This window comes from Salminus brasiliensis, chromosome 6 (genome assembly GCF_030463535.1).
Source record: "Salminus brasiliensis chromosome 6, fSalBra1.hap2, whole genome shotgun sequence".
Taxonomy (NCBI): domain Eukaryota; kingdom Metazoa; phylum Chordata; class Actinopteri; order Characiformes; family Bryconidae; genus Salminus; species Salminus brasiliensis.
This window is the reverse complement of record NC_132883.1, coordinates 7,335,467-7,479,645: the sequence shown is the minus strand read 5'-3', so window position 1 is coordinate 7,479,645 and position 144,179 is coordinate 7,335,467. Positions and strand designations below refer to the sequence as shown.

Sequence of the window (144,179 nt, the reverse complement as noted above, 5' to 3'; positions counted from 1 at the left end):
TCATAAAAAGATAAATATTTGAAAAAGACACGTACGGTATCCGTACCAAACTGCCTTCAATGTTCATTGAACTCAAGTTAAAACACCAAATCAGTTGTTTTACAGTGTTGACCACAGCTAGTCCTTTCCATTCAGCCGCTCTCCCCCGCTCAGGAGGGCTCAGGACGAGTCCACCACACACTTGATAAAGAGCGTGTCGTCCTTGATGTAGGCGTGCTTGGGCGAGCGCAGCTTAGCCAGAGGAAAGAAGAGTGGGCAGCCGCTGGCCACGTTCATCTCAGAGATGGGCCGGTGGAAAGACGCGGAGCAGAGATCGGGGCGAAACGCGTCAACCACATGCTCCCTCTGGTTCTGATCGATGAGGAAGAACGTCACCTGGAGGAGTGACAAAGCATTAGTTTTTAGTCTGACTGCTTTCAAAGTCATGTAGTCTGGACATGGCATAACGTGATTAGAAAAAAACCTATGAATAGGCAATTACATTTGTATACAATTGTATATAACCTTATTTTTTTTTGTATTTATTACATATTTAATCATGCGATTACATGATTATAAGGCAATGCAACAAAAGAACAGCAGTTACTCTGAGGGCTCTAAATTACACCCTGTGCAAGGAGCGTTGCCCTGTGGCCTTCCACCTGTGTCGTTTAAATGGCACTGGTGCTTGTGAATATATCTACTCCGATGGACGCGGTGGTCTCGACATCAGGTGTGTTCAGGTAGATTTCTGGCGTATTGCTATCTTGGTGACGAAAACACAGGTACACCACTGACTGAAAACAACCTAGGCAGACGTCAACAGTCAGACGTTAATTGCTTGCCCAAGCGTGCCCAATGCACGCACACATAGACATGCAGCAGTGCACAGACCCATTTTTCTAAAGGTGAGGCGTCCCACCGCTTCAGCGAGCCTTCCTAGACAGTATGCGATGCGCCATTGAAATAGCAAGTCAGACCGCACCTGGCTCTTAAAGGGAATGGCGAGTGACACGCTGATTGGTTTATTGGACAGTACGCCCAAAACACACCCATGATTAATTAAGAGACTTAGAAATACGATACCATAGCAAAGACTCACTGACACGTCCTAAATCAACATGCACGGCACGCGGTTGACGGCCTGCCTAAAGAACGTTAAAAAAGGGCCTTAAAAGATTGATCTGTATTCTGTATTCCCTGCTGTAACTGTTTTTACGTGAGGCATGGTAAGGGGACTGAGTTATTGTGGAATAGGTTGTGTACAGTGGTTGTGTACGTGTTCATTCTTGTGTCCTACCTTGTGCTTAAAGGGCCATAAAAGAAGAGGGTCATATTCTCCTTTCATGATGACAAAGAAAAGAGAGATGTGCGTTCCTTTCCCCACCCCATCTCCATTCATGTACAGCCGCATGCACACCTTGAAGCCATACCTGGATGTGTAAAAGGCTGAAAAAACAACAATAAATCAAACAATTAAAAATGTAAATTGTGCATCATACTGGATTTTAGTTAAAACAACTGGACAGGTTTTAGAGTTTTATAAATGTACTGCTGTCTCTCTCTCCACTACTTACTGCTACATTATCTTCACTGTCCAAATATGATACATAATCATATGGCACAAACAGTGTTAATGCTTCATGTAGGTTCATTTAATATGCAATGTAATGTATCTGCACAGAGAAAAGGGCGTTTTTTATTCAAATGTGAAACAAAGCTACACTATATGGGCAAAAGTATTGGGACACCTACACATTACATCTACAGAAGCTTTAATGACATCTCATTCTAAATCCATAGGCATTAATATGGAGTTGGTCACCCTTTGCAGCTCTAACAGCAGCAGGTCTGGAGCTCTGCAGTTATTGAGCCAGCAGAGCGTTGGAGACTTTTCTGCACTCTGCTCGGAGCTCAGCATTCGGCCCTGACCCCGCTCTGTAACTTTACGTGGTCAGACACTTGGTGGCTAAGTTGCTCTCTGTGGTTCCTCCTAAACGCAAGCTGCCACTCCCCGGGCGCTGGAGTTGGCTGCCCACCGCTCTGGGTGTGTGTGTGTGTACTCACTGCCCCTAACACATGTGAGTGTGTGTTCACTACCAGATGGGTTAAATGCGGAGGACACATTTCGCTGTACAGTGTACACTGTACACTGACAAATACGTGCACCTTTTTAAACGCTTCCACTGTTCAATAATACTACTCACAGTTGATTGTGGAAGATCTAGGAGGGAAGAAATTTACCCAGCTGACTTGTTGTTGTTGCAGCGGTGGCTCCAATTATATACAGAACCACGCTGGAATGAATTCTTTTACTAATGGCTAGGTGCTTGATTTTATACACATGTAGCAATGAGACTGAATGAAACACCTGAATGCAATGACTAAGAGGTGTGTCCCAATATTTTTGCCCATATAGTGTATTTTTTATCCTGGCATAGATCATCAAAAGATTATCCAATATAATCAAAATGTTAAACATTGAGCTGGAAAAAGGCCCAATTCCAAAACCCCCAAACTGTTTCATAACAGCCTTGACTTATATTTATATTATATTTATATTGACTTATGAGTTATATTTACATCTTTCAACCTTATACTCCCAGCACACTTGTAAAGCCTTTAGACACAATGGCTTCTTTGGGAAAATCTGGAAGAGAGGCTAAAGAGGCTAAATGCTAACACAAGGCGGACTGGTGAAGGGAGAAAGACAACTGGAGCAAGCACCATTGAGGATTACTGTGTGGGGAAGTGGCACAAGGAAGTAAAAGTACCATTTCACTGTATGTGGCGCAGGGAAGCCAGCGAGACTGGCTAAAAGCTAACGTTAGGCCAACAAGAAAAAGTGAGAAGTGCAAACCTGGTGAAATCCCCAGCTAGCTAACCACACAGTGCATTAAGAGGACTCAGAATGAACAGCAACACTATCCAGAAAGACTTGGGAATAATTAAAAATAACAAATTTGTTGTTGCTACAATGCTAGGTTAAGCTAGCCTAGGCTGGCTAGGCTATGCTGCTGTGGGCCGTCAGGGTGATGTAAACAAGCCACTATTGACCAAGACCACCGTAAAAGGAAAAACAGCGGGTTTCATTCTGAGACAAAATAACAGGGTTGTAAACAGGGTTGTAAAACTGCATCTGAGCAAAATCACATGCTTAACTTAAAATAAGTTAAATAATACTTAACTTAAAATGCATTTTAGACATATAATTATTCATATTCTAGATTATTCATATTGCAATGACATGCATATCTGAATCCAATAAATGCAATGCATCAATATTCTTTACGTGCTGTATAGCACTGACAGCAGCGCAGCATATTGGCACCGCGTGTCTATGTGTGTGTGAGAGTTTACCTGGAGAGTATTGACTGCTCTTCTGCCCTGTGGCAGCCTCTTTCAGCTTTTGACTGACATCACAGATCCTCCAGAGGAAGGTGCCGTCGTAGGAGACGTCCTGCTGCGCACTGATGCTCTGCTGTAACGAGGCGATGTGCAAGTCTTTCCTGATCAGTCTCTGCTGCTGCTCCGCTACCTGAAAAACAGCAGCAGAAAAGGCCTCATTTATAAAGACCCTCACAGAGGGGGGCTCATGACTCCTAAAACAGAAGCAAAAACGGCCTTGAGATGCCGCAAAACAGAACGGTATGTCCTCTGAGCCGTCGTTCTTTTTGTACGCGCTGAAAGCATCGCTGAAATATTCTCTGTGAATTTTAGAACCAGACTGGGTTCCAGACTGACTGCAAGACATTGACAAGTATTAAAAACTCATTGTATTTATTCATTATGTTAGTATGTGGAGGCCTACACTTCAATCACGCCTTGAATGCTTCATTTTAAATCAGTTCATCTACCATCAGAAAGAAACAACAGCACAAGTTAGATTTTCATGGCTGGTGTGCAAGGAGGAAAAATCCTTGCTGTCAAAAAAAAAAAAAAAAAAAAAAAAAAAAAACCCACACACATCAGTGCAGGACTCAGGTTTCTTCGGTCCAAATCACATTGTTCCAAAAGTCCTGATCTTGGTCTAGATGTCTCTGGAAAACTTTAGTCTTGGCCTGATGTTTTTTTGACAGCAAGAGTTTCCTCCTTGCACACCTCCCATGAACATCAGACATGTGCAGTCTGTTTCTGAAGGTAGGTGCTGTACTTTGACATCTTCTGTGGTGAGAGCTACCTGTGGGTCCTGTGGTGACATTTAAGGATTGTTGGAGACTTCTTTACTCATCTTGTGGTCTCGGCTCTTGGTCTGAACCTGCTAGGATCTATCTATCAATTTACCTGACTCTCTATCTGCATATCTACCTATCAATCAATCAATCCATCAATTAATCTATCTACCTAAATCTCTATCTACCTACCTACCTACCTACCTGTCAATCTACCTATCAATCAATCAATCAATCAATCAATCAATTAGTCTATCTATCTATCTGCATATCTACCTATCAATCAATCAATCAATCAATCTATCTACCTAAATCTCTATCTACCTACCTACCTACCTACCTGTCAATCTACCTATCAATCAATCAATCAGTCTATCTATCTATCTATCTATCTATCTATCTATCTATCTATCTATCTATCTATCTATCCATCTATCTATCCATCCATCCATCCATCCATCCATCCATCTGTCTGTCTGTCTGTCTGTCTGTCTGCCTGCCTGTCTGAACTAGCGGAATTTTCTAGCCCTGAAAAGAAAACAGGACACTTTGGAGAAACACTATCCCCATGGTCTCTCGGTTAGAATAGACCAGAATAGGTCTGCCAGATGAGCATATTCATTATAAAGAACTCCACTCTGTTTCTTTCCTCTGATTAAAATAATAAACATGAATGTTTATTAACATTAAAGAAATTAAGAAGAATTAAAGAAAACATGAGTGTTCAGACACAAACATGCACACCAACCCTACCTAGGAGGGATAACAAGCTGCTGAATGAAGTGATAATGATGTGTCTTTATCAGCTGACTGCTTTGAACCCTGTGATGAGATATAAACTCACACCCTGCTGCAGTTGGACTGATTTGAATCACAGATAAAGAATATGGCAGTTTATTTTACGAGAGACATGAAACATGAAAAAGCAGTCAGAAAGTCAGAATCACAAAAAATCCCTGAATACACTGAGGAGCTATAAAAGGTGATAGGATGAGGAGTGGCTTGATCAAACTGGACGCACAGGGGCGGTTTTGCATACGTGTGGGACATCTAGATTTGCTACATAGTTAGATCCCGCTGGGGGAGGCAGGTTAGATGATCTAGCGCAGTTATCTAGTGGACTCGAGGTAGGTGATGTAAACATACTGCTAACTCTGATTGGTTCTTTAGCCAATCTGACATCACACAGGCCAAATTTAACCCTGCCCAGCTTAAATCCAGCAGAGGAAAAGTACAGAAAAAATTCTCCACATGAAAGACTCAGCCAGTTCGGAGTAAATTCATTACACCTTCAGATAACAGTTAGCAGACTATCATGAGAATGAGTAGTCGGGAGCTTTCATGTGTTTGTGACATCACAAAACAATGACTTCAAACAAGCTGTTTGTGCAGCTTAATTTACATATATGAAATATACAACCGCAAGATTTTACATGATATGTGCCCTAAAGTATGCAGCTGCCTATTGGCTTCTATTATAAGCGCATTTCGAGTCAAAAGGTTTTCTTATCAGAGAAATAAGAAATTACTGAGACGAACCAAACAGCAGACACAGCTTTACTTTCTGGCCCTGCTCGACATTGCGAATGCAGCTACATTGCAGAGCCAGAATCCAGCCGACAAGACTGACAGGATATTTGAAGATATTTCGTATAAATATCAAGGATGTTTACACAGAAATGCTTTACTGGCACTGCAGCAGAGTAGAGCTGGGCTACACACTGCAGCGTCTACTCACTGCAAAAAAAAAAAAAAAAAAATGGTTATAATTCAGCCTGAGTATCGAACAACAACTTCATATAGCTGCATTGGAAAACAGCACACCGTGTGCAACCAGGATGAGGAGAGTAAAATCTGTCAATACTTCATGAAGTACACTGAGCAGGTAGTAAACGTGAAGCACTTCGGTAACCATTATTATGTCCTTAATGGACTTTCAGTAAGAGACAACAAGGCACTAGCTGCTTTATGGATCCTTGTGAGTCTGCGATCACATCATGCTGTGATGTAAGTTTAAAAACACATTTAAAATGATATTAAAATGCACATAAAAGGTAAACAGACTATGAGCACCAACTAAGTGGGCACTTCTTACGACCTTTTCTTTTTTTTCTGTGGTAGTGATGTCACAACCATGAAGACTTTTACATGTTCTCGCCTATTCACATATCGGAGTGAAGAAAAAGTGGGGAAAACACTCTCTCTCTCTCTCTCTCTCTCTATATATATATATATATATAATGCTGCCATAATACTGAAGTTTTCAATATCCTGATTATCAATATAATTTGTGCTACTACAAAGATGCAAATCTTTATTATTATTTTTAACAATTAACATAACCAGCAAGCCTAAGATGATAATATTATATTATAAAAGATGCATATTATAAAAGAGTTATTTGTATTTGGAATTGATCTGAACTGGTTTTTAATCCATCTTACCTTCATCACCTCCTCATGGTTTTATACAGAGGTACACGATCAAGCACGACAGCAGCTCCCTCCATCAAGTTATACTTTACCCACCATAATCTATACATGTCAAATCTGTCTGACATCTGATCAGCCTCACACTGACGTAGAAATATACATATTAACCACATTTCATAGCAGTGACTACCACACACAATATACAACACTGAGTGTGTCTGTCTGAGTATTCTAGCTCAAAATGAGGCTTACGGTCACACCAGACATGAACTGAAATGCAGCTACCGTCTCAACAACCTTATGTTTTTATTCATAATGAACACAGGGAGCATTCATTATTGTAGTAACTATCACTACAGATGCAGCTTGTCTTAGAAATCCTTCAGAAAAGCTTTAAGATTTAAAAGCTATGTCGTTCAGCGCTTGAGGTTTTCCGCGTATAGCACATATAGACATATCCTTCCTGCTTAAACTGTGCTAAATGTTGTAGATTTCACTGATTTTCATCTCACCACACCTACGTGGCATGACTAATCGCCTGTCCGTGCACCTCCATACTTGAGAAAACCTGTGGAAAAGTTATTTTCCACAGGATGTGATAAACTATTTACCATAAAACCATTTTAGCACAACAAGCTGCACTGCTACCGAGGCCTCCTTGACAACGGTGCGTTACAGAAGCCTGTGTGGGTCGAAGGGAAGCGCAAGCAGGACAGTCTATTTGATATGAATAGTATTGGTACTTTGGGAAAGTAATATAGTGTTGTTTGTAAATGTTCAGTATTGATATATCAATATTTCCAACAACACTAGCTGGCTAGCTTGCTTTTAGCCAAAAATATGATGGTTCGGCCTTGGTCACGACCAGTTTGCAAATGTTTAGACTCTAGACTGGAACTGAAGCCTTGCCCTGTCTCTATCTAGCTAGCTAAAAGTCACAAACATGCTTTATTTATTCTGACACATTCCTATTGACAGTTATTTGACACAATGAAGCATAATGTGAGCATAAACTGGACCTACCACAGCCTCTAAGTGCTGGATGACCTTCATGTTACTGTGGTTGTCTCTCTCCAGTGCCACCACGGTCAGCTGGGTCTTCTCCACCTCTCGGTTCAGTGCTGCGATGATGTTCTCCATGATCTGCAGTCTCTGCTGCAGGGCGTGCAGCTGCTGGCCTACCTCTAGCTCGGCTTGGTCATCATGCAGGCTCAGGGCTTTGTCGCTGGCGCCCGTGTCCCCACCGTCTGTCTCCAGCTCTCCGTCATTGAGAGGGCTGAGGGGGGCCAAGTCCTGGCTTTGAAGGAGCAGGTCCAGGGCATGATACTGAACAGTCCTCTCAGGTGGAGAAGGCACCGACATCTGGACATTTCTGAGGGCCCCCACCAGGAGATGCAGATGAGCATTGGTGCTGCTGACCTCATGCTCACGGACCTTATCGGGGTTACCCTGAAAGACCAAGAGGGACAGCGACTGTCATTTTTACTGTGGCTAACCCACAGTAACAATGGGTGTAACCCATGCCCCCTCTCATTGTCAGGGTGTCGCCCTTCTCAGAAGACTCCATGTGGACCTGCCCAGCCTGGATGGACCCACTCCAACCCCAACGCCACCCACTCATCATCTCACACACCTGCAGCTAGTTCTCAAAAGCACTCAGCTGCAGTTTGGGACCTTGTTCTTGTTGTTTCTCTGTATTTGGGCCCCTGCTCTGTTTTTTGGACATTCCTTCTGGAATTGCTTGGCTTGCTGCTGTGACCCATGTCTGCTATGATGACTAAGGGTGCTGGATTGCCCCTAAAAGGAAGCTCTGCATCATTTCCCGCCTCTGCCTCCCTTCTGTTACACTCACAGCTTAGACTGCTTTTATAAAAAGTCAAATTGCAGAAATGTTTTATGAGTAATTATGATCATAATTAGTAGCTCTTCTGCCAAGTCATTAACAGCAGGCCACGGCACAATGGTTTTTAATTTCTGTAGTTGCATTATTATAGTAATCTGTCAATGTGGGTAGTCATACATATCAAGTAGTCTGAGGCCTGGCTCAGCCAATCAGAGTGTAGAATTTGAGCTATGGGTTTTAAAATACTTGGAAAACACATATGATTGAATTCTGTATTAGTGCAGTAAGTCAAAACAATTACGTTGACTGTCAACTATAAACTACTGTTAATTAATTATGTATAGAATTATTGCATCTTTAAATGCATTCATCATTGCTTTTCAGTTAAATATTATATTTAATATTTACATATTGTTCATGTTATCTGTTTCTCCTAAACCAGTTTGCATTATAATTAACTTGAATTATCTTGTTTCTTTCTGTGTTTTAACCTACCTATTTTTCACTAGTGGTGAAAGAAAGGCTCTATAGGCTCGATACCTGGTTATGTTCACTGTAGAACAGCTCAGTTTGCACAGCATCTTGTTACATATACTACATATACAGTTGTCATCATAGGAACAAAACCTTGTAAAGTAAAAACCATTTCCCTTCAGCCTTTCCCCATTTCATTCATGTACTGTGTGATGGTTTTATTGGGATGCTAGTCCATTTAGCATGAATCTGTTCCTCAAAAAAAAGCTAAAAATATGTTGGGGTAAAAGTAGCCGGATATTATTGAGATATTATTATATTAGAGATTTCATTCTCCAGTTTTTTAATCTATCTTTTTTAATTCTATTCTCCAGTTTTTTAATCTACATTTATATATATTTACCAGTCTTTCCTCTATTCATCATACTAAAATATGAGTTCTCTAAGTCAGTAATAAACTGTGGTAATGGATTATGGATTACTAATAGTGCTTAACTCAACCTGATTAAGTGTTACCTTGTACGTGCATCCGATTTCAAAGAAGGCGCACAACTCTTTCCGCTTAGGGCTGGTCTGCTTACTATCCTTTAAAAAGAGAAGAAGAGAGAAATATGTTAAACCCACTGCCCTAAGCACACACACACACACACACACACACACACACACACACACACACACGTTGAATTATTCTCTTTTGGAAGTAAAACAAAAAGCAGTGATTTTATCTTCTCCAGTCAGTGAAGGCTACAAGGTTTAGACTTTTTTAAATGGATTTATTTATTTTACCTTCTGTCGTTTCTCTACTTTTGTCAGCTTCTTGTCATTTCCATTAGAGCAAGAATGCTTCTGTGTGGAGAAAAAAAACACACAGACACAAATGAATTATATTTCACAAGAACCTTAAAGGAACTTTATAAGATTATATCACATTAACAGTCTAGCAGCACACACACGTCTTCTAGAAATGCTATTTATGGCCTCATCTTATAACAGTCTAATCTCATAGTTCTTCTACACAATAATCACTCCATATCTTAATCTGAAGTGTATGAGGTCGTCTCGCAGAAATAACCCCCCAACAGCTTGAAGATGCTTCCCGAGATGCTTTTAGTCAATGCTGAAAGTCTGGAAGCTCCTTTATGTGTGGATTAGACGACCATATTGGAGTCCTGAGGTTTAAACTGTTTTTCTGTTCCCCCCCCCCCCCCTCTCAGCTCTAATCCCTGTCCCTGAGCGCTGGTGCAGTGGGCAAGGCGAGGGAGGAAATATGGGTCTGGACTGCACGCTGGGGACTGTGGCTTAGACAAAACCACGGGGGGTTTCACCAAGGGCAAACTGCCCCCCAAACTATGCCTGACTAGTGAGGAAAGAAAGGCTCAATACATAGAGCGCTGTGAGGCCGGACTGACAATACTGTTCAAATACGCTTCAAAACCCGGTTATGTTTACACTCATATCAATGCTGTCATGCAAAACTCTTGTATCTCAGCAGTCTAATACGCTGCTACTATGGCCTGAGGGTCACGAGTTTAAATTCAGAGCCATGCCGCTTTGCCATCAGCAGCAGGAGTCTGAGAGAGCACAACAGGCCGTGCTCTGTCCGGGTGGGTAGATGGTGCTGTGATGTTGGCTGGCACAGGCGTCTGGTACGGTAGAGCTGAGGACCCGGTGCTTTCCTCCAAGCGTGTCAGCTGCCCGGCAATTAAAAAGTTGAAAAAAGGCAGTGGCTGGTTTTTGCTGTACTGGAGGAGAAGTTCTTATTCTCCTAGTGTTGGGGGCTTTGCTAGTGCTAGGGGGAGCTTAGGAACGGGTTGGTTAATTGGGTAATTGGCAGTAATTGGGTTAATCCCTTAACACAGAAAGGCTTATCATTCAAAGAAATTTTAGTTTTTTTGTGGTATAATGTAAATCTGGCAGTTGTTCTTTCCATTATGTCAAATGATGGTAAATGGTGATTTACATTTTACATTTTGTTACATTAATGTGTTATAGGATTGTGGTGTTTTCTGCTGATATCAGCCCGATACCGATACCAAACCCATCAATATGGAAATATGACATCGCTATTCTAGGCAGCAAAACAACATGCTTATAAGCAAATGGCTTATTATTACTCAGTGTCTCTGCACTGTCAACTTGTCTTACCTGCAGTTCTGCAGGCGTCATCATGCAGGAGCACATTTGGCATGTGGTCTTGTTGTTGGGACAGCCTTTCTCCAGGTGGGAGGCCAGAGTCTTCCTCAGCACCATCAGACCACAACCAATGTTGCAGGGGATCAGGGCGTATTCACACTGGCTCTGGTGGTCCTAGAACGGGTTAAAAAGTTAATGTTTAGATAACTGTGGCCACTTGGGCCCATCCTAGAAGATCCTAGTTACACCACTGGCGCTCAAAGAGAGTCCAGAAGCAGCACAGAAGAACCACAGGAGACAAACGGTGAACATCTCCAAAAAAATCAGTAATACCTGCTGGACAGTTTGACTGAGGTTGATATAGCTATCGTCCTACTTAGGAGTAGACTTGTGGTCCGATTATATAATGAACTGACCACAAAGTAACCAAAGTCTGCTGTAGTAATTTAGGCCACCAGACCATGAAAAATGCATGGCAAAAAGACTGGTGTGTTTCTATGGCCCCAAATACCCCATTACATCACATCAGAACCGTCACAGAGAATGCAGACGTCTGTTCCAGGTTGGAAAGTCTGCAGTTTCGAACCTGTGTTGTAGGAGAAACACCAGATTCATTGACGTGTGAGAAATGTCAAGGTGTGAGAAATGTCCTGATCTCACAGACGAGGTCAAAGAGATCACGTGTAAATAACGTAAGATCTGTTACTAACAGCCATGTCAGACTACAACTTTTTCCACCAGGAACTAGGAAACCAGGACAGGTTGGCTTTGAAATTACCTGGAAATGTTTGTGGACATCATTTCTAATAAATGCATTCAGCTACTTGACATTGCAACCATTGCTGAAACATCTTGTCTAGTCCCTGTAGAGAAGTACTGCCGATAGAATACGACTTCTGAAGCAGATCAACATGAACTTATTGGCACCGTGCCTAATGCCAGGTGTGGGCTAGAGGCCCCCAGCATTGAGCTGTGGAGCAGTGGAAGAAGTGTTCTGAGTTTGGCATGGTTGGGGTGGTGATCGTCCAACTGCCTGACCTCACTAATGCTCTTGCCGCTGAATGCAATCAAATCCTCACAGAAATGCTCCAAAATCTAGTAGAAAGCCTTTTCCTTGGGCAGTAGAGACAGTTACTCCAACAAAGGTAGGATCAACTCTTTTTAATACCCTTGATTGAGCAGGTGTCCGAATACTTTTGTCCTTATAGTGTATGTCCTATCTTTGAGTCACACCTGATTTCAACACTGTATAAAGGTATATCTGAACAGCTTAAGCTTTTCTTGAGTGGTTGCTATGGGGTTGCTAGGTGGTTGCTATTTGCATGCTTGGTGGCTACCATGCTATTCTAAGAGCTAGGCTGTTGCTAAGCAGGTCTTAAGCTTTCCCAGGTGGCGGCTAGAATAATGCTAGAAGGTTGTTAGGTGTGTGAGTGAAGGGGTGTGGTGAACAGGGTGCTGTTTACTAGTTGATATGCCATGTATGATAGCGTATGGATACCTTTGGATAGGTATGTGGATGCTATGGTAATTCAGGTGGTTGCTAGGATAAGGAATTTTTTTTTTCTTTAACTGTGTTGAATAAACTGTGCAGCATTTGGAGAGACACAGAGCTTTAGTAGTCTTTGTATGGCGTAGATACTTAGAGGAACAGAACAAGGAGTGACAGTAGTTCAAGTTATATTATGGGCTGTAAATTCTTTAAGTCTTGTGATCAGACGTTAAAGCCATTGGAAATGTCCCTTGTTTTTTCCCTTGGAAAGCAGTTCGGTGTGACTCTGTGGTTTCCGCTTTGACTGTGTTAGAAGGAAAGTACCTCAAAGTCCTTCAGGGTGCTCCTCCAGGTGCAGCCTTGGTTCACACAGTGCACCCTCAGCTCCTGAATCTCTTTATTGATGGCTGCATCATTGAAAAACTGCAAAGAGGGGAAATTGTGAACTTTCCTGCCATAGCCTGTGAGTCATGACAATATTGATGCGATCGAATCCGGGTTTGTCGTAAACCAAGGTCAAACTGCCGGACTAAAGGTCAGGTTAGTGTTTTGGGGCAGTTGAGGAACTAAAGAGCTTCATCACCTGCCCGCTCTGTGACACACACCTTCCTTTAACGGGAATGTGAGTCATTACTTTCTTACTATTTACTCTAAAAAGTGATGCACTGGATTTACGCGGTTCTCAAACGTGTGCATCATTTCCGCTTTTGACACAATTACAGCCAAATTAAAGCAAACTGAAAGACCAAACTGTCATTGGTTGGCATAATATAGTTCATTAGCATGGATATGATGCACACATTCGAATCTATGTGTTTCACAATTATTCAAAACCAGCCCTTGGAAAACCCCATCAACATAATCCACTCTAAAAAACAACATTTATAGCATGACTATACAGACTTTAATGTACAAAGGCCATAATTTAAGTAATCTGAGAAAATGATCACTCACTAAAACTCATATTACTATTATTAATAATATTACTAAAACTAATATTATAATAGCTACCACTAAACTAAGCAACTTAGCTGGATCCTAAATTGATCCATACAGTGGCTGGAGTGCACAGAGAGGTCAGGAACGTCAATATATGTGAATACTGACATTTTCTAATGTTGTGTAGGGTCTATAAAGGCAACCCAGCCGGCTCACATGGGTGGAATGTGGGCTAGGTGGGTTTCAGGTGGGCATGGGCTGTGAGTGGGTTTGCACATGTGTTATTACTGGAACCCATTGTTACAGCCCACCTAAATATCACACTGGTCCCATTTAGGCCCTGTATGCAGTGCACAATCCAGACAGGGCCCATGTTTAACCCCTCCTGGCCCCATCACTGACCCTCGTGGGCATCCATACGTGGAGCCGACAAAACTTTCCAAGTTCCAAGTTGGGCGACCCATACAAGCCCATGTGGACATTTTAACTGGGAAAAATGTGCCTACTTCTGAGATCCATAGTTTCAAACTGTGACTGACTAAGACCTCCTACACAGTAATGCTCTATATATGGGGTGTATTAATGACCCTTATAGTGACACAAAAACATGACACAATTTATGAATGATGGGCAGCAGCTACAGCTGGCTAACTCTGACACAACAAACTTACTGATGGACAGTGCTGGATAGGCCACACTTTGAGCAAAAAGGGGTTCTATAAAATACTGAAAAGGGCTCTTTGGCTCGTAACGATTGTGGAACCTGTTTTGGTTGTTTACGCTGAAAACAGAGTTATGAAATACATTTAACTTCAACACACTTACTTTGTCTTGGTTTTGGATTAGTTAATTATTTCTGCTGATGTAACATAATTTGTCTGGAACAATATACACGTTTAAATCAAGTAAATTTTTTAACACTTATAACACTTATAACAGTCTTATCACACACTAAGGTGTATTACTTAGTAACTACAGGGGCATCTAGACAAACTGGTGGGGCTATTCTCTGATAATAGACGTTTGTAATAACACTTTCGGCCTGCCGGCGGACCATAGGCTTAAAAAGGGCTAAAAAGCAAAGCAGACAAAGAACCATTTAAGCATCCAAATGGTTCTTTGAGTTATCATGGTCTTAAGTAAAGAGCCTGTGACCTACACCTACTTCAGCATATAATAACAAAATAACACTAAAATAAACCAAAGCAGCCTTTATGATTTATTAAAAGGGTTCTTGTGTAGAAATGTAGTCAATTTGTTCCTCTAGTGTTCGAAGTCAAAGAACCCTTGTTCAGCACATCAAGCTTTATGACTACTGCTCTTTAGTAGTGTTAGCTACTCAGCTAACCTGACCTGAGCAGCTTCACTAACTCAGCAGATATAAAACATTAAAACTTCTTAGGGAACAACACCAGTTTCCATGTAAGCAGGACTACTAACATTACATTCACCTCGACCTGACTGTAACCTGATTCAGCGTTCAAATGAATCAGTAAAGTGCTGAAAATGTAAAAATAGGCTAACAATCCAAGCTAGCATTGCTACTACTTGCAACTTTACCAAAGGGCTGCCAAACAATAACATAGTTCCAGAATTAACCACTGCATGAAGAAGCAATGTTTTTTAATGATAATAATCTGTATTTTATTGGGTGTCTGTTGGGTGAAATCAATCAGATCATACCCAGCTTACAACGTTTTGGTTAGTAGACGGTTTTCTGGATGCTTCCATCCATTCATCGAAACTACACCCCAGTTTGGTTGAAAGTGAAATAAATGTCTTTTCAACCACTTGAAAAAGATGTCTGTTCACCTTCACTTTCAACCAAAACTATAGGTAGGAAATAATGACCCATGTGAGATTAAGGTGGGCTGTAACAATGGGCCCATTTTGGAAGGCCCAACTGGAACCCACCTAGCCCACGTTCCACCCATCTGCGCCCCACATGAGCATGATGTCTGGGAAACGTCTTTTCAACCACTTGAAAAAGACGTCGTTTCACCTTTCACTTTCTCCCAAAATGGGACGCAGGTTCAAAGAAGATGTTTTTTAGCGACATAATGCTGGTTTTGGAACCAACGACTTTTGGTTCTTTAAACATTTAATCTGTCAAGTTTTCAGGATGTTCCTACAATGTTTTTATTGAAACTTTTGTATCACTATAGTAATATTTATTCATTTATTTTCATAACTGAATATGGGCATTTCACCTTTGGTAGGTATATTTTTAAAGGTAATGAAAGGAAATCATTTAGACTTTATATTATCAGTATAAATTTAGAAAAGAATTCATTCTATGTTTACATAAATGCTCCAGTTCATTAGTTTGGAAAACATTTCACATCAAATTTATTAAATGAAATTAAATGTTTGGTGTTAGTCGTTCATTTTTGGTTTTGGGAAAGTTACTTACTAAAGTTTTCCATGATGTTAATGTTTGTCTAACTGGGAATGCCATGTGAGAAACGCTGTAATAACGCTGTGATGAAAAGCAGTATTACTTTACTTCCCTAACCTCTCTTCCTAAACATTCCTGAAAGTTGTTTTAACGTTATCTGAGAGCAGGGTTGTAGCGTGTCAATGAGAGAGGAATCTGATTAGCTGGCCACAGCAGTACCACAGGGTCCATCTCAAAACGTCCAGAGAATTTAACATCAAAACAAACAATGCAGGTTCTAACCTCACGTATTTAAAACCCGCATGAAACTGTGATCTACTATGTAATTAAATATGTAATGGTTTCCTCAAAGTCCTCAAGCTTTAAGACTCAGTCCATCTCCGGGAATCCAGCTGTAAAGGTGAACGGGTACTTTTCTTGATGGAATATCCGTTTAGGCCCGAGACCAAGCTTAAGTCGTCACACTGCATGTTCAGTAAACCAAGCCAGTGTGTTACAGTGCTCTTTACTAAACACTCCCCCATCTTCACACACAGAATTTCCCTCTCCGCTCACTCTAGCTCTCAGCGTGTGTGTGTGTGGGGGGGTGTGAAGCAAGGTGAACTGAGCTTACATGGTTGTGATGTCATTTGTGTAAATGATCAATGGGAAATTCTGAAGAAGCAGTGAATGATGATGCTTATTGATTCTCAGTAAAGGTCATTTTCATGAGGTCATATGTGTGTCACTTCAGTTTTAATACGTATCTGACTGGAGGGGGCTGTCATGGACTTCCCATCTCAGTTCTGTCCCCACAGACCTGACACACACTCTCACTCTCTTACACTCTCACACTCCCATAACTTTAAAGGAGTTTGAGGTCAAAGATAAAAGCCTTTGTTGTTGTTGATGTTAAATGCTGTAACAGAAAGATGATCAGAGCGGTGTAAGAGAGGAGGGGCTACTACATACATGGTCCAGGGTCAGCATACTGGAGTCACTCTCACTGCTGGGGTCTTCTTTACACTTTGTACACACCAGATCCTTGTTGTTCCTGTTTTATAAAAAGGGGCCAAACGTCAACACACACACACACACTTATATATATATGATATGATATGATATGATATTATATTATTATTACATTATTTTATAATACCACACTATTAAATAAATAATTGTCTGGTAAAAGAAAAAAAAATCAACATAAAATGAATAATAATTAATAAAAATATATATAACCATATCATAATAAACAACAAAAAAGTGCACCATAAAAAAGAATAAATGGCAGTCTGTTGGCCTGACCTGCTGAAGTTAACTGAAAGACTTACTTATTTTTAAATAAAATATAAAACTTAATTAAAAAAATAATTAACTGATTAATTAACAGTTATTTTTATGGTTTCTCTAATTAAATAATCAAAGTGAACCACAGTTAAAACTAATGAACAAATAAACAACAGAGCATCGAATCAAAGGTGAAAGGGGGCTGCTGTGTCAAAGCTCAGCTGAACTGATGTGTGTGTGTGTGTGTTTATGAAAGTATGTGTGTGTGATGAGTGTATGGGTGATTGTGTGTTTTCTGACCTGAGGTGTTTGTGTGTGTGTGTGACCTGATCTGATAAGTGTATGAGTGTGTGTACTGACCTGGTAAGTGTGTGTGTGTGTGCTGACCTGATGAGCCACATCACGCAGGCTCTGCAGTATCTGTGTCCGCACTGGGTCTGGTGGGCTTCGTTCAGGACGTTGTTGCAGCTGCTGCAGAGGAAGTGGAGAGGAGGCAGGTCGTCGCAGATGCTCTGAGGGAACCCGCAAGGGAACTCGTTCTCCCCGGGGCAGGACGCCATGGAGCCGGCTACACTTCACCTACACACCCCGATAGTGTCTGGCTCCCAGACACACACAGAGACACACGGGGTGAGAGAGAGAGACGCGGAGAGAGAGAGACAAACACTTCTTATAAGTTGAGCGGGAGGTGGATTCAGCCGGGGTTCCCCTCAGCACCCGGAAACACGCAGCACCTCACCACACACCCGCTCAGCTCAGCACACACACACACACACACACTCTTTCTTTCTTTCTCTTTCTCTCTCTCTCTCTCTCTCTCTCTCTCTCTCTTTCTCTCTCTCTCTCTTTCTCTCTCTCTCTGTCTCTCTCTCTCTCACTCTGTTTTTCTTCTTGCTCTCTCTCTGTCTCTCTCCCCCTCTGTCCTCTCTCTCTCTCTCTGTCTCTCTCTCTCTCACTCTGTTTTTCTTCTTGCTCTCTCTCTCTCTCTCTCTCTCTCTCTCTCTCTCTCTCTCTCTCCATTATGTTTGGGGCAGGTCTTCTTCTGAGGAATGGGTCTTCTGCTTTACCACCTGTGTACTTTAGGCTTTAAGTGCACAAGGGCTCTGAGTTCTAGTGAACTTCTTGCTGGACCAAACAAAGTGAACTACCTGGAAGTGGTTTAGGTGGTGTTTGAGCGGAGTGTGTGTGAGTTTGAGAAAGGGTTTCATCACCTCACATTTAAAAGTGCTGCGGCCCAACTGATGTAAAAAAGTTTAGACTGTTTTAACCTCTCTCTCTCTCTCTCTCTCTCTCTCTCTCTCTCTCTCTCTCTCTCTCTCTCTATCTCTCTGGAAAGTCCCGCTGTGAATGTACCTGCTGCTCCTCAGTTCTGTTGAACGCTGTGGTTCTGCTGCTGGCGGTACCTGCCCTGCTGGGTGGATCACGCTCATCACTGACAGTTTTACAGCAGTTTCCTGTACAGCCGTAGAGTTTACAGTATATGTGAGACAGCAGTTAAGTGACATTCAGAAACCCGGACCTGTGTGTGCGCTGATCAAAATACAGAAAACAGACAGAAGCTCAGATTCACTGTATGGACAAAAGTATTGGGACACCTGCTCATTCATTGTTTCTCCTGAAATCAAGGGTCTTGATTCTGCTTCTGTTGGAGTTACTGTCTCTGCTGTCCAGATAAGAAGGCATTCTACTAGGTTTTGGAGCATTGCTGTGAGGATTTGATTGTGTTCAGTGACAAGGGTGTTAGTGAGGTCATGATAGGGGATGATCAACTCCCAACTCCCCAACGCATCCCAAAAGTACTGGATGGAGCCCATGGACCCCTTTATAGCCCACGCCTGGCATTAGGCATGGTGCCAATAGGTTCATGTTTATCTGCTCCAGAGAGTCTTATTCTATTGGCAGGGACTAGACAGGCTGTGTGTGTGCATTTGCACATCTAAAAGTACCTAAATGCATTCATTAAAAGGGGTGTCCACAAACTTTTGGACATGTGTATATGTTCTCACCACCTGCACGATGTCTCATTTATAAAACCTCCTTTTTCAGTTGCCGATAATCGCTCTGTATGTTTCTTGTATGTGAGACTCACACAGATCCATCAGGAGAGAGATAAAGGCTACAAAGTGCAGAAAAGCGCTTTACCCGTTCTCTGGAGACCAGTCAGAAATCCCAGCAGTGCTCATTTCTCTTGACGATTGCTCAGAAGAAAGTAAATAAGGCAGCCAGCAGTGATGCAACAGTGGATAAATGCTGCAGAATTCAGCCGTGAAGCCGCAAGTTTCTCCGTAGGTGTACCTCAAACTCTTTAGAGGCTCGTTGTTATTGAGGCTGTAATCGACTGTCTGACCTTTTCTTTGTCTTCAAAGCACTTATTCACCCGTATATTATTTCCTCTTTGTAGGACACAGTGCATACATTAATGGCCCTGTGCCCAAAGTGTTTTACCACACTAGAACCGGTGGCAGAACTCAAGGCTGATTTGTTTCAAGGCTGATTTGAGTCTTTAGAACAAGAACATTGGGCAAGTGAGTGTCATGGGTTCTCTTACCACGGCTATACTCATCCTTCCTTCCCCACCTTTTGACACCTGAGATGCAAGGTTTCAGCTCACATCTCTGGATGGCAGATCATCGCCTTAAAATCAACCCCAGCAGGACCGAGCTGCTGTACATCCCTGGAAGTACTGGGCTTCACCATGGTCCTGCCATCTCCTTTGAGAACTTAGTGGTCACTCCATTTGCAATTCGTGTGATCGTTACCTTTACAACATCTGAAGAAATCGACCTTTGCTCTCTAGAGAGGCCACCCAGGTGCTTGTTCAGTCGCTTGTCATTTCAAGACTTGACTACTGCAACTCCCTTCTGGCCGGGCCAGCTTTTGCGTACCACCAGTTGCATACCTGCAATTAACCCAGAATGCAGAAGCACAACTTTAATGGCTTCCTGTGGCTACTGCCCACATCAGGTCAACACCCTGACCAGGACAATGGATCAGCCCCTCTGTACTTGATGCCAATGGTCAAAAGCCAATCTGCACCAAGAGCCCTTCAAGCTTCTAGTACGGCTCGGCTCGACCCGCCATCCTTTAAGATCCATGGAAGACAAGCGTCCAGACTTTTTTCTGTCCTGCACCGAAGTGGTGGAACGAATTTCCTCTGGATGTCTGAACGGCAGAGTCGCTCGCTGTCTTCAAACGCAGACTCACAAAAGTGCAGTGTGTGTTGAGTACTGTGTATCTAGGTCTCCACACACTCTTGTAATTGGCAGCATCTAGCTTGAGGTATCGCTTGGATTCTAGCCAATACAAACTAGCTACGAGTATTTTGTGAGTAAACAGTGAAGCACTTTTGTAAGTCGCTCTGGATAAGAGCGTCTGCTAAATGTGTTTGATAATGTTGTGATGCAGTCTTACTTATTTAAAACCTCTTACGTCTGTTATTCAAGACTTCCTACAGCTTTGCAAAACCTCAAGCTGATGTTCTGATAAACGCCTGCCTCTGAAAGCAATGTTTGACTGCAGCCTTGTTCTTCTGCTGCTGATAAGGCCCTTTGTGTTACTGGAAGTAGAGTTTCGATCAAAATGATTTAGCCACCTTTGCAAATTAGGTTTACTGGTGAAATTCACAAACTTTTTGCTTTCAACTAACCAAACACTTTAAACAGCTCAACACTACTCAAGTGCTTATATTCAATTTGGTGGCTCAGCTATTATGGTGGCCTTCTGCTATTATGACCTCCTGCAAATGTGATGCATATCCAGACACCAGCTTCTGGCAGCATTCCTGGGGAATCTTAGCCCATTCTTCAGTGCAGTGGCCTCCAGTTCTCTAATGTTATTGGGTTTGCTATTGCATGGGGTTATATGGGGTTCAGGTCAGGCGACTGTGGCGACCACTCCAGAATCTTCCAGGACATCTTCTGAAACCAGAAGGCATAACGTTACAGCATTTAGCAGACACTCTTACCACTGATTTCATAGGCCTCAAAAATTTCTCCACAGAACAGAATCCCAAACGTTTGTGGAGGAATTAATTATATAGTATATAATTAATTATATACTACTAAAGTACAAAAGACACACGTCGTGAAGGGGTTGAATAGTTCTTAACTGCAGTCGTCATTAAAAGTGTCATGTTGTGTTGAATGTAGAGAAAGCACTTATTCCATTAGTTGTGTTGAGCTGTTTAAGTTGGTCTTGTTTAATTGGTTTTTTTTTTGCTCTTTCAGCTGAAGGTTTGTACATTTTGCTTAGTTGTATTTTATATTAAAAGTGCTGTCAGTTCCATCGCAAACTTAAAACTCTCAGGAATCCCAATGATTTGTGATGTTTTTTTAGGTGATTTTTTGGTGACATTTACAAAACAAGTTGACAGCCTGTTGACAGCCTGTTTAAGGTCACAGCGGTCATGTGCTTTCACTGTATTCTGTTTGAATGAATGGAAATATGAATCTTGTTTAATTGTGTACAATATGTTTTGAGAACAGATCAGACAAGTATGATTGATTCTGCTAATAAAATGACCTGTATACCTATCAGCCATAACATTAAAACCAGGTGACGTTAAGAACATTGATTATGTTAACAGTGGCATCAGTCAAGAGGTGTACATATAAGTGAACAGTCAGATTTTAAAGGTCTGAGCCACTTTGACAAGAACCATCTGTTGTATCTGGTTTGGTAATTTTTATCATTAATGTTTAAATAGTTCTGACCAGAGGAGGATGGGCCGGGTCCCCCTTGTGAGTCTTGGTTCCTCCCAAGGTTTTTTCCTCCAGCTCTGAGGGAGTTTTTCCTTGCCACTGTCACCGTTGGCTTGCTCACTGGGGGTCTTTGATCCTTCATGTCTTACATTATTTCTTCTTTCTTCTTTGTCGCTGTCTTTCATTAATTACTAATTATGCAAAGCTGCTTTGTGATGACAACAGTTGTAAAAAGCTATACAAATAAATCTGACTTGACCTGACTTGACCACATTGTGATTACCATCTCCAAAACATTAGGCAGGTCTTGTGAGGTGTTGCCAAGGAAGGGTCATGGGTTCCCAAGGCTCATTGGTGCAATCTGTGGAGGCCCCACCTCACAATTTACAGAACTTAAAGGTACTTCTGCTAATATACTGGTGTCAGATACCACAGGACACTTTCAGGGGTCTTGTGACGTCCATGTCTCGACAGGTCAGAGCTGTTTTGGTGCACAATGCGGACCTACTCACTATTAAGCAGGTGGTTTAATTGTAATCGTGGCTGATCAGTGTGTAACTCAGCAGATTCTCTCTTGCTTTGGTGGCACAGCATGTGCAGCACCTCATTAACTACAGCCTTATTTTATACACCTTTCACATTTCACATGCCGAAACCTTCTCATAACTGTAACATACCCACCAACGACGGACTGGATTTACTGCTAATATGAGCTTTTAACAGCACAGCGTATTTCATTGGCGAGGGTAGAATTTGGGGAAGTCCTGAGATCAGACAGAAATAGCTTTTCTTTGTCAGCGCAGTTCTTCCCCAGTTCTGAGTTATCACGCATGCTGCACACATCATCAGGATTCTGCAGGACTCATTAAGACTAATTATCATGTCCTGCTAATCAGTTCCCTTACACAGAGTTCAGAGAATTAGCTTTTATGGAGATTACAAGTGCAGTATTCTAAAACACTTATGACCGGTATTTAAGCTGTAATGTAAAGACATTCGGCGCACGAACAGCTGCCTGGAACTGAGAGAGAAATGAGGCACAGATGGAAAATCAAACTGTTAATGATCAAAATCTGCAGAAAAAAATGGGCACTGGCAGAGGAGGAGGAGAAGGAGGAGGAGAAGAAAGAGAGGAAAGAATAATGAGGATGAAGAGGAGACAATGAAAACAAGAAAAAAGAGAAGGAAGGAGAAAAGCAGTAGAGGAGGAGAAGGAGTAGGCGGAGGTGAAAAAGAACATTAAGAGAGAGTAGAAGAAGGAGAAAAAAATGAGGATGAAGAGGAGGGGTGGGGGCAATTAAGAAGAAGAAAAAAGAAGAGACAAAAGAGGAGAGAGGAGACCTGCAAGAAGGAAGAGGAGATGAAAAGTAGATGGAGATGATTTATGAGAAGAAGAAAAAGGCAGTAAAAGACGGGAAGAAGAAGGAGAAGAGGAGAGTGAGACGGAGAATAAGGAGCAGGAGGAGAGCAAATGAAGAAGAATCTGAGGAGGAGAAGAAGAATAAGGAGCAGGAGGAGATAAAATGAAGAAGAATCTGAGGTGGAGAAGGAGAATAAGGAGCAGGAGGAGATAAAATGAAGAAGAATCTGAGGTGGAGAAGAAGAATAAAGAGCAGGAGGAGATAAAATGAAGAAGAATCTGAGGTGGAGAAGAAGAATAAAGAGCAGGAGGAGATAAAATGAAGAAGAATCTGAGGTGGAGAAGGAGAATAAGGAGCAGGAGGAGATAAAATGAAGAAGAATCTGAGGTGGAGAAGGAGAATAAGGAGCAGGAGGAGATAAAATGAAGAAGAATCTGAGGTGGAGAAGGAGAATAAGGAGCAGGAGGAGATAAAAAGAAGAATCTGAGGTGGAGAAGGAGAATAAGGAGCAGGAGGAGATAAAATGAAGAAGAATCTGAGGTGGAGAAGGAGAATAAGGAGCAGGAGGAGATAAAATGAAGAAGAATCTGAGGTGGAGAAGAAGAATAAAGAGCAGGAGGAGATAAAATGAAGAAGAATCTGAGGTGGAGAAGAAGAATAAAGAGCAGGAGGAGATAAAATGAAGAAGAATCTGAGGTGGAGAAGGAGAATAAGGAGCAGGAGGAGATAAAATGAAGAAGAATCTGAGGTGGAGAAGGAGAATAAGGAGCAGGAGGAGATAAAATGAAGAAGAATCTGAGGTGGAGAAGGAGAATAAGGAGCAGGAGGAGATAAAATGAAGAAGAATCTGAGGTGGAGAAGGAGAATAAGGAGCAGGAGGAGATAAAATGAAGAAGAATCTGAGGTGGAGAAGGAGAATAAGAAGCAGGAGGAGATAAAATGAAGAAGAATCTGATGTGGAGAAGAAGAATAAAGAGCAGGAGGAGATAAAATGAAGAAGAATCTGAGGTGGAGAAGGAGAATAAGGAGCAGGAGAAGATAAAATGAAGAAGAATCTGAGGTGGAGAAGAAGAATAAGGAGCAGGAGGAGATAAAATGAAGAAGAATCTGAGGTGGAGAAGGAGAATAAGGAGCAGGAGGAGATAAAATGAAGAAGAATCTGAGGTGGAGAAGGAGAATAAGGAGCAGGAGGAGATAAAATGAAGAAGAATCTGAGGTGGAGAAGGAGAATAAGGAGCAGGAGGAGATAAAATGAAGAAGAATCTGATGTGGAGAAGAAGAATAAAGAGCAGGAGGAGATAAAATGAAGAAGAATCTGAGGTGGAGAAGGAGAATAAGGAGCAGGAGGAGATAAAATGAAGAAGAATCTGAGGTGGAGAAGGAAAATAAGGAGCAGGAGCAGAGAACAGCAGAAAAGAGGAAGAAAAAAAGGAGAAGAGAAGAAGGGTAAGATACAGGGGAGGAGGAGAAGAAGAATGGATGAAAAGGAGAAGAAAAGGAGGAGAAGATATGGAGGAGGAGAGGAAACAGAAGATAAGTACAGAGTAGAAGAAGAAGAGGAGAGGGTGGAGGAGGAGTAGAATGAGAAGTTAAAGAAAGTCAAAGTGAGTGAAGAAGATAAAGAATTGTAGATGGAGAAGGAGAAAAGGAGCAGGAGGAGAAAAGGAAGATAAAGAATATAAAGGAGATACATACAGAGTAGAGGAAGAGGAAGAAGGCGAAGAACCAGAGGTGGAGGAGGAGAACAACCAGGAGAAAATAAAAGGAGACGAGGAGGACGCAGAGGAGGTGGGAAAACAGATGAAGAGTAGAACAAAAGGAGAAGAGGAGGATGAGAAGTTCTGGAGGAGGACACGAAAAAGAAGAAAAATACAGAGTAGAAGAAGAATAGGATGTAGAAGAAGAGAGGGTGGAGGAGAAGAAGAAAGAGTAGAAGAAGGTGTGGAACCAGAGGTGGAGGAGGAGAACAACCAGGAGAAAATAAAAGGAGACGAGGAGGACGAGGAGGAGGTGGGAAAACAGATGAAGAGTAGAAAAAAGGAGAAGAGGAGGATGAGACGATAGGGAGGAGGTAAAGGGGGGGAGGTGCAGGAGTAGAAGATGATGATGGAGGAGAGGAGAGGGTGGAGGAGGAAAAGAAAGGTAGAAGAAGGAGGAGAAAGAGAGAAAATGAGGAAGAGGAAAGCGAGGAGAAGGAGGAGGAAAGGGAAAACAAGAGGAAGAAGAGCAGTAAACTGGGCTAATATCACTGTAAGATGGGGGCCCGAGGGGGGTTTCAATATCAGGTTGAAGGGATTAATGGCTCGAGCCAAAGCGTTCCCTTCAATGGGAGCATTCTTCACCACAGATCAATTACTGTGTAATAGGAGACCTGGGCCATGCCTGCCTGTTTTTCATTAAACTGCAATCACAGCAGGGCCCGGCACATCAGAATTACTGTTGCGGGTCGAGCAGGAGCGGGAGGTGGAGAGAGATCCTTCAGTCCTCTTAAATCTCCATGCAGACATGCAAACCTGGTAATGGATTCATCCAGCGAGCCTGTGATGCACAAGCCTTAACCGCGCTGCAGGTTATCGATCGGCTCGGGCAGGAGGCCTAAGAGATATCTGGCGGGGAGGACACATGGCCACTGCCAATTCCCCTGCCCTGTGCCAGTCTCTCTTGTAAATGTAGCCCTCAGAGGAGATAAGCCCGGGCGTGAGGAACGCGTGCCGCAGGAGAGAGGAGATGAGGGATGAGTTTGTGATTTGCTGAGCACCGGATATTTAAAGTGGTCTGGAGGCGCCGGCCTTACTCGTGATTGAACGGCCGACCTCCCTCTGAACCGGTCCTGCGAGCTCTGCCTCGTGGCGTATTACATTAACACCTGCCTCCTACGCACACTCCACTCAGAGAGAACATGACAGGTTAACAGGAAACGTTCCCGTCACGTTCGGCTCCTCCTCGCTAACCAGGGTACGAGAAAGAGGAAGGTAAGCAGGGCAGGGAAGGGGGGTAGAATTCCTCTCTGGAGTGTTGAGGGGGAAGAAACGGTGGGAATGTCATAGAGGCAGCTTTATTCTGTATATACTTTAGACGTGAAAGTCAGCAGCTTCTAAAAAACCATCATGGAAAATAAGGCAGTTTGGTGTCGGATACTGTTTTACTCCCTGTTCAAAATAAAAAATCAAGCTGAGGAAAAGGCCTGGTTTGAACATTGGATTTGTAATAGCACCCATGACCAAATTACAGCGGCTACATGCAAAGATTTCCCTCTTGATTTCATCCCGATTCTAGAAGAAGGCACACTCTTCTCAACCACCTGATGAAAACCTCATGTGTAGGGTACCACTTCATGTACACATTACCATGACAACGAATATCACATGAGTCTGATCAGAGTAAGAGTAGCAGCAGAATGTTATCTGGGTTTTCAGTTGGAGTGTGTGTGTGTGTTTTCTATGGCTATAAAATGACTCCGGAAAACCTTCTTCACTTATTACCTTCACTTAACGCAGAAAGGCTTATCACACACTAAGGTGTGTTACTCAGTAATTACAGGGACGTCTGTGCAAACCGGTGGGGCTATTCTCTGGCAATAGCAGTTTGTAGTAACACTTTCGGCCCGCTGGCGGTCCAAAGGCTGTTTAAGATGGGGCAAGAGGAAGAGGTCATGAACTGCAACGTGCTGAGGCACATGAGCTATCCAGTACAGGATGGAGGACAGTCTGCAGTAAAGGCTGATGGGAGAGAGTCCTACTGAAGGAGTTCACTGATTTTGAGCAACGGAGCAAAACTTCTGTATGACCATATAACGTTAACAGTACGTGTTTACTGCTCATGGCATAGAATTCTCTGTCTGCTTCCTTCACCAGCACCTTGCTGCTTGTAGCGTATGGAGAATTCCACACCGTGTGCAGTTGACAAGCACCGTGAGAGTCCTTATTCCAGTAATAATGTGTGTTACTGTTGCCTTGCATGTGCGGAGAGAGTACATGAAGTTTCCGACTGGGAATGTAATCAGATACAGCTGTGTACACATTTATATTTCTATTATTCTTCTATTTAAGGGATTATTTAAAGGATTAACCGTCTTGTTCAATCAGATAGAAATCGTATGCAGAATGATCTCAGTCTAGTCTTTTCCGATTGAGGTGTTATTATTAAACTATTAGTGAATTATCAGGCTGCATGTAAACATGGCTAGTGATTCACCACCTTCTTGACTTTCATGCAGGTCCTGGGCAGTCATAAGGGGCTTTGGATTTGCCTGTCTTACCAGTATATGTGCATTTTCTCTCTGAGGCTTTTCTTCATCTTTTGGATCTCATCTTGACCTGAACAGTTCAGCTGAACAGCCATTTCTTAAGCTAAAACAACACTTGGCCATGTTTTTATAGCCTCCCCTGCCTGGCAGACATTGAGGACTTTCAGATATTTTTAGATATTTTAGATGAGATCAGTTGGTTATGATTGATAGTACCAGGTTTGAAATAGAAAAGTCCTTCCTAATTATAGTAGCGAATAAAATTGTGGCCACAACTTAGTAAGGCATGGGAATGAGATAATTTAGTGGTGCCCATTACTTAGTAAGGCGTATGACTGTGGCCACAAGTTTTTGTTTATGCATGATGTCATGAACAGGTTTGCTTCAGCATCTGTGTTTCAGAAAAAACAACGTCCAACATCAAATGACCAACTCATCTCTAACCAATAACAAAAAAAAAAAAAAAAAAAAAAAAAAAAAAAATACGGTATCTGTGGCAGTGGACTGCCCTTGCTGCTGGCGGTATCAAAATTCCAGCTTTCCGTTCTGTGGAATATGCAGCGGTCCATCTACTGCCGCAGGGAAAGAATGCTGCTTTGGCCTACGTAAGAAAGCCTTCACCCTATAGCCAACCCCTCTCCATGAGTCAAGTGTTTGAATAGTGGCCTTTGCTTGGCCCACCAACTCTGTGTTTTCCAGATTGTAAAGAAAATAACAGAGAGAGGCCACTCGTGACAGTTGCCAGGCTATTTTCCAAACTCATCGCAGCCACTCATTCACTATCTTGCTAGAATACCAGCTTTGTCATTGCAGGGTAAGCCCTGCCTTTATAGACAGCAGAGTCAAGGACAACACTTCATTACAGGACTTTGGAACAGTCCTCTGAGCTGAGGGCATCAGCATTCATGGAAATTGATCTGACTGTAACTATTCTGAGATACTGATTTTGACAGTGAGGGTCACTGTGAATGATAATAATTATCACTTATTACTTTTTATATATTTTATATATATCCAACATAAACACTATATGGACAAAAGTATTGGGACACCTACACATTACACATATAGGAGATTTTATTATATCCCTTTCAAAATCCACAGGCCCGTGGAAATGGGACTACATTTAAACACCTGAATTCAATGATTAAGATGTTTGTCCCAATACTTTTGTCAATTTAGTGTATTTGTCACATATTGAAATGATCTGAAACTGGTAATGTTGAAATATAGGACATATTTTTAGCCGTGAATCAACATATACAAATGTATTGCTCCTGTCCAATGCAACACATGTATTTCCATTCCACATGGTTTCAACCCTGTAGCTGCTCTGAACACTATTTACATAATTCTAGACGAATGGACCAATAGAAATGCTCTATTATTACTTTATTTTACATTGACTTCCATTTAAACTTAGGAACATTTTCCATTTTAAAGATACATGTTTTACATTGCACAACCAGGATATACACTATATGTCTAATATGTGTTTGAGGAACATAAACCTATTGACAGCATGCCTAATCCAGGGCTAGAGGGGTATAAAGACAGTGGAGCTGTTGAGCTGTGGAGCAGTGGAACTGTGTTCTCTGGAATGGTTGGTGCTCCATTCAATGCTTCTGGGATGAGTAGGAGAGTTGGATGGGATGAGGTGGGGTGGTGATCATCCAACATCCTGACCTCACTAACGCTCTTGTCGCTTAATGCAATCAAATCCTAACAGCAATGCAAGGCAAAGTAGTCTAGTAGAAAGCCTTCTTCCCTGGACAGTAGAGATAGCTACTCCAACAAAAGCAGTCTTTTTTTGAGTCTTTTTTAATGACCTTGATTTTGGAAAAAAATCATGTACAGGCAAGTGTCCCAATATTTTTGTCCAGTAAAGTGTATTATGTACATGCATGGTCATCGAGGCATCCTGCCTTGTGCCCAGGGATTCCACCACAGCCTTGACCAGGATAAAGCTGAGAAGAAGATGGATGAAGACTTCTGTGCTCATCAGGAACGTGGCTGTGTGGTAATCCGCAGTAGCAGTAGTCATTCGTGAACTGCGCTGATGGGCTTCTGTCAGCTGAATTCGTTTTTACCGTAAAATAACTCCGGCTATGATATAAGGGGGCGTTTTACCTGATACCATGCAAATGTCTGAGAAATCTAAGGGGGTTTCCGGAGGCGCATGTCTCAGTTTTGTGATTCAAATGCTGCCCTTTACAATGTGCTGGTATTTCGGAGTGTTATTCTTCAAGAATTTCAACGTAAAAATGTCAGAAACCGTAAAGTTTGTCCTATTTTATAGCGTGTTCTTCGGGGAGGCTCTGAGTGCTCCTCTGTCATGTTGAAATATGGCTCTCAGTTTGATTCAAGACAGTCACATTGACTTCAAGCTGCTTTCATAGCTATGAATGTTTGATGCCTACAGATTTTTAATGAGCCTCATCGGTCCCCATCCGTTCTTACACAGTGACAGAACAGCCCCCCCAAAAGAAATTCCCTCGTTTCTCTGTCTGTCATCTTTAATGTCAATCTCTGTGCTGTTTCAGACAGCGCTCACCTGAAAGACACAACAATGCTTGCTAGCTCTTCAGCCGAACCCCAGGCCTCCTTTCCTGGACTTCTGGTTTTCTGTAACTGACAAATAGAAGCGACTGAGTAACACAGGACACGATGTGAAGTTCCCACGACGTCTACAGAAGAGGCTTTAGCTAATGATCTATGCCTGGTCCATCTAGTCAATTACTTACTAATGAGTTGACCCGCAGACGCTGTGTGTTAGCTGACCGTGGAGGAGTAATTACCACACACCGATCTGCTTACCTCAGCCTCAGAAACACACCAGACGCATTAAGGGGAAGTAGTTTAGAAATTCTGAAGGTTTATTAAATGTCACTCAGAACATTGAGACACATTTCATAGGTTTAAGCAAAGAAACAGAAAGGAGAAAGGAAACAAAGAAAGGATGAAAGGATGAGATGGAGACCTACAAGACAAGAAATAAGGAGTTCAGCTGGGAGATGAGAGCCTGTAGGGGAGCATGCCGAATGCCGAAAGATTGAATTTCCTCAAAGAGAAAAAGTGCTGATCTGGTCCTCATTCTCTTCCAATTTACAAAGGTCTGTGTCCCTCTTCCGCTGTATTTAGTCACAGAGTCGGAGACTGTTGAAGGGGGGCTGTTTGAGAAGATGAAATATGTGATAAAAGAGCAGAGAGGCGAAAGCATCCGTTCATATTTACGCGACGCAAAGTTATACGGGCAGTTTCACGCTCAGGGACTTTGCACGTGGACGAGTGGAAAAGGCCTATAGGTGTATAGGCGACAGGTACAGTTTCAAAAGAACACCAGTATGGGAGTCTCAAGGCCTGGGAAGTCACATGGGGAGCTTGGCCTTGGCCTTTCCTCAGAAGTACTTCTATTCACGTGTACTACACTGCACCTACAGCACCGTTCAAAAGTTTGGAAGCAGTGTTTTCCAGCAGAAAAGCGTGTAAAATGATTACGTCGATTGACGCTGTCCTGCAAAAACTTCCCATTTTTGACATCATGTGAATCTGGCAGTTGGACCAATAGAAATGCTCTAAAATGACTCTGAATAAAGTCTTTTTACATTATCTTCTACTGAAAGTTAATAAGATTTTCCAGGGAGATCCAGGGTTTCTGCATGACAGTGAAGATATGTTAGCCCTGTCGAACTCCATACAAATACATATTAAGAAAGATGCTAGAGGCTGTAAAGAGCATTAAGACTTTTCAGATGGTGTAGAGTAGTGGATAACAACACAGCCTTCCTTGTGGCATTCTAGGATTTGATTCTCTGGATGGGCAAGCACTCCACAGTAACAGTAACCTAACTGTACTTCTATTTTTTTATTTCACATGATTCGAAATCACAAAATGATTCAAATGTACTAGCAAGTCGCTCTGGATAAGAGTGTCAGCTAAGGTGCCAGAAATGCAGATGTAAAAGAATGAAGATGTGTCTAGATGATCTAGATGATCCTAAAATGATGAAGCACATCAACAATGAAGTCCAAATAAATACAAAATAAGCGGGGAGTAAATCTCAAGACTTCACAAAGATGTAAACAATGTAATGTAAACAGAGAATTACACACTCTTAAAAATCAAGGTACCACAAAGGGGTCTTTGAGAGATTTAACCATTGAGCAACCGCATCTGGTTCCATTAAGAACCAAAGAACCAGTTTACACCTGGTCACTTTATGTGACTACTATCTGGATAGTATTCTGATGAGATTTTACCCACATGCATCCTCACTTGGGTGTCAAGTGACCTTCTCTGGTCGGTCAGACTGTGATCTGATCACTGTGTGGGACCCAGATATAATACTGATACTCAAGATGCATGAAGCGACCAGGTGTAAACAGGGTCAAAGAGTGTAAAGAATCTATAAATTGGCAAAGAACCTTCACCTCAAGTCCTTTTAAGGTTCTTAAGACCTTTAAAAGGTTTTCCCGCTCATACATCTCTATTACATACAGGGTTCTTAATGGAACCAAAAGTGCTTCTTCTATGGCATCAGAGAACCTTTGAGGCACCTTCATTATTCATCATGTTCCCAAATCACTGGATAAAACATCTAAAAATACAATTTAGTGTGCAGGATAAAAGAGTTAAATTTACATCATATAAGTATGGATATCTATATAAATGTGTGTATGTATACATATATATATATATATATAAAATGGATTAATATTCAAAGTAATTCCAAACTTCTGAACAGTAGCCTCTCATTTTTTTCAGCAGTCGAATGGCAGGGAAGGAGACTTATGAAGAGCAGTGTGTGAAAAGCTTTTTCCTCATTGTTAAAGCCAGTAAAATGGCTCAGGTAATGGCATTAGCTTTGTCGTCGCATGCTCGAATAGGAGAACACTTGTAGCACAAAAAGCCCTCCACTCACGTCTGAGGGGAATATTTTAGCTGTCAAACCCATTCCATCTATAGGGCATCATCCCCTGTAAAAAAATCATTTCATTTTGCAGGCAATGACTGCTAGCGGAGGCCCCAGGCTCTGCTTATTGAGAGAGTTAATGTGTCATAATCTTGGAGAAAAAAAAAACCCTGTCAGCTTGCCTGAGTGCATTACTTTTGAAGGGCCACTGACAGTTATTCATTGGGCTGTAATTCTGAGTTCTACTGACACTGAGTTAGGCTTTTCAACACATAAATACTGGCCTTTCACCAGGAATAACCACATTTCTCTTCTCTACGTTTCAGTATTTGCAAAAATAATGCGACTAAAACTGAAAGGGGTGTTCATTTCCATGATGAAGGGAAAATCTTCCCATTCTCACTTACGTTTCTTTTTTTCAGTAGAAATATAAAGGTGACGCATTGCTATGAAAACACTGTTTTTTTAAAGTGCAGACACCTTCCATCTCAAAACAACAATCATTTTACAGTTACATCAAATATCATCATAACAAACAGATAAAAGAACAAAACAGACGTACATATTTTCTAGACTGTGACACCATACTGTGTGTGTGCAGGCCGAAACCCAGTCAGTATGAACTTTCAGTATGACGGACCTGTGTTCTGATCAGGGAGATTTCATGCACATGAAATCAACAGGTACAGAAATGAATCATTTCAAAGTATTAAAAGTGATTTAATTAACTGAAACGAATCATTTAATTACAAATGAACTGGCTGGACGCTGTAGAAGCCTGAACTTTATGAAGCATAGGTAGTTTGTATTTGAGCAACATTGCATATGTTCCTGCCAGCCCAGAAAACTGTACAGTAGAGCCTGACCAATAGGTTAGTGATATCGGCCAATATTCACAACCTGGTTTTATTGATTTAGTTAGTTCTGGTCTTTGGTGAGATTTTTGGATGTGGCTTTGCCAGGATTCAAACTCACAGGGAAATCTTAAGCATTTTAGTCAGGGTGGCTATTTCTGCTGCTTCTCAGTGTCTTAAATTCTTAAAATCTTAATTTTTGCCTAACATGTAACAGAACAGAAGTGATCATGTGACTCAGATTCATGTGTTCTAGTTACTGAGGAAGTAGAAATGACTGATTGAATAATTAAAAGGTAACTGCCCATTAAAGAGGGTCAAAGGTTCTTGATGAATGGACCAATAAAAAGGTCCACACTGAGTGGGACCTTCCTTTAAAGTTAAGTCTGTTTTCTTGTCTTAGCAAAGTCAAATTCTTTTTTATGTATTTAGTACCATTTTCAACAAGAAACCGCTTAAATGAGAACTTCACCGTTAAGTTTAAGGGTGTGTTTACACTTGTAGGGTTCCCTTGATCTGAACCAAGCAAGAAAATGATACACTGTTAAGAATTTAGTCCTGGTTTGCGTTGTGTTTATACTGACATATTTGCAATTGAATCAAAATAAGTGGGGGAAAAAGGGTCTGCATAAGGCAGGTGTGTCTGCGTGACACACACAATAACTAGCGTGAAAAATTTAATTACTTTATATTAGTACTGAACCACAGTTTTGATAATGTACATGTGCTAATCTGTTCAAAGAATGAGGTACGTTATAGCTGTGAAATGTAACGTTACTTTGTACAGTACAGTACACAATTGTAACAGTGGCTAGTTTTACACACTGGGAAGTGTGGTAAGGTGTGTTTTGTATACAGCCCTGCTAAACTAAAGCGTCAGACAGAAGAAGTTAAAGCACAGATACGTGAGCAGATCTGTGCAGAGACTCACCAGTGATAAAGTGGGGAGAAGCGGACGGCATGTTGGTGGAGAGAGCAGGCAGGGTTGATACTAGATTTTGTGGGCAGGAGTGAACCCGTGCCCATGCTCAACCCGCTTGGTTTGTTTAGATGCCTTTAGATGCCAGAGTGCTCAGGCGGGTCTCAGTCCGCTTGTTTGGTGCACACCAGAGTTGGAAAGGCAGTGTTCACACTTACTCAAACGATCAGAGTAATCGCACCAGGGTTCGTTTAAGTAGAAACACACCCTAATTGTTACTTTGATTGAACAAATCTATTGAACAAGCGCTTACTGATCTGAACAGGGCTCTGAATGAGCTATCCCACAGTGCATTTCACATTAAAGAAAGCCTTGAGTATCTTTAGTTAGTACAATGACAGAAAACAATGTAGCACACAGAAAGCTCAGATTCTGCACTGCGAATCAATTTTTACTGTAGCCAATGTGGAGTCCTCTGGCAGCAGGATCACATGAACAGAATAATTGGTAACTGGTAATAAATAAAAACTAGAACCCAGAAGGAATTCTAGGTAACTCCACCTTCATGCTACAGCGTGTTTCTGCTGTTTATTAGCGTTGGTTAATTTGAGAAGTGTGACAATTGAACTGACATACCTATCTCTCAGCAATTTTTTAATAATACAAAACTTCAATAATAATAAACAAAATAAAAATATAAATGTAAATAAATCTAAAATTGTATCAGCTGATATTACTGATTTTTTTTATCCACTTCATTTGTGTTGGTAAAAGCCATAAACTTTCTATATTGGTCAGGTCCTACTTGACAGTGCTGAGCTTGCTATAGTCAACCACCAGCCGACTCATCTCCGGACAGCGCCCCCATGCAATGCGTTCAGTCAAAGCAGCTGAATGTAAGGAAACACACACACACACACACCTCTCAGTGAACTGGCGTATGGGTTAATATACAATGGATGAGATGTGATGAACACCTTCCCTTTACAAGGTGAACAGGGACAGGTTCAGTAAACACACCGATTACGCCTAAGCCTGGACTCATATTTCAAATTTCCCCTGGTGATTCAAAACTGGCACTAACATGCTGTCCAAGACTAGGTTTAATCCATATCTGGGAAAACTGTCCCTAAATGAGTCAGGTACTGATAAGACATGCAGTGTGCTGTGCTCTGTCACCCATCCAGTAGTACATCCTTGCATTCATCCTATCTTTTTCAAACCACTATTTCCTGTTTACCAGAGTGAGCTTGTTTCTTTAAGACGGTTTCCATAAAATGCTACAATTATGCATCCACCTGACCATCCCTCCGAGTCAGCATGAGAAAATTCCTGAACAAGGTGATGAAGCTGGAAACTGCTCCGTGGATAGGGGCCTAGTACCTGCAGAGCACCTCACCGCTCCACCGATAAGTCTGGCGGTAACTGTGCTGTACGCTTTATGGTGCCATTGAGCTGTCAGAGTGAAAAATTGTTCTGATTGGGGCCCATCGCTCTGAGAGCCGCCATGCCGACTGTCTTCCTTCTCTGCTTCCCTGCAAGTCAATTATGCGTATTAGTCGACATGGGGCAGCCAGTTAGCTCCTAGTTACCAAAGCAGGGGTCGTATGCAGCGGCGCAAACCTGACAAACCCGGCTACTTAACAAAGCGTTAACTGGGAAAGATGACAGAATAAAACTGAACTTGAGACAAGAAAAGGCTTGTCTTCTGTCCTCAAGACAACCCTGGATCTCTGTGGGTAAGAGGGATAATTCTTTGTCTTCTGAAACAAAAGGCTACACATAATCCTCGCTAAATTCCACAGCTATAGATTTTTTTTCTTCATTTTATCAGCATTTTTTTAAAGGACAAGAACTTCATCATTTCATAATAATATTCAGAGAGTTGACCAGGAGAGAGCGAGAGCAAAACGGTTGTCTAATGCGCTTCAGCACTAACACTGCACTATGAGATGGGTCGGGGTGGGGTGCTTTGGAAAGAGGGCTTGAAAACAGAACCACGCAAAAGGGGAGGGGGGAGGATACTACATCACACAGTTCTCACACGTTTCTGTAGTTAGTGTCTCTAACACCTACAGGCCAGCTCTCCTTGCTTTCTTTGCATGGTTGCGGTCGTTTAGTCCATCCTTTGGGTCCCTTCATTTATTCTCCTCCCGGGTGGGCCTGATCTTCATCTCGGTGAACTTGAGCGAGTACTGCCAGCCCGTCCAGGAGGACCACTCGATGCCGTCGGCGTAGGATGTGTGCTGGCCGCGCAGGTACTGTCCGTTCAGGTTGGAGGTGTGGCAGTTGCGGTACCACCACGCGCCGTGGTAGAAGGAGGCACAGTTGTTCTCAGAGTGATCGTTGTCTTTGTCCTTTGTGGTGAACTTCATGCCGTTGTGTTTCAGCAGCGAGTCTCCTGAAATGTCACAGGAATAGAGATGGAGAGATGGAGAGAGAGGGAGAGAGATGATTAGGGTGTTAGACAGCGACACTAGGTAGGGAGGAAGAGAAATCAAAGAAATCCTCAGTCATTAGCTCCATTACATTCTATTAAGATTCTGTTACGCAGTTAAATGGATAGTAATTCAGTAAAAACTGAGCTGGAAGTAATTCACCATGTCAAACCACACATAATCCCCACTGTATTCGGGTAGTTGTTGTTGTGCACATTGCTAATCATCTTATCAGTGTTTAAGGTCATTTTCATACCTGAGGGATGTTTACACACAGCTTTTTAGTTCAGTTCGATTGGATTCCGGTTCGCTTTCACCCTGGGTGCGATTCATTTAAGCAGGTGTGAAAACAGTAATCCCACTTAGATGTGGACCAAAACAACTGCACCCACCAAGGCCCTTGAGGGGAGCTGATCTCGATCCAGTCCCAAACGAACTCTGGAGCACTTTGTTTGTGGTGAGAAAGCGATCCAACTACCAGGTGAACTCTTAGCTCATCATATTAGAGCTAAATGGTGGTTTAACCTGGTACATTGCCAAATATAATTACTATAGCTGTGAACAAACGCCATCTATGCTGTAGCTCCACATTAAAACTTCCTGTATTTACTTTCTCCCTACCGGGCCAGACAGATCTCACCAATAAGCAGAGAGAACGTTCTCACATGGTTTGTTATGATGCATATTGGTGCTTGGATTTTTCCCTGTGTGAAAACAAACCAAACCAAGGGGGGGAAACACTCCAACTATAGGTGTAAATAATAAAATGACACAGTTGAATCTTCTACTAACAAACTTAGGAATTAGGACAGAAAGTCCTGAAATGACATTTCTTCAGACAATGCTGTCTAAAAAAGTCTTATAGCTCCATTGTTCCAACTGAAGTGGTGCTAAAAACCCTTCAAGATGCTGAAGCCCCATTCCCACTCAATCCTCTTACTGTTACCAATAATGTACAGGTTTTGCAGCATTCCCACATGCAGCTCTCATTTTACCCCTTTGCACACATCTATACTTGCCTCAGTAAACAGGATGAAACATCAGCACCTCAGCACCGAAGCGGGGTAAAGGTTTCTGCTGATTCTCTCTAGACTAAGGATCAATCCATAGTTTTCACACATGACACAACTCTTGATAATTATCTAGGAATTGCACTGGGTCTTGTGCTTGTAAACTGCCTGGTCAACTTTGTGGGGATTTTGTCTCCAGTTTGTGTGATTATATTCAATATCCATTTAAACCATTTCAACCTAGTCCTACAGTCTGTGTTAAATACTGTGACTCCGCTTTGCAACAAAAAGAAGCGTAATTTAGATGCTTTATAAACAGCACAAAGGTTTAGCACTAATGTGTTGGTAGCGACAAGCTGTATTCCTGTCCGGCTAATTTGGAGGAAAACCAACCCCACTCACTCAAACAACAACTCGCTCAAACTCTGTTTTCTTTTTATTTCAATAAAATATTTTTGCACAACTAAAAATATCTGATTTTTTAAGTCATACCCCGGTCATGCAAAATAAATAAGTAAACAAATACTGTGATATACCGTGAAGCCAGAATCTTAAAAAATAGAACATCATACTGCCCAGCCCTACCCAACCCCTTTTCATTTATAAACACCCAGGAAAAAGTGCATGTGTGAAAGGGGCTCCTGTTACACCCCCCATTTCATGGAAAGCCATTATTTAAGTTTTGATGTTGTTGAGTCCTGTGAGTGTGAGTGTAAGGGGATTATTTTCTTTTTATGCTCAGTGCTGGATGTGCTTAGCTTTTTGCAGGATCTGTTAGATCGAGGCAGAGCATTCTCCACCATTAAGGTGTATTTAGCTGCAATTTGGACATGGATTTTGACAACGCCACTGTGGGCAAACACCCACTGCTTTGTCGTTTTATGAGAGGTGTTCAATGCAAGATGGATGCACAGAAAAGGCATGTAATTAACTAATGATACATAACATAACGGATTAAAGGCATCTGGTAAATATGTCTAGGACTTAAGATATGTCCCATGAGGGAACTAAAGGCTTGGAAATAGGGTGCAATCAATGCACACCTCCCATGACATGGAGTGTTTGCCCACAGTGGCAGATTGGTACAAATGTACTACTGTCTTCTCAGGCCATCGGTGTTACACTGTGCAATGTTCAGCCTGATAGTGGGCAGAGTATAGGGCATCTGAAGGACATGATTCTGAGACTTTCCTACCTCCTGAATTGATTATCAGACCAGTCAGAGTATATCAAACATGCCCAACTCTAGGCATTATCTAATGGTAGTGTATAAAGCGACTCAGTCCGGAAAGATTCCACCCACAGCCAAAGAAAACTGACAGCAAAAATACATCAATCCAGCACATAAATAAAGCGGGTGTCTTTTCCCTGTGTTTCCTTTACTGTTTCAGTGCAAACAGAAGTGAAAACAGCAGGGCTCGCCACCATGTTCCACCATGATCTCTCTGGTCTCCTAGGAACAGGAGAGAGCGTGTGTGTTTGTGTGAGTTCAGTTCAGCAACAACCTCAGTTGTGTGATCCCAAGCTGTTCAGTGTGTGATCCCAATCTTTCAGTCAGCAAAAAAATCTGCAGAAATTAGTGGGATAGAATGAGATAGCCAGTCTGTTTCTAACCTGTTAGGACTCCGTCTGGTGTATCCAATGTTTAAACGACAAACACAGGCCAGTGTCACACAAACCAAGCAAAGAGAGGCTGGATAATGGTCATCTATCCATTCATCCATCTTCTGCCTGGTGGGGGTAGATTCCCAGAATCAATGGGCACAAGGCAGGAATACCCCCTGGACAGGGTGACAGTCCATCACAGGGTACCACACAACCATTCCCGCTCACAGCTAGGGGGCAATTTAGTATAGCCAAATCACTTACCATGTGAGGTTTTGGGTGGTGGGAGAAAACCTACAATGATGTAGGGTGAACACACCAAACTCCATGCATCAAACTCACAACCAAAGGCCCAGGCCCCTACCAGTTTTTGGAACCAACATAAACCATAAATCATAAGTGGACCTGAGGGAAGAGTAAAACACAATGAACAGCAGTGCAGCAGAATTCAATCTCTGCATTTAACCAATCCATAGCAGTAACAAGGGCAGTAAGAACACACACACACAGAGCAGTGGGCAGCTACCAGCAACTGAAGCCATGAACGTTGAAGAAGGAGGAAGCACCATACCCACTTCTGGCCAGTCTGGAAGACTAATCCAGCAACCTTCTGTCCACATAAGTCCACTTCTCAAACCTTTAGGCCTACAAAAGTGTAGGATATGCCCCCTTTAAGACCTGTAACATTCTTAGAAGTTTACTTCTGACAGAACACAAGAAGAGAAGACTGAGGATAGCAGAGAGACAATGCATCAGGCAAGGAGAAGAGATGGAATGAGATGGAGGGAGCAGGGGGGTTAATGTGCCCTTTTTAAATGGTGTGATGGACTGCATAGCTTGTGAATGTAATGTTTCTGTGAGTGCTCAGGCTAATCTAATCCCAGCTCTCTGCCTCTCCATGCTGCCAGGCTCTGCTGAGCCCAGGCCCTGCTGATGAGATCAGCCTTTATTGCCAGTGTTACAGTAGAGCTGCAGTTCTGCACTCCTCAGATGCGGATTCATTCTGCGGCAGCATGGATCACACTAGCCCTTTTATTTCAACCGAGGAGATCCTATTGATATAGTTATGTCATGTCATAAAGCGGAGTTACACGTCATAAATCCGCTGCAGGTGCCTCGTGAATTCATCACGCTGTTCTGTGAGGTGATGAATGGCTGAAATGATGGCACCAGTAAAACAATTGAATGCTGGAGTGTGAAAAGGGATTGCATTAACTGTGGAGGTAATGAGAGGGATTCAGTGTCGTTTGTTTGAAATATGACACTGCCACTTTCACCCTGGCATGCTGAATATCCTGCAGTACCTCTGCTGTATAGCATTCCCTTAGTGCGGGAAATGGATTAAAATGAATACATCACAGTATCAGATGATGTTTAAATTAGCTTTAATGAACATAACAACCCCATGCTTCTTAAGTGCTGCTTCTTTATGTAAACAATTGTCTTAAAGACCTGATACAGCTTGTTTTGAGAGGGCTTTTTTGTTCTGTTCTAAATGTATTATTATATATTAAGCACTGCATGGATCTGGCATGTAACTAACTCTAACTAACTATTAGTGCTCAAACAGCTTTTGGTGCTGTGCGTTAATGACACTGTGTATCCTTGTTCTTTAAATTAGACCATAAGTTACCTTAAACAGTAATGTAAACATAAATGGTGTCCTAGAATGGAAAGCTATATATTTTTTGGTAACATAACAGTCTTGACTTGTTTTTACAACAAATTAAATGCATCTAGGCCTGTCTAAATAATGTAACTGTCTAAATAACGTTATTACAACTACGATTATTGCTGTCCTGGATATGTCCAATTTTTTCGTCTCTCTGTCAGAGGTGGATCACGAGTCTGTGAGCAGGCAGCAATTTTCCTGCAGGACTTACTACTAACTTACTATATAACCAAAGAGTAAAGAGTTAAAAAAAAAAAAACTTTTTCCGAATTCCGAATGAGCGATGGCTAAATAAAAGCAGTGAGGTCTGCGCATCCTGTTGTTACAGTGTTAAAAGCTATGCTATGCTGCTGTAAGCCATCACACTGTAAACCAGCCAACAGAATCAGATTTTCTCTTTTGTTTCCACACACTCTCTAAAAAAGCAGAATCAGGGTTGTAAAGACTTGTAAAACGACATTTGAGCACATTTGAACTTACTATGCATACATCAAATAACAACTTAAAATACTCAGTAAAGACATTCTATGGCATCTTTAATCAGACAGAAGAAAACTTAATGTTTATTTAGTTTTTATACATGTACAATACTTTATTACTTTTAATAATAAGGCAATGAATAAGATTCTGATTAAAATGACATAACACAACCTTTTCTTCTCCAACACTAATAATGAAGTCTGTATCTGTATCAGTAAGTATCAGGCCAGTACCAATATCGAGGTGACGTTCTTGTCTTTACGAACTATGTGCTTTAAACTGATCTGTTTACATTTATGTTTACAAGTATCGAGCTATGATGCTCAAACTACTCTCAAAAACACTGCACTACCACACAGGAAAACAAACACACAGCTAACATCACATCACATTAGTGATGTGATCACTTTAGTACTTTTTAGTTTTTTAATTTATCCCCTATCCTATTTATTGTTTAGTGTAATTTTCCTTTAGTTTAATACTGTAAATAATCTATGTTCTGTGTTTTTGTTACTTGTCATACGTGTTGCTCTCACCAAGACAAATTCATTGTATGTGTAACATACTTGGTGAAATAGATTCTGATTCTGATTCTGATCACACAGTGTCAATGTGTGCTGCCTCAGCATAGATTTTTTTCCTGGTTGATATGGCCTCAAATAATTGAACATTTTATCTTGATTATGATTATTATTGATTAATGACTAATTATACAAGCCGTTCAAGTTGCTCAGTTGGCTCTGTTTTTGAATTTTCCTCCATGTTGCTTCGATGTCGCAGACTGGATGGGGTGGCGTGACATGACTACACGCATTGTAGTATGTTTTTAAGAGGACAGCACAGAAACACACGCAGTGGGGAAAGTACTAATGGAGCTTTAAAAATGTATTAAGAGAATTTGGCTAGTAATCGACATGGGCAAGATTAGCTCAAATCAATACTGTGCCACACCAACACTGCTGTTCCAGCGTAGATGAAATATTGCAAAGCACTTAAACCCTGAGACCAAAATATAAAATGCACATTTCCAAAAACAGCTCTGTTTCCCAGCTGTGATGGCACTCTGACCATCTGAGTGACTGGCTAGTGCCCTCAAGCAAGACTAACCATAGGGGGATGTGGGAGGCTATCCCAAATTTGCTTTGGGCAAAGCATCTGCCAGAAGTAGGTGCTCTCCATCTTGGAAAGTACAGCGCAGTTCAATTCTGTCTTCTTCTCAGCGCACTGTATTTGGGTGGAATCCTCCACCAAACTCCCTCAGGAGCAAACTCGACTGTAGGTGGGTATTCGCGAGGCAGTGCATTTCAAAGCATAACAAATCTTTGATCGTGTACAAATTGATACCAGAATATTCTACTCATACACCGAGTCAATCATTTTACCATAACATTTTCTCTCGGCAGAACAGCCTTCAAAGCTCCAGCACCTGAAAGGCTGGGTAAAGCATGTTTGTGTGAAGGTACGCCACACAAATTCAAATCAAACGTCTTGGGACGGACCCACCTACCCATGAAAGCAATACGAGTCATTAGGCATGCACAGGAATGCATAAACAGGCTTGCGATGAATACATTAGAACATCAGAGGAGAATTATGCATGCCTGCACTCGGACAAGCATTGTTACAAAATTATCAAACGCTGGTGTATAATTCCGGTCCTCTTTTCCGGGCCTTCCTAATGGCTGGGAAAGCACTTGCGTGCGGCAGCAAAACTGTCATTACCACCAGCTTTGAGGTCGGAAAAGTTGAAGAACTAAGATCGCTAAGTTTGCCGAGATCGGGCTATGGAGGCTGAGAAACTCCCTCGCAGGTAGATACGGATACTGTATATCTCAGCTCCTACATCCTTTGGTTCCTTCATTAACCAGCACATCATTAAAGATCCCGAACACATGAGCAGCTTCCTCAGAATGGAATCATGACTCAGTGATCCCATCGCAGCAGAAGAGTGTGTGATGTACTACAAAAGATGCTTGCTTATGCAGACAAAAGGCACTTAATATCGGCCTTGACATCATGGATTAATGGGCAACTTACAGGAAGTTTAAGGCAGTCAATCTAATGGAATTAATGCACAGGCCTTGTATGAGCCCCACAAATACCTTCACTGGAGGTCTTTCAACTAAGCTGCTGCCACTTTCTATTGCTTCAGGCAGCTGCTAATGCCTGGATCGCCCTCCCAGAATTACCCATGTAGGTACGTCCTTGCAAACAAGAAGCCTATGGGGACTGCCGGTGAATAACCCTTCCCATACGTCGAGCTCCTGCCTGCGGATTGCAACTCCAATAGGTCTCTAACCCTCCACCTCATGTCGGAATTTTTCTTTCCTCATTTCAGTGATGCTTGGGCTCTCTGGAGCGGAGGACAGACAGACTATTATTTAAGTTGTTGAAGTGACTGGGCTTTCTCGCCCTAACGTAACCTCAATCTGCCTTTCAGAAAAGTTGCTTCATGGGTTTGTGTTTTACTTTCTCTCTTTTTTTAACTGTCTATGAACCCATCTCACCCGTACAGCACTGTGGGTAGTAGCCTATAGTAAGAACCCATTCATAACCAATTACTCACACTTCTCATATTTATTATTTAAGCAGAACACTGAAAGGGAGCTCAGGAGGTTTGGATCAGTGTCTTTTTCTGATAATATCTTTCCCTCTCTCTGTTTGTTAAATATTATAATATTTATAGTTTAGTTAATAACTAATAAATAATACTACTACTACTACTACTAATAACAACTATAAATAATAATATAGTTAATATTTTTGATCTTACTGAAGTATAGTGTACTGTAAGAAAACCCTTTTGTCAAAAGCTCTTCTAAATCACATCTTTTGTACCGGATCTCAATTAGTTAACAACAATACAAGTCCAGCTTACTTAAGAACAAGAGCTGCCTCTATATAAGCTGACTATGGCTATTTTTGGTTTTCTTCAACCCCGTCAATTTGTTCAGTTCTAACTCCCACCTTCAAATTAGGACTCCCAGTATCAGCACCAGTACCAGTATGTCCTCAGACTAAGGGACTCCAGATCACTCAGCTCTGTGGCTTTGCAAAGATACTGTGTATTATTTTGAACACTCTGGTCTGGTACCTTTATTTCAGAACAGGTAAGTGTTCTTTATCTGAGCACGAGAGACCGTTTAGATCCCACCCTTTCGTGAGATACTGCATAGCTGTGCATATGACTGTTTTACCAGCATGGACTTTCACATTAACACTAAGCATGCGTCACACACTCACTCACATTCTCATAACTCATGACCTGCTCTCACATCAGCCATAGGTCTCCATTATCTCACTCTTTCTCTCCAGTTCTTCTTGTTGTGTTATACGGCATCAACCAGAGGAGGATGGGTTTTCTTTTGAGTCTTGGTTCCTCTCAAGGTTTCTTCCTTTCGATCTGAGGTAGTTTTTCCTTACCACTGTCGCCTTTGGCTTACAACAAAAGAGGCTGAGCTCTGATTGCTGCTTTGTGGCAACATTTGTTGTGAAAAGCGAGATTTGAGTCAATTTGAACTGAAGTGAGTTAATTTTTTCTTGCACTCAAATTGACATGCTTTCACAGCTTAATAGTGGCACAACTGTCTAACTGTTGTACAATCAGGAGATCATAGTGTCAAATTCTACCATGTCAAAAGTCTTCCATGGCCAGGAGTCTAACATCTGGATAAGTCCAAGTGTGCACATACCTAAGATGCATTTAAAACAGATATAAATCTGATCGCTCAAACTATTCCAGGAGGTGGTCTGACACACATTGGAGCTACATATTTTAGCAGTGTAAACACGTCCGTCTCTCCAAGACGCATTCGACAACTGAAACTCCAGTAATAATGGCTGCGTAACAGGTGAATCTGCACATGCTGTCCCTTACTGTGATGTCATATCTGTCTGACTAACCAGAGACGCATTTGACAACCATGTGTAAACACAGGTGGCTAAAATTGTATCAGAATACAATCCAGATACTAATCACATAAAGTAACCAGGTGTAAACGGGGTCTGAGATTAGACGGCACTCCTCCCTGGAAAACCTCATGTAATATTGCAAGTCCTTAGTCCTTAGGCAATTTGTAATTAACAAACTGAGAGGGGTCTGATATTTTTACAGTATGGATCATGGGACAGGGTGGTTATTCCATTCCATTATATACATAACATAAATATACTGTATGCGATGACTACCGTCAGAACTCAAGCTGATAGACATGACAGTTAGGCCGGCAAAAAACATGAAAAGGAACCATTACTTTAAATAAATAAATAGATAAATAAATAAATCAGACACAGCTTGCTAAAGAGGCCTGTGGGACCAAAACTGCATTTTTGCATGTATAAGCTTAAAGGAACTCACAAAGGCACTCTTTTTCTTTCCACCTTAATTAGCATCCTGACATAAATAGCGATACTTATGCTAACATTTAGCTTTTAGTGCCTGTTAAAATGTTCAGAGCATGCAACTTTAATAACTTTTAACGATCACTGACGAGATCTTGATAAATGACTCGCCCAGTCCTCGGCTGTGTTAGTGGTCCTGCGTGCGCAAAGCAAGTCTAAGTGCTAATCGCTACTAATAAATGGTCTCAGTGTGGTTCATTCTCCTCTTTCTGATCAGAAGGCTTTACTCAGCTGGATGCAAGGATTACTAAATGCATGGCTTGTTGCCATTTCATCACAACAAGTAATTCAGAAATTCCAGTCCCCAAGTGTCTGGAACACACTGTGGGGGCAACATAAGACGGCAAAGGCAAAAAGCTTATAAGCTTGTATGGGAAAAAATAATCGCAACCGAGCTCATCTATAAAGCACCTACTTTCTGGCTATCGTAACAGCTAAATGCACAATGTTAACAGCCTAAAGGAACATTACATGTGTTTTGAGCACTCCATAACATATCAAAATCCAATCTGAGACAAAAAAGCAGCTTTAACTGATAGGAGAGGAATTAATGCACGCTGGATGTTGTGACGCAGGGACTTAAAGGCATCCTGGCTAATTAGACTCGGTCAGAAGCAGCATTCTCTCTCTGATTTATGTTAATAGGAGTGTTTGTTTATGCTTCCCATAATAAGAAAACTGTCCGCTTTATTGGAATGCCACAGATGCATTCCTCCGCTTCATTATCCTTGCCCTTTTCTGGCACACTCCGAAGGTCAGCTGTGGGCCCGGGCCCGGCGAGAAGGCCAGCAGCAGGGGAGCAGAACCCGGGACTGATAGAGTGCAGAGACCCAATTAATGTTAAAAAGAGGCCCTGGCGGCAGCACAGGTGAAGCATGGAGAATTGCTCCTCTCTGTGCTTCACCACAGAACGAGATAACCAACAGCCACGTGCAAGCATGCTGCACAGTGGAAATATACACCTCATTGTATGAGTATTGACAGGGCTGGGGGCTCTAAATTAATGTATGGATTTTCATTATACTGTCTATTCTTGGCTTTCTTTTCTTCGGTTAGGAGAGCAAAGTTAAGGCACAAAAGTAAAAACCCATTTTTTCCAGAAACAAATGACCAACTCTGCTCTAATTCAAACTATATCGATGCTATGCCAATATCCTGAGAATTTCAATGTATTCACATACAAGACAGCAAATTGTTCAGACTTTATGAAATATGACTCTCCTGGGTATGATGCTAAAACTTCCTGGCAATAGAAAGGCACAGGAGGCCGAGCTGCTGCTGTTCAAAGCCACCTACTGTTTCAAATTCACAGAGCAGACTTTGACAGAACAGCAGATAAAGTATTATTCCCAATTCCATTTTAAGCACTTTAGCCAATATGGGCTATTCCATCTCATAACGTCTGATGATCTAAAGATAAACCACTTTTTACTGCGGTTATTCGCTTACAGCGAAGGCACAGCTAAGGTTGGCCTATAATTTGAGTCTTCGCTCCAGAGGAAAGGAAGCTGGGTAGAGTGCCGTTCTGCTGGACAGCATGTGTCTTTAGAATACAGAATTCATAAAGCAATGGGACATAATGCATCTCTGAGAGGGTTCCTCCTTCCACATAAATCTAATAGATTCAGCCTGGAATATGGAGCACTCAGCACAGCAGCTGAATACTAAAGTTCTTGGACAAAGAGGGACTAGGGGAGTGCACCGTACCGGCCGTGCCCGAGTAGTCTGCTACGCTCAACGGGTAGCCGTCCTCATCGGGGTCAATGGAGAACAAACCCACTCCGAAAGATCCGTACTGCGCGAAGGAAGTGCTGTTCTCAAAGTCCTCCAGGTCAATCCTCAGCTCGTAGTTAGCTTGAATGGTGAGAACGTGGATCCGCTTCAAACCTGAAAAATAAACAGCGAGGTCAGGTCAGACACTATGGGGCTGGTTGAAAGAAGTTTCATAATAAAAGCAAAGTGCAAGAGAAGGCTTTTCAATACAACTTAAAAAACTTGGTTGTGTTATTTTATGTCCGGCTGTGGTCAGCAGCCCTAGAGGTCTACCTTTTTCTAATGTTTAGTTTCAACTCCGCTGAAGATGATACAATTTTTATGACCCTAATAAGCTAGATTAGATGTTTTAAACCCTGAAAGCCAAAGTTATCATCTTTTTAAAAATCTGGTCCAGTTCCGATCCTTAGTTTTGTTGTTGCAGAGCACCCTCAGGTATCCTCTATGCAGAACAGACATGATTCTCAGCTGCCGCAGTGAGGAACTTTGCCATTTTTGTTCACACCGCCAAAACCACCCAGTTTGGTTGTACTTGATATTCTATACCATTATATCCATTTGGGGAGATATACTCCCACTCCACCTACTATTGTGGAAATGCTCTGGTCCACCAGTGGGAGGGCCGTGCTCCTTTTTTTGGTAAAGCAGCATTAAACAGTGCGTTCCAAACCAAGGGGAGGAAGCTAATGCACACATGTTATAGAAAAGCAAATTATAGTTTACTCAGTCTTGGCCTGAGCTTGTAAATCTCTTTTATTTTTAATCTCAAAGTGACTACCCAGGTTAAAGGTGTAAGAAGAATCATCACACCAAACAGTCTGTACACATCAGTAATCAGAAAACAGCAACAGTCAGTTCAGAATGTGTTATTTCTCCCAGTGAGAATTAGCCAGGCCACTATGCAGACCAGTGGCCTGGCTCGCATAGTGGCCAACCTGCTGGTGGAGGTGGTGTAATGGTGTGGGTAATGTTTTCTTGGTCCTGTTAATACTGACCAATCAATGCTTGAGTATTGTTGCTGACCATGTGCGCCTCTTCATGACCACAATTGACACAATCTTCTAACAGCTACAAAGCAAAAGTCCTCTCAAACTGGTTTCATGAACATGACAATGAGTTCAGTGTTTTTCAGTGGCCTTTCCAGTCTCTGGATCTAAACCCTGTAGAAACACCTTTGGGATGTGGTGAAACTGGAGAATGAAAAAGCTTCTGAAAAATCGCAGGAATTGCATGACAGAATCATGTCAGCATGAACGTCAAAGGAATGTCAAAGGAATGTTTCCTGACGTCTTGTGGAATCCATGCCTTAAAGAATTGAGTCTGTTCTGAGAGCATAAGGAGCCTTTAACCAGTGTATATGTTTAACGCTTTGCTAATCGAATCAGAAATGGCCATAGCAACACAGGAAGAGAGGTGCCTCCCTGACAGAGCGTGGGATGTAGTGGATGATTTGAGTATGGGGAAAGGGAATGGACTGGGCCCTATATGTAACCCTAGTTCTTAGGTGCAGTATAAAAAAGGTGAGTGAAGCAGTACTACGAAGAACTCAAGTCAGCTCTCTGAGATCAATATTTCTGTTGCAGACCCTAATTCCAGTAAGTTTTCACATTTAATATTTCCGACCCTGGCTTCATGAAGAGCAGGTAGGGCGCCAGACAGGAGACGAACGTACTTGCCTACATATGATTCCCATTTGAAGACCATGCAGTGGTGTAAGTGTGTGTATATGTGTGTTACAACAACAGGACAGAAAATCAATACTGCCGAGTTTTGCCGGGCATAATCGTGACTCGTTGCTCTGAAGTGGTTATATACAGCAGCATAAATTCAGCCAGAATGGAAGGGAATGTGTCAGGTAAGTGTGCTCCATCTGCAGTCTGAGGGCCAGATTTGCCAACTAGTGAGCTTCTCACTTCAAAAACAACATATTGTTCCTAGCAGATGCTACAGAGATGCCAGAAGAGCTGAGTCATTATTTGCATTAATTGTAGAATTACTAAAAAGAGTAAAAAGTTTTGGGGCTGAAGAACTTTGTAAAACACCCTGGAGTTTTTTTCCCCACAGCATCCTAAGCACATTTTCAGCAGAGGCACCAGATCGATTTTTAGATTAGCTTAAATTCTAAAAGAACCAGTCCTAAAAAAAAATACCTTTATGAATCCAATTGAGTTGCAGCTGGTAATATTTTTTTTTCGGACCCAGACGTTTGTGGATCTTTTGTTGGAACTATGACGCTAGAATAAAAAAGTAAACTTTTAATGTTTCTTTTTAAGAAGTGTGGTAGGCTTGATGTGACTGTGTTGAGCTTAACAAGCAGCTGAGCATGTTGGCAGAATCTGCCAAGCATATCCGCCACCCTAATGGCCTCGGTAGTGAGTAAATGGATGGGTCATTCACACTGGAAGGTCATTGCTGTTTCGACCCAGGCACCCGCAAATGGAACTCAGTGCCAGTCCTGGGTGTAAAGGGGTAACACAACAGATTCAGCAGCCGGCATGTGTGTGGGCTGATGTGCCTTATTTTAGTTGTATAGGTTGTACATTTAGTGCAGACTACACAACTGAATTAAGATTAGAGATTTTTTACTCCGAGTCTAATGCCCTTATATTTCAAGTCTGACTGAACATAATCTGTTACTGATGTTTACTACCACACAACTCTGCATTCAGAAAGCTAAGGAATAGTGTATAAATATAATGCTGGCTAATTATTAGGTGCAGGATAATACTGCCTCATGGCTTAATATTTTCTCAGTTTATGGATATATGATAGGACAGTGCCACTGAGAATGACTTGCAGGATCTCTGAAGTCTAAAAAAACATGATACAACCTTGGAGAGCAATTACATCATATTTTCAGTCTGCAGACGTTTACCACTATGCTGGGAGTGTTGCAGTTTCAAATGGGTATTTCTGAACTTTAAGACTTTACTTGCATGTGGAAACTCGCCCCATTAACTTGTAGTCCCGCTGCTGCTGTAAATTATTTATTACAGACTCCAGCATAGAAATTAGTATCCGGGATGAACGACAGACAGCATGCTGCAGACACCATGATATAGCGACGTGGTTAAAAAATACTGAAACTAAAGTCCTAAAGAAAAGTTGGATCCAGGCACTGGGTTTTGCTGCATGGTCCTCAGAAGTTCTGGGCTTTATGTGAAGTGAATGAAAAATCACGTCTTGTTGTCCTCTCTGCACAGCCAGTGTTGTTTACACAAGTCCAGTTTGATATCTGCTGTTTTGAGCATTGATTGCTTCCACTGACAGCCTGCTTTCTCCTACCATTCTCCTGAGCCGACATAGCACCCAGCGAAATCAAACACAAACCCTTTGGCCTTTAATATTCCTTAATATTCTCAGTTTTTAGTGTTTAGGAACTAGGAACTCCTCTGAATTCCGGCCATTTCATGATTTAATAAAACAAGACTTTGGCTCTGTGTGCACGCACAATAGGAGTGGTGTATCTCAGGTAAAACATCTAATTTCTGCAAAATTATTACAGATCACATTATTAACCATAGCAGAAGAAAGAGCTCCTCAAAAATGAAGCTAAGCAGGCAGATGCGCTTCACTTAATAGAATTAAATTATAGAACACACCATAAAAAAAAGCAGTTACACTAAAACTAACCCTACTTTGAAGCTAATTCAAAACATTAATTATGAACTATCATCTGGATGGCTTAATGACAATGATAAAAGGTAATCTCAGGACCTTTCATCTAACTGATGTTCGACAAGACTTGCTCACCTAAATGGAAGCTGAAAGCTTGGTCTCTGAAGCGTAGAAGCTTAATGATATTAGATAAGACACGCAATATGAGGTCATTAAAAAAGCTAGCTCGTTTAAACTGGCTGAAATGTGGAAAGTAGCCTTGGTGTAGCTGCCTCTCTGCTTTATAGGAATGCTTTAAAAGCAAGTGTGGGAAAAGTACAGAGAACTGTGCTTAAGTAAAAGTACTGAGACAAAATCTAACTCAATTAAAAGTACAGAGACAAAAAAAATAAGTTTGAGAAGTGAAAGTAAAAAAAATCGACATTTAAACACTAGCCATTGATGAACTTGCTTGTTATGAGTTGATTACACTGTCTTATTATTAAACAGGCAGGCCTGCAATGTCTAATCTCATTTTAGACAATTTACATATTTGTAAAATTAAAGTACAATGCACACATCAACTAAATATACTTATAAGATAATGGATCAAATGAGACGTACCCAAGTACCTAACCTATAAAACTAACAGTGCAGTATAACCCTGTTTCACTCATTTTTGTCAATATGTGCACAATATGGAGGTGGTTATTGTGACGCAATTAGTCATTACTCTATGAACAAAACACATTATTATGATAATAAAAATCCAAATGTAAAATTATAATTAGAAACAATTTGACTTTCTGTTTAGAAACATGTTTATTTTAGGCTGGTGGTTTGAGATGAACGTCAGTTCCATGCCAAGTACATTTGCTGTGTAAAATTGTAAAATCTTTGTAAAATAATTTCACCTAGCATATCATGTTCATCTGAGAACTGTTTGATTTTGAGCTTGTTGAACTCTTAGCTTTATGCAGAGCATCAAAGCAGGGCTGTGACATTTCTTCAGTAGAAGACGGCAGTAAAGCGTAACTTTAAGCCTTGGGTACACTACATGACTTTTACAGTGGTAGCAGATGATAAAAGACTGGCTAGCTCACACTTCTCCATTGAGTTTTGCAAAATTTTTATGGCGAAAAAAATGTCCATTGCATACTATACGACTTGGGATTATACACTACACAACCTGCTGAACTGACCCGAATATGCCCAAGATGCACAGAATCAGATGTACTAGTGGTAGGATGTAGCTGCTGCGTCATTTAAAATTAGAAACTGCCTAAAAACTGATTTTCTATTACTGTCAAGACCCATTTAGATTGAGACGCTGACCAGTATACACTACTAGATTATGCTCAGTCGGGTTAAAAAAAAAAAAAACTCAGAGTCTGCGTCCCCGTACACTACTCAACTCTCTCTCTAACTTTTGATGAATCTGCTGACTGTAGCCAACCAGCACAGACTCAGCCAGACTGAGAATCAGGGCTAAGCGCTGGCTCAAACTGGGAAATCATCTGCTGAAAACTACAAGCTTTAGAAAATAGACTACATGTTAATAGGAGCAAAACTAGTGTGCAAATGTCTATCAAAGCAGTTTACCTCCTCTACAGGTAGGCGTGAACAGTTTAAGTAGATTCTATGAAAAACAAACCCAAAAAGGAAACCGATATCCAGAACTGTCATCTTTTTTCTATAAATCGCAGTTATATATCATCTGAACACAGCAATATATTTTATTCCAGGTCATTATTATTTTTTAACATTTTATTTTAGGTCATTCTGGAGCATTTCTGTTGTTCTGTTGGTCCATTCATCATGAAATTGTCACACAACAGAAAAAAACTATTGCTAGTTTCAAATTACATTATATAGACAAAAGTATTGGGACACCTGCTCATTCATTTTATCTTCCAAAATCTAATTCTAATTAAAATCTATTATTAATTAAAAAGAGTTAATCCTGCTTTTGTTAAGAGTAACTGTCGCTACTGTCCAGGGAAGCCTTTCTACTTAGTTTTGGAGCATTCAGCAACAAAAGCGTTAGTGAGGTCAGGAAGTTGAATCATCACCCCATTTCATTCCAAACTCTCTAGCAGTTTCACTGCTCCACAGCTTAGAGCTGAGGGGGGGCAATGAAGCCAATGGATGAAGCCAATGTGTTTGTGTGCATTTGCACATCTGTGAGATGCCACATGGAGCAACCATATACATTACAGACACATCACATTAAAACGCTGCAGATAAGCATGATGTTGCTTATATTTTTGGCAGCAACTCATCACACTGAACGTGAAGTCTGATCAATATGTGTCCTTATGTGTCATCAAGTATGTGTCATTATTTCCCTTTAAATCACTAGCGTGCCTCTGCAGCCATATGCTACGGCTCCCTCTCGTCTAATGATGAAACTTCATGGCATAAATTTATACCGCATGCACTGATTCCTTTGCTCAGCCAATTAGAGCACTCACATTCTAGTGCGAGAGAAATTCTGGAGCATGGCTCTTGGCTATTGGGTTGAAAGAATACACATCTCTAGGCAAATAATGTAAAATTCAAAGGCATCAAAAAAAGAAAGAAAATTAAGTGCCCTGCTTATATTTAAACAGTCGGTTTCCTCAGAATTTACATAATTTAAGGGTTTAATTAAATCTCCAGAGAATCTCTCATTTCATGAAGTGAAGTAATTTCTTGGAGAAGATTCATCAAACTGGGGAACATTTTTTTTCTGAATTAAAGTGCGAGTGTCAGGTGTAGTCACAATAATTACCTTTCCAGCGCTTAATTAACTTATCAGTAAAAGCCACTTTAATATTGCGCTTTAACTTAAAAAACGCAGAGTGAAGGGCGGCAATTGCCTGCTATGATTATTGAATGAATCGTGATATTCAAGGACTTATAATTAAGACTTTGCCCATCAATAAAGCTCATGAATAAACGAAAGTATATTACAGTCTAAAATTCAAATTTAAAGATTCATTTTGTGCATACATATAGGCACATACAGTATGGCTTTATTATGTGTGAATGACTCAGGGACTATCTAGACTTGCTACTGTCAACCACTCGGTATCGCGCCCTTTCCCCGGGGCGATCCCGAGCTGCCGCTCACAGGCCCAAATAAGGACTTCCGCCTTAGTTTCGTCATGTTCGTGTTCATGTGTGTTTGGTTCTGTTCACTCGTATGGATTCATGATTCAATTCTGATTGTTCATTGTTCCTTTTGTTGGTTCATGTGTTTCACCTGGGACTGGAGGTACTTAAGGAGCCAAGAATGCAGAGAAGTGTATCGTTTGGAACCTTGAGGTCGCCTGAGAGGTTTCCCGTACGACTAAGGTGTGTTAAGGTCAGCTTCAGCTCAGTATCTGCGTACAGGAGCAGTTCACTCTGCTAACCAACTATCAGCGAGGCTCACTCGCTCACTGTCAGGATTCACAGCAAGGCGAGGGCAAGAGGGGCATAAAGTAGGGATGTACCGATTCAATACTAGGATCAAATATCGGTCCCGATACTAACAAAATTAGCTGGATCGGTTATCGGATAATTAATCTGATTCAATGGTTCATCCCTCTGTGTCTGGCCTAGCATGCCATGACAGCTACTTTACTGTATGAAATTAATTTACTCTGATTTTGGTGTGTGATCTTGTTATTAATAAAATGGAAAAAAAAAAAGGCAGAGTAAATCATTTTTGCTTGCAAAGTGATGACAGAAAGTGCAGCTCACATGTTGCACTGTGGCAGTGCAGCAGCCTGGCGTAGTCAGGGCTACTCTCCTTCTTCTCCCCATGCAACAAGGCTTTGCCATTAATTTTTAATCAGACTTGTCCATCTGTGTAGCAGGAGGGGCTCTGCTGCTCATGAAGGGAAAGGAAGAGGAGGAGAGCGAGCAGACATGAGCTTAGAATATGCATAGAAATGCTTTATTTGGACTAATGACTAAGATACAATAATCATAACAAGCCTCCAATGTTGTTAAGAGTCACTGCACGACTCAAGACTCTGCCCACACAGGCCACACATATTTTAGCAGACATGCGTTAAAAATAGGTTACTGGTAACAGCATGTTCTCCAAACAGACACGCTGACCACAATGGGTGACACATAACAGTGACTAGTTGGTCGTTGGGCTTTTCATTTCTCCTGTCCAGCAATCTGCAAAAACGCCATCTGTGTTTGTGTTCCAGGCTACCAAACATTACTGCCACTAACCAGATGCATTCACAAGAACTCCTATTAAGGCTGCAATTTTCAACAGTTCAGTAGTATGACAATTAGCTAAGATTGTGGACACCCCTTCAAATAAATGCATTCAGCTACTTTAAGTTGCACCCATTGCTGACACAGATGTGCAAATGCACACACAGACCTTGCCTAGTCCATGTAGAGAAGTACTGCCAACAGAACAGCACTCTGGAGAAGATAACCATGAATGTATTGGCACCATGCCTAATGCCAGGCGTGGCCTAGAGGGGTATAAAGTAGGGATGTACCGATCCGATACTAGGATCAGATATCGGTCCCGATACTAACAAAATTAGCTGGATCGGTTATCGGATAATTAGTCTGGCCCAAAGGAGTATTCTAGGCTTCATAACCGAGGATCAGAGTAACCTACAGACATCATACACAGATCAAAGCAGCAAACAGCAAGACTCCTCTATCCCCTATCTAACCAGCAGGGCGCCCTCGACCTGTCATCAGCTATCAGCGAGTAATCAATGATATCGGGTCGGGTCTCGGACGATACACAAAGTGCATCCCTAGTATAAAGCCCCCCCCAGGACAAACTCTTTTTAAAACCCTTCATTTTAGAAGAAACAATGAATGAGGAGCTGTCTCTGTGCTTTCGCAATAAACAACTCTTCCACCAGGCAATTTACTTCATTAACAGTGGGGTGTTGTTGAATAGTAAAAGATTACTCTATGGACTGCTTTGTGGATTTTAAAAAATTGGCCCATTAAGCTGATGTATGTGGCAATATTTGTCCATCAAGTATTTTAATGCAGCTGAAAACATGCCTCAGCCAATCAGATTTCAAAACCATAACGATCCATTTGATAATAGCAGTTTTATTAATCGAGACTCAAATGGAATGAAATGTCGAAGACCAGCCTAATTTACTAAGATGGCCCAGAAATCCAGCGCAATAATAAATGTGCAAAGAATGTTGGTTTTAGGTTCCTTTGAAGCAAATTGCTTTTCAGCACTTCAATTTGGAACAACACTGAAATGGGTACCATGTGGTTTCTCCCTTCTCCCAAATTCCCTTACTGAGGCTTTACTTGCCCTGTCTGGATCACACTAAATATCAATCTGTAATCAGTTTGTCACTGACTTCCGCCAGCTGCCCCTCTGCGCTGGACCAGCTCAGCTAGATATAAGCGCTGCTGCAGAGGTCGTTTAGCTAAATCTAGCCGGTCTGGATAAGTTTTTAGAGTTGCCTTAAGGGCAGAGTCTAATGTAGCACTGAAAACTACTGATGCATTTGGTTCAAATGTGTACATCATTTCTATGTAGATTAAACATATTGGCATAGATTCATAAAATGTTGCAACGGCAGTATACTACACCATGATTATTATAAACATATTACGATTATTTTGTAAACCTGAGCAGTACAACAGTCTTCATGGTTCTGTGACTAATTATACATAATTTATAAACTGTTCTGGCCAGAGGAGGATGGATCCCCTTTGTGAGTCTTGGTTCCTCCCAAGGTTTCTTCCTCCAGCTCTGAGGGAGTTTTTGGCTGTCGCCTTTGGCTGCTCACTAGGGGTCTTGGGTCATCATGTCTGCTTATGTTGTTACTTACTTGTCTTTTTACTGATTACTGATTCTGTAAAGCTGCCTTGTGACAACGCCAGTTGTAAAATGCTCTATACAAATAAATTTGATTTGATTAATGGCTCGGTGTCATGGAAAATGTGCAGCATTTAAGTCTTATTCATAAGGTTGCAGCTGTGTTGCCTTTTTTACCACGATGGTCTTTTCAACAGCCAATCAAATTTGACAGGTTAACAAGCTAATGCATATTAACGACCAGTGCTCAGTACCAGATAAATAATCTCAGTGGACTCTAACTACATCAGTACTGTCTGTAAAATATCCCAGCAAAATAAGAATGATAGCCTATAATACAATTTATTGACTTAAAAACGATGCAGCTTCCAAATGTCTAAAAGAAATGAACACAGATTGTCAAATCATTCGACTCGGCCCAAATATAATCAATATTTACAAACTAAAGGAAATAAGCCATAAGGGACCAAACGTTACAGTGGATGTAAAATGTTTAAGGAGTGTTCTACAAGTACAGAGCACTATTAATACTATTCACAGATTCTAATAAGAGAAGCACTATTTGGTCAAATACAGCAACATATAGAGAAAATAAATACAGAATATATATTGGGTAAGAGGAACACTATCAATGGTGTCAAATGCAAATGTATTGTGTCTGAAGCAAAAGTGAAAGTAAAAGCAGAGATATCATCAAAGGCAGTTCAGTTGTTTTTTAGTTTATGACAGAGCAGCAGATTTAGATCTCCAGAATCTGTTGTTTTATATTGAACTGGTGAGCCTTGCCTTTATATTTAAGCAGCATTATGTACCATTTTATCCTAAAACACCTGTACCTGTAATAGGGAGAATAGCATGTCTGTTGTTGCTATTCTGTGCTCGGCACTCTGCTAACTGCACCACGTAACAGTTTCGTAGTTACACAGAAAAGACAACTGAATCCATTTCGGACACATGGATTTTGTTTGTAAGACGGTGTGGTTTGTGAATTGCTAACATCACATGCAAATGAGGGAAAACACTGTAGTGCCATAAACATTGTAAAAGCCCCAGTTAACCTCATTTCCGAGTGACGATAAACCTTATTTATGAATGAGCAAAGTGGGCCATTATCTCAACACAATTACTGGCAAAAGTAAGAAAACTATAAGAAAATAAAATTGTGCTTTTCATTCATTTGGACATGATGTTCACACTTAATTACTTGATCAATTGTACAAATTTAATTCCTTTTGCCTTCAAGAATGGTTGCAGTTAAGATTAAGTGAGATTTAGAAATACATGTTCAATGCAATGTATTCACATTCACAGACACTATATTGCCTGCTTACACACACATGGCATGAGCTTAGTATACACACACACACACCTTAGTATACTAGTATAGTATACGCATGCACATATCACCTTCTAGCACGCAACACTTCCTTTTCGTTCCAAACACACAAACACACACACACATACACACACATACACACACACATGTACTCTAGAGGTGACTATGCTGCCTCTGTGTGCTCTCAGGTCTTGATATGGGGCCTTTGAACACCTGGCATCTAAGTGATAGTAGCTTCAGCCCTCTCCAGGATGAATCATTCCTCTATAACAAGCCTGGCCCCAACCGCCTAAACCTCCAAACACATCACAGCCACCTCTGGACCAATATTGATTTCACTCATTTTCCATGGCCCCATGTGAATTAAAAATGCTCAGCACATGCATTCCTTCCTCTGTACTGTCTTGGCAAATCCATTTTCTGCCTTGAGCTCAATTATATGCAAATCAGGAGAGAGAGATTTAATTAGGTTCTTGTTTTCTGTTTTTTCCCCCATGCATTTACAGACAGAAATAATGTCTCCTAGTGTCAGTGGTTTTCTAGCAGAGGCAGTCACTGTTCGACCCCCGCAGGAATGAGGATCAGTCCATTGAAAAGACAACACTGAAATATGAAACCAGACACAAAGGAAGCAGAAAATAAACAAGCGGCAACTGCACGGAACATACAATCTCCAACAGCTTCTGTATGTGCAGAGACTGAACTGGAGGATCAAAAAGAAGGCTAGGCTGAACAGACTTAATCCTGACTGTCTTTATCTGCAAAGGCAACTGTAACCACTGCTGTTTTACTGTGGAGTTTTTAGTAAAGGCAGAGTTATCAGTAAAACATCTGACTCCAAGTGAGAGTTACATTCTGGCTTTGTGACTGAGGGCAGTTGCTCAGTTGTGGAAGGAACATTGAGAACTTGGGCTGGAGTTCGGTGAGGCCACTGTTTAGCTCTAGAAGGCCAGGCACTCTGTTGAGTTGGTTGAGTTGGCCATAACCAATAAGATCTTACACCATTTTGCGACTGTGGCCCACGCCCTGGACAGAGTAGCTTTGAAGTTTGTGCCAGTCCCGTCAATCACAGTTGGAGCAATGAAAAAAGGAGGAGCATGATGGTGATGGGTGTGAAATTGTTTATCATGGAAATAAAGTGGCGTGGGGAGGACTTATAGGGCCTGGGAATAGAGGAGGTGGAGATTAGGATGAAGGCGCTGCCACAATGGCCTGAGGATTGCTGGTTTAAATCCTGGGTCATGCTGCCTGCCATCCGTAGCCAAAGCCAACGAGGCCACAAGTGCAGATGTCTGCTAGGCGATGCATTAGAGCTGAGTAACTGGTGCTTTCCTCAGAGTGCATTGGTTGCCTCAGCTGCAATTTGAAAAGAGGCAATGGGGGGTTGTGTGTGTGTCAGAGGAGGCATGTGTCAGTCCTTACACCAGTGGTAGGAGCATTACACGTGATAGGGGGAACTAACGAGTGGGTTGGGAGTAATCTAAAATTGGGGAGAAGAATTGGGTAAAAAAGAGCTTATTTATTTTACATTAATAATAAATAATATATGTATATATACTTATGCAGTGATCACACTAGGCTTCTGTCAGAGGAAATGCTAATGTTAGCCATGTCTAAGCGTGGCCATTTCCTCCCCACTATAAATAAACACATAATAAAGAGCGGCTGCACACACAGTCAGTCAGGAGATTCCCGTTTATGGTAACAAGAGTTAGTCAGCACGCTAATTGCAGTACTATCGCAGCTACAGCAGCTTTGTTTACAGCTTTATATAAAAAATTCAGTGTTGCACTGTAACTTTACTTCTGTGAACATTTTTACTGTTTAGCTCTTGGCTGAGCGGAGCTGAACATATAAGCTATTGTTAACTCCCCCACTGTCGCAAACTCCGGCTGATGTGGTAGTGTACTGCGGTGACACTGTTTTGCTGTGACTGAGGGCTCTGAGCTCTGTGCTTTCTCTAGTATCAAGTTATCAGATAACATCATTTAGTTTGTGTTGCTTTTGGTTTGCAACTTGGCTAAAGTACGCATGCTAACAGCACCAACATGTACTACAAAACGAAGGCTTCAGGTGCACTGATTGGCAGTCTTGTATAATTCATGATATCACAGCAATCAATTCAAAGTAGACTGCAGCTTATTATGCTGATGGATAGGGACTGATGAGTGGGCCCTTTAACTTTAACTGAATGCATTCAGCTTGTTTACGTCACTAATAGCGTGACAGCAGGATCAAGCTCTTCTCCTCTCCTTCTTCCTCTTCTTCTTCACCAAGGCTGCACTAATGGCTGATCATTCTGTGTCGAGAAATTGGGCTGAGCACTTCTTCTGATAGCACCGAGGCAGCTTTGTGTCGCCACCGATGGAAATCTTATCAGGGACATCAGCTTCATGCTGTAGCTCTCAGAGTGCTGACCCGATTTCCCCTCTCCAGCTGGCTGCCTCTTTTTCTCTCCGAAACGGTTCACAAAATACACATTACTGTTCATTACTGCTTTCAGGTTCAGCTAAATAAATGGGCACCATGGGGCGAAGAAACATGTGGAGCATCCAGAAGGTTGCAGAGACTAAGAAAATAATGGCTTTTGAAAAATCACTCCTATTAAGCCTTTGAATCATGAAATAGAGTACAACCAGTTACCTTCAAAACAGTGCTCATACCTCACAACACCATGCTCTGCATCTGGCCCTGGAAACTTAAGAATCTCAGTCCTTGGGTGGATAATCTTCTCTCTAAGCTTCTCGCGACTAGTAATTTCATTTTGCTTTGCTGGAACGAAGAAGGCAAGTTAATTAATCAAAGCCTGAACCGTGGTGGTAATTTTTCACTTAATTTACACGTCACTTTTCTCAGCAAAAGAGAAAGTAAGAGTGTGCGGCGTGTAAAGCATGCTGTCACTGACACACAAAAACGTCCTATTTCTAAAATGGCAGCTTCACAGGAGAATGGAAGTGGACCAAACACTGCTGGTCCAATACCAAGAGAAGAGTGAGAACAGTGCTGAAACACTGAAACACCTCAATTCAGATTCCTAAAAATCCTCGATGACTTTCACTAAAATAAAAAAAAAAGAAATGTGAAGAAAACAAAAAAGATTACTAGGGTTTCCACATTTTCACTGCCAGCTTCAGCTTATAACTGGAAGCCATTAATACAAGTAGAGTCCGCTCAGTGTTATCCAGTAGAAAAAGATAAGTAGTGAGCCTCAAACAATCAGAAGCAGGATTAATGGAACGCTTTGTGGATGTTGAACAAGGTCATGTTTTATTCAGGGCCTCCGGTAGATCATACTTGCAGATAAATCACAGCTAAAGAGCCCCTGAAAATTGCCAATATTTTTTTAGTTCCCAACGACTCAGCAGGTGCTGCACTTGTGCCATGTGTGGAATTCTGCCCGCTGAGGTGTGAATTCATTTTTTTCTTTTTTTTTGGGATTGTTGCCCAATTATCTCCCTGAGGTTAGTAGTTGCCAATTCCCGCCTGCTGTTGGATCCCCCTGCACCAACCAACTGAAGCACATGCTTGCCTTCACACTTTTCAATTGGTTGGTGGAAAAACTGTAAAGTGCAGGTGCTTACTGCATGTGAATCTTTGAACTACTGCTTATATAATCACACGGGATAGCTGCGTACTCCTGGCGCTGATCTTTCCCACACAGCAAGCAGCTCTTAGATTCCAGTTGTGTTCTCATGGATGGTTGTGGCATCGTTGGGCATCAAGCTCAGGTTCTGGCAATGGACGCAAACCTGTTGTAGTGCATTTACATTGATCTGGAAGGGTAATGGATTCTTCTGGGTGGTATGTTATAAATGCCAGATCCAACTGAAATGAAGTTGATATGTAACTAATGCTATAAAAAGCAGCATGCTATTCATTCATTCTGTTACAGTCTGGAGTGTTACAATGATTCTGAAGCTATTATCTTTTAAGGTAATTAAGGTGAGGTAAAGCTATTAAGGCAATGCCACATTAAGTCACTTTGTGTCACTGAATATTCAAAAATCCAGCACAGTCCTTAGCACAGGTATATTGTTGTAGACTATGATTGTGTGCATCAAATTTAGCATATTAGCTAGATTCATTTGCAATATATTGTTTAATCTTCTCAAAACACTACATCCCATTAATGAGAGCATGTACACATCCCTTTCCTGTTGTCTGAACGGCCCCTTTGAGTGAAAACAAACCTGATCTGAGCAACAATGACAAATTTATCATACAAATGGCACCATGCCTAAATGCTTTACTGAAGGGTCAGTACACAGAACACCAAAAAAACCCCCCAAGAAAATCCCATATATATATATATATATATATATATATATATAGCCAATAGCTTGCTAACCCCCTGTTAAGCATGTTAATGTTGGTGATGTAATTAGTTGAAAGTAAAGTCACATTGGACAGACAACCAAAACACAACACAAAACAACACAACAGAAAAATTGACTAAAATGCCAAAAATATATTGCCTAGTGACTGTGATACCTGGCACCTTTGGCCTTTGGGGAAGGTCGTTTGTCATATTCGATGAAGGCAGACTGCAACTTATCAACCCTTACGTCTTTCATTTTTTTCTATATAGCTCCAATAGAGTCAGCAGTATTCTTTTTTTATGCTTTTAAGTTGTCAACAACTTTGTATTTACTGTCAAAGTATTTTGTATTTACTTTGTATTTGATTTTTAAATTGTATTTATTTATCAAATTAGAGGGACTGCTTTCCCTCAAAAAGGAGGGATCATTGCAGAAGAGCAAAGCTGAACCTTGTTTACCTTGTGGTGCAGCTCAGATCTATAAATGACTGAAGAAAAGAAAAAACTCTTCTGTTTGCTGAAGATATGCCCGAATTCTTTAGTAGGCTCTCATTTGTAGGAACTAGACATTCAATCAGATTTTTTGGAAAACTTATCATTGTTGCCACGGTAAAAAAAAAAATCTTACAAACGAAATATCCATTATTAAGCAGGCCAGCAATTACGTCAAAAATAATTTTTTGACGTAATGTGAATCTGGCAGCTGTTCTTTACATTACAGCAAAATTACACACTGACTTCCATTTAAAGTTAAATCTAAATCTATAAAGCTGTGATTTGCTGAATACAAATGTCATAAAATGTCGTCAAAATATACTACAGAAAAGATGCAATAATGACAAGTCTTATTACCGCCATACCGCCATCTCATTATCCAAAGTCAGCTGTGGTGTAATCATGATACTTTATCCTGCTGAAAGCGTTTTATTAAGCTATTACTCTTGCATATCACTGGTTTGGCCAGGACTCCCTAAAGGTGCAAAGCCGCCACACTCTCACTGTCAGATAAGGATGACAATTCCCCATTCTGTCTCCCTGTTAAGTGATACACCAGCCAACAGAGAGCACAGCACAGCCAGTGAAAATGGAAACTGGCGCGTGAAAGAGCACACGTTCCCTGAGACAAAGACAAGAGCTTTACTTTACACTGCCAAGAACGTGCAAATTAAGATGGGCAATCGTGATGAGCGTGTCATGTGTTTTATTCCTTTTACAGCTTTGTGGTGTCATTCAGCAAGGTTCGGCCAGCGCAGGTGGAGAACAGTGGCGTGGCCTGCATTAAAAAAGTGGCCTAAAATCTGCTGGCAGATTCAGGATGCTACCAGGAACGGGAAGAGGCCTACAGTGGGAAATGTTTACTAAACGGAGCTGTAAATAAATAAAATATGGCTGAGCTGTTGCTATGTTTTATACCGAAATGTCAGTCTCTTCTCCACCAGAGAGATTCAATGGCTTTTTTCCCCCTCCCTGCTGTGATTCAGCTAACAACAGCATGAACTGTACTTTGGATTCTTAAAATATTCATTCTATATTAACACATTCTGGCAGAAACATCAACACTTGCGCCTCGGTACAATAGAGAGTGTCGACGGATGCTACCAGTTCTTTGAAACTCTTGGGCTGTGAAATATTAAGGAGGTCATTCTGTAGCTGGCTGCTGCATTTTCTAAAAGTAAACAATAGCAAAGTGTCATAACACAAAGCTTCACAAGCCCTCACACTCACCACACATATTCGCAGGGGGTGATGGAGAAGGGGGGCGGTGAATAGGAGGTAGGGGATAAAAAAAAAGGAGAGGCAGAGATGGAGACAGGGAAGGAGAGGAGACTGTATAGTGACTAGTGAATATGCTTGTCAGCAGAATCTGTGTCATACATCTCAGGAAAGCTCGGTAGGATCTGCGGAGAGTAGCAGGCAGAAGAGGGAGAATAAGCAAGCCATGTGTTTCAACAGGAAACAAAGACATGTGGGAGCTGCAACAGAGAGTGCACAAGCTCTGGCATGAGAAATCACTGTCTGCTCTAGCATATCTGACACTGCAGTGGAAACAGGGTCTACAACATACCACAGACGTTCCTTTACTGCTGTCACTATGGATCTTATTAGTAATCATCAAATCGAACGAGAAAAGTAATGAATAATCAAGTAATCCATTCTGGAAAAGGTCAAACAATGAAGAATTGACTTGACTAAACAATAATAAATGAATGCTGCAATGGTTTCTTTAAGATCATTCATTGAGATGTAAACAAACTCAATCAGAGAGCTCTGATGCTCCATTCCAGAGATTTTGACCTCTTTACAGTGGAGGTGATAGGGACGAAGATGGCTATAACGCAAACACATAAATCCATTTTATTTACAATCCAAAGTGATGGGATGATAGCTGTACATCTGAATAAGACAAATAAATAAAGGGGTTACAAAGGATTCTGAAGAATCATGAAGCATCATGAAGAATCATGTCTGGAATAGAGGGGTGTGTGTGAAGAACCTTCACTTCATTAAAAGGCTCTTTAACAATTTAAAAGTTTTTCACATCAGTCTCTATGACAAATATGACTGTCCATGGAACCAAAAGTGGTTGGCATCACTCAAAGAACCCGTTGTGGCATATTTGTTTTTAAGAGCGTATAAAGCTTATGAAGTAATAGGCTTAATAAAGGTACACATATTTTTCACTGTTTTATGTACAGCGAAATGTATCCTCCGCATTTAACCCATCTGTGGTAGTGAACACACACACACACTATTGAACTAGGGGCAGTGAGTACACACCCACCCAGAGCGGTGGGCAGCCAACTCCAGCGCCCGGGGAGCAGAGAGGGTAAAGGGCCTTGCTCAAGGGCCCAACAGTGGCAGCTTGCCGAGCCCGCGAATCGAACCCACAACCCTGTTATCAATAGCCCGACACTCTAACTGCTGAGTCACCACTGCCCCAAAAAATCAGGGGAGAGCGCGAACGCAGTCTCCCACTACCAGAAATTATCCAGTCGAGATTCCCACATTTGGGGAATTTGCAGAGGGCAGCACAACCGGAGTGCAATGGCTGAGCCTCACTCTGGGTGAACCACCTTCTTGATCATGGTATCTACCCTGCCAGGTAAGTATTATATCACTGGCTACTGTATTTCTGACCCAACAGCAAGGAGCATTATTTGATTTTCCCCTCTTTTTTCTTACATCTTTATTTCCAAAGGTTTGTGGACACCCCTTCTAATGAATGCATTCTTCTATTTTAGGTTGCACCCATTCATATCACTCTCTATTACAAATATGGTTGTTCATGGAACCAAAAGTGGTTCTTCTTAGTACTTAAATGTTCCCACCATTGTACAACACCAGTTCTGACTCCTCTCTGAAAAAAAGCATTGCGGATCCAGCCACTCCGAATGACTTTGTTTAACATGGTTTACTGTTAAACTGTTGAATTAATGTTTTATTATGCCTTGTATTATGTATTATATTGTCTTCATTAAAAAGTATATATAAGGGTGGTTGGCCTGGGGCTTGCGAGTTCGGATCCCAAGCCATGCCAAAATGCCTTCAGCGAGTCAGGGTGAGAACAATTGGCCATGCTCACTCTGGGTGGATAGATGGTGCACTTTCCCCTCATCACTCCAAAGTGATGCTGGCCACTACAGGAGCAAGGGGACACGGCGCGTTCCTCTGAGCATGTGGGCTGCCCCCATGAAAAGAGGCGGAGGCTGGCTCTACATGTATCGGAGGAGACATGTGCTAAGTCCTTAGACTCCTAATGTAGAAGAGTTTAAGTGCATATATAAATAGTGTGGCAAAAAATGCATGTAAATGAAGGTGTCCAGGCAACTCTGTATCTTACTGTAAGTAAGATACATTATGAACATGTAAACCGGCAATAACTGATTACAGATTCATGTAGAAAATAAAATGTTATTAATATTTTTGAAACTGGGTTATCAAGTTTAATCGAGTAATCACACCACCCTGAACATCCTAAGATAAAATAAACCTTTGCTGGTACCTCGGTGTCCTGCATGACAGTGTTTAGGGCTTATATAAGAAGCAAATAAAGCAATAACAGCAGTGAAGCGGATCACCCAGCCAAGAGACAGAACGTGGGCCGCGGTGGGCTCTTGTGGCAGTACAGCTCATTTCGAGACTGGCACGGCTAATAGGATGCACAGCAGTGTCTTTACCGAGGCTCTCTGTAGCATAATGAATCAGCGGGCAGGAGAGGAACACCCCTGAGGAGACGCCATCTTTTTAACCCACTTTTTGAAAATGCTCTCGGTCAGACGCGGGACAGCCTGCAGGAAGTCTGGATCAGTGAAGAACTCGTAACCCGTCGGAGATCACTGAAATCAGCAGGACAAGAGGAACAGGACATAAAAACAAAGGCAGATAGTATTAGAAAAGAGACAGCGACAGAGGGAAGACAGGGGAAGAGAGAGACTGTAAAGGATAAAGGATTGCTATATTACTGGAGTCAGCAGTATGTGCTGTAGAGGAGGAGGTGTAGCAGTTTCAGCAGGGCAGCTCATAGCCCGATTCCTCAACACCCTAAATGAGCACAGTGCTGCTGTACCGCTGTTTCTCGCTCACAGCAGAAGGAATTTAGAGTGTGGGGAGAACTTTAAAATCACATTGGACTGCACTAATATGAGATTTTTGAGTAGCTAGTGTTATAATAACTGATAACAACACAGTTATTGTGGCTAATACAGCAGTTAATCAGTTAATAATAATAATGATAATTATTATTAGTAAAAAGTATTTTGTACTTTGAAGCACATTATAATCCATACAGTTGCTGTAACGCAAAAACCCTCTTAACTTTCAATGGGTTTTACTCCAAAAGCGTTTCTGTTGGCCCTTATTTTGGCACAATGTAAACATTCAAGTGAACAGCCAGACTCAAGTGAAAAACAATATAGTGTGCAGTACGAGAAGCTAAGCTAATCAAGCTTATGACTCATTAATTTATTAATTTTACACAGCTGTAAACATATAAGGACTACAACAACAACAAAAAAATATGTGGATTTTCCATTTTTAATGCATGATTAACATGAATTTATGCTCTCACAGATTTCAGTACACTATAAGCATGTAAGGGCATTCTGCCATTGATTCAGAAGAAAAATTTGCTGTTGCACACAGAGAGATTTAACCAATAAAAGAGGCACAAAAAGAGCATAACTCAAGAAAGCAACGATTGCAATAGTCAAGTCAGCATGCAAAACACGACGTTTGCGTGCTCATATAGTCGAGGTAGCGTTTCACTGCAGCCTGACAACGATGCACAATAAAGGCAAAACAAAAGCACCTGAGGCCCAACACGTTTACCTCTGTGGCAGTTGGGTAAGTGCAGGTAACTCACTAGCCTAGTAGCCCAGTAAAGGTAGCATTAGGTTGAGAGTTCAGATCAAATCAGGTCCAGAAAGAAAACATCCAACCAACGTTGCCCTGTCACCCCAGAAGGGATAAACCCAATGTTAAATCTGTTTTAGGATGCTCCTGAAACAAAACTGTGGGCCTCACCAATCTATAAAATATAGTCATAAAATTACAAGTGTACCAGCTGTTAATGCCAGTCATAAACATCAGCGTTTAATGCCTTAAGCCAGTAATATCAGCTGTTGCCCAGGCAGACTCACCCCACTCAGAATATATGTGTATGTATAAATCATAAATAAAAAACTGTTGAAATCAAGTATTTTATAAAAAGCATGTATTTATAAATAATCACATTAACACCAGCTATTACAGGAACATTAGTCCCCTCTTTTTCGTACTATTTCACAACAAAAATATACTACTAAGTCCAAATGTTTGTGGACACCCCTTCTAATGAATGTTGCGCTCCCATTGCTGACACATATGTGCAAAAGCACCCACACACACACACACACATACAATGTCTAGTCGCTTTAGAGAAGAATTGCCAATAGAACAGGACTCTGAAGCAGATTAACATGAACCTATTAGCACCTGGCTAATGTCGGGTGTGGGCTAAAGGGGTATAAAGCCCCCCAGCACTGAGCTGTGGAGCAGTGGAACTGTTTTTCTGGTATGATCGAGTAGATAACTCTCAATATGTCTGGTGTTTTTCAGTGTATTACTAGACATTAAACTGCAGTATGTGAGCCCATGGAAGAAATGAGGGGGCACATGTATTATTGTAGTTAATGTTATGATTCTGCCGGTAGCAGAAACAGGCCATGGAAATGTAATGAGCACTTTAATTTTCAATCCATGGAGAAGTCTGGAGGAAGGAATATGTGTTATTAATCATGATTTCTCTTATTACTCACTTGACAGCCCAAGAATTCATCCGGCACTTAATAACAAAATACTCTTGCATAATGAAAGTTTACAGATCTATAGAGGACCAACAACTGGGCACTGCGACAGCTTTGAACATGAAACATTTTGGGATGATAGAGCACAACCACAGTGCATAATCAAACCACACTGCTGGATGTTGTTGTTTTAATACCGTAGGGAACCCAAAAGCACCACTGATGAGACCTTATTGAAAATTCAACACGGTTGCTAATGAGCAATGAGGCGTCACCTCTCAGCTCCCGCTCAATACGCACCGAGGCATCAGCGAGCACTGCTGGTGTCATTATCGCAACAACACTCTGGCATAACGGCTCTGATGCGTCCTCCATAACGACCCTTTCCACGCTGCCGCCAAAGCGTTGCGCCATAAGACCTTTTTCCACAACCTGATTCTCTGGATGAAGCTCTTCACCCAAAAACAAGGAAGCGGAGGCAGCAGCTGTGTTCTGACTGGATCATCGTGCTGAGCTCTGACCTCATCGACGATCATTACTGCTGCAAAACTCTGGCATAACGCCGTCTGATGTGGCCTCTTCAACGTTATTCTTCACGCTGTTGCCAAAGCACTGCACCGTAAGACCTTTTCCACAACCTGATGCTGTAGACCTCCTCTCTCGGATGAAGCTCTACATCCGAAACAAGGAAACGGAGGCGGCAACTGTGTTCTGACCGGATCACAGTGCTGACCTCTGACCTCGTCAATGTGTTTGTCAGGGAGCGAGGGCCGGTCTGAATCAGTGAGATTATGGATTAAGGTTCTGGGGTTGTGCTGATGCAGGACTGGGCTGGATTTCAGCCCTGCTGCATGATGGCTCCGGGGACGCGTCCGGGATCAGGTTAACGCGATTGCGAACACTCTTTTCTTCTTTTCCAGACAGGATCCGGGGGGATAAAGTTTAAGGTCGTCTTTTTTGGGGCTGGTCATCATATACCAGAGCACACCAGTAAAGAAGAGCTCATAAATGGGAATCTAACAAAGCCAAGAAGCTAGGCTTTTTAAAATCCCTCTCACACACCACAGATTCATGAAAGTGTGTGCGTGCGTGCCTGTGTGGATACTCGAGAGAAAGAGGCTGAGACAGAGAGAGAGAAAGAGAGAGAGAGAAAGAGAGAGAGAGAGAGAGCAAGAGTGCACTTTTGATGAGCACTTGAGCTTTGTATTAGCACTCTGTGTAAATATCTGGGAGGGTTCTGAGGGAGTGGGGATGACTTATTATAACGGTTTTGAGTTGATTTATTGCAAAATTACTGATAAAAGGCAAAGTTTATTTATAGTGCTCTGCTAGTTTGATTTTGAATGGATATGCTAATACACTACAAAAGAAAATTATGGAATTATGGAATGGTAATGCAAACCTTCCCCTTTGATGACACAAAAATACACTGTCTCCCATTAATATTCATTTCTCTCCGCAATATTCGACTTACATTTCTGTGCGTTTGTGTATTTCCTGCTGATTGCTAATGCGCCACTAAAACGATCCCCATTTGAATACTCCCCATCAGTCGTGGCAGAGTTTCTAGTTTCCGCAATGTTGTGAAACTTCAAGCTGTGTTGTCGTCTTGAACTGTATTTGTCATCCCCCTTTTTAAGAGGTATGATAGATCTCTCCCTCTCTTTCTTTCTCTGACTCTCTCTCTTCCTAGAAGATTGTCTTTGCTCAGGGGGCTGTGGCCTCTGCTCTCCCTCTGTCACCTCATCCTGACGGCTGCGCATTGTTGATGTTTTTCTTTTTTCCCCCCTCTTTTGCTTCTCCAGCTCATCTCTCTGGCCCCAGAGGTTAATTGTCCCCAGCTCCCTCGTGTCTCTTATTGATCAGAGAGCGTGGGAGGTTTAGTCTCATCTTCACTGACGGCACAGGCATTCTGGAGCTTGACTCCACCATCAGGCAGGGCCATCAGCCTCTTCACCCTAGAGAGGAGTGCTTGTGCCTGGGCATTCCCGCAGGGACCGGCCCCTCCAGTCACCAACACGGGTGGCATGTCGTCGCCCAGCCTGCTGCAAGCCAAGTGCTAGAGGCCAGTTTTACTTACGGTGCAGGAGCCAAGAACAAGCAGGCAGAGGGAAAAGTCATTTCCAGCCGCAGCAGGAGCGAACGAAGGACGTTAGCCTCCTCTCGTCTCCTCTTGCTGAGCCTGTCAATCTCGGGGAGATGTCACTCCCTGACAGGCCTGTCACTCGACATTATTGGTGCCTTAGACTAAAAAAAAAAAAAAAACCAAAAAAAAACACGAAGGCGCACACACATACACAGACGGTCCGTAACACACATTGCGTCCCCTCACATGTCGTGCTGCCTGCCGAACAGCCCGGAATAAGACAACAGCTCCATTCCTGAAATAGTGGTGTCAGGCAGAAGCAGCTAAAACCCAGAGCGGATCAACCCTGTCACTGTGCGAGACTTTTTCCATCTTCTGCTGCTGATGAAGTAGAGGCAACCTTGCAGTAAATAAAAGAAAATGCCATTTATCTTGTTTATGTTGGAGGCGTCTCAGAGTAACCGTCCATCACACGCACATGTGCAAGCCACACATACACACAAACAAACCATATCGCTCTTTTTTCTCCCTGCAGTCGTCTGTCAAAGCCTGGAAAACACAGAGATATGCTTTTTTCTATATAAGCTGGGCATATGTGGAAAAAACGATAAGGCATGTAATACTGTTCGGCTACTGAAAGCAACTGGACAGATCACAGACTGAGTCAGCGAGAATGAATATTACGGAAGACTATTTTTGTTACCTTCCTACCTTTGCACTACAGATTCAACTTTATTGTCACTGCTCAGTACAAGCACAAAGCAATAAAATGCAGTTAGCATTTACCAGTAGTGCAAATTTTATAATAGCATTGTGGGTGTAAAAACACAGAACAGAGCAGAGAGCAAGTTAAAATGTGTAATAAATATGTAAAGAAAAGAAAAGAAAAAGAAGAAAGAAAAAAAAAAAGATATATATACACATACATACATACACACACAGGTGGAAAGAATTTTCTACATTTCTGAATAAATTTGACCTAAATCTTTATCAGATCTTTAAGTTGTAAAAGTAGATGAGGAGAACCATATAAAAAATGGATAGAAATATTTGACTATAATAATAATAATAATAATAATAATAATAATTGATTAAGGAAAATCCCATTTTTCATATATGTAAGTGGCAAAAATGTGTGTTTTTAGTATCTGGTGTGCCCCCTTGTGCACCAATAATTGCAACTTAACGTTTCTGGTAACACTTGATTAGTCATGCACATCGACTTTTAGCCCTTCCTCTGTACAAAACAGCTTCAACTCTGTTATGTTGGTGGGTTTTCTCCCAATAACCGCTTGCTTCAGACCCTTCCACAAACCTTTCTATTGGATTATGGTCAGGATTTAGACTTGTTCATTCCAAAACACTACACAACTATTTTTCTTTAACCAATGTACTGTATTAGTTAATGTGACAAAGGCATTTAGTTGCTTTTAAGTTACTTTGGGTTCCTCAGTGACCTTGTGGACTATTACACTCCTTGCTCTTAGTGTGATCTTTATTTGTCTTTATTTTCCAACCTATAGCTCTTCTTCTGGGCACACACTTCCATAAACATGTGTTGTGAAGATTCATGTGCTTTAAATAAAGCAGGGCCACTTACATCTGACTGTCACCCCTCTGATTAAAAACACCTGACCGATGTAGTGTTAGGAGTTTTGCCCAAGGACTCTTATTGGTGTAGTGCAGCATAGCCACTTAGACCAGGAATTGAACCCCAGCCTCCCACATGGTGTGGTAGCTCACTGGCCGGTAGTGGTGTTATCTGTTGCACCACACCAACCAACCAAAAGACACCTTGTCAACTGTGAAGCATGGGAATGGCTTATCCATGCCCTGGGAGTGTGTTGCTGCCAGTGGCACTGGTACAATTGCATGGTTGGAGGAAACAATGTATTCCACAAAACACCAGAAATGTTGCACTTTCCACTAGCTTACTTTGTTGACATTATATAATAGCACTAAATGAATGTAAAATACCTGATTTCAAATACATGGTACCAAAATGTCTCTCTTTAACAAAAGCAAGGCAAGTTAAACATTGGCACAGGATAATGATTCAGTGAAGAATAAATGCATGTTTAAAACTGAGGTGAATTTGAATAAAGTCCTATTTGGAAGCTGCTAGGACACCATGTGTGTCCATGTTAAAAAGACTGAATTCACATTGTTTTAAATGTGTTTTTCAGTGGCTGGAAAAATCAGTGTAATTCTCCCAGATGAATGCCGACAGGTATGAATTTGGAGCAATTATCAACATCAAAATACTGTTAGCTGCCCAGTGGGGAGGTGGAAAATCTACTCAGCGAGCTTTTGTGTGTCTTTACGGCAATTCAAGGACACTAATTGCAGTTAATCTCTCTTCAGTAAATTACACTTATCATCAACAGTCATTTTTGAGAACAGCAATAATTTCTCCATTTACTCAGGAATCACTGCTAATCTGGTTTGCCCAAATAGAACAAGCATGTTTAAAATGCACATCATCATCATCATTGCCACCACGAAAGCGAATGTAAATGATAAGGCTCAAATTAAGTGCCAAAAAAGACAAAAAAATTGATGGACAGTTATAGCCCTTAATTGTATATACTTGATTGTGGATAATGCTCGCCAGCTGCCCGCACATAGCTCTCATACTTGCAACTGGACTGAAGCTAAACTGGGCCTCTCTGTATTTCTCTGTACAGTATTTCTTGCTGGCTAGCATGAAAGGAGAGCTTACCGAGCCAATGTTCCCCTGTGATCTTGCCAAAGCCCTCGCGATAAGCAGCCCAGTCCCTGTAGAAGTTTATGGAGCCATCCTCTCTGCGCTGGATCACCTGGGAGACATCGGAAGAAAATAAAATTGCCACTCTGATCTCAAGAAGGCTGCTGCCATCGCAACATGAGTCCAGATATACAAATGCACATATGACTATTAATAATTAATAGTAATTAATAATTATTAATAAAACTAATATTATTATTATTTAAGCTTCGTAATAATATCAAAACTACAAAGCATTGGCTTGTGCAAAAGTCTGGACACCCTAAATGTTGCAAAGGCTCAGATATTTTGACAGGATTGATTAACAAAACATGCCTGATGCAGTTCACCAATTGTAGTTAGAACCTGTAAGCTGAATCAAACTTCCAAGTGATACAGACTACTCACACACTGTGCTAACACTCAACAACAATGACCTCTAATCAACTGCCTGGATTGTGTATGCTGGTAAGATCTCATCAGGTATGCAGGTAAGAAAGGCAAATCAAACTGCCAAGAACCTGCAGGAAGGTTTTTCTAAGTTGAGAGTGGTGGTTGCTTGCACAAACCAAAAAATCTAGCTTTACATGCAACCTCATATCAAAACCTTTGCTACAGAACATCCAGACAAGACAAGTGTTGGAAACATGTGCTGTGGACTGATGAAGTATAAAAAGTACTTTCTTTCCACAGTCAGCAGAGGTGGGTTTGGAGAAAAAAAGGAAGTGTATTTTATGAAGAGAACACCATGCCAACTGTGAAGCATGGGGTGGATCTATCATTGTTTGGGGTTGTGTTGCTGCCAGTGGCATTGGCAATATTGCAGGGGTGGAGGAAAGAGTGGATTACCAGAAATTACTAGCAAATTTACCAAAATACCAGCAAATCCTGAATGCAAATGTCAAAGCATTTATTGAAAGGCTGAAGCTGAAAACAGGAAAATGCTACAAAACAAGCTTTTTTAAATGCCCTACACAGTCCTTTTACAATAATATCATTGACAATTTGTGGCTTGACCTTAAATGCTCTGTACATACAAGATGGCCCAAGAATATCTCAGAGGCCCTTTGCAAAGACGAGTGGGAAAAAAGTCCAACTACAGGAATTCTTTTAGTTTTAGACTTTTAGTTTCTACAAAAAACATTTGCAAGCTGTGATTTATGCCAAAGAGGATGTTAGAAAGCACTGATTCTGTACAGTGTCCAAGGCCACATTCATGAGAGACAGAGTAACAGTGCATTAGGATTAGCTGAATGTTTGACTAGGTACAGACACTATATAACAAAATATAACAAAATGTGTCATTTGGCCAAGGGTTTCCAAACTTTTGCCTGCAGCTGTATATACACAGTCATACAGTATTAGAATATTATGACCACCCCTGGTTTGGAAGGAACTCGACCACAACATAGCAGCGCCACTCGTTGTGTCTGACCTACTCGAACCAGCGCTACACACACACTAACACACAACCACCATGTCAATACCACTGCAGTGCTGAGAATGACCAACCACCCAAATAATACCTGCTCCTGTGTACAGTCCGGAATTATAGAACGACAAACTGCTCCTTTATTGTAAATGGGGCTGAGTTCATTCCAAATCAGGGGTGGTCATAATATTCTGTTATGATCATAAGAGCGATTATTAATAACATAGCACACTGGTCTCCAAATAGATGACATTGGTGCAATTACTAATGCTGTACCCACTGACGCTACCTGACATTACACAGTGAGATAGCCCATGTTTATTTAAGCAGTATTTGACTTGAGTGAAACCAGAATCTGTCTGGCCTGAGAGCATCTGAGCTCTCCCTTCTGACACTCAGACCGCACATGACCATTATGTGGAGAGGAGACCAAAGCACCATCTGTCATTATCCTCCATCAGCCCTCTCTCTTGTTCCTCTCTCATAACCGCTGAATCCTCAGAAAACCGATCCAGCCTCGTGCTAGCTAGCTCCGGTCCTTGCTCGCCTCCAGGTGTGCCCTCTGCCTGTGCCACATATTAATTCTCAGAGGGGCTGCCTGGAAAGTGTGGTTCTGGACACACAGCTACATTTAGAACAGACTAGGTGGCATTGCTACAACAAAAAGACAACTCCACATTAAGTGATATTCCGGCCACTCCGGTGAGATCACACCTAATCCCAGAAGGAGGAGTGGAGGAACGAGTAAATATAGTGGTGGCAAATATTTGGCAGGCGTGCTATAAATGATAAACAGGGAAAGTTCCTGGCCCTCGCAGGCAAACGGTCGGTGGGAAGGTGAAGCATGGACAGAATTCAAAGTGAAATTCAGACACTAATTGACTGCTGATCCCGTTATAGAAGATTAATCAGGCAGGCAGTGGATCAATGGCTGCTGAAAATGCCAGCAAAGGCAAAGCCTGGCCATCAATGTAAATGAGCCAAGAACAGCGCCCTCCTCATGCGCTCAGCAGCTCTTGCCAAGAAGAGAACACACACAGGCACAAATGCCTTGGGGGACACATCCCACACGCCACTCCTCTTCCTCCCCAAACTAGACAAGAACGAATCCGCAATGATGGAGGAACATCCTCCGGCCTGAATTAGAAATAATGACATTGTCTCCGTTTGCGCGTGGTGTCAAGGATCTGTAGCCTCCTTGTCACCTGACATTTATTTCAAAGGAAAGCTTGTGAAAGTGCTCACTGTCTGGGCTTCGGCAGGAGCTCATTAGGGTCGTTTATCAGTGGCTAACTGAAGGCGGCTTTATTTGCAAGGATGCGTAGAGTATAACCCAGATCCTACAGGGAGGCCCGTGAGCTGGACCTTTCGGGCAGAAGATCTTGGAAAAAAACAGCGATTCTCTCAATAAAACATGCCAACACTCCACACAGGTGCTTTGGGCCGCATTAAAAAATTAATGGCTGAGGCTCTCGACTCTGAATAAATCTCTCTCTCTCGCTTTCTCTCTCTCTCTAGTTCCTCCTCCAATCCACAAAACAACCAAAGAGATTTTAATTATTCACCATAATCTCTGTAACTGCTCACCGAGTCACCTTTCAGCAGCAAGCGCTCCAAATCTTTATTGTATCTAGAGTATAAAATAGGTAATTAAAATACAAGGAAATTCTTGTGTTTCAATTAATATTTCATAAGAATGGATATGAATATTCCCACCAGGGTTCTGCGGACTGGCTTCAATTTAAAAAGCACTTAGATTGTAAATTAAAAAAAAAAGAAAAGAAAAGAAAACGTTTCTCCATTTTTACATTTTGGACTGGCATATCTGGGAACTCCTAAGATAGATAGATGAGAAATTGGCCATGATTGATGGGTATGGCTATGGGGCACTTGTAATAACTTTGCGGCAAAACTGCTGACTGTATCGTCCCATATGCTGGGTGCACAAAAAGAGAGAAATACGTTATAATAGCATTAGATCCAGTGGGGGTAAATGTGTGGCGCATGCTCCCTCCGCCTCCCTTCGTGCCCGGCGTACATCTGTTTCAGTTGAGCCTGTCTTCACACAGTGTGTCCCCAAAGCAATTTCTCCAGCTATAATGAATGTCCACTGCCAACAGAGTACACAATAGCAGACACTAGTCCTTCAGCCCAGATGAGCCTCAGCTCCAGATTACACCGCTTTGCCATGCACGACGGCCCACTTTGTCTGCAGGCACAACACAGAGGAATGACCTTGTTCCACATGCTACAAACTGTTATTAGACAGCGCGATCGCTGTAGAAGGCTTGGCTTTGCTACGTGTGTGTACAGCATAGCAAGTGTGTGCAGAGCGAGCTTAACAGCTCCGTGGCCTTCAGCTGCGCTCTCTGCTGCCCCGGCCATCAGCTGGGAGCGGAAAGTAAACTTTAAGACTCGCCCGGTTATCTGTTAATTAAGTGCTTTTTGATTTGTGGCAGCAGACGGAGCAGCCGGAGGGGGCAGGGTTAACAAAAATGGAAACCCTCCTGTGAGAGGGTGGGAATGAATAATTGCTCTAAAGCCTGAACTTCCCTCCTATTAGCACCATCGCTTTACTTTCTGGCAATGTGGGAAAGCATGAAAGATGAAGAAGAAGAAGACGAGAATTGTGTTAAATATTAAAGGACGACGGCAAACCCTTGCTCCCTAGTGACATTTTACATTGAAGCCACAAGTCATGCTGAACTCCTTTCAGAGGGACAAAAAATGTTCCAGGACTTTTTCAGGACATATTCCATGACTTTCATACATTAAATGTGTATTAAAAGCCTCATACGTTTGGTCTCTTTATTTGGATGGTCCATTATAGATGCCTCATAGATACTCATCTAACATTCAACTAACATTAAACTGAATATTCATTAAATCCATCTGAACCCTGAGTCGAATGTAAATGATTCTTTGGGGAATCTGACCCTAAACCTAACCCTAAATGGGGAACGGATAAGGTTAGGATAAGAGTTAGATGTAGTGTTCCTTTCAACTGAGAATCATTTACACTTACCTGGCATTTACACTTACAAGGCATCTACAATCTACAATCCCACTGTAAATCCTTTGTTTTTTTTACCAAATGTGAGAACAAAGCTGGAAGCAAGTGTCAAGTAGATACACTGAATATAGCTTAGACTTAGGCTAGATATGAAGTGTGTTAAGAAGTTCCGAAATGCGCTATTCATTTTTGACAATAATTTGTATAATGAGTAAACGAATACACTGTGAGACATAACACCAGTGTAGGCTATCTGTCCACATGACAGAACAGAATCACATGCTTCAATAAACAGGGCATCAGGAACTCAACAGGTAAATATCCTCATTTTCCAGAAGTTTCCATGACTGAATGAATACATTTCCTTTAAATTTCTTTACATTTCCAGGATACGTGGAAACCCTGGAGGGAGTATTTGGCATGATTCTATAATTGTACTGTTCATTAGGGTGATCGTATTTTGGTTTTCAAAAAAAAAACAAAGGTCACTGGGCACACACAAGCGTCCGCTGTGGTGAGAATGGTGTGGCTGGGGGGTTTCAAGTAGGCCTTAACTAAGCTGTAGGGCAGTGGCAGTAACGCACTGTAGAGCTGTGGGCTATTCGTCATTCTGATCACACTGGTGGGACTGCACTCTTTAAGGGTTAATTCTCTCTGTCTTATAATTGTCACTGTTTGAATTCATATGATTTAATGTTCACGGAATATCCAAGAGTGGTTCAGATAACATCTGGTTTTGCATTATTAACACTGTGGGTGGGGCCCGAAAGCAATTTATCAGCAATGCTGAACTGATTCTAAATACATGTATAACAATAGTAATGTAGTTCAGGCAGTGGTGAATGGCTAAACATGGCCAAACAATGAAAAAAGAGACTGTTAAACTATGCAACCAGATATGATTATCTGTAATACAGCTATAGGTTAACTTCTAACTTCTTCCGCACAAACTGACGAGTTCCCTTCAGCTCGGCTCTCATTAGATGACAGTCTTTCAGACACCCCACTCTACAGGATACCTGGGAAGGTCATTGTTTATGATCACTTTTTGCAATTGTCAAGAACAGCAAATTGGTCCTAAAATGGTCCAGATTATTGGCTAGGTTAGGCTCACTGTGTATTGTGCAATAGCAAGTGCACACCACATCTCAATAGGTGTTCTCTCCACAAGGTAACCTAAGAACACAAGTCCATTCTTCTTGCTACTGATAAAACACCCAATGTCTGCTGTTAAAACAGCTTTATGCAAGAATTGGTATTTCTTGCTCCTGGGTCTCCATACAGTCAAGATGTATAATTCGAGCTCTGATCCACCCCTCAAGAAGGGCAAGCTTACATGCATTTGGACTTTTGTGAGATACAGAATCTTACTGAAAGTGAAAGAAGCCTATGGACTGCAGCAGTAGAGTAATATAGAGTAATACAGGATTTTACACAAATAGAGAGGCTACGAGTTAGAGAACTATGCAACCAGATATGATAATCTGTTATATCTATTATCTTCTGCAATATTACATATTACTCAATGATAAAGGCTGTATTTCTATTGCTACATGAAAAATAAGGCGTTCAGATTTTCAACCATGTACTGTTCATATGTTCTCTCTTAGCTGAGTCGCACTCAGTCCTCATTGTATTCTGTCCCCAGTCGCCTGACAGTTCCACCAGTTTGCACACAGTAACTCCACAGTGTGTGAAGGCTGCTGTCGTATCTGTTCCCAAACTGCTGGACCCGCACTACATTGCTCAGTGCTTCAGCAGTGCATGACTCTGCCAGGTGACCATACAGGTGTCTTATTGGCTGGTTTGCCTGGGAACAGTAAGAGGGTTTACGAGTGTGGTGCATCTCCATGGATAATGAATGGCCAGAGAGCTGTTTACTACAGCCCGTTGAAACATTCACAACCGAGCATCCTCAGAATGCTCTACCATCACAGGGTCACCTGCATGTCATTTACCCTCCAGCCAAGCCACAATGTTTCACTCATCCCCCTCCGTAGACTCATACAAAAATGATGCTGATCTCCATCCCCCCTGATACGACGCCTAATGTTAATCTCTAGTTTTAATGGTCTAATCTGAACAATTCTGTGGAGAATTAGACTCGGTTCTTCTGAAAGTTTCTTCTTTCCTTTACTGGCCACTGTCACCACTTGCTTGCTCACTTGGGGCTCAGACCTGGATCTTTGTAAATCTGCTTTGTGTCAATAGTCGTTTCTCAAATCTGCATTCTTATGTGTTCCACCGTCCTCGTGTTCTTGTCTGACGTCGTCCTCCACTGTCCAAGGTGCATGCCAATACACAAAAGAACTATTTTCAGTCTGAGTAAGTTCTCAGATGTGTTCTTTTTTCACCCTGAAAACCAAATATGCATTGGTTGGTGACTTGCTAATAAGAAGGAATGGAAATACCCAGTCTTCATTGCAAATTCAGCACTGATCCGATGGCAGAAGATGCTGAGCAGACCCACAATTATCAGTTTTTTAGTTCTTGTGTTAAATAAATGGTGCCACTTAAAACGGTGCGGTAATGCACCCCGCGTTGGTCTGCCAACAGCCATCAGCCCAATAGAAGAAGAACAAACAGCGAACCTGGTTCTGCTTTTAAAAAATGAGACAAGAAATGGGTAGTAAAGTAATAACTATTTTTTCTTTTATCTGATACAAACAACAATTGTTTATTAGGCTTGTATACGCTCCTTGAGGTAGCCTTATGCCGGGCCCAACATTCCAGGATTTGTAACATCTTAACCGATGTGAAAATGTGAGAGACCCCACACATAATAATCTTTTTTCATAGAATTTCTACCTTTGATCGCTGTTAGCCATCAAAGCCCCCACACTACACATTTTGCCCTAAATGAAACACCACACACTTTAAAATTATGCAAACCCAACCGACAGCTCCGATCCTCAAAACCTCATGGGAGATTCTATATTTTGAGAACAGATGGGAGTTTTTCGCAAACTGTAATAAGCATAGCAGATGACAGAGAAACCATTGCAATGCTAGTGGTGAGTGTTTTTTGCTCAGAAAAGGCCAATAAAAAGAAAAGAATGGATGAAACCATGGCTGTAAAAAAAAAGGCCACCAGGGCTTGCAAGCTGCAATGTGAGCTTGCGGTGAATACACACATATAGCTTTATAAGCATTGCACACATAAGGTGAAGACATAGCTATAGGTTAACTTCTAACTTCTTCTGCACAAACTAACAAGTGACCTACAAAAGTCATTTACTGTTTACTCAAGAACCTCAGCTAGTTAGCCCCACCACTTTGGTGCAGGACAGAAAAAAAGCCTGGACGCTTGTGTTCTGTGGATCTTAAGGTATGGCGGGTCAAGCCGAGCTGTACTTGAAGCTTGGTTGGTTTGACAGTTTTTCAGGCACCACACTCTACAGGATACCTGGGAAGGTCATTGTTTACGATCACTTTTTGCAAATGTCAAGAACAGCAAATTGGTCCTAAAATGGTCCAGATTATCGGCTAGGCTAGCCTCATTGTATTGTGCAATAGCAAGTGCACACCACTTCTCAACAGGTGTTCTCTCCACAAGGTAACCCAAGAACACAAGTCCATTCTTCTTGCTACTGATAAAACACCCAATGTCTGCTGTTAAAACAGCTTTATGCAAGAATTGGTATTTCTTGCTCCTGGGTCTCCATACAGTCAAGATGTATAATTCAAGCTCTGATCCACCCCTCAAGAAGGGCAGGCTTACATGCATTTGGACTTTTTGTGAGATACAGAATCTTACTAAGAGTGAAAGAAGCCTATGGACTGCGGCAGTAGAGTAATATAGAGTAATTCAGGATTTTACAAAAATAAGACTCGGGTTACGTCATCATGCAGTTGCCCAGCCCACTTCTCCAAAGTTACATTGTGCAGCTTGGAGTGCGCAGAGCCTGGAGTACCAACGACAGAGACACTAGTCACAAGCCAGTGGAGCATCTCAATGAATTTAAAGCTGATATTTAAAGATAGAAATGCAACTTAATGTGGCTTAAAAATCACTATATAAATAAACCTGATCTTGAACTCGAATAACCACATGAAATTTGTCTCCATGAAAAGAAGAAGCATCTAAAAATATTCTCGCAAGAACACAAATCCAGCAAAGTTTCGACCTTGAGCTTGGAGAACCATGCTACATCAACTGAGCATGAAAAAGCAGAGTAAATAATGCGTCTCTACAAGCTGCACGAATGTGTGTTTATGAGAGCATGTCTGTGAGTCTGCGTCTGTGTGTAGCTGCAGCAGAGGTGTGCTCTTCATTTCACTGGGGAGTTATTGGGCAATGGCAGGCTTGGTTTCATATAGCTGTGAGCAGAGGAAAAAAAGAAAAGAAAGAAAGGAAGGAAAAAAAAACAGGTTCTGCTGCAAAAAATAACAGAAATCAAATCATGTTGTTGCCTCGTATTCCCCAGCAGGCTCCTCCCGTAGCTGGGAGGGCACAGCAGTCTGAAGATAACAATCTGCTGGGCTGGAAGAGGAGAGGACATCTCGAGCCAACAAACATGGCCTCCTCCTGTCACCCTGACAGGCAACAGAGCCCATCCGCTCGGAGGGCAGGGCGCGCTCGTCAACACGCTCCCTGAGGGATGTCAATCAACTCGACTCGATGGCTTCCTCCACCTCCTCCGCGTCTCCGCGGCGAGTCGGGGGTCAGAAGCACACCCGAGGAGAGAGGAATGAGGAAGTGATTGAGGAGGAGGGAGCACGCCCAAAGCACTGCAGCTGTGTCCTGTCTGACTCGATCGTAAGCTGCTATTGTCTCCCAGTGAGCTGAAAGCCTCCGCGATCAGAAGCTCCAGTAATCAGACCACTCCATTAACTGGACAGGGGGAAGACGCTGAGTTTTCATGCCCCCTGAAATCTGGCGACTCTGAGCAGTACAGATGTGGTCAGAAAAGGGGACAGGAAGAAGTGGGACTGAAGGTATTGCTTTAAAGCCCTTGTTTTCTTTCCAATTTACTGCCTCTCCCTCGTTCCCCTCACGGTGCAAATTGCCCACCTCCATCAACGAAGGCATTTCGAAAACAAAGCTTTTAACTTTCCAGAGAGACAGATGGGATCCACAATGTCTCCAAGACCCTCCTCTGCAGCTCTCTGACCCTCAGTAATTTGCTGCAAAGGGATATGGATAGAGAGAGAGAGAGAGAGAGAATGTGGGAGAGAAAGAGCCAGATAAACAGATTCATGTATATTCTGAATGAAGAGCATTTTCCTTTTCCTGCCTTTGACCGTGAACGGTGCAATAAATTGCAAAGGAGGAGAAATGAAGACTGTCTTATTCCTCAAAACCATTTCATTCTGTCCAACAAATTATGTTGTTAGCCCAACTGCTGCTTTCCCCTGTTCCTGTGTTCGTTTTACTTCCACACAGAACACAAATAGACAAAGAAATGTTGCGCTTTATGCAGCAAATCAAATGACTGTGCCATTTCAGACCTTTTTCAGGCCATTACTGCATCTGAAGGTCCTGTTATGTGGAGCATTAGCATAGTAGAACATGAACAACAGTCCATTAAGGACATGTGAGGTCATTTATTTCTTAAGAGGGCCATCTGTGTCACAGGTTGCTGGTGATCCTGATCCTTGCTTTGCTTTAAGAGGTTACAGTGTTAAGCTCTTGGGATTATAGGACCATGCTGTTTAAATAGGTGGAAAGAAGAGGCTCGAAGCCATCTCAACCACCTGTGAAGAGCTGCTCCTCTTAACTCCACAAATGAACACCCGTGTAATCCCATTATTACAGTAAAAGCCTTAATGTGCAGCATAACCTGCTCAGAGGCACTGTCTGCTTAAGGGCCCTGTCGAGAGCTGCCATTGGTCAGGGAGGTGATGATCAGCCAGCTTGTGCTAACTGCGTCACAGCGGCCAGACAGCACTGAATCCCGACCAAGTGACTGCAGCATGCCAACATTCATTTGGGATGTCTCGTCCTGGCTGTGAACACAAGTGATCAAATGGGGCAGGCAGCCAGAAATAGAGAGATGGCAGGGAGGAAACAGAGGCAAGAAGCAGATTGTACGCTCTCATTTACACTCAGAATTGGACTCTACATGGACAAAAGTATTAGGACACCTACTCGTCACTTTACATCTGTGCCAGCAATGGAAGCAACTTTAGGTAGCATGAACGGATGCCCAAAAACATTCGAAATATAGTATGTGATTATAAAGCTCAAAAAAGAGGCTATTTGTGCTATTGTATACAACGCCTGTAGCTAGGCTTTCAAACTACCCTTCAATGCACTGGAATAAGCGCTACTAGTAGACAAGAGGAATATTGATTTAAAGACATTTTCACCCTGAAGAGTATCTCTGAAGAAGGCTCTCCTGACCTTGAAAAAAGACAGGTCACACTGAGACCATCTCATAGACAGCCAGGCTAATTGAAACCATTCGCAAATTTCAATTTCAGGTTTCATTCACCGAAACCTTTCAATCGTTCAACCCTGAACGGCACGTTCACGTCTTTTTTTACGGCCATAAAAAAAGAAGGTGGTGCACATCAACCTTCCAACCTTCCGTTTTCTCCTGGCATTCCAGATGCTCTCCAAGTCATGATGAATTCAGCATTCTTGCGCTTATTGTCTTCCATTCTGAGAGAACCGCATTGGTCTAAACACACAATGCTGTCCGGACAGCGCGCAGTCACTTCAAAGGGATGGGCTTTCATAGGCTGCTGAGCCATTTCACACCTAATCAACTCAGGCTCTTAATCCAGAGCAGGCTCCTGTAGATAGCATACTTTGAAGTGAAGCAGGCCACTGACATGAGGACTTGAAACCCAGGATGAAGAATTCCATCTCACAGAGACTCGTACAGGCTTATTTCCTTTCACCTTACGAAACAAGTTTATCTGGCCTATACAATGGCTCCATGTCCAAGCTCTTTGCCAAAAAGCTTATGCATTACACTCCACCCCTGCTGTCTTTCTCTCAGCCCTCAGACCATTCATTACGGCAAAGCTGCAGAGGGACGAAAGTGCAAATGCTGAACAGTTATTACTACTATTATGAAGCAGATTTAATCTGCCATCCATTACCCTGCATGATTTCTAATTCAGGATGACATTTAGAGAGCTTTGCAGCCATAAGACTCGGAGAAGTACACGGCAAACACGTGACTCTGGGGTTAATACGCCCTTAGCATAATTTTGTAAATACTCATTAATCATGTAATATGCAGAGTGTGCAATTAAATCAGAGCAGGGAAAAAGTGCCCAGTCAAAATCATTGGGACCATCTGCAGCCCATCAGCAATTTAACACCCGCTAATGCGCTTCAAATTGAATTGTGGCACTGGACATTCGCAGTTCCTCCACCAGCAAATCAATAAAAGCCAGTCGCGCTATCGAGGATTACACAGATAGCATCTGGGGCGGACGACTTTGCAGATACCAGCTGGGTCTCCCCGCCACTTTTTCACAGGACACTTAACACTCTACAGCTACATTCGTCAAATAAATGGCCGCGGCGGGCTCTCGGAAGATAAACCGCGTAAGGCCAGCCGTAATTATAGCAGCTGAACTCTGGCGTACTCGAGCATGGTTTCCCCAGGCTTTTGATAGCTCTTTCCACTGTCGTTATTAGTACACACCTGAAGACTAGGTCACAGAGTTGGGCTACTTTGTCTTTAAGGCACAGTGAACGGTTCTGGCTTACACAGCTCTGCCCTTTAAGTCTCAAGGTTAACACAAGCTTGCCCCTGTTCTAGGAGTTACATTAATCATGAGAGCTATATAAAGAGTGCTGTATTGCTCTTGAATTTGTTCAGGACATTGAATCAAGATATGATTTTAGATGGAGTGAGTCACTAACGCAAATATAGCCCTTGAGTCATATTTTTTGAGTTCTTCTTCTCTAATTATTCATTAGTAATAAAAAAAAGCCTTAGCGTGTCTACTTTGGAGTAGAGTGCATCTTCTAATGACATTTAGACAAAATGTTTAGTTGGTGCAATTTATATTCTGAGAAATATTGTGTGAAATGTTTACTTTAGTTTATTTCAGTGACAATTAGGCTTGGACACACACAAAACACAATCCACATATAAGCTTAGACATATCTGTCTAAATATGCTTTACATACCGAAAGTACAGTCCTGGGGGAAATGGAAGGCAGCTCTTTTTAACTGTTGTTTTAAAAAGTTGTGCTGCATCTTTCTGTACAGGGAAGGCCTTCTCGAGCGAAGCCTTAAATGATTTTGTCCTTGTGGATATATATATATATATATATATATATATATATATATATATATATATATATATATATATAATAAAAAAGGTGTTCTTTGAACGATGCCATTATAAGAACCACTTTTGCTTCCATAAGAAACCATATTTGGAACACAGATATCTGATTGTAAAGAACCTTTTAAAGACTATACACAAATATAGTCTATAAAGATAAATGGACCAATAGAGATCCAAAATGACAGAGATAAAATCCCTCTCCTGTAAAATTGCCATTTTGGATACAGAAATCTTTTGTGTGACAGCGACAAGTAATACACTGCATGGACAAACATACTGGGACGCCTATGCATTACAACTGGAAAAGTTTTTATGACCACCCATTCTAAATCCACAGGCATTAATATGGAGTTGATCCCCCTTTGCAGCTCTAACAGCAGGTTTGGAGCTCTGCAGTCAGCAGAGAATTGCAGGCTTTTATTCACTATGCTCCTCAGCACTCGTGACCCCCTCTGTAACTTTATGTGGTCTGACACCTTGTGGCTGAGTTGCTGTGGTGTTTAAACCCTTGCACTCTTTTCAATAATACCCCTCATAGTTAACCTAGGAGGGAGAAACTATCACTGCCCTCCTACTACAGTACCATGCTGGAATTCAGCGAATTCAGCTCTTTAGTACCACTCATACTTTCACTGATGTGTGTAAAGACAGATTGCATGACTAGCTGCTTAATTTTATACACATATAAAATCACTACCACATTACCTGCCATGCTAAAATGGGATACTGGAGAAGGGAGACCATTTTTTTGTTTTGTTTTTTGAAAAGTCCTCCCTTCTACACCACACCATTAATACTGTCAATTGCTGATGGCTATGAGACCATCTAACTACCTACTTTAGCTTAGTTTACCAATATATTTCAGAAATTCAGAGTTTAGAATTTCACACTGTTATTTTCATAACATTTCAATTTTCTACTAATTATTAAGCCGCATTTGCAAGTGGCACAGCGGCAAAGGCGGCAGAGGTCATAGCATCAAAACACTCATCAGAGGAATTCAAACAAACACAGCAAACAGATGTTTTAACTGATTCGTTTCTCATTCAAAAATTCCTTGAGGTTTTGATATCCTAATAGTCCACAGTGACAGGATTCCAGAAAATAGCCTGCTGTCATTTGCTGCACGTTTGAAGGTCAGTCCTGCACATGGTCAACGTTCAGTACAGTTTAAACTTTTGCCGTGGGGGCATGCCATGTCGCTCTGGGCAGCTCCCTGCAGAGCAGCAAACTGCAGCTCCACAGTGCTGTAACTGACTTTTTTTATTAACTATATTAAGATAGGATAAATAAATGGCAGCAGAATGCAATGGAAACTTGAGGCTCGTCACATGCACTTCATTATCATAAAAGCACTGCTTTCATTTAAAAGTATTTTCCCCTTGTAGGAGTTCACAGACACAGATCTCTAATAGAGATCAGTGAAGCCATTACACCAATACACACATGTGTGTTTTTGACAGCGAGAGAGAGAGAGAGAGATATGCAATGGCAGTGATAGAGCAGCACTTTATGTACTTTATCAAATGGAAGGCTTTTAGAGTGAGACACAACCGGACACTTTAACCCCTTAAAAAGCCTATGGTCTACAACTTTACAAGCTGTCTGTTTTAATCCAGGGAGAGCTACAGCAGGTAGTCTGCCAAATTTACCTCTATGTAAACCTTCTGGTCACTCAAAGCAAAAACGTCTTTTCTAATCTTTGTCTGAAGAGAAATAAAGCAGATCTCAATATTCTTTCACTGGTTTCTGAGATCTTTCTCCATTAACAAGAAAGAGGGGATCAATATCAGCCGTTACATTAACTGTAGGGGGTTCTGGAGACAAATGAGAAGGACACAAAGTCTCCTTCTGCTCTGAAAATGACGTCTGAGAAATATCTGAGACAGTGTTGCAGTGGTCTTCCATAGTTAGGTATACCATATTATGAAAATTGATGATTTTCATACGACATTGGAAAAACAAATGCAACCTAATTTAAAATGCAAAAGAATCCCACAAATCTCTCACAATTTTCAAAATTATTTTCTCACTATTTAGAAAATAATCATCAGATGCATCATAATAAAATAGTTATTAATTATTAATGCAACTTATTTTCAAAAGGGAGACATTGTACATACAAGAAAATACTTGTTTTCACTGTAGTAAAAAAATATTCAATCAAAAAAGCCTGTTTTCATTTCTTTTAGGGTCAGAGACACTTTTCTTAAATGAATAGTATTCAGCTGAGACTGAGGTGAGATCAGTCTGACCTACAAAAGTGAGACCAATATGAGAAAACTATATGGTTTCTCTGGAGCCAAATTTTCAAAACAACAGATGAAAATGCTCTAATCTCACAACAGGATTAATCGTGTCTACAAGACATAAATGAAATTAAAGGTAAATCTTTATTAGAATACTTTTCTCCTCTGAGCAGTCCTGAACATTAGAAAAAAGTGCAGTTGCCTCAGAAAGGCCAACTGCTGGAACTGCATTAGTCTTTTGTATGCAGGGGTGTAAACACGATGGGAAATACAGCTGTAAATATGGATTAAACCAAATATAATACACTTTAGTTGTTTACAAATGCTCATTTTTGGTCAAGTTTAGCAACCAAAAGCAATCTCAACACACTGCTGTTTGGTGTCAACCATAGGGGGATGGGTTCCTCTTTTGAGTCTTGGTTCCTCCCATGGTTTCTTCCTGCCACTGGCTTGCTTACTTAGTGCTTGGACCTGGTTCTCTGTAAAAGCTCCTTTGTAATGTCGTCCATTAACGGCACTAAATAAATAAACCTGAACTTGAACTTGAGCTTGAACCACAAGCAAAGTGGGAACGTGTGGACAGCTGATTATTATGCGGGACAATTTCTGCCCCTCAAACATTAAAGAAGATATGGCCCCCTCTGCCCTCCCCCTTAAATCTACATCTAAGAATTCGGTATTTTCATGTCATCTTACATTAGAAGTACTCAGGGAAACAGAAACTCACTTCATACTAAAGTCTAAGTTTATGGCAACACACGTGCATACTGGGCAACAAACGACCATGTTTCCATGCACAGGAAGTGGGAAAAAACACCTTAAAAAAAAAAATTCAAGCACAGCTTGAAGAGACGAGCTTAATGTTTCAGAAATGGAGTCAGGAGCCATTTACAGCTCTGTACATTGTTATTGTCCCTCCTCTTGGATTTATGCAAATAGCTCAGTCCTTAATGTCTTGTGGGATTAATGATGCCGTAAAAAGGTGACGGCAGGAAACTGGAGCCAGTGATAGATAATGGAGTTGGACAGCAATAATGTCCTCGAGGCCTGCAGTTTTATTGAGTAGATGAAAGAGCAGAGCGTGCTCTTCTTGGGAAACAAAGCTTGTTGTTGTGAAATATACGCAGGCGTTATTCACAAACATTATGAAAGCGCAAACTCCCATGGAGAGATGTTCCGGGTTTGAAAAGAAAGCCAAGGAGCTTTCAAACTCAAGGGCACTTTGAGAGTCTGCTTACCACTTCTACTCCAGAAACACTACACAAAGTGCACGCAATCATACTTCTGACCAGGCATTTGTACGATTCGCTTTACAGAAGAGCTAAATATTTCAGCAGAGGCACTTTACTTTCAGTTGTGCAGCGGCCTGATATAAATAAAGCATACATTTGGCTCTCATCCTTTTACCAAATCAAAACGATAATATTAATAATAAAAAATTGATTTGTGGGTGGACTCTGTTTGGGTCGCTCATGCAGTTGCCAAAGCAACTGCGCCGCGTGAATGTCATTCTTTTTTCCTCCCGTCATTAAAAAGCCGGCTATACGGTTTTATCCCGTCTGTAATTGCGGAAAATCATTACTTTCTGCGAGATCAATGGCAGGACTGCCTGCTTAGGTATGCAGAGTTCCGTCATTTTAAACCAAACCTTAAGCCACACGCTCGCAGCGCTAGCTCTGAGAATATAAATAGAGCAACTCCAAGAATCGTTAGAGCTTTAGACCTTTAGCGGTCATGTAAAATTCAAACTGTGGAGACGGAAAAAGAAGAGGAAAGATACTCCAGGACTTCTCCTGGCTCTCGTATTAATGTTACTTTTATCTCTCATCACCTTTTAAGCTCCACCATCAAAAATGGACCCCCGTTTTTTTTTTCGCCCCGTCCGCTGAGCCGTGTCCCACAGTTTTGAGTGCAGAAAAATACAGCAATTACCGAAGGGCCAGGAAAGGACTTGGGGACGACGACAGGAGAGCGGACGGAACTCAGAGACAGCCTTTAATGGAGGCAGGAAGCGTAAAAAACTACCCAGGTTCAAACTAAATTGAAACTAGATTGATATATTTCGTTTCCCTGCCATGTCTTTCTTTTTTCCAAACAGGTAAGACACTAGCGCCGCTGCAATTTCCACTCCGATGCTTTGATTGCAGTCCGTGTCAGGCTATCTTTCAGAGAGACTCTTGTAGCCGGGCCAGCTCAGATGACGCCTGCCCCTCTAAAGTTGTGTGTAGAACTCAGCTGAAGCCAGATTTTCTAAGAGCACGAAACTTTTGCTGCTGAGGTACCGCCGGTTCTGCTTCCATCATCTCCACCTGCTCATTATTACACCACAAGTAGCTTTTACTGCTGCTATAGGAAAGCTTGTACCTTTCTTTTTTTTTTTTGGACAGGACCGGAAAAAAGCCAGCTGCCCTTTACATTGTATCCATTTCATGAAAAAGGACTAATGGAAATTTTGAAAAGCAAACCTTTCACATTAAATCAGGAGAGCAGATTTCGTCTGACAAGCGGAGGAGGGGGAAGAACAAGAACATTGGTCAGCAGTAGCCTACAGTGTAAAACCTGTACAGTAAGATCAACATACAGTGATAAAGTCAGCGATTGCAGGGAATTTTTGAGCTAACTTAACTCAAAGGCTCTCCTAATTCCACAATTTGTTTAGTTAGTGTCAATCCCCCTCAATTTGTTTACTGTTTATTACCATCTGTAGGTGGTCATATGGGCAAGACCTTCCTAATCTCAGACTCCTGACTATGCAGGTCTGTGGTGTTGATAGAATTTTAAACTTACGAGCTTGTGTCTCTTGACAAGCAGGCAGTTGAAGGCCCGTTCACATGAGTCAGGTTTTTATGGGTGAAAAAATGAATGCCAAGTTAAAAAGAACGAACGTGCATGAATTAATGATGTGTTTCAAAGTCCAAAACTGATGGACTGGAACGATGCATACATTTTTCAATTAGAGCCTGCTATATTTTCAGCGATTTACAGATGCGCTCAAATCAGGCTGACCAATCAGAGCTTGGTTGTCATGGTTGCAGACCAAACAAATGAGCATTCAGGTGGCAGCAGAACAGCTCATCATGTTCGTAGCCGAACACAAAAGTTTATATAATGGGCGACACGCTGACTATAAAAAAAACTTAGATTTAGAAAATATGTGGCGGAGCGCAGCTGAAAGGCTGGAGAATGACGGTCAGTACTTTACAAGTTTGTTAAGGTGCATCCTAATCTGCTCATGTCCACAAAGAACCACAAACTGTAGCTTTCCATGCTAATGAGCACTCGTGCAGAGGAGGGAAGTAAAAGAGAGCAAAAGCAGACAGGGAGCTGAGAACAACAGTGAGTGAAAATTTATGAGTTACGGAGTTCATACATAGCAAAGTTGGCACAGACACTAAAATAGCAAAGATGGCAAAATACACGTCAGACTTGGTGTGAATAAGCGATTAGACAGTTGCACCATTCTAGAGCTGTAAAACGTGTAATTTAACAGCTGTAGAGTGTCACAACAGCCTAATGTGATGATGATAATAAACCATCCCACAACCCTCAAAACGATCTGGTATAAAATCATAAAAGGATGGATATTCTCCCACTGTCCCTCTCTAAAACTGCACTAGTGTTTTTTTTCACTGTCATGTATTGTAGTCATTTTATGGGGTTTTCTTAGAATATTTCAATTTAACCACTACACTGTTAAAAGTATAGGATCCTTGAGGAACTTTTGGGTATTCTTCAGTTTGGAAGTGTGGAGGAACCTCTTAAGGAACATTCAAGGAACCTTTTTCTTTCAAAAACCTTTTTCTTGAAGGTTCATTAAAGCGAATTAAAAAGTTCCTGGAAAGTTTCAAATTAAAGAATATCCAAAAGTTCCCCAAGGATCTTATACTTTTAGCAGTGTACTTGGTCAGTGTATGGCTCCTTCATAGGCTGAGAAGGACAAGATTTCCAAGATTCTTTTGAGGGTAAGATTTTTTTCTTTTTTTGGAGGTTGACCAAATCTGATTTTCTATTTTTGAACATTGGGCTTTACTTCTTATTCGTTGTCCGCAGAGTGTCTCTTTTGATAAATATAGGCATTTGTGATGTACAACAGCTGAAGTTTTATTTGGCCTGAGGCTCTGACACTTGGTATTTTTGTCTTACGTTTAGCCCAAGCTAAGTCCAACTATAGGAGGAAAAGAAAAACGTAAAAACAAACCAATGCACTGAAGTATAAAGTAATCAGAAGTTCTTAGAAAACGCCAGAGGGCGAGTGAGAGGGAAACAGTGTGTGACCCTCAGTGTTAAATGAGCTTTGAAGCTCCAAATGTCAGCGTTGCCGTCCCGCAGTGCAGCAGGAGTCGGCCGCGCTATTAGCCAGGCTCAGCAGAGGCGCGAACCTGACGCAAACGCAGTGTGTCAGTGTGTGAAAGAATCTCCTGGAGCTTGTGCCATCGCACCGCACAGCTGAGGCGATGCCCTGCCACTGAGCAACCGACGTGAAGTGCAAATCCTTTCAAACGCCCTGCCGTCCCACTGCAGCCTATGCAAACAGAGCCCGAAGATTGCGCTCTCTGACGATGGCTGGACCCTGGACCGCTCTGGTGTCACCACTTTGCTCCTGCTCCTTCTCTGTCTCTGTGGCTTAAAAAAAGCCAAAAACAGACAATTTGAGCCTTCCGTGCACAGTTTGTAGACAGTGACACAGGTCTATGCTGAGTGGTGAGCATGTTGTGCTCTTTTCTGATGAGCAGGAGGATGAATGAGGGTGAATGAGGAAAAGGCCTTGAAGATAAAGCTTACATAAAAGAGCTCTTTAAGCCAAAGCTAATACACAACCCACCGCTACTGGAGAGCATGCGCTTCTCGCGCCACAGCTTCGCAGTGCTTGTTGATCCACAAGAGTATTGCAGGCTGTAGAGTTTTGGGGACTCGCTTTTCAAAGACTGCACCTGTGTACAGACAGAGCTCGAACAGGGAGATTATCCAGACATGCCTGACAGCCACAGCTGCCTTCCAGATGTTAAATACATCTGATTATGGCACAGATGAAATATCTGCTCCAAATTGCAGAGATGCTCTGATGTGTTTTCCACCTTATCCTCCCATAAGTCATTTCTCTAGGTCTGTTTTCCTCGCTCCAGCCTGCTGTCCCTCTGTCTGACAGATTCTGAGTGTACGCATGTCTGTCTGCATGTATTCCTCATGCTGTCTCTCTCTCGCTCTCTCTCTTTCTCTCCTCCTCACTTCCTGTTGTCTCTCATTCATAATTGCTCTTTCTTTGTCGCTCTCCCTCTGCTTTTAGCCCTCTCTCCATCTTACCTTCTTGTTTTTTCCTCTATTCCTCTGCTTCTCCCAATCTCTCACCTTCTCAATCCATCTCTCCCCTCTCTCTGTCTATTGCTCTCTATCTTTCTGTCTGTCCATGCCTCTATCCTGTTTTCTTTCTCGCTCTCTAATCTTTCCTTTCTCTCTTTTTTCTTATTTATTCTTTCTGTCGTCATCTTCACTCTTTCCCTTACTCTCTCACCCCTTATTTTTCTCCTTTTAGTGCCATTTCTCTCCTTCTTTCTGTGCCTGTCTCTCCTGTCTCCCTTTTCTTGCTCTCTTTTTTCTCTCTATCAAAATATCTCTTTCTCCATCTTTTATTTGTTCTCTCTCCACCCTCCCTTTCTCTCTTCTTCCCTTTCTTCCGTCCTGATTTTCGCTTTCCCCTCTCACTGTACCCTTCTCTCTCTCTCTTGCCAGCCCTTTCTTTCTTTCCTTCTCCCCGTCTCTCACTCTAACCTCTCTATTTCCTTCTGATGGCCTTAATCAGATGTCTCTATCTCACCTTTTCCTTTTCTTTCTCTACCTTTATTTATTTCTCGCTCTCTCTACCAGCATCTCTCTCCTTCCGGTCCGTCTCCCTCTCTTTTTCTTTATCATTTATCTCTGTCCCTGTCTCCTTCTCCCTTTCCCTCTCTCTCACACCCCAAAGCTTTTGCCTTTCTCTCTCTTTCTCCCTCTGTATCTCTCTCTTGCTTCCCATCTTGCCGCCCACCCTCTCTCTCTTTTCTCTCTTCGTATGCCAGACGCTGAAATGAAAATGCAGAGGGGAGAAAATTGAAATTAATCAAGTAACAGGAGAGAACTTAAGCGAGGGGCTAAAGGAAAACAGTATGAGGGCAGTTCATTTGTATGCGTCTGATAAACGAGGCCGTGAGAGCTGCAGCATGTGCACATCAGAGAGTGAGAAAAATCCCACTCCCTCCCGCTCTCACCTCAACAATTTTCACCTCCTCTCTCCTGCCAAAACCACTCCCATCCCCTTCCTTGACTTGCTCAGCTCTACCCACTCTCCTCCTCTGAGTTGACTGAACCCAGCCTGCTCCTCTCTAGCGCCAGCAAGCCCCGCATCCTCGTCAGAAAAACTGCTGGAGGCCAGAGATGATGAATAGAGGCACTGCAACTATTAATTCCCCATAACAGCTCCATTCTTCCTCTTCAGGCTCCCACTGCTGGCGACGTGCTCATGAGGGGAAGAAAGTTCGCTAAGCTAATGCTCTCAACGCGCAAAGCAGCTTTGACTGCAATCACTGAGTCCCCTTTTCAGATGCGACAGAGTGGGCAAATAAAGAAAATATGTTTTCTGACAGCCTAGGATCACTCCTAGAGCGAAGAGGCCATGCCGGGACGCCCTGCCTAGTTTGCTTTTGCACAGTTGAAATGTTGAAATTAGAAACTGCTCTTGGTTATCTCATTATCTTTCATCCCCCTGCAACACAGGCCACGGCCAATCACAAGCAAACGACAGTGTGCCCTCAGAGTCTTATCCTTCTTTAAAGCAGATGAAGCAACTTAATCAAAATGCCCAACGTCTGAATAAGGCTGAGCAGATCTCACACAAGTCTGCTGAATCCCTTTTCAGTTTCAACAGCCTTACACTGACAAAGACTTGCCAGCATAAGGCTTTGGGTGCCTTGCGGTGCTGTCGATGAAGATTGTGTAAAGCCCTGGTCACACGTTTTTTGCATTTCACATCACTTTGTCAAATGGGTGTGGCTGCAAACAGGGCCAGAAATCAGCAGTATAAATGCTCCTCCATTTTGGTTTACCGGTTTCACAAACCAGCTAACGCACCACCGAAGCCATTAAAAACCTCAGTAGAAATGATAATTACTATCTAATCCCACCTCCTGACTGACTATGTACCATGCCGCCTCTTGCAGGTGTTAGTATTTTGTAATCCACACGAACAGAGCTGTAAAATATCTCCTGTTCTGAAACGGCAACAACCAGCGCTTCCTTCATGTGATACAGAACCTAAACCCCAACAGACTTAAACAAATACGAAATCTGCCTGAAGACCCTACATTTCCAGTACACACCTCACATGGTTCATCAATATGAGAATGTGTAAAGAGAGAATGTGTTAGAGAGAAGAATTCGATTATCCCCTACTTTTAGGTGCATCATCTTCCAAATGCAATAATGTCACCTTTTCATCTGCTAAAACTGCATGCCTTCGATAACAGAAATATGATGAAATAAAATTAAATCCTAATTTGTTGTGTTGGTTTCACAGCTCTATCTATAAGTTTCAGAAATGCAATATTTTCAAACTCGCCCTCTCTGTTTGTTTTTTCATATTTTTGAAAATTCGCCGGCAGGGCTGCCACACTGCTGTTTGGAAATCCCTGACTGTGGCTCTTTCTGGTGTAGAGATGAAGGATTTTAGAAATACAGGAGACAGCGAAAAGGTTCAGAAACTAAAGCCCTTCACCGTATCTGCAAAAGTAAAACAGCATGACATTCCAAAAAATACTTAAAAAACTTTCTATATAATATTCTCCACTGAGACAGAATTTAAAGTCTTCTGATATTCAGCAGGGTCATGCCTCGGCCTTCATTTATCTGTCCGCTGTAACCCTGAGTGAACTGCTCCAGTTTCTGACACCCCACCCCAACAGGGCGGCTTTTAAAACGAGTCTGTTAATTCACTGAACTATGAATAAATAATGGCTTGGGAAAATAAATAAAAGGATACAAGAATCGACTCATGAAAGCTTGACAGCTTAAAAAAACATGCTGATAAAAAGCAATCAAGTGGGCTTGTGTGTGATTGCTGTTTAACACAGGGGATCACAAATTTAAATTGCTTTTAAGATAACAATGGAAATAATTAATGTTTGGGAAAGAAAGTGTTATCCGACGGCAACGCTACGTCCTTTCATGTATGTTTGATGAATGAAGGAATGATACCAAAGAATAGACTCATTCACTCACTCTTTGTGTGACTGCTTCAAGGTCTTACACGCTGTGTGAGTCTTGATGTGTTTTAGTCTGCAAGGGTTTTTGCTTTAACTGTGAAAGGTGTGTGTAGGTGATCAAAGATGTACATGTATGTGTGTATTTGGGCATTTGTCGTTGTCTATAGAGGTCTGTGTGTGTGTGTGCTCTGTGTATGTGTTGTTAAAGTGTGTGGGTGCCAGCATTTCATGTATAACTGCCTAATGGAGTGAGTCACCATTAGTTATTTATGTGTATCCATTCAGTGAAATCAGATTTAGCACATAAAACAGCTTTACGTTCTGTATGTATACAGCGTCATGACATGTTACTGTTCTACAGCGCAAATAGTACTATTTAAACCTATGTTATGTATTATGTGTAGATTCATATAGCACAGTCCTTAATATGTAATTATACACACAAACTAAAATGTTCCGTGCTAAAAGAGGGCAGTTCTCAATCCCTGTCCTTACAAAACCCTGGACAGTTTAATGCGTCTTCCCTGCAGTAAAAAGCTAATTATCAAAATAATTATCATGCCCTTCATGTGCTGACTCAAGTGTGTTAGTCTAGGGACAATAAAATACAAAAACATTAAAATACAGGAGTTCCTCTGAGACTGAGTCTAAACAACTACCGACGTGACAAACGTTCTCAAGCAGCCACTCACCGTCCAGCCACCTCCATCAGTGGTCATGTCACAGTAAACCTGGAAGCCTGCGGGGAAATGTGTGGGAAACACAGAGTAAATCCCGTCTTCCCGCTGTCCACTGGCGTAGATGTCACTGCAGTCTCTCGGTCGGGAGCCTGTGAAAAAAAAAACACAAAGCAGGACATGCCAACATCATCAGCATCATCCACATTAACAGCTCCACACTGCACTTTCCTCCCTGTTAGAGCATCCGAGGTGAGAGAATAAGACTTTTTTTAAATACAGCAGACTCGACATGTCATCTTGCACATGCAGCCGAAGCAGTAGCATCTCAGTGTGCCTCTGCCACTGACTTCTGGAGCCCGCAGAGAGGGGCCAGTGGAACGGTCGTCTACAGAGAGACTGAATCCACTGTAGGGCTCATTATGACTGGCTGACCAGTTGGAGATGTTGGGGTAATGAGGAGCTTCTTTACCCTCTCCGTTGGCGCAGCCCTTGGGCCGGATGCTGCGGATCGGAGCCCTCTGGAGATCTGCCTTCAGGCGCCCCTTTGTGTTGCCGGTTTCCTTCTGCATGGAGTTGAGAGCATCGCTCACCGAGTTCACAACCTTCACCATGTTGATCTGGCTCTCCGACAACAGCTGGAGCGAGAGACAGAGGGGGAAAACAGGGAGAGAAAGAGAGAGAGAGAGAATGAAGAATAACTCAAGGACAAAAGCAAAGAGCAACTAGGCATCCTTTTAGGGCTGCTGGTTTCCCTTTGATAACACCATCAAGAACAGTCAAACAGCTGTGTTTACCACACTGTAGACAACTGCTGTAATTTTACAGTAAATATTTACAATTACTCTGTTTAAGGCATGTTGAGCTATGTTATTATGTATAAAGGTAAAGGTGCACGTATTTGTCACTGTACAATGTACAGCGAAATGTGTCCTCAACATTTGACCCATCTGTGGTAGTGAACACACACACACACATCAGTGAATTAGGGGCAGTGAGCACTCACGCACCCAGAGCAGTGGGCAGCCAATTCCAGCACCCGGGGAGCAGAGAGGGTGAAGGGCCTTGCTTGAGGGCCCAGCAGTGGCAGCTTGCCGAGCCCGGGTATCGAACCCACAACCCTGTCATCAACAGCCAGGAGCTGTAACTGCTTAGCCACCACTGCCCTATGTATGTTATATTGCTGTGTAATTTACAGTCAGTTCTTGCAAACTGTACTCTAAATTTAATGCCAAATTTACTACAGTTCTGTGTTCTGTACTCTTCTGTATATTAATGTAACGTAGCTCCGCCCTGCCGCCTGCATTGTTTTCCGTCTTCGTCTGTGTCTTCGCGTTCATTATGTGTTCTTTATGGTCCTCTGCATATTTTGGTCTGATTCTCCGCCCTTGTCCCGCCTTTACCATGGGTTACTTGTTTCTATCCCCACCTATGTCAGGTGAGCCTCCTCAGTAGTCCATGTGTTTCCACTGTGGCCTGCTATAGTGTTCTACATCTTGTCATTAGGGTTGGGCGGTATCCAATCATCGAGCGACTGATGTAGGGAGTAACAGAAAGACGAAATGAAACAGGTTCCACCTTTTTTGGACTTGTAGCCGGGTATCTAGGCTTAGATAAGTGAGTTAGCAGGCTAAACACCAAAGCACAGACCATGTTCCAGCTAACTGAGGCTCAAATTGCACACAGGGTAAAGGATAAAGCCTCACACCTGAGAGAGCTAAGTTGAGTGAATGGTCTTAGGAGACCTCAGTCATCCTGGTCTTCTTAGTCTGTCTTTCATTCAAACTCATCATTGCTTGGACGGATGGGTTCACTGTGCGGATGGGTGAAAAGCAGGGACCAAATGTCCAACACAAAAATGGTGAATATTCTTGTCTTGTCTTGTGGCGGCACACAGAAGACGTACTCAATATTAGGCATGTGTTGCTAATGTCACGGCTGATATGATGTTGTATATTCTTAGACCCATAATGTTCAATATTACTGTAAATAATATATATAGGCACATAACGTGACTGAAATATTTACTGTACATTATTAATCACTGTAAAATGTTGATTGTAAACAGTATAATTTGTATGTCTTAGCACTTCAGTAGTGACCCTGGCCTCTAAACTGATACAAGGGCACTGCATTAAACAAATAACTCACCACAAGTGCTCAAATACTAACTTCCTAAGCCCTCTTGCTAAAAGATCATTTATTATTTCAAAATACAAGACCTTATTTCACACATTTCCTTTAGGCATGTAAGATTACACTACGTCAGACAATCTGTCCTTCAACACAGCGAGGGGTGACAGCAGGACAAAGGCCTTTTAGTTTTCACGGGCCAGTTTTTTTGTGTCTGTCTCAGCAAAGCTGCTAAGGCCTGTCTACTGCTCGACAGTCTGGTGCAACAGTGAACGCTGACTCTGAGTGATGCAGACTACACTTCAGTCCTGCTTTACTATGTGGGGCAGGTCCTCATGTATTAGACATCAGACAGGCATCGTAAGGGGACTGCATCGGGGTCTACGGAAATCCCAGTCTCCAATTAGCAGAAATTACATACGAAAGCTCTCCTGTTTCCCCTCGATACACGGAAAATGCAAAGCCCTCAAGGGTGGTGTGAGCAAACACCCAGTTCTTTGAGGCACAGCGTGTATGATGAGTATGTGTGTGTGGTTGTGGAGTTGGAGCATGTGCTCATGCCGTGGTGTGTGCGGCAACATTTTGAGCTGAGAGTGTGTGTGTTTGTGTGTGTGGCCGCTGGTGAGGTTGACAATGATGGCAGCTGACGTGCTGGTCACCTCCCGAGCGGACAGTGGGGACATTAACGCTCTCTGCTCTCAGCACGGATTCATCTCACACGCCCTCTCCTCACGTGTTGCCACAGCAACCATGCTCACCTGTCATTCATGAGTAGGTTAGCCCGCTAGCAGGGAAAAAAGAAAAAGAAAAATACATGATGACCACGAGGGGGGGAGGCAGCGTCACCTGTTGATGCTTTTCCTCCTTTTCCGTTGAATGAACCTGTTGCCCTACTCTCATACGGCCTCAGGAAACAGAACGCCTTCATAAGCGGCCTGGCATGCAATTACGGAATAGTTCAAAAGCAGAGAAAAATGATTAGATAGAAAAAAGCTGGAATGACGTATCTAAACGGAGCCATCTTCAGGAATCAATGAGAATATATAATATATTTGCCTTTAACAAAAACTTCAAAGGATTTCTGATAGTGCCCAATCTCTCCAGTTCTTTTCAGAGAGCGTCTTCTCCAGCCTCCTCTTATCAACCGTAGAATAAAAACGATGCATAGAAGAACTGCGCCGCATGCGTTGATGTTGTCTTAAAGGCCTAATTAAGAATCTCTGGAGCTGGTTGGCCACGTTACTTCACGGTACTTCAACAGTAGAGGCTTTTGAACAACAGCACATCCAATTAGAATATCTAACTTCTCTTGCATGTTTAGCAAACATCCCAGGGAAACCAGCATGTCGTTTCTACCATTCCTGATGGAATCTTTAAGCACAGTGGCAGAAAAACAGAGCTGGATTTAGATGTCTTTCACTTGTAATTCAGGCCGCACCTCTCCTCTGGTCCTCTGTTGGTAGATAAGCATGCTTTTATATCTCTGCTGCCCAGCCTGCTCTGTAAACATACTATCAGCTGTGTGGAGCACGATGCTGATGGCTGCTGTTGCTGCATTGAACATTATTTAAAATGAGCTCGCTCGCTGGTTGGGGTGCACCCATTAATCACAGGCACATTCAAAGCTGCTTTTCCTGCAGCCTCCCATATCATCAATAATCTCCCTAACAGAGTGGGCATCTGAGTCGGGAACATAGCTCTCACTTAAAAAAAACAAAAAACAAAAACCGAAAGCCTGATGCTCACTGGAGAAGGAAAGATTAATGAACACTACAGCACTGCTAGAAATGGAATGGAAAATAGCACTGCGTGCCAAACAATCAAAACTTTCAATCTTACAGCATGAATGACTGCAAACATGTGAGGAGATTTTTTACAGCCTATTACAGTTTATTTTCTTGTTTTCCCTCTACTTTTATACCCCCATTTTTTATTTATTTTGCACCAACAATGTGGAAAGCCTTTCAGAACAATCTACAGCTTATCTAACTTTTATTCATTCCTTGACTTCTTTCCTCTACACTCCTAAAAACAAAGGTTCTTTGAGCGACACCATAGGTTGGATCACAATCTGATCATTCTGAGGTGGTCAGAGACGGATCTCATCCGATTTTAATGCAGATTCTCTCTCTACTTCTTGCTCTATCTCTCTCTCTCTCATGTCTGTTTGTGTGTGGATGCTTGCGCTTATTAATAGAGCATCACAGACTTTGCATTTTCGGATACAGCCGTTACTAGAATGCGAGAACCTTTTGTTGTCCACCTATTGTTCACCAATGTTCCTCTAAACACAGTCCTCTAGGTTCCACTTTTGGTTCAATCAAAAGTGGAACTTAGAGGACTGTGTTTAGAGGAACACTGCATTGAATCTGCATTAAAATCGGGTGAGATCTGTCTCTGACCACCTCAGAACGATCAGATTGTAATCCAACCTTGGGGTGTTTACACCTGCCTTTACACCTGCCAGGTGTAAATAGGCTTTTTAGTTGGTGTGAAAAAGCTGTTGTTTTACAACCCTGTTTATAACCCTGTTATACACTATGTCTAAGGTTAGTTCAAGATTCATGGTATGTCAGTTCACAAATTCTTTTAACCATGCCAAGAAAAATGCAGTTTGACATTTTAAGGCCCCTTTAACATGGCATCTCTTTTTTTCAACTAGACATGACCTCTACACGCACTTGACCTTGACTATAAAGAAGTCCTCAGAAAAACATTGTTCTTGTATCATCATCACTAACTGGCTTCCTTGAGGGCAAAATACAGTCCTACTCTTTTCTTGGTTTCTTTGAGTGAGTCGCTCAGTGCAACCCACTGTTCTGGCTTTGCTCGGCTACGTTTTATTGGACTAAAATCCCCCAGGCCATGACAAAGCACACCCATTCTTAATGCACACCCACTCTAATGAGGACTTGAAGACATTCGCTACATTACGCCTTTACTGAAGCAGCATAAAATAAGGCAGTTGAGTTTTCTTTCAACGTTTTTGAAATCTCTGCCAGGTTTGACATGGTCTAAATATATAAACCAGTTTATTTAAGCTGAGACAAGGCCATTGAAAATGGTCAAGCTGGTTTAATGCTGTGTCTTGGCTTGCACTCTATCTTTAGAATTAGTCTCAGTGCTGTCAAAATATTCCTTGAGTTGATCAAGCAGAGTGCCTGGGGCAGACGTGGCTTGAACCGTTATTTCCAGGGAGCATACTCTGCGGTTTGGCCTCCAGAATCAACAGTCTAATTCAATAGTGACTGGCTGCATCTCAATCTGTAGCAAAAATTATTGAGGTCAAAGAAAGTTTAAACAAAGTTTTTTTTCCCCTTTCAATTTTGAAAAAAAAAAAAAGTAATTTCTGTCAGACGACAGATGTGGCTTTGCCAGGAGATCAGGGAAAGTGCCAGTGTGTATTAATTCCATTGTACGTCTGACAGATGAGTCAACAGTCTCTTTCTTACCAGACACTTCTCCAAGGTAAAGGGCAAAAGCGAGTTGTCTAGGCGACAAAGGTTTATCACCAGGCGACGAGCGGGACACGAGCTGTCCGACTTGCCAGGCAATTACCCGTGGCACTCGTTCTAATGAGGCCACTCTGATAATTAACTAGAGGATATGTTAAGCACTCCTACAGGACTGATCTCGGCTCGGATCTGTCCTTCGCCAAAGCGAGACTTTCAAGGCACGTTGAGCAGTCCTGAGATGCCTTTAAACTTGAAGAACGGAGCGTGAACTACATCCCTTAACTTATTCCACTGATCCCTTCACTGCTTCAGATCTGCAGCCAGATCCACAACCGTGGTGGTGACCTAGTTGTGTGTTCTCCAGTCTCTGGAAGACTGGAAATGGGGTGAGAGTGAGAAAGGTTTCTCTTCTTTAACTGAACCTAAAACATCCTGCCAGTCCTTGTGCTTTTGCAGTGTATTAAAGCTGAAGATGTGTCAGTGAAGTCAGTTCTGTGTTTTCAAAGAAGAACTGCCACGTTTCTGAGCAACAGTGGTGAAAATGACATTTTTACGCACTAATTCATTTAGTAGCACTTCAGAGAATGTGACCTTCACTGGAGTGACTCTAATGTCTTCTCCACTACACTGAAAATAAAAAACCTACATCTTCTCTAACTCTGCATGGATGCATATTTTAGGTAAATCTTTTAGATATGTCAATATTTTGACTGATTAAACTTTACTACTCTATATGGACAAAAGTATTGTGACGTCTGCTCATTCATTGTTTCTTTCTAAATCAAGGGTATTTAAAACAAAAAAACTGTTTATCCTTTAACTGTATCCACTGTCCAGGCAAGGCTTTGTACTAGATTTTGGGGCACTGCTGTGAGGATTTGACTGCAATCAGCGACAAGAGAGTCAGTGTGGTCAGGAAGTTGGATGATCACCATGCTGCCTATAGGTTTATGCTTATCTGCACCAGACTGCCATATTCTATTGGCAATACTTATCTAGGGATTATCTAGGGACTAGACAAATAGTGTTAAGTTAGGCAAGCAATAACAAGGTTTCGGAGGGTCTAAAGTATTAAAGTATTTTTGAAGGAGAATCCTAAACAACGTAAATGCTGACACGGCAAACTAGTTGAAACGGGTAAGTTGCCATCAGCGACATCAGTAATTGTCCAATTTGATGCAGGGAGTTTGTAAAATATATATGTATAGCATATATATTTATAGTATATATATATATATATATATATATATATATATATATATATATATATATATGTACAGTATATAATATGTTATATGTTATGTATATCTCTTCATAACATGTTAAAGTATGACCATGCATCTGCCTTGTGATTTCTTTAGGCCAGGCCAGTCTTTGTCGTGCAGGAAAGAGACTGAAAACTCTGATTTTACATATTTCAGAAATGTAAATGTTTCGTTTTATTTATTTATTTATTTATTTGTTTACATCTAAGATCTCTTCATATTTGAATAAAAAATACAGTCGCCTAATGAGCCTGCATAAGACGAGAAATTGTTATTTAAAAGCAGACAAAAACAACTTTTTAATATTACCATCTTTCTTTCCATCTAAATATTATTCAAGTCTTGACTAATTCTTCTGATAATTTAGTTTTGTTTGTGTCTTTGTTTAACGAAAAATAAAGTAGGTTGATCCTGTTAAAAAAGGCTATTTTAATGTTTAAGCGAAATAAAAAATAAGCTATTATTTCTCATTATTTCACAAATCCATATAGAAGCCTAACATTATTTGTTGTTAATTTAATTAGTATGCATTAGTATCTTTCATCATATGCAATGTCTCCTTTTCATTATTTTTAAATGCTCAAAAATGTTTCCATATGTGGGGAAAAAATTATGAACGAATAGTTGAATCTTATTTTATTATTGAACATCCAATCTGATTTGACTGACAAAATTCAAGGTCGTCTGGAGCATTTCTAATCATCATGAAATGTTGACACAATGTATGACAGTCAACACGTAAGGAATGGTAAAAATGAAGGTACAAGGTTTTTGCAGAACAGTGACGATATGGGACATGACATGGTTTGTTGCTGAATTTTGAGATCTTCTCAGATCTATGTACCACATCAGCAATGGAGCTATGAGAAATGACATTCCAAAGATACCATGGATGCCTGAAATGAATAATTGATGGTGTTAACACGAATATGAAATGTAAATGTGTTAACGCATATGATTATGCATTAAAATGCTGGCATATTTTAGCAGTTGAGAATTCTATCAATTAGGCTTTACAGTTATATAGTCATTGAAACATTCATCTGTCAGTGTGTCTTAACTCATGTAGAAGGCTTAGCTAATGCTTTTCCCACTAATGCTGGTATATTCACACTGGTGGGTTTGTGCACATCCGCCACTGTGTTGTTTTCCGGGCAGTGAAGGGGGATAATGAGAAAGGAAGCCCACAGTCTTCCTGCTCCTTTAATGACCCAGCGCTTGTGCTGAGATGACTGGTATCAAGGGATCCACAAATGAAACCTTTACCCTTTTGCTTCAAAGACACCCACAGGACAACCCGACTTAGCATCTCAGCAATTTCTTTCACTCTAGGAGAAGCCCTTTATTGATTAAGAAAGGACAAAAATCACATAATAAGTGGGAGGTATTATAGCTACATTTAGCTTATTTTACAGAAGTATGCCCCAACCTGCACGAGTGGCTGACGCAGTGAAAGCAGAACAGTGCAGAGATGATAACTGAACTGTAGTTTTGGCTTGTAATGGAAGTTACTGATGATTCATAATCAATACCTAAATGGTTGATGTATATTCTGTGATACGTAAGGTGACCTCGGTCACTTCTTGGTATGTGTTCTTTATCTATGTTGTACCGGGGTCTGTCCACACTGTTGTTGTCTGTCTCTGCTTATCTTTATCAGGGTGCAATTGCGCTCTGACATAGATGATAAGCAGAAGTGGGCGAGAGACGAAGTACCGACGGGAGGGCAGAACGATCTCCGGTCAGCACTTACCTTAGAATGACCTCCCATAAACAGGGACCAGACGGGGTCAGTGGGGTCAAATTCCTGGGACAGTTCTCATGCAAGTAACAGATAAATGTGTAGCCTGTATATACCATATAAGGCTATCTGGTCAAACATTGCTGAGCGGGTAAGGGTAAAGCCCAGCGATGATAAAGGCTCCTGCAGACCATGCAGAGCTCAGAGCAGACAGGCAGAAACTAAGGGTTAGCTTTGTACTTCTCTCAATAAATTTGTTACTCACTTCGATACTGACTCAGAGACTCAGTGCTTCTTCTGTCACAAGTTTTCCACCACAGGCTCCAGCTGTGGAATGTGTTGCTCAGAAGCTTGAGAGTCTTGCTGGGAGAAAGGGAGGATTCCTCCTCCTTATATGCCATTAGGCAATAGTCCAGCCATTGTGTCCACTTGGTAATTCGAGCGTTGTTCTTTTAGTTGTTTCACTTTGAGGGTTTTAACAGCAATGCACAGTTGCACTACTCACTCATTCTAGAGTTACTGTTTTTTAAAAGCAGCATTACAGAGAATTGGCATTTCTTGCTCTGGGCCCTCCTACAGCTGGCAAGTGGAATCTGTGCTTTAAGCCACCCCTAATGGACACGCTCTGAGATTCAGAATTGTCACTGAAAGTAAAAGATGCATGTGGACTGAGGCATGAGACGAATATTACAGGATTTTACACAAATATTTACATAAAGCATTACACAGTTCTCGCAAGCATTGTCCTGTCTGCTTCTGCAAAGTTACATAGTGCAGTAAGCAATGCACCAAGCCCGAAGTAGCACCGAAAGCAATACTTTTTTCCTTCTTCTTATTATTCATATTTATAATTATATATAATTCCTATTATATTATTATTATTATATTAAGTCAGTGAATTTATTTTAAGGTAAACATGCTAAACAGCGTTGCTTTACAGCAGACTAAACTGAGACTTAAATGCTAATTGTAAAAATACAACAGAAAAGATGTCCAATGAATTAGCAAAAGCGGTGGATTTCATCCAGAACACTTTCATCATATTTGATCGCACATTTCACATTTTTGTGAAAATACAATTTCTCAGGGAGACAAGTCCATTTTATTTTAATCTTAAATCATAGCTGCCCTTCAAGCAAGATACTACACCATATTAAGCTCATCTTAGAATATATGACAAATAATAACCAGACACACCGCAAAGGTTTATGGGAGACAGCCCCCACGCACCCTCTTTGATAGAGCCTTGTGTTTATTGCCTGGCTGAGGAAATCTAATGAAAGCATGGTCCTAGTTCACTGGCTGAATTCATTAAATGCTGATCTAAATGTTGGGGCTGCTGGTCCCATCTGCCTCCCAGACTGGCGCCAGCATTGAAATAACCATATTACAGGTTAAATCTGTGCTCTCCAAGTCACCAACCTTGCATCACCCTGCATGGTCAAATCAACAGTTATGGCATAACTTCTACAGACAGAACTAAGCTCTGATCAATATTCATACTTGGAGAACCACAGCACTGTTTTTACAGATTACAGTTTCTTACATGCTGCAACACACACTGATTCAACTGATTCAGGTGTGTTAAAATGAAGAGAGGTGAGCAAAATGAAGAGTGTATAAGATCACTCTGTCTTTGCACACATGCTGGTAAAGTGTTCTTGTTTTATTAGAGTGGCCTAGGCTGCGTTCAGAAACTTTTGCTACTCCTCCTCTCCTCCTCCTCATTTCCTACTGCTCCTAAGCAGGAGGAATGGAGAGTAGGAGCAGTAATTGGGGAAATGGTACAGCTGATCCCTTCTAAATATGATGTTGACTGAGCCAATCACAACACTCGCTTTCAGCATACCCTTAGTACTGCCCAGCCAATCACAGCTGTTGGATAGAGCTGCACATCTACAATAATTCTGTTAATTTAACTGCATTCATTGAAAATTAAACTCCTGCTCTTTGCAGAGATACAGTGAACAGTATAATCTAAAGTTATAAGGTTTTACTGAACATACAGTACTTGTGGTTGTGTTCACTGCATAAAGAACATTAAAGCTCAGTTCCAAAATGTATAAGCCAGGTGGCAAATAAACAGGGGAGCATGTTAGTTTATCTAAACTCTAAATTTATATTACTGCTTTACTGCTCATTGTATTAGATAAAGAACCTAGTGAATATATATACGTTTATAGAGTGTATTGCTTTCTCCATTTTCCTGTGGTCTCTGGGCGTGCACGCCAAGATGTTACTCCAAAATCTTCCTGGGTAGGATACTTTCTGCTTCTATGCGAATTTTCCGTGGCTTCTTTCATCTCTTCTGGTATTTGGACAGGCGGCAAGATGGCGCCACAAAATCAGTTTCCTGGGTCACGAAGGAGAGGAGGAGGATCGGTAGGAAAAAGCAGTAACTTTTGGGGTTTTTGGACGCAGCCCTTCACTATCGTCTACATGCAGCAAGCACAGTCACACACATTTAAAGCAGTACTATTCCAGAATTGGTATTTTCGCTCTTGGACACCCCCTACAATAAGGGAGTGTAATTCACTGTTACTTCACTGCCGTAAATACAAATCTGATGCCCCTCAGTGTTTCTGCTACATAGATTACTGCCGCCGTTGCTTCACAATTTCATTAAATGTTCTTCCATGATGGAGGGTGAAATACAGACAGAGTGGGAAGATATGAGATATGAGGTTAAACTAGCTAACGCTAAGTCAGAAAGGCTTTGCAGTCAATGTAACGTAAAGCCCGTCTCCAGCCGCACCACACTGCCTTAAAATATTTTAAACCATTATTTGTGATGTAGGCACGGCACAAAACGTTGATGTTAAATCCATGTCGAGACCACAGAAAGCCACAGTAGATCACATATGACTTACAATTTACACAGGGAAAGGCAGCCAGTATACTGGCGAACAAACAAATAATAAGGACCGGTTTCCTCTGCTAACTTTACTATCCTAGCCCTGTACAGCTACTATCTTTTAGCTTAAACAGCCAGTTCACAGTGGGTAACAGATGCCTAATGTATAAATGATAATAATAAATAAATAAATAAATACTTTGCAAAGTATTGTTGTTTTGCAGTCTAGTGTAACTGTATTTAATGTCACAGATGCATTTTACAAGCTGAGAGATACAGAACCGTCCCTGAAAGTGAAAGAAGCATGTGGACTGAGGTGGTAGAGGATTTTGCACAAATATGACTCGGATTACGCAGTGTTACTCAGTTATCGCAAGAGTTCTCGTCCAGCTCCACCAAAGTTACATAGTGCCCGGAGTGGCAATGACAGAGAAGGCAATTTCCCTGTTACAGTCAGTGGAGCATCAGCAGGATTTTTGACACAGTCATTTTACGGCAAAAACTATTTGGGGTTTCGGAGTGCTGTTTCTAAACCAATCTTTCTCTTTGAGCATTGTGCATTCATTGTGTTGACACTGTGTACACAAACTCTGAAATGAGGTTTTACTCCTTTCTAAGCACTACCTGGGGTGTGTTAGGTGAAGTACTGTTACAAAGCCTTTGGGAAGTGTTTTCAGAAGGAACTTTACGCCTCTTAGTTAATTGAGCCCCAGGTTGTTTTGTTTTGTCTGTGTTACACAGTGATAATTAAGTGTGCCTCACACATATTAGGACAGTGCTCTTGTAAGAGAGCTCAGCTTCCTGACAATTCTCCAGACAATTATTGCACTTTGTGTGAGAAAAGAACTTCTCATACTCAATACACACTTAGTACACTGGCAATTAATGCCTGCTGAGAGGCAAGACTAAAATGGTCAGATGAGAAAATATTCGGTTAATATCTGAGGAGCAACAAAATAAACAAACAGAAAGCATTGTGCGCTGAGATACAAATACGAAGCACACCAAAGCTTCACAAAGCACAATCACAGAAGCATGTTTCATCTTGTGCTTCAAAGATTTGCAGTACTGTATTTTCGATCCCCTTAAAGCACATAATGTGCAACGATGCTTGGCATTTGCCAAGTCATGATATCCGATACCATGTTCTAGGGCACTGTATCAGAAAGAATATGGATGGGTCTCCTTTGAAAAGGCCGCAGACGAACCTCAGCCATGATTCAATCATTTCTAGAAGCATTTGTCAAAAGTCAAAGTTAAAGACAAATGTTAAGAGTTGCTCTGTGGGCAGATCATTATGGGAATCAGATTTTCTAAGTGAGTAAAGCCCTATTCAGAGGGGATTAGTTTTACATGGGGAGGTGGGGGTGATGTAATTATTCACAGAGTTTCTCAGTGATTTTAGTCCTGTCTGAATTTACGGACTGTGTGCTCTGTGTGTCTGTAAAGATTCCGGCACCTTTTACCTTCTCTAAAACAAGCTTTAAAATAACCTCAGGTTATATTAATCCTGTGCAAATCAACATGTAGGTAAATATTTCGTTATATCTTGTGAAAAAGGAGGTTTTTACAGCTCTTCTGAAGTATGGAGGCACTTAAGGAGGGTTTTCGCTGTAAATGCTGTCAGCTTTAGGCAAGTCATTGTATAGCATAGCCTACATCACCTACATACATGTTATGAACATTTAGCTAATTTTTAAACTAAAACTTAAATATTATTGTGAGTTTTATGAAAGTGATGGCAGTGTGTAAATCAAGTAGTCACTCTCATCTCAGTCACTTATGCTGAGGTTTTTTGTACTGTGTATAGGTTTTACAGTAAATTACATTACTCCACCTCCCCACCTAAAATCTGGACCAAGCTGTCAATCTGACAGATTCTTTTTCCCCAGAAAAAACTGAATGAACAAATTCATTTTGATGCCATTATACAGTTAATAGTACGCCATTGCTACCAGCCACACCAACTTTAAGTGCAGAATTCACAAAATGAATGTGATCGCCATGCAAAAAAATATATTGTCCCCGACAGATATACCTGTTCCCATGTTCTAGCACACCTCATCATTTTCTATACTTCTTCTGTTGTTTATTGGGTAACAATAGCCTGTCTCATCCTCCTGTAACTGGTCCTAAAATCCACACTACCAAAAAAAATTTTTTCACACTGCAAACGAACCAAACAATCGTTTAGTTGGATTTGGCCCGAGACCTCTTTTGGTCCTTTAGTCCTGGCTGTCGTCCGAGGGAGCTTTCACACCTGTTATTATTGTTCTGTCCAAAGGTCCAAAGGTCTGGACCAAACAAGGTAGTTGTGAAAGCACCCTAAGGTAACTGTTAATGGCCTATTTTGATTATACTGTATTACTCAAATACAAGACAAAGATTTATATCAGGTCATGGTGTGTTAGTGCTCTTCAGCTTTTTCTCCCTCTCCTCTACATCAGAGCAACTATTTGTCTGTAAGTTGGATGAGTGAATGTATGAGTGAGCAGCTCTAACCTGGATGAGTCTGCCTTGTTCCGACTGAAGCGTGTTGATTTCCTGTCCGATGCTCCCCTGGCCCTGCCTCAGCGCATTGTACTCCATCTTCAGCTGGCTGGCGTGGGCAGACAGCTTGGCCACCTCCTCGGCCAGTTTGACCAGCAGGGCCCGGTCTTGACCCTTCACTGACTTCAGATCTGTGTCATGGTCAGTAAGTGAGTGCAGCAGGGATGTTTGCACCCCCTCCAGACGCAGGAAGTTGTTGTTGTAATCGGGGCAGTTGGGGTCAATAAAGATGTTAATACGTGAATCACCCTTTTCCACCGTCACTAGGGCGTTGCCCTCGTCCTGATTGGTGCTGATGAGGGGAGGAGCGTCAGGGCCAGAGGGCACCTGGTAGTGATTCATCAAGAGGATGGTACCGGTCACCGTGACAGCCAGTAAAACAGCAACAAAGAGCAGGATGGTGCACAGGAGGTAGCTACAGCTCATCCTCTGTGAGACAGAAAGGGAGAGAGACAGAGAAAATAGCTCAAAATTCTGGAACGAATGTATACACCACAAATCTGCAAATGCACTTTCCAGCTCTGAAATTGCAGGCTATAAAGAAACTCCACATAAATAAAACAGGGATGGTTAGGCACATAAGGATGAACACCAAAAAAAAAAAAAAACTCAGAAGTAGGTTCTATGTAACTCCAGCATGTGAACGCACATACACAAAATGTTGCTGCGCATAAACATAGATAGAAATGGAAAAAGAACTGCATGTGGTTTGCTATTATGCAACAGCTAAAGAAACCAACAAATTGGCTGCGTGGAACCCCTTCATTTTGATAAAATGATGTTTTTGAACAGAGACACAAAGCCAGTCTTGCTGGTGCTCGAGATCCAATTATCATAAAAAAGACAGGCATAGTTCATTTCATAACAACAACAACAACAACAACAGCATAATGCGCAAGACCAGTCATCTGCATACATATTTTAATGTGTAATTTAAAGGCACTCGGATCCTGGAATTTAATTTTCATTTATTTAAACTGTTCTCACGACTCAAGGCTGATTTAAACACATTCATATATATATGTGCCTATGTGTGTGTGTGTGTGTGTGTGTAATACAGAACGTGTGCAGGCATGCAGCATTGTACGTGTGGCAAGTACATGCTGGGAGAAATGGTGGGGAGTGGAGAGGGGGTACTAGCTAGTTCAGTGAAGGCTTTACACTGATTTCTGTGATTGCTCTGGGCCTTCGAGTGGTGGGCTGGAATAATAAACTACGGGAGGTGCTTTGTTTCTACAGCTACTCTGTGGGACCGGCGAGGAAAAATCCCCACAGGGCGAGAGACCGAAGAATGAAGGAAGATACTGATACGAGCCCTGCAGCTCAATCCATTCAGGTTTGGTTAAGTGCCTGGAGTTGACAACTCTCTCCTCTGTGCAAGAACTAGAGTGTGTACATATAGCAACAAAGGCAGCTATAGTGACAAATGAAGTGAATAAGACTTGATGGGCAAACACTGAGGCTTAGGGAGCCACCACACCAGAGGCCCTGCTTATCTTTTTGTGTTTTTTTTCTCCTTAGTTTTTCAGAGTGAGCTTGTTCCTTGACTGTGATTTTCCCCCTGTTGTTTTATGACTGCAACTTCGATATTTCACTTCACAGCGAACGCCGCGTTCCTGGGTAATTGCAGAGCGCATTTTTACCGTTTTCATTGTCTTGCTTTCTATACATGCCACACTGAGGCAATGGCCATGTGCTGGGGTGCTATTTGTGAACGGAATTAAACCACTGAGAAGTATGGCCTAACCACAGTAACAGGCTAGTACTTATGAATACAATGCATCCCCTATGGAGGCTATTCATGAGGTGTTAAATCAACAGCCAGTACACACAACACACACTAAAATTCAGGTGGCAAACCCTTCCTTACATTTACATATGCACTATGGCCACGTCTATATAGCAACCAACGGCTGCTAACACAACTCCCTGCTATAAATTTACGATCGTTATGTTTATTCCCCCACCCATGAAAGAGATCATTATGCTTTAGGGGGTTGCAGGCTGAATTACTATTACCCTGTTGTGCAGTGGCTGTTTGCAGTACACCCATAGAGTGAAACAAAGCATAGCGTGCGAGCAGAACTTGTTTTCCCACACCCCGCAGCATCCACTGCAGGCACTGTCATATTTTCTTTAAAGATAATTAATGTGCACAAAAGACTCCAGTCCCCAGTTATCACAAAACAGCAGAAGAGAGCAGTTTCAGATCAATTTGTTACAATAAAGCAACAACGTCTGCTGTCCGCAGGAATTAGGAGCTATGGTGTCTGGTACTGCAAAGCCACAAAGGCTTACGCTGATGTAGCAGCTGAAAGCAGGTGTGCTTATCTTGGATCAGATTTTTTTTGTGATGGGGATCACCATAAACAGAGGGTGTAATCGGATCACAAATTGGCATTACTTGTCTGAAATGGTTTGTGAACACCGCCAGCAGGCCTATAGCAGAAAATCTCTGGCAGCACGCTGAGCTAGGCAAGCCTCAGTCGTGTTCTTCCACTTCGGTGAGAACGAGGGCCTTTCAAGGAGCTCTTCTGGGGGACGGAAAGAGCAAGCAGCCGCTTAAACATTCTAGTAGCAAACCACAACCTGCATCCCAAGCAGGCAGTGACCGTGGATAGCCCAGAGGGGTCCTCGCACCCTCCCACTTCCTCTCCCAGCCAGGCAAGACGGTGGCTGCATAGATGGCACCTCATGCCCTGGACAGCGACGGGTCAAGATCGGGAGGCCACGCTCGGCTGAGCGCGGACAATATTTGATAAGAGCTTTTATGTGTCGCCACTGAAGCGACGCCAGCGAGGCTGGAGGTGGGAGGTGGGTGGGAGGGGGTGATGAGGGGAGCTTAAAACAAAAGCAGAGTGACTTCTCCTCTTCAGCTCGTCTTTCAGAGCCGTAGCACCCACCGCGGACCGACACTGATAGCAGGCAGGGCAGGCTCGGAGTAGGGAGGTCAACCACGCTGACACACTGGGGGCCGCACATGACAGCGGCCGTGATTACTTATTTGGGAAGGTGAAGGTGAAGTGTCAGGTTCAGAGCAAGGAGAGTCATGTGGAGAAGCCGTGACTCGTGGTCTCACCTTGCTATGGCTTTTGATTTAAAGTTAAATAAAGCACGGGACACTTTGGAGAAACAGAAGGGTCATTGAGAAGATCCTGAAAGAGATCCTGGAAGATGGAAGGGGTCTTCAAATCTGTAGCCAATTCTGTATATATATATATATATATATATATATATATATATATAAAGATAGATAGATAGACAGATGTTTATAGAAATATAATCCAATCAACACTTTGGCCCTAATATTTCATCTGGATGGCTACCTAAAGCCACTCTATGAATACAGTTATAAGAGCAGGGTCTGGTTTCACACTTCGATACAGTGTCTAGGATTCAGGGGAGTCAGACTGCCATTGTTTTCTCAACAAACGCCTGTTTTCGATTGTATTCTTAATGCACTGAATAGGCAGTCCCACAGTGTGTAGGCTGAATCTGAATGGTGATTTATACAGTGACTTTCTGAAAGAGCTTGTATTGTGGGCCAGTGGTGCTGATAGCTACAGGACTACTGCTCAGTGTCCGACTGACCATTATGCACCATATTACAATCCTCTTGTAATGATGACTCCAATGTAGTTGGATATTGAAGAATCTGCACCGCTATACATTATATGAACCACCTATAACTGAATAACTACATTCAGGCAAAAGACCACAGCCTACAGCCTATATTGCGATCTTACTCATTCATTGCTGTATCTTTGTAATATATATTCAATAGCATAGAGAGAGCACTGCAGTATGGTTTGGCCGCTGACTTGTGCTCTGCAGCCTTAGGCCTCTTCTATGATGGAGAGGAGACCTATCAGCCATGGTCAGGGATTAGATCAAAACACTGATCCACCTGCTAGCTACATACACTGCAGAGATCACTATGGCTATCTCATTATATTACAGGCCAAAGAGGGAGCAGGGTTTCGCTTCTGGCCGCATTCAGCAGGACTTGAGCTAAATCCTTTAGCCATCCAGGATTATTTTACCATGGATCCGATATCAGAAACCAAAAACACTGCAGGATTTTCTCCACTTCGAGCACACAAAGCTTACGGTACCAGACTCGATTCATTCCAGAATCTGGATAATGGACTGTGTTCAGCCTACATAGCAGATTGATATGTGGATGGATGTATGAATAGATGGATAGATGGATAGACAGAAGGGTGAACAGCTGAATAGACATTAATCTAAACAGAATGTATAGTTGGATATAGAGCAGATAGACGACTGTTTTCAAACAGAACATAGACCAACTACCTATAATGTCCCTTTATACTGCATACATCAATGACAACAAAAGACCATTTATCTTCAGCAGATGGGGCTTCTTCAGATGCCTTATCTAAAGATATAGCCCAGGCTTCTGGAGATACAGTATGTTAGAGTACAAGGGGGCTCTAATCTAAGAGTGACCTAGTCCTCTTTGGCAGAACCCAGTCTTCTTATCACAATTTCAGCAGGCAGCTTCTTTGTTGAAGTTGAAGGGTGAAGTAACCAGGCTAAAATCTCACACTGGAATTACTATTTACCTAATATCCTAGTGGTATTATATCTGTCTACATACTGATAAAAGACAAATACATGGCCACCATGTCCGGATGTCTCCCCTACCTTTCAGTGCAAGCTATTTCGAACTAGGCTTGCTGAGTAAGTACCGAAAGGAAGGCATCACCTGAAGAAACCAACAGTGCTCCAATACCTCAGCAAAGCACACAAATCTACACACAAATGTGGTCAAGCTCCGGTTGCTCTGTAAATTAGACACTGGCAAGAGCCAAATCCCTGAAAGCAACGTCAGTCGCCCTGGATTAAGAGGTCTTCTATGCAACGCTACTCACCCCAGCATTACCCTGAGGTCTCCTATCAAAAAAAGCACATAAAAAAAAAAGTGAGAAATCCCAACAAGTAGGTTTTAGTAATAAGGGCAGAACAGATGCAAAGGATTAGCCCTGATCTGGAAAATGGCTTTACAAATGCACAGTTTCCTCTTTGGCTCTTGCTGCTTCTACGAGATGGCTAAAAGAAGCGAGAGGCGTGGCACAGACTCAACGCTAGCTCAACCAAAGCTTACCAGAGCAGAAAACACTATATTAGTACACATGCATACACACACAAAACAAGCATACACACACGCATCAGGACACTACGTGCTGGCTTGGAGAGTACAGCTTCATTAGCTGGTTTTAGATGATAAATGATTACTTAAGAGAGCACAGGGAGATCGCTTTCATGCTTCAGGCTGTCAAAAGCACACTGCTCCACTTCTAACTGCCCTACAACTCCTCTACCAACACTGTTAACATAGCCTGGCTTGTATACAACCTTGCTCCCTATATGAAGGGGACATCGTACCTGGGGTTAGGCACCCTAAAACAAACTATATAGCATTTTATTTTCAGACTTAGTATAAAGGCCTACATGTACATATCTGGGAAAAGTTTCTCAAATGCATCTATATCTGTATTTATAGAGTCTCTAAGATTATTATAAGATGGTAGACAGAATTCAGCTTTGTCATTTCAAGCTTTAAGATGATCCTAAAGCGATAGCTCAAGGGAAATAATCTATTTTGCTCCAATTTATACCAAATGCAATCAATCAGCAAAGGCATATTTGGTGTCCAAAGTTTGCTTCTTCAGTGTCGCACTGGAGCAACAAGGCAAATATAATGGAAGTAATGAATGCTTATACCCCACTAATTTGTGTAGTGTTTAAACTGCATGCATTAATCATCCCGTATTTGTCTAAAACCACGTCAAACAGTTCATCTCTAATGTAAGTCAAATAAAAAATAGTTCAGGTTACAAGATGGCAGCTCTCATTCTCAGAAAAAGGGTTCTATATATTAACAAACAGGGGTTCTTTGACTGGTAACACTGACTTGAAACCATTTTAGGTGCTATACAGAACCATTTTTAAAGCTTCTCTTCAAAAAACTTCTATGAAGAAACATTTAACCAGGCAAAGAAGTATTTAGGCATCTCCAGTCTATATAGAACTGTTGTCTTTACTGAAGAAACCCTAAAGAACCATTGTGTCATACAATATAAGAAGCCATATAAGCAACTCTATTTCAGATTATTTAGCCACTTCTCGTAGTTTGAGGCAAGTATGTGATGATTTAGGCATTGATTTATCATTAACTGCATGATAAACGCATTTCTTGTGAGCCATGTCAGCCTTAAAACTCCAGTACCAAGCAATTTTTGCTGAACTCTTACTTGCTGAAGGTCCTGTAGAATAAAAAAATAAATGTATAAATGGTACTTACTTATGTATAAATGGTATTTACAAATGTTGACGGTATCTCAAAATGAGGACGGTGTTGTCTGATATGTGGGTGTGTCAAATTTCTGTTCAGTGTCAATCTAGCACACGGCCAACTAAGCTCATTCCCCCATGAGCATTAAAGAGATATTAGCGGGGTCACTCACAAGGTGCTCACGATTGGCGATGTCATGGTGGGGAAAAAACAGGCAAGTTTAGCGATGTACTGAATTCAATTAAACAGCAAACCTGGATGACTTAGTTTACTAAATGAGCCTGAAATCAGTTGAAAATACTCGACTTTTTGCTCTCAAATCTGAGGCTTTATCTTTTGTGTTTATAAATGTGTGATGATTTGAACCTCGGTTGGTTGGAGCACAGTCTGTGCTGTGGTGTTTAGCCAGCTAGCTAAACTATCTAAGCCTAGATTGCCGGCTACGAGTCCAAACACAGCAGAACAGTCTCATTTTACCTTTCCCAACACAGCTCAATAGTTTGTCAGCATCAGCTGCACTGAATTGTCTAATAAACTAATCTAATGCTAAACCAGGTTCTCGTTCCAGATTCAGAGCAGTTTTGAATCGTCAGACTGATGGTTTAATATTTACTGAATGACTGACTTAAAATGTTGCTGTGTTCACTTAGTTGGTCACCCTGTGAGAAAACAGAGCTTTGTATGTGATCTTTTTTTTTTTAGCTTAAAATAAAGAAGAATGCGATTGTACAGATGCCATATCCTCCCCTCATTTTATTTTTCAAACTGATATACACCCAGTCCACACCCAGCTTTTTGAATAATATGGTAGCAAGGTAATGTTAGACTGATTGGAGAAAGCACTGCTGTGTCTATGCTCAGGGGGAAGGTGGTTAAGTGCCACAGCACGTAGGCAAGGATAAGCGACTAAAAGGTGACACTAGGCCGAACGGAGAATGGCAGAGCGGAAAAGGGCCGACTCGGGGAAGCTAGAGGATTGCCGCATGCTACTGGAAACACTGACCAGGAGGGCGCAGGGAGGACAGCAACACTATCTGGTCAGACATAGTTAAAAAGCTAAGCTAGGCTAGATGTAAATGAGGCAAAATAACAGGGTTGTAAGCATTTTTGTCCCAACCAAAATGACATACTTACTGTTTCTACATTAAAGTCCAACTTAAACTGAAAAATGCATCTGATAGCACTCTTAGCCAGAAAAATAGGCCAAAAGTATGACCCAACACATTTCAATTATCTTCATCTACCAGTTAACCACCTCGAGTCACAAAAATAGTTTAAAAAAGCAATAAAGGTTAAGGAATAAAGAAACCTTCTCACATAGAGTGCTTTGGAACATTGAAGGAAAAGTGTAGCAAGAAGGTACAGGTAACGGTTCTTGTTTGGCGTCGGGTGTAGCGCCCTTTGAATCCAAGGCGTGTAACAGCATAACGCTAAATGTGAAGATATTTACCGATAAGGTGTTAAGAACGATGTGTGCTTTCACACCAGCTTAGAGGAAATAAAAGGTTGTGGTCGGGTAGCGGGGAAATCAGCACTTCGCCAGCACCCTCTCGCTCAGGAAATTGCAGCCATCTGTGGCTGCACACTCTCCGACATCACATTTTAATCATAGACCACCGCTGCGGACCTCCTCGCCTCTTACAGTTCTAAATGACTTCGGGTAAAGAACTTCTGCCAGGTGTGTATTTGTGAGAGCTTTTGTGTGTATGTGTGTATGTGTGTGTGTGTGTAAAACGTTTAAGTTGTTAGCATTTTCATTTGAGTGGGTTCTTCAGTGCTCTGTTTGCTGGCATGTTTTATGTATTTGCTGGAAAGTAAGCGGGATGAGTGTATGCAACTAAAGTACGTTCAACTGTTGACTGCTGACATGATTTAGCCTCAGTGAGTGGCTCTACTGTGTGCAAGCATGTGTGTGTGTGTGTGTGTGTGTGTGTGTGAGAGAGAGAGAGAGAGAGAGAGAGAGAGAGGGAAACAGAAAGACACTGTGTGTAAATCTACGGACAGTCGGGCTACAGTGACAGTGCCTACTCTCGGCAGGTTTCCCTGTCAGTGCACTCCAAGGACAGGCAGTGAAGTGTGCAGGCAGCGATTTGTCTTTTAGCCTGCACTGGGGCTGCAGAAAGCTTTGTCTGCAGGGCTGCTATATGTCACCATGCTCTCTCACCCTCTCTCCCTCTCTCTTTCTCTTTCTCTCTCTCTGCTCCCTCTGGACCAGCACACAGGACACAGTCCCGCTCCGCACCGTCTCACTCACCAGATCAAGGCACCGGAGGACAAGGGATTCAGTCATACACACAATGCACAGTCTTATAGCTTGTGTAGCACACACTCTCGACACTGGAAAATAAGAGATTCAAGCTTACACACACATTCATATCGACACTGTCACACACAAAAAACATGTGCATGTCATCACACACACATACACACACACACACACACACTGACACAATGTAAAGAACACCTGCCAGGTTCAAATGAAGTTAAAAAGTCCAAAATGGCAAAGGTGGAGATGACACTGGTGATATCCACACACATGCAGTACAGAGCAGAGAGGCTGCATTACTGGAGACATAGGCAAAGATTAGAGCGCTTGCTGCCTGTGTGCCTTACATACACCTACACACAGGATCAGAGGCAGTGAGTGGCAAACAGTTTCTGACCACTCAAATTAGTAGACATTCAATCTTATATGAAAAGGTACTAATTACTATGACCAGATCAGAGCAGGAGTGTTTTTGTGGGAAATGGAAAACCGAGGGGCGGTAAATAAGTCCAGTTTATTTAATTGCCTTGATTAGGATAATTAAGACCTGAATGTATCTGAGGTGAGTGGAACATTTGTGTAAATCATGTAAAGGATAAGAAAATACAGCCTAAGACATCATTTCAGAACAGTTTTGAGAAAGTTTTGTGCCTCCCACTCAAATCACATGACTGTAGAGGTAAAATACTGCTTTTAGGTGTGACAGGCTTGGCTGATGACTAGGCAGTGTCTGCGCTTAATAATGTCAGATGTGATTACATGATGTCATGCACCACACAGACTATTTAATTTACAATATATGTCCAAATGTTTGTGGACACCCCTTCTAATGCATTCATATTCGTGCTCCCAATAGAATAAGACTCTCTGGAGCAGATAAACATGAACCTATTGACACAGTGCCGTCTAATGCCAGGCGTGGGCTAGAGGGGTGTAAAGCCCCCCAGCACTGAGCTGTGGAGAAGGGGAACTGTGTTGTCTAGAATGATGGTGGTGCTCCCTCCAATACTTTTGGGATGAACTGGGGAATTAGGAATGAGGTGGGGTGGTGATCACCCAACATCCTGACTTCATTAATGCTTTTGTCGCAATCATTTCTATCATTACAATCATATTTCTGTCCATTGTTTTATCATTAGAGGTCAAATAGAATACATTCTATTTTTGACTAGAAAGGTGCATGCGTTGTGTTACTAAATAGTTAAGAATTTCTTTTTTTCAGATGTCACTTTTTTATTGTCAGTGTGAATATTCAATATAAATGCAGAATGGATGGAAAATCTGTAACACCAGTATTCAGAAGGGTGACTGACCTGGAAATGCCCATAAAGTTGAGCTCCCCTTCTCAACTTTCAGTTACCTGTTACTATTTTACTTAACCAATCAATGTTCCTCAGTGACACTCCCTATTACAGTCAGGGGAGCGTCCCAATGATTTTCAAACTGTTATGTTTAGGTAAAAATGTTGGTTTTGCTGTAAAAAGTGTTGCTTTAAACGTAGAACAAACCTTTCTTACAATGCTGCAGAATGGATGGTCGTACACAAACAGTTAAGTTAAAAGATATTTTAGATTTGTGCAGATTTGTCACTATATTGCCAGTGTCAACATCCCATAAAAAACAAAGAATACCTGTGTAGGTTCATAGTCTATCAGTATCATACGGTATCTGTGTTGATTCTGGCACTTCAAGACAGCAGGGATATCTGCGATGGAGAACACAGGAAACAGATTCTGATGCAAGTAACATGGTGTATTGCTGTACAATCTGTAACACAAGGGGTGAATGACCTGGAAATGCCCATCAAATGACTGCCGCAATATATGACATCCACAATATATAAAGAGGTGGAGTTCCCCTTCTCATAATTTACTCAACCAGTGGAGCATCCCAATGATTTTGAAGCGGTTATGTTTAGGTAAAAATGCTTGTTTGGTGGTAAATGCAGATTGTCACTATATTGCCAGTGTCAACATCCCATAAAAAAACAAAGTGTAGGTTCATACTCTATCAGTATCATTTGGTATCTGTGTTGATTCTGGTACTTCAATACAGTAGGGATATCTGCCATCTGCCTTTAGTAGAAGAAGTGGGAATTGTCCTTTTTTTAAGCACCTAAAAGTGTCATTTGCCTTTTATAACATTGCACGTCCTGCAGGGAGATTATTACACATGCGCACATTGTGATGCCGATGCTGAAACTATGTACTGTGCAGCCCTATCACAGACTACATAATCTTTTATTTATCTTTATTCATCAATAAAGGTTATATATACTGTGTTTTTATGAGCAATGCAGATCTGTTTTTTGTTTGTTTGTTCTTTATTTTTCAGTTTTTAAATATGATTTAGAAACTGGAGGCTCATGTTCAAACTACTTTCTATGTCTTGCTGTCACGCCCGCGCCGCCGCGCCTGCCCCAGGGGCGGTCTCGGGCCGCGGCTCACAGGCAATCTAGAACTCCCCCTTCAAAGTCTTGTCATGGTCATGTCATGTTTAGTTAGGTTCTGGACTTTTATGTTGAAAAGGACTCTTGTGTTGACATCCATCGTCGCCATCTTGGTTTTAGGTTGTGTTTGTCATGTGTCTGTTCATTGTTTGGTTTATGTGTTATCTGTGGACTGGTGTATTTAAGGAGGGCTAGTGTCAGCTGCCGGTTGCTGAGAATTACTCTTAGTGCACTGCATGCACCCAGGTTATCGAGTTCATGGTAGAGACTCAGGATTCATCGGTCTCGTCTGTAGAGTCCATCCTCGTACAGAGGACTCTTTCAACCTAGCTAGCTTAGCAGGGAAAGCTAACTAGCTAGGCAGCTCTCATCTCAGGGTCCATTATGGAGCTACTGCAGGTCTGCGGCGATCTCTCACCAGGCTTCTTAGGTTCAGTGAGCTGGGGTCCAGGAGCTCCGGGAGTGAGCGACTCTCCAGCTCGTTTCAGCAGTTAGCTCTCCTCACCGTCGGACCGGATCAGTTGTCTAGGTTTGGCGGCTGACTCCTCACGCTCTCAAGTCTAGTAAGTTCAATGCGCCTGACTAGCGCTACTCTGTCCTAGTTCTTAGTTTTCCCAGGCTCAGCTTGGAAGTTTGTTTTTGAGTAGCGGTATTGGCTCAGCCCTGGCAGCTAGCACAGCCCTAGTGCCTCACCAGCCCCAGGTGTGTTCTTTTGGTTTGTCCAGTATTGGTTGTCATGGTTGTTGTTTCTGTTCCTCCTTATCCCTGGTAATCATTGCTGCATTTCTGTTTTGTTTACAGTTTGTGATCAATAAACTCTCTCTCGTTGGTCCATCCCCTGCGAGTGTTCACCCATTCTTGTCACAGTGTGGATTACGACACCTGCAAAAACCTTATGTCTAGTTTTGCTGTTTTAAACCTTTGACATAATTTGAATGTAGTTATTCTTTGTTACAATTTCATGAAAAATAGACAGAAGAGAAATGCTCCCAAATAGACTAGACTAGAATTTTATTAATTTTTTTGGAGATATGACATTTTCAACAGCAGCGACAAAATGGAAAGGTGAATGAATTGTTTCATTTGCAGTATTTTAGTTAGACAGATTAATAACAGTGCAGAAAAAGTCATAAGTAGTAGGAAATGGTATCCCCAGTTGGTTTATCAGGGCAAGCACACACAGAGATACACAAACACACACTCATAGATCCACATGTCCGGAGAGGACCATAGCAATCATTGAGAATTGTGCTAGCTCCACTGAGAACCGGGATCCCAAAACAAACAATCTTGTGAGTTTGTGTGCTTATGTGCAATGAGCGGAACACCGTGTATCTTAGTACATGAGGAGAATGCAAGTTGTCTTTGACTGCCTTGGCACCCCAGTTCAAAGGAGGAAAAAACAAGCAGGGGAAATCCATTTGTGACATTTTCGGTTTGTGACTCTCAAATGAAGAGAACGCCGCAGGAGGTGTATCTAATTTTACAAGGAAACTGTAACGTGTTTCCAATATTTGACGCAGGCAAAATGGAGCAAGTGATAGAGGCAGCACTTGCCATGCCCTTGATAAGGAGCTGGTTCACTAGTTTAGAAGTCCCGGAGGACGCTGCGCTGCACGCCAGCGCTCGCGCACACACTGTCGCCAAATTTCCCCGGCACAACAATACGAAGGTGTCACGCTAAATTGTTTAAACTCAGTGCCTGAGAAGATAAATGCTCAGCGAGGTAGCACTTTAAAGGAAAAGCAAATGGAAGCATTTTATCACCTGGGAAGTCATAGCCCGTGCTGGGTTATCAAGGTCATTCATTTCAGTTATCCACTCATTGCTCTTCTCCAGAGTCACATTTAGGGGGACTTTGTAGAAGCACATACATACACACCAACTTAACCACACAAACACATGAATGGAGAGAAAACACTCTGCTTGCTGAAGCAATGACATCATTTGGGAATTAATTAATTCCCTGCTCCATACATCATTGCAGTAATCCTTATGAACAAATGTTTAAGCAGTCCAGTGAAGGTAATGGAGAGTTACTCTGGTATAGGCGGTAATAGGCTTTGTCAGGGATCTGCACCTAATGGGACAATTTGTGTTTTCTCTGCATTTAACTTTTACTCCACTGAACTGCTCAAACAAAACTAATCCACTTCCAAATCGTTTACTCCATTTGCTTTAATGAGTTGAGATTAACCTGTTTATTTGTTGAAATTATGTAAATAAGTATTTGATGTTGCTGTCGACAAACAATACAGTGGTCATCTACACTTTCAACCTGCATCCGATGTTATATGCTTTGACACAGATGTATGCAAAGGTTTCTGAAGAGAAAAAGAAGTTATTATAATCTCTAAAGTAAAGAATTTTTTTGCAAACAGTTGCTTTAATAAAAATCGGGGAAAAAAGTAATTGTGGCATCAATTATTCTCAGAACAGTAAAGTTTCAGAACATAAATATGTATGTCCTGTAGAACTGGATGAAGTGCAGCATATACAGCACCTCTATCTTTAGATCTTAACTATCTGATATGGGCTGGTGTGGGGGGGGGGTAACAAATTGTCATTAGGAATTGGCAGCTGATGACATTTCCAGAGCGTAAGAAATTCTCTAACCCAGATCTTGTCCTCAACACTCAACCACCATGAAGACTATGAAGAGATCTTAAAGTGCTTCTAGTATTTGCAGCATTTCTAATGTCTGATATGCTAATAAACTGTGGAAAACAAGGCAAGATCTAGAAGATCAGGTAAAGTCTCAGATATATTCTGGTCAAAGAGGCAAAGCAAAACCTAAATATGTCAGCAAAGGACCTGCATAAGGGTTCAGCCAACAGAGGTATGGTGATGCACTGTTCTACTGTGCAGCATTGTTCGAATGAAGAGTCAACAGATGGACACATTACCTACAACTTTATCACAAAAGTCAAAGATCAAAGTCAAAAGTCAACATTCAAAGTAAGTAAAGCAAGATCTAGATAAGCCAGATGCATTTTGGAAACAAGAGCGTTGGACTTTTTTTTTGCCACAATCACCACAAAATATGACGCACCATTTGATTAAAAAAAATGTCCTGCCAACAAGCATACACTGGATCTATTATGCTTTGGGGTTGTGTGGCAGCAAATTCTGCAAATTCTGGAAAAATACTAAAGCTGAAAATAGAGACACAAAATAAACATACAAACAGAGCAGGGCAATATGATTATTTTATTATTATTTTAATAAACAACATGCTTTTCTGAGCATACTGATACTGATATTAACAGTGAACAATAGCCTGTTGTATTACAGAGCACATAAGTTCTTTTTAACTGGATGTAGTGCAGCAAATTCTGAAAAAATGCTAGTGCATTTAGTCTGTGTCGAAATATACTGTAACATATTATGAAAAAGTCAAGTTTCACAATGCAATTTTTTCACCTCTACGTACATAAATGCTAGACTGCCTTTTAATCAGAATAACATTCCAGTTACTAGGATTAGAAGCAGAGCCTTAAACACACAATATCTAAAATGGGCACCTACCCCTAAATTGAACGTGTTGCCTGTACTGTAGCTGTTGAAAGCAGTACTTTAGGTGCTTATCAATTCCAGTAACTTTAACACAAGGACCACAGTGAATTATCTAGCAATATGTCATCAGAAGGCCAGAATTGTTTTTATGAACTAGAAAGCACTAAACTGATGAAAGCTTGTTATGGCTTTAGAAGGCATAGACTAATTAGCTTGTCCACAATGAATTCTATTTCGGTGTCCACAGTCCCAGAAGACAGCTGCCAAAGCAGCTCTGAGGTATAAACCAGACTTTATATCTGAGCACCGTTATTCCCCTACCTTTTAGCATTTCAGCTTTCATCTCCTGTGTGCTTTTACTTAAAATTCTTGAAAGTCAGCGTCCAGCTGCATGCAGAGGTCACAGCCATTTGCACCTCCTCTGGGTGACGTCGCCAGGGAGACGACCCCCTGTGTGGTGGTGCCTACACTAACAGGACTTTAAAAGCCTGCAGGAATCCCCCTGCGACATACAAGACGCTTGGCTTATTATGGAAACACTAACGGGGAATAAAGGGGTCACATTGAATATAACATAAACAGGGAGAAAACTGTAAGTCTGTAATGGAGAAAACTGTGGATATGAAGGGTTTAGTGAGGAAGGCGCCCAAAGAGCTGAGGGGAATGGTTACCTTTATTCCATGCCTGCTTGGACTGTACCTCTGATGTGCCTTTTAAGTGCTGTTATTTTCCCCCACACTTGTTTACAATTGTGCCTTGGAGTCTTATATGGATGAGTTTAATAATAGATTCCATTAAGCCACTGGTCCTGGTTTAATGACTACAGGAACAATGCTCAGGATATTATTACCCTTTAACTTTTCGCTGTTTTCTGTCTCCTGAGTCTGACAGTGGTATCAAGCGGTAATTGCGCAAATGGGCCGTTCGTTGTAAAAGTCATGCCTCATCAGATTGCACAGTAAGTACCTGGTAAATGGCCACAAATATAAACTTTTGTATTCATTGCAATTATGGTTTACAGGCATGGATTATAATTGCAAAAGAGGCAAACAGGTGTTGCTAACAGTCTTTTAAAATGTTAAAAGATTTTTTTTGTATTTAAGGCAAGACACTACAGATGAACAGGCTAAAAAAAAATCAGTACAGATCATAATGACGTTTGCCCAGCTAATTATTAGGAAAGTTGCTTTTCTGACACTGTATGGTTAAATATGAAAATGAGCAATTATCTAATTTGCGTAGGCTTCAAAAACAGAAATCTGAACAGTGGGTACGGCCAGTTTCAACATTCTTATTTCATTTTGCTGGCATATTAGAATCTAAGGTTTTTAAAGAGGGAATATTGGATCTCTCTATTTATCACTCCATAAATCTAAAAAATACTGTCAACGGCCATAACGACCCTGTGTTCGGCATGTGTTTGCTCATATTTTGTATAACCGTCAGCCTACGAACAATATACAAACAAACTTTGTAGTATTTACGACTGAAGTGGAGCTTTCTGCCCTTTAAGGATATGAATTATACAATTTCATACTTTTGTATTGGGAACTCCTACTTTTTTATTTGATGACTGGTTACTGTTATAAAGGAAACAACCATATTTGTATCTGATAACATTGTGCTGGAGATACAGAGCTTTACCACAATACCTGTGAAGACATGGTGCCGTACTGCACTGTTGTGTTAGGGATTTTTTTACTGACCCAGGTCTGCTTTTTGCATCCAGAAAATGCCATGAGTCTTCATCGCCTGAGTGTTTGTACCCATGTAAAAACATCTATTTTGGGCTTTTTTCTTTCCAGTAGTCTGAAAGAAGACATGTTAAAATGTTAACAATTGTCCAAAAAATATGATCAGGTAAGCACACGTCTATAAATCAGCAGTGAACAATATCTGGCTTGTTGATTGGTTGATTTTATGACACGCTATTGGTCTTCTCAGCAACAACAGATGGGACTGTTTGATGTAGAATGACAGGGGGAAAAAGTCTGATCAAAAATTCCATTGAAAATGCACTGCATCACAAAACTGATGACAATCAAATGGCGGGAAAATAACAACCGTCCAGTCCTCTTGGCAATACAACAGAATTATTTGGGATTAACTGTGCTTTCAATCCAGCCAGTCTTCTACACTCAAACAACCACCCGTCGTGAAAAACACATCATCCCAGTCATGCTGCTATATTTTCCTGTAATTCACATTCTCCAAAAACCATTGCTCTTGCTCCACAGGGTGTGGGCACAACCAGCACGTGCCCTTCAGAACATTTCTCCACAGTCCCGGCGAATCCTGGGTATACAGTGTCTGTAAATCGAGTGAAAACCGGTTCATGGTTAGTTTGCTTAAGATTGACTCTTCAGATCGGGCATGAGTTCCGGAGCATCTTAACGACTCCGTGGGAAATCTATGCTGGCAGTTTGTAAGGGAACGGCCGTGTATGTAAGCAGCAGCAGAGATGCCTTTAATGAGCCATCCTTCAGAGCTAACAGGCTGAGCGACATTCCAGAGGGCAAGCTAACCATTAATATTTGCTCCTTATGACTTTAAATGAAGCAGTTTCCAGTGGGGGTCCAGTGCTCTGCTCCCTTGTGAAATATAGCATGCCCACTTGCAGGCTGCTCTCTAATGAAGATTCTGTTTTGGGCATGCCTGGTCAAACCACCCTGTTCTTCATGCCTTGAAAGAAGCACTACTGCATTTGGTCTAGAAGGAGCTATGCTGGGCTCTCTGTCTGGGCTTTGGAATTAAGTGGTGCTTTGAGACGGAAATCAAATCCGACACCCCTCACGTGCCTCTACCAGCATTGATTGATCCTAAATGATGTCTGCTCTCACAGAGTGTTCTTCAAGACAACTTCTAGGTCAGGATTCATAAAGATTCTTAAAATAGTAGCAGTGGTTCAGGATCACATTTCTGGCTTCTTGTTCTTTGTTAGCGAGAAGTGAAAAGAGATTCTGAAGCAGCAATCTTAACAGGGTCAGGGTCAGATCAAATTCTTGTCAAACAAAATCTTTTTTAAACAGATTTAATCTTCATTTGAACAATATTGGAGGTGGAGGTAATATGACTAAACACATTTAACTGAAGAAGTGTTGACTTTAAAAGACTTGGAAGGTCCCAATTCTCTGCCACATAGGGCCATTCCATTTCAAAACAACACAGAAGACACCTAAAATGCAGCTGAGAAAGGCGTCTTTCTTTTCCCCGAATTCTGAGGATGCACCCATGTATTTATTTCAGCCATGCAGTCCCATGAGCCTTTGTGCACTGTGCTTATACTTTTTAATGCAGATTTTTGACATTAGTTGTGAAAATCATTTGAAATGTACCACATAATTGCGAGGTATGGATGAAATAAACAACTGTACATAACATTAAATCTAAAGTTATGAATTATAATGCGGGAATTACCTATGACATAACTGTAGGCATTTTATAAAATCTAATCCTATGGCCCCACGTTGATACCAAAATAAATAATCCTAAAAACATGGGGGTACTTATTTTTTGGTACTGAAAGGGACCGAAACTGCTGTAGTCATCATAGACACACAAGACTGTCATTCTCCTGAACTGATGGGGGCAGCATAACACACCTACACGTGTAGGGGAAAAGAAGGAGATGAAGGAGGGTAACCATTACCAAAACACATCGAATGATGTCAAGAGTTGAGACGGATGATCAGGGATCAGTATGCAAATGGTGTTACAGAGCATTCAGGAAGAAAGGAAAACAGGAAACGCCTCAAACTTATCCAACCAACCCAAAAACATAGTCATCCAGATCTATACCCAGAATTCAAGGTAAGTGAGTTTCGTCAAAACATTCATAATGAGAAAATTTAATGTTTGTGAACTGCTTTCAGAAAGGCAAACATGCTTGTGTAGGCTACGCTGCGATGGCTCAGTAATATTAGCCTGCGTTCAGCAGCCTTCTTGGTTTTCTTAACAGTAGAAGCTCAGTGCCAGCCTGACCTACTCATGCCTAGAAAAGTGGAGTTTCTGTCTTCTGACCGGTCTGGCTACCTACTAGAAGTGCTGTGCTGGTTTTATCTACTCATAGCATGGTTTGGTTTGGTGGTCAAAACGGTGAAGTCACTGCAGTTGAGGGCTCTTCTTTTTCTAATTAACAAGTATAGTTACCTGTTTGTTTTTAATGTCCAGGCTGGGCACCACTCTTAACATGCTGGGCTATAATAGGCTGAGTTTCATAACACAGAATGTTTTTAAAATATGGCTTTATGCTAGGGCTGGACAATATGATGATATTTTATTGTATCATGATCCATTTGTGTAGGCTTTTCTAAGCATATCAAGGATGTTGTTAGTGTTTAAAGAACATTTAGACTGGTTTAATTGGATGAAGAGCAGCAGAAGTTGTATAAAAATCACTTTTAAGTTTTTGAATAGTACTGTTTATGAATTATGTTTGTGATTCAATTATTTGTGATAAATATTGTTTATTGTAAAAAAATGATGATATAGTATGATATAGTATGTTTACCATATTGCCCAGCCCTTTTTAAATTCTTGCTTAAATTCAGCAATAGAAATTAGGTTGATTTGTTTTGGTAACAGTTGTGTCTTTTCATTACTTAAGGAAAAGGTAACACTGTATTAATCAAATGTTTTTTAAGTATTGAGAATTGTAGAATATCATTGGTACCAAGTACCAAATTTCTGGTATTGTGACATCCCTATATAGCTATAGCTACGAACACTTCATTGCTATATCATTTCACTCCGGTCACAGAGGAAGGATCCTCCACCAACCGCTCTACATAGTAAAGGAGACACACCATAAATGTCTGAGGTTTAAAAAAGGCAGAGCCCTCCAAAATCATCTCTAAGGATATTTGAATTATCTGCAGCTAATGTGGTCCAACTGATCCTAATATTAGGCATTGTAAGTAGTAATAAATGGGGGGTGTCCGAAGTGTCCGAACGTATTCATCACAAGAAAACTGAATTTATCATTTATCATTACATTTTACAAATGTAAAGACATTTCTTTAGTTGTATGTGTTTAGTTATATAAACTCCATCTCTCAATATTGTTCTAATGAAGATCAAATGTCCAGATGTTTAAAAGATAAAAGGCTTTCATGGAGTGTCCTCATTTGTTCACATGACTATGTCTGTCAATGTCAATGACAAGTAGTCATCTTTCTCCAAACTGAACTGAATGGAATTGGCTTTAAGCCTGACCCACATGACTATCACAAAACGGCCGAACACTCCAATCCAATCACTTAAATCCAAGTGTTTAATTAATGACTTTAGCATGTATACTATTTTTTCAGACTGAACAGGGATTGGGAATTTGTTTAATTAAATTTCAAGTGAAAGCATGCCAATTTGTATACCGGGGACAATTAAAGCGATATCTTTCAGAAATGTCAAAAAGCAGACCTCCAGCAAATTAGCTTGTTTTTTTCACTGTGTTGAGAGAGACAGTACAGCGTAATTAAAAGTTACTTATCACTAATCCTCGTTGTTTAAATGGAGACGTGACACAAACGCAGTCAAAGACACATCAGAAAACGGTGTCAGAGGTTAATAAACGAAATCATGTTCACTCCAAGAAAGAGGGTGTTACTTATGAGCAGCACTGCAGAGACAAATGGAGAGAGAAAGGGAGCAAGAGACTGATGGCATTTTGATAAACCACCACCATGTGAGAGAGCTGTTGATGTCCTGCAATCATACTCCTTTGATCTGCTCTGTTGGGGGAGCACATGCATCAGATTTTGTATCTCCTCGCACTCCCTCGCAACCCTATGATGGATATTCAACACAGACAGCCACAGAGGAGCTAAAGCCATCCATCAGGTGGAGATGCGCTGAGATTTCACACCCGTCCACAATCAATGTGCGGCAACCAAGGCCAGAAGACTTAATTATACATATAGGCCTTGTCCTGGACTGAGGTGAGGCGCTGAAATCAGGGAGATATTTCTGAAAGCTGAGCAGCATCTCTCTTAGCTGCGGCTGAGTCCAGAGAACGCCAGAGGCTCTGATGGGGCCTGAGTGAGAAACGTGTCAGTAAACGTGTGTTGATTTAATTTGCAAAGCTCAGTCACTCTGCCACTGATGTCCTTATCTGAATTACAGATTTAAACAACCTGCCACTGCACGTCCTGCATAGCGCGATACATATTTGCACTCAGATTTGTCACTTCATCAGCTACTATAAGAAGCAAGTGTTAAGACAGCATCTTCACTTAGCTTAGGTGTGATTAAGAGGGCCAACGATGCCACTTCAAGAAACTCACGAACTATAGCTTTCAGAACGAGACCTCAGCTGGAGACAAACAAATAACACAGCCATTGGCTGAGTGTGTAATTTGTCACAAACCACACAAACCATTGCCATTAATGGCATCCCACGCTATTAGTGGAACGGCAAGGAATGACAATGTTTCATGTGATAACAGTCATAGTAAAGCTGGTCTTAAATTGTGGCAAAGTGCTTAAGAAGCATGCTACTGTACCACTTGCTAAACATAGTACAAAATGTTAGGACTTAATGGCCTTTCCACTTAATGCTCAGCCAAGCAGTCAAGCTTGCCATTACTGCAGTGGGGGTCTGCTTTGTGAAGAGTCTGGAACTGGCATACAAGGCAACCATTTCCTAGAAACAAATCTGGACACAGATGATTCACATTTCTGTGTCTTTCTTATAGACACACATATATATATATAGTGGAGTCACTTGGTAGTATGTTTTGATATATTGTGTATATGTGTATACGTTGTGTTTTGATAGATATATATTGTGTGTGTACCTAGTAAACACCTTGGTCGTGTCAATCTCTGGATTAAGTTGACCTCAAAAGGTTGTTTGCCACGAGGGGGGGGGGGGGGGGGGTTATTGATGGAAGAAAAAAAAGACAGTGGTTTTGTACAACATCCCAAATGCCTTCAAACATATACTGAGCCCCGGCACCAAATTTCCTCCACAGACTCTAAGACCCACTTCATCAGGGCAAAAGCTATTCAGCCTTGAGAATCATCCAAACCTGGCAGTTCAATCTCTAAATGCTAATAGCAGCCACAATTTAAGTAAAATGGCTCATTTTAGAAAAGAAATGAAAAGATAAAATCCTCTTTACAACTCTAAGGCCGCTATCATCCAGGAGCAGGAGTGTTTTCTCGTTCTGAGGCTGTCTTGAAGTTATAATTGCCACGGCTCGTGTCTTTCTCGCTATGGCAATGCAGCTTCACCGCTTTTCAGAGACCATGAACCACAGGATTTCCCAACTGACATGCCTCATGACTGACAAATAAGCCAATTACCAGCTTTTAATATCTGTATACAATGGAAGGCTTACTTGCATGTGGGCAAAACAGGTGATGCATGGTTTAGCTCTAAGTCTTGAATCACAGGCATGATTGTAGGTCACAGCAGCCATCGACTAACCATTTGGAAAGCTTTACTGATGCTACTTGGTAGAGCTTGGCAAGTCTTCGAATATTAAACAGAACCGACATCCAGAAACTCTAATCGACGCCACCTTGCCCTTGTTGACTATTTCAATTTATCTCAGCACATTTGAAAAATGCACTCTAGGTGGTCGATAACAGCATGTGGACATGGGGCTTAGTGAGATTTGGGCTGGGTAGAAGGCAGCAAATCAGAGACTTTTCTGCTTCAGACATCGCTGCCTACTGCTACATAATAGACGGGAAAATCTTCAGTATTTCATCATCAATTGAGGTGGAGTTACAGAAACGGGAGGCACAGCCTCCTGGAGCGCACTAGCCTGGTTTGGAACAGCAAAAGTGTAATTAGTTGGCATTAATTGGTTATTGTTGGGCAAATCACAGGTTTTATGTCATCTCTAGATTTCATGCACTGCAGTGCTGTGTATACAACAATAAATGAATGTTGTTGAGTCTATCCAAATCCATCAAACAAAAATAACATCTTCAAATACTGTGATGTTATAGCAGCGAAAGACATTGCAGCTATAACACGTTTGCGGGTGCTGCATGCATTCCTTTGTCTTCCTCGTTATTATTTGTTGCACAGATTGTAAGCACGCTCACAACAGTGCCAATTTGACACAGCGAGTTAGGAATGGAGCTCTCAATGTGTGAAACACAGATGCTTTGTGCTTACAATATAACCCTGCTACGCGCACTGCTGGGAAGAGGCCATAGCTGGTAAAATGCTTCCTGTAGCAGGCTGCCAGCCTGTGTCTCACCGGATCACGCCGAGCCCTATTTTTACCCGTTTTTTTACAGGTACGCTCCTAACTGGACAGCAGCCAACTGCTTCGTCCCATCACACTCAACTGGAAAATCACGCCACTAAGAGCAGCAGAAGAGATTACAAAACGCGTCCATCAAGCACTGAGCACTCTGTTCTACTCAGCTCAGGCAGGTGAGTTTTATTCGCCCCACAAGGGCCGCTTTGTCTCCTGAGGGAGGGTATTTTATTAATAAACACCAGGCAGCCGGAGTGGCAGATGAATTCACGCTGATTAATTAGCAACCCCTGAAATAACTTATGCTGTGTACAACAGGAGTAGGATGTGGGATGAGCTGGCGAGAATGGATGAGAGGCTCTGTTGTGCGCCGCGTGACAAAAGCACTTGGGAGAGGCGAGGCAGGTGAATAAATGGCAGCAATTAAAAAAAAATGCACTGACACACAAAACAAAAGAGTGAGCTACTACGCAGACACCAACCGCCGTTTAAAGTGACGTCTTACTGTAAGGCTATATAATCGCATGGTGCTGCCAGACCAAATAAGAAGAGGGGGGGAGAGAAATCGCATAAGGCTTCTGGTCCTAATGAACAGATGTTACAGCTTTTATCCCATCCCAAGCTCCAGAGGTATGTATATCCCTCTTAATCCTCACGCCAGATTACAGTGGCTGTGAAAAAGTAGACAACAGCCAGACTGTCAAAATTTTTAACTAACTGCACTGAAATCGAGAGGACAAACAAGCATCTCAGCGCTATAACGCCCTTTCGGCTGAGCTGCCCAGCATGGTTACTGTGCACAGCCTTGCTTATCTCTCTCTCCCCCCCATTTTTGCAGTACTGCTCCTTATCCTGGGAAATGCAGCAAGAAGTTCCATTGCTCATGAAGGAATTTATCAGAGAGACATGCAATCACCCGCACACGGAGGAGATCAGCATAATCCCTCACGTCTTACCCTGTCTGTGCATATGTGTGCGGCACGTAACAGAAACAAGTGCATTCCCTGGTGGGCAGCAGGCTGGGAGCGTGGTATCACTTACCCGGGACGACACTCAAAGGCTTTATCTCCTCTGGGTGAGGCCTTTAATGCTGTGAGCTGTTTTTTTTTTTTTTTAAATTTCGCTTGTCCTCACCTTGACAGTAAAGGTAGGGGTGGGCGATACATCAGGAAAACATCACGATACTTGAAGACATTTTCATTGCGATACATGGTACATATTGCAATATTCTGTTCAGATACATTGGCTTGACACAGGGCACCAGTACTTTTTTTTTATGGTACATCCAGAGACGTAACATGACAAATATAGTGTTAGGAGTCTTGCCCAAGGACTCTGATAGGTGTAGTGTGGTGAGCTTGCTTTTAACCAGCAGCTTTATCTTATAAAAGCAGTCAACCTTCATATTCTGGATTTCACACACTGTGCTGCACTATATCCCCATAAACTGGACCGACCATGCTCAGCTGACGGGAAACATTCAGTCGGTGCTCCTTAAGCCCTGATGGTGTCTGTGATAGACCCAAAAAAGCACACCCTGACACAGTGTATCACAATAACATCAAATATCGTACCACCCCTGCTGCTTTAGATCTCATAATAAGAAGCTGGAAAACAAACCCATGCGTTGCCTAAAGTTGGGAACAGTACCATGTAAAGGCCCACTGCATTACTAGGGCTCTCAACAAGCAAAGGGCATTATCACGGCCCCCATAAAGCAAAGAGCATTATCACTGCCCTCATAAAACAGAGGGCATTATCAAGCCATTACAAAACCATTAGCTTGCAACCAACTTTCCATGCTCCAGCGACAGCATCTTCTCCTGCTCTGGCGGAGGGTGAGATATAGGTGCAATAGGTCTACAATGAATTCATGTATTTTAGCCAGATGAGAGGACATGTGGAATGGACAGATCATCATTTATCAGGCAAATGGTGGTGGGCGTGTTTCTGGAGGCTCAGAACTAATAACACCCCACATTTGGTGCAATTATTTGACCCCCTAATTTCATGCAAAATAATGCATTTCAAATGGGATTGGGTCTGCATGCACAATAACTAAAGTGGGGTTCATAAGTATGCCCCATTTCTCGTTTGCCTACCTGGGATTTGTGCTGCTGTCCATCTTCGAGCTCTGAAACACTGTTCATGATTTTCCATCGATCATTTACCATTCTCAGGAGTCCTTAAAATCCGAGAGTTGGTGTCATGGGCGGGAAGAGAGAAAGGAGGATCAGTCTTTCTTTCATTTCTCCATCAACACAACGAGAGGTGGGACTGTCTACGGGAACTGCAAACTACTTCAGAAAGGTTAGGTTAGGTTAGGTTAGCTATCACACTATCCCCCCCCCCCCACACACACACACAACCCCCCTAGAAAGGCTGAAGGCTCTACTGCTGAAGCTACTGGAGAGCAGACTGGAGCTCTATTAGCACCGCTACGTTCATTTTGCATACAGCTACGTACTTAGGGGGACTTCTTCCTCCCCGTCAAACCAACGAGAAAAATAAAAGACGTCTGAGAAAACGTTATAGTTTCTTAATCTGGTGAACGGGAGAAGCTTCCCCCGAGTCCCCCTCACACGCCCCGGAGAGACGAAGGGGTGACACTTTACGGATTAGGTGTTAAACAGCGCCCGAGTGAGACCGGCAGGCTCCTAAGGCAAAATACGAAACTTCCTCGGTCCCCTCTGAGAGAAAAAATGAGAATTTAGCTTTAAGAAACGAGTAAAAACGACAGTTTTACACGGTCGCTTCAGTTGCCTTGCTCCTACCGACCGTTAGTGTAGCCTTGGTTACCGCTGTTTAAGCAGCTCACGCGCCGGTCCGAAACGCACACAAGCCCATCTCGCGCTTCTTGCCTGAGACTGCTTGATTGCTCAGCGTGAGAAACCGTTATTTTCGACCCACCCGTATTGCGGTGGAGTCCCGCCCATCTACGCAGAGAATGACTTGGGGCATTGATCTGGTTGGCTAGTACCGTTCTTCAATCTGCGCCGTGATTGGCCGATCACGGAGCACTAGAAATGGTAGTAGCCAATCCGTGCAAACGAAAGGAGGGTCTACCGGCCAATGCTAGCACCGGAGGCGGGGTTTCGTCCGGAATACGGGTGGGAAACAAAACAACGCTCGTGAGACGTTGAGGTTTTCTCTGGAGACATGCCTAAGCGGACTGGGCGACTCGAGTTGTGGTTCAAGCCGAGGCTTTTTGAAGCCCTCAGGCGCTTTATGCTTCCTAGTTTTACCCCCCAGTGTAGAGTACATCCTCAGCTTTAATTGGGAATATTTATGAGTGATAAAACCTTCAGATAAACCGACTCGTTTGGTGGTCAGTTTCATTACCAGGCTGTTTATACAGGCAATCAAGGTGACGCGGTTTCCATCATGCGGGGCTACAGCTGTGTTATTTGGTCCTATTTTAAAGTGTAAATTCAACTGAATTCAAATATGTTTGCTTAAATAAAGCATTAAAAATTTAACAAAGACAACCAGAGAGGTTTGCTATAAAATGCCCCATTCTTGAGAAATTTACCAAGTCAGAGTTGTTCACAGTGGTGGTGAATGGAACCAGACGTCTTAAGCATCTAACATCTCTGAAAGCTAGGCTACATCACAGAAAGATACTACTTAAAAATAGCTACTTGAAAAAGTTATGAATATATATGAATATATGAAGGTATTAGACATTGTTTTATGAAGATTTTGGCCAAAAACAAATATTAATAATAATAAAAAAAATAAAAAAACATGTCTGGGGGAGCCAAAATAGTCCCCAAATATAACACCTTTATATTTTTGTTCTTTGACCGTTATTCCCATTACATATAAAACATCAGAAGATATCTGCAGACCCACTCATCAGTTTGGATACTAAATCAGCTAAATGTGGTTTGCAGATGCTGGTTCCCATTGCCGTCATTGTAGATGGTTTCCAATGCACACAATTCCACATCGACTGAATTAAGCTGAAATGGTGAAAGATCTGCACGTATCCCTGCTATGATACCCACAAATCCAAATATGACCACAAAGAGATTTCAGATGTTTCAGCTCTGTCAGCCCAGCAGCTCTGGACTTATTGGAGATGGCGACAGTAATAATCATGTTTTAGGTTTAAAATATCTCATCTATCGGTCTCAGGCAAGGCAGGTGTCAGAGAATGGTCACAAAGAGTTGTGATGAGGCTTTAATGAGCTTACAAGAAAGAAAGCAGACAAGCACATTGTGTGGTTTAATTATTGCAAGGCATTTTGGAGCAGTCTGTCCATGTTGATATCCAGCACGTCAAAACAAAGTGTGACTTAATGGACTCAGACGTTTGTCTGGCTTTAGTGAAGCTTGTTCAGATTTCAGGTCTAAATATTTCAAGCCAGTAAATGAGATACTTGATTTTTGCATATTTAAATATAATACAACCCAAAAGAATAAATACATGCAATACACTTTAAATTCCCAAGTTCTCAATTGTTCTTCATTAGGTTCCTTATTGAAGAGAATGGTTCTGTACAACCCTTTAAATGGTTCTCTGCCTAGGGTTCCTAAAGGTCAATGAAGGAGATACTGTGTGTTTTGCATATTTGCATTTTACGGTATTTAGCTGATGCTGTTATCTAGAGCGACTTACAAGGTTACACGTATTGGTGTAGCACAGCACAGTCACCCAGACCGGGAATCGAACCCCAGTCTCTCAGGTCGTGTAGTAGCTCACTGGCAGGTAGTGGTGTTATCTTTTGCGCCACACCAACCACATAGTTGACCTATTAAAAGAGGGGCTTTTCAATGGTTCTGTAGTTAAAGGAATGGTTCTACATAGAGCCACAACAACTCTACATATAAAACCTTTTGAAAGCTTCAATGCTTACTTCTATGCCTAGTGAAATGTTTCTTAAGATTTAAGGGAAACCTCAGCATGGTCTTACAATTTAAAACACTAAATGGTTCCACCATTGTTGTCAATGTCAATGAAACCCTTTTCAGTACTATATAGAACCCATTTGCTAAGATTGTACAGAAAAGATGATTCATATATATGGCCTCATGTTTAGAGTGGACTATTCTTAGAAATTAGCCTTTAAGAAATGCACATATCTTACATAATAATAATAATAATAATAATAATAATAATATAAAATACATGGTAAAATACTTGTAAAAGAACTAGACCCAGAACTGAATGTCTGAACGTTGTTAGTCTCTTTTCCTTTGTTCACGAATTAAAGCTGAGCCTGGTGATCTTTTAACATTTCCTCTAAACACACATGACCTTTACACATAGGTTAAATTAACATAGCAGCAATGCCCAGTACAGCCTATTCAAAACTTGCTTGCTTGTTTTAGAAGCCAACCAGCCAGTGACTGGGAAAGCTCTCCACCAGCCAATCAATTGCAGATGAGTATGGTTTCACTCAGCATTGATTGGTCGAATTCATTATCAACACAGTAAGAGGTCCAGTAACCCATTTCCCACATTCTGTACTACCTCGGCCTTAAAGTCAACATAAAATCTAAAAGGCCTTTTTTACCTTCTTAGTTCAAGTCAGTGATCTTATTATGATTCATCATAATATAATCTTCAGGGCACAATTTTTATTTTATATGTCTAGCTTACATCACCATGCTCCATTGGAATAATCTTAACCAATAATATTATGTTTCATCTCCTCCTCCCACCATTCAGACCTATCATCGAGAGAAAAACACGAGCACTTGGATACTCTCCATGAATACATCACCAAATGGAAGGAAAATGCATTGCACTTCCAAATCACATTGGCTTGAGATTCTATGATCTGTGCAATTCATGGTACTAATCAGAGGTGTTGAACACATTTCTGGGCCCTGTGTGTATTGATGCCGCTTTCATCTCTTGAACTTGTTACAAAATAATTCCATAAATTATAAATAAACAAGAATGTACACTGTAAAAGTGACACACTGAATTTATGTGGTTCAGTGGGGAATCGTCAGGACCTTATAGGACTTCAGAATAAGCCTGATGATTTCTGCGAATGAAAAAAAATGATGTATATTTTTCTTTATTGTTATTTGGTAGTGCTACACCTGCTATTTGTAATATTCCTTTTGTCTGCTTAATGTTGCTGTTTTGTGTGTGGTCTCCTGAAAGTCCCAAGTCCCAAGTCCCAAATCCCAGACGAGCCCCCAATTCTGTTACGACCCGGTCTAGAGTCAAACCGTAACAGAAAATAAGAGTGGGTTGTTTGCCAGACCAAACACTGGCCACTGTTTATATTCACAGCTGCTATGCATTTCTGGAGTATGTTAAATATACCCTATATGTCCAAATGTTCCCCATCTAATTGATGCATTCAGCTACTTTCAGTTGCACCTATTGCTGACACAGACGTGCAAATGTACACACATAGCTTTTCTAGTCCATGTGGAGAAGTATTTGCCAAAACAATATGATTCCCAGGAGCAGGTAAACATGAACCTATGACACCATGTCTAATGCCAGTCATGGGCTAGAGTGGCGCAAGGCCCACCAGCATTAAGCTGTAGGGCAGTGAAACTGTGTTTTCTGGAATGGTGGTGCTTTATAACATTTGGGATTTGTTGGGGGGTTATGAATGAGATAGGATGGTGATCATCCAACATCCTGCCCTCACTAATGCTCTTGTCTCTAAATGCAATCAAATCCTCACAGCAATGCTCCTCCAAGATCTAGCAGAAGGCTTTCCCAGGACATTAGAGACTGTTACTCCAACAAAAGCAGGATAAAGTCTTAAAGTCCCTTGAAATACCCTTGAATTCAAAAGAAACCATGATTGAGCAGGTGTCCCAATACTTTTGTCCATTTAGTGTATCATTAAATATCAGTGTGAAATATCAGACATATAAAAATCTCATGTCTTATGTTGGCATATCGGTCTTATGCTGATGTATGTAGGCCCTATGTAGTGTTATTCCCATCCATCTAGAGGCCCTGAAGAGTCAGTTCCACTCCATCTCCCCAGAACTGTAACACCTACAGCACTGATAGATATACCCACCATGCTAGATCCACCAGTTGTAGCAGACAGGATCTCTTCGGTAGAGTTTTGTGTGGCAGAGGGGGGCGAGCGAAGCCAGCCTGCTCTGCACACTTCCATTCATTTGTGAAGCTGTCACACGCCGAGGGGCGGCAGAGCCGGGATCATCAACCACAGCGAAAGACCCTTTGTCAAAAAGCAGCCTTCCGCTCTGTGAAGTGGCTCTCTGAGAAAAGAGAATAAGACACTTTAAAAAAGAAAGAAAGAAAGAATCGAAGGCACCAAAAAATAGCGGCTTGGGGTGCAGTAATAAGATGCGCATCACTGACATCTCAAAAGTCCGACTGACATTTGTGTTTTTGTTTTCCCACCCCGAGCACTAGGAGAACAGCTTATCTGACCTTAAAAATGTAAAGAGGAAATATCTGCCTCCGTTTCGCTGGGTCCTTTAGGTCGAGGTGTAATAGGCTGCGGTTTTCCCAGGCAAGCAATCAGAGTTGGCACAGGAATTATAAGCATACCTGCTCTGACTCAACACATTGGGTAAACAATCAGTCAAGCCAGCAATCAATAGACCAATCACGCCATCGATAAGCTGTTTTTCTGTCTGTACATTTACTTACCATCCATCAGAACATGCTGTCTCACACGCACACACATACAGGCTTGATTAAAAGACCATGTCAAGATGTGGGGTCACAACTATGTAGCATTTCATATTAACTATATTGCCTACATATTATAACTGTATAAAATTTCTGTATAAATAACAGCCATTTTTCAACAGCAGTATCCAGTTATTAAAAAAAAAAACAGCTCCTAACTATGAAAGTGATGCATTGTGAAACAGGAGAAATGTGGTATGGAGCTGGTGTGGTAGCTGGTAGCAATTCCTTGTGTTCAAGTTCTTGATTTTTTATTAATCCTCGTAATCAACTGGTTAATTCAACACTAGTCGGGGTTCTCCATCAGCAAAAAGGTCTCCTTATGAGCTCCCAGAGTCATAAGAGATGAGCTCCATCCTCTTCGCATGCTGTGCAGCCCTGGAAGGCCATGTTTAAGAGGTGTCCAGCAGCAAAGGGCCCTGGAAAGGTGGATCTACCTACTGTAAATCCTGTGATACGCTAGTTATTGTAAGGTGTGTAAGTTGCTGTAATGTGTGCTGTGTGGCTTTAGATCTGTGCATTGTTAAAAGTATAATATCCTTGATGAATGTTTGGAGAATCTTCAGTTTAAAACTGTGGAGGAACGTCTTAAGATGATCTGAGGAACCTTCAAGGAACCTTTTTCTTCTGATTTTTTTCTCTCAAAGGTTCTTCAAAGCAGTTTCAAATTGAAAACTCCAAAAGTTCCTCAAAGATCTTATACTTTTAGCAGTGTAGGAGCTGCTGGGCACATAGTTAACAAAGACTTTTTTTTCACAGCCGCCATTTATAAGACATGTGGTGGGAGTAATGATCTCAGGCTACATAGAGAGTGGGCTTAACTCTAAGAGTCAGGCTGTGGTAGGAGTTATTGACTTCTTCAGTTCTTTACTTGACTTAAAGAGCTTCTGTTTGGAACGTTCCTCCAATGTGTTCTTCAACTGTGAATGAAGAAATACTACAGTACTGGATTGTGTTACATTATAAAGTGTAAATGAGAAGGTATGTCCAGCAGAGTTAAAAATATGCAATAGAAAAAGGCAAACTTTTAATAAAAGCATTGAGGATAATGTCATTTAACAGCATAATATTGTACTGAATTACATATCCTGTATTTATAAAAAAATAAAAACCATATATATTAACCGTATATTTTTACAGTAGGAGACCGTTAATTAGCAGTTAGTTTCTGGTAATTCTGCTGCCTGTTCTTTATCACTTTTTTTTTTACAGTGAATTTGTTTTACAGACAGTACACTCTCTTGAAAATAAATGGTTCTTTGAGTGACGTCATTGAACCCAGGTCCTTAAATCTGGACCATGAATCTAGTTTCCAGTCCTGGATTTTGTTCTCACTGGATCAGTTAATCGCTGTTCTCGCTGGATGTCAAGGGAACAGTTAATGTAACAAATTGGCCATGTAGTGTCACACCTACCAAAGATTGCAAAGTCCAGGACTGGAAACTGGATTAAAGGTCCAGATTTGAAGACCTGCCATAGAAGAACACCTTTTGGTCCACCAGAGAGTTTCTTCACACTTACACATCTCTATTACATCTCTATTGTTTATAGGACCATTGTGTCTTCTATGGCATGGTTCCAACCATTGTGTGCTTCTATGGTAGTAGTTTTTATAGTAGTAACTATATAGTAATGTATATAGTTATCATATGTTCCACAAAAACATGTTAAAAAAACATGTTCATACTCTCGCATATATATATATATATATATATATATATATATATATATATATATATATATATGCAAGAGTATGAACGTACCTATAGGCTATACAGATGGCAAATTAAAGTAAAAATCTGACTAACGAGTGAAGATGCTTCCAGACAGGTGGACTGTATGATTCATTTAAGCAATTAACATCCTACTGTGCTCTGTGGTGTGTAGAAAAATTATGAGAAGGTCCAGCTGACCTCCATTTTGAATCAAGAGGCAAAGATCTAAGTGCCTGTTGAGAGAGGGTTCACTATTACACTCTGAAAATAATGTAAATGGCAGTTCATTAAAAGCCCCCATTAAAACCTGAGATAAGTGGACTCAATATTGTACACTTTAGGTCTTGGCGAAAGACTTGAGTAAACAAGGTTGGAAATGGTGGTTAATAGCGCACCTGCAGTGAGCAAGACCAGCTGTTCCTCAGGTGACTGAGAACATCAATGCAGGACATAATCAAATGGTAAGCAAGAGCAGTCCATCCACAACTACACAGAGAGGGGTA

At 41.7% G+C, this 144,179-nt stretch overlaps 2 protein-coding genes and 1 non-coding gene across 5 annotated transcripts in view; all 3 read right to left on the bottom strand.

The window, feature by feature from the left end:
• traf1 (TNF receptor-associated factor 1) overlaps nucleotides 1–17,823 on the bottom strand; it is a 19,799-nt gene extending 1,976 nt beyond the window's left edge. Inside the window, exons 1-10 of the mRNA XM_072680826.1 lie at nucleotides 17,516–17,823; nucleotides 16,811–16,892; nucleotides 12,847–12,945; nucleotides 11,046–11,207; nucleotides 9,687–9,746; nucleotides 9,417–9,485; nucleotides 7,607–8,032; nucleotides 3,340–3,517; nucleotides 1,280–1,428; nucleotides 1–375 (exon numbers count right to left, since the gene is read on the bottom strand). The exon at nucleotides 1–375 is cut by the window's left edge and continues 1,976 nt beyond it. Coding sequence (XP_072536927.1) covers nucleotides 160–375; nucleotides 1,280–1,428; nucleotides 3,340–3,517; nucleotides 7,607–8,032; nucleotides 9,417–9,485; nucleotides 9,687–9,746; nucleotides 11,046–11,207; nucleotides 12,847–12,945; nucleotides 16,811–16,892; nucleotides 17,516–17,688 — 1,614 coding nt within the window. The 5' untranslated portion in view covers nucleotides 17,689–17,823 and the 3' untranslated portion in view covers nucleotides 1–159. The remainder of the gene's footprint in view (nucleotides 376–1,279; nucleotides 1,429–3,339; nucleotides 3,518–7,606; nucleotides 8,033–9,416; nucleotides 9,486–9,686; nucleotides 9,747–11,045; nucleotides 11,208–12,846; nucleotides 12,946–16,810; nucleotides 16,893–17,515) is intronic.
• Nucleotides 17,824–30,290: 12,467 nt separating this feature from the next.
• fibcd1a (fibrinogen C domain containing 1a) lies at nucleotides 30,291–137,176 on the bottom strand. 3 transcript variants are annotated; one of them, XM_072681468.1, is made up of 8 exons: nucleotides 137,107–137,176; nucleotides 136,410–136,492; nucleotides 111,488–111,964; nucleotides 98,010–98,175; nucleotides 97,553–97,689; nucleotides 73,650–73,746; nucleotides 47,435–47,614; nucleotides 30,291–36,522 (listed from the first exon to the last, which is right to left on the bottom strand). In XM_072681468.1, the coding sequence occupies exons 2-8, from the start codon at nucleotides 136,479–136,481 to the stop codon at nucleotides 36,260–36,262; spliced, it is 1,392 nt and encodes a 463-aa protein (XP_072537569.1). In that variant the 5' UTR covers nucleotides 136,482–136,492; nucleotides 137,107–137,176; the 3' UTR covers nucleotides 30,291–36,259. The 3 variants fall into 3 exon arrangements, with proteins under 3 accessions (XP_072537569.1, XP_072537567.1, XP_072537568.1); XM_072681466.1 differs by having other exon boundaries at nucleotides 136,775–137,174; XM_072681467.1 differs by having other exon boundaries at nucleotides 137,086–137,148.
• On the bottom strand, nucleotides 65,505–65,668 carry LOC140557877 (U1 spliceosomal RNA). The gene has a single exon (XR_011979869.1). It is a non-coding gene; the product is annotated as a U1 spliceosomal RNA (small nuclear RNA).
• Nucleotides 137,177–144,179: the final 7,003 nt, after the last annotated feature.

Bases quoted from the DNA above. Each gene is read 5' to 3' on its own strand.
- fibcd1a (XM_072681468.1), bottom strand. From the start codon at position 136,481: ATGGTAAATGATCGATGGAAAATCATGAACAGTGTTTCAGAGCTCGAA. The intron at 111,965-136,409 runs GTAGGCAAACGA...TCTGTCTCACAG, and splicing joins GACAGCAGCACAAATCCCAG to AGGATGAGCTGTAGCTACCT. The intron at 36,523-47,434 runs GTACGGTGCACT...GTGACATTTCAG, and splicing joins AGACTACTCGGGCACGGCCG to GAGACTCGCTGCTGAAACAC.